The sequence below is a fragment of the Atractosteus spatula genome, chromosome 7 (genome assembly GCF_055471065.1).
Source record: "Atractosteus spatula isolate fAtrSpa1 chromosome 7, fAtrSpa1.hap1, whole genome shotgun sequence".
NCBI lineage: Eukaryota > Metazoa > Chordata > Actinopteri > Semionotiformes > Lepisosteidae > Atractosteus > Atractosteus spatula.
In genome coordinates, this window is record NC_142712.1 from 16588597 (window position 1) to 16732775 (window position 144179).

Consider the following 144179-nt stretch of genomic DNA (forward strand, 5'->3'; position numbering starts at 1 on the left):
TTCTAACCAAAGTCAAGTTTGCAGGGGAGCCAAAGCCTATCCCAGCATGCAATGGGAATAATCCAGAATACACCCTGGATGGGATACCAGTCTATCACAGGGCACACACAGACAGACACTCACCAGGTCCAATTTTCCGAGAAGCTAATTAGCCTATCAGTATATCTTTGGACTTGTAAGGAAACCGGAACACCTAGAGGAAACTCACACACATACAATCCAATAAGGTAGCACACAAGGTATAGAATTGCAACCAGTATAGTGAGGCTGAACTTCTAAGCTGTGCTCCTGTGCTTGCCATTGTGCTCCCCTATTATCATACTGTATATTTAAGAAATAATCAGAATTGCATTGTTAAAGGACTTAGAGTGAAATTTGAAATGATTGTGCAGGTGTGAAAAGACAGAAACTGTTGCTTGGGCTTTCCTTAAATGAAAAACACAGTTCAATCTCTTCTTGTAATGATATGAAACAACAGATGTGCAAAGGGCACTGTTAACATAAAATTAGAAATCATTAAACTGCAAATTCTGTTCTCTTTCCCCTTGTGCACAGCTGACCCTAAGAAGAAGTCCAATAGAGAACAGGCATTTAATTACACAAAGGGTTGTGGAGTCTGTAGCAAGCCACCATGCCTTGCAATTGAAGATGATACAGATATATACCCTATATAAAGATCTCTCAACTGATGATTTTTTAAAATTATTTTACCTAGACATACTATTGATTTTAAAAACTATTTTTCTGAAAGAAACATTTATTCAGCCATTTGAATCCTTTAAAAAGGTTTAGTCTTGCAAATAAAAAACCCCACCTGATTTGTTGTTTAAAGGATTGATATATTTTAAAATAACTCCAAAGGCAACTCACCTGTATGAATTGTGAATTATTAATGGCAAATTACATCATTTACATACCAATACAATACTTGCTTGAACATCATAATTTGCAAATTTGCAAATTTACCAAATCAGAACAGAAACACAAGAATTACATTCCAGTACTGACTGTGTACTCTATTTGATCACTATTCCCTTTTCTACATGAGTATACAGTAAATGCAGATTGGATTTAATGCATGAATAACTATCTGAAATAAGTGGCAGAAGACATGCTTCCTTATCCATAACCATGTGACACACATCTGAATCACACTGCAGAAAAACATATAAAGCCAGATATAAAGCTTCATGCATGCCACTATTAATGAGCCTTATTTATGTGCAGTTGTCAGTTGGGTTGCTGCCCTGAAATCACACTCCTAGCAAAGCCGATGTGTTTGCCTAACTTTTAAGTATACAAACTACCTCCTACCAACAAGCCATCTCTTGCATTCAACACTAAACATATTATGGAACAGCATATCACTAATTAAAAGGTTGCCATCTATGTGTCTGTCCTCCAGAAAATAGCAACAACAACAAAAGAGCCCAAGCAGTGCTACTGTCAAAGACGCTATCTATATTTACTTATCCATTGCAATTGAACATGTTTTTGTTCGGGCAAGTTGCTTTAAGGTGTTTAGGCATACCAGGAAATACACTTCAAACAAGCAAGTGTCTGAGATAAGGAACACTCAAGATGTCCAAAAGATAAACATTTTTCAATCATCAGCTGCTATTTAATGGAGTTTTTAGTGAACGTTCGGGAGGAATGAAGGCAGCCGCGCTCATTTGACACAGCTGCTGTAATTCTCACTAATCCTGACATAAGCAACCGGTCTCCATATATATCAAACGTCACCCTCTCCTCTTCCTCGTTCGTTTTCTGCATCCCTCCTCCACCCCCTCTCCACCTTTGCAGCTACCCAATTGGTCGCATGGGGGTCCTATCCTCCCCGTCCAACGGCCGGGAGGTTGGCCCTCAGCCAAGCGGGTTACGCCAAATCTCCACATCCCAATAAACGATTCTAATTTCTCCCAAGCTTTCGGCTGCTGTCATTCCTCGTGAATGCTGTTTATTCAAACATTCCCTGATTGTTCACTCCAAAGTGTTCAGACTGAAGTGCCAATTTAAAAGTATTACACCAGCTGGTAATTGTTTACCAGGGTGATCGTACAGCAGTCCTGCGATGTACTGCTTCAATTTGTTTTAGTAGGCCAATAGTTTTGAAAAATGGAAGGTGATGCCATCCCTCACTCAAACTCCCACGCTTGCCCACTTTGCAATAAGGTGAGGAGAGTCATTCTGTGCATTAGCCTGACAAGTGTTTTTTTTTTATTTAAATGCAAATTCACAAAGAAGAACAAAACCTAAACAGAAAAAGCCTTATGAATGTTTATTGAAAGGTTAGGTACAGGTATGAAGAGTTTTTTGGCTTAGTTTGCTTGGCTGGGGGCCAATCTCCTAGTCACAGGATTAGGAATTTAGGATTTACCAAACAAAGTCAAGAATTAACCAAATTAACCACAGAGCTGCCGAAGAAGAGGTGATGGGGCAAATAAGAGATTCATAAACAAACGAAGAAGCTGACTGTGATGTTTTATAGCTTTTCATGAAGTAGTGTCAGGGAAATAGAGCAGGTGAAATGAAAAGTTATTTGGCTCTAACCCTAACCCTACCCCACTTTTGTTACTCCATTTGCTTTTGAAAAAGGTTATCTTTCAAGAAACATGTTCAAAAACTGCATACACCCTTGTGGAAAATTAACAAGCATTTAGCTGGGGCAATAAAAATAAATAAAAAAGCTAATTCTGCAGTGGAGTGAAGCAAAAAGGTTTGAAAGTCACCTTATTACCTTTGGTGAGGGTCATTTGTAACCCTTAGACGATGGACTGGTATTATTCGGTGTATGCTTCAGTGATTTTGCTGGAATAAAGGCATTTATTTCTTTAGAAGTTGACAGAGACTTTATGACCTTGTGACGATACTATTATTTATTTCTTTTAAATAATTGGCCTCTGCAGAAGCTCCTGTCTCGTCAATCACACAAATTGGCTGAATGACATATAAGAAGGAATCAATTAAACTGTGCTGATGCACCCAGACAGTCAATAGTATGGAATTAGTTGACCCTTGGAACCCCCAAATTAACCTGGTAATCAATGGTGGGACCTGGCCAAGGGGAAAATCAAAACTCTGATAATGTCCTACACACCTCCAGCCCTGGCAAGTGGTGTGTCATTGTTCCTTTACATCACTTCGGACATACATAAATACAGATTTAAAATTAAAGGCACAATTAAAATTGTTCTGCCCTTCTTGGAATGATATTTACAAACTTCAATATTATGAAGCTACAAAGAGCAGCAGATGAGGAGGATAATCTGCTATAACATTAAAGGATGACACTTTAAAGGATGACTTTCTTGTCTCACACATTTGGATGATCATAAAAGTGTCACAGAAAGATTTAGGTAAAAACAATAATGCACCCCTACATTTTTTGTCAGCTTTTACAGATTCACAGAACACAAAAGATTGTGTAAGTGGCTAATTACCATAGTTCTCTTTAATGAATTCCTTTGTGGACTGGCAATCGTTCAACTGACTTTGGATGAGAGATTTCTCTTGATTAAAAAAACGTTCATAGTGGGTGACATTTAAAACGTGAAACTACATTCTTCCACATTTGTCACCAAGAGACTCCTTCATGGAGAACAGAATTTCATATCCATAAGAGACAGGAAAATCCAGCTGAAAACCAAATGATAATTTGACCCCTTGGTGAAGCCCCTTTTTTCATAAAACCTTTAAAAGTAGACATTCGGAGATTAGAAACATCCAGAGAAAATTATAAGAGGTAAATAACAGTAATCAGACCTCAAAGTGCAACATTTCTGTACTAACTAAAGTGTAAAAAAAGGTTGGGATTTCAGGCCTGCTGAGAAACAAAGTATATCATGCAACACTTCATATCCGGTTCCAAAGTAACGCACTTTTGTCAGCCAGATAAGCAACAGAATGTGAGAGCAAATCTCTAGAGGGAATATAAAAGCCCTCTAATTCTTTCAGCGATATGTGCTTGTAATTATGACATTTATTTTCCACAGACAAGGGGATTGAATTATGTAAATGTTGTTAGTAAAATGCCCATTTCCTTTTTTTAACCAGTTAACCTTGAAAATGACTCTTGAACGGATAATAAAAAAGACAACAGTCTTCCTGGTGACACAAGCTGAGGCTGATTATAAATTACCAGTATCGCATAGAGGAGGAAGTCCAAATCTTGAAGACTGCTCTCTGGAGAAATTAACCACTTTCCCTTCTGGGGTGCATAGTTCCACACTCTTCACCTGCTATTCTTTCCTGCTGGTCAGGTTCCAGTTGCAGCTGCTGTTGCTTTCTGTATGCTGGCTGCTGTGCTTGTCAACAAGATTATTTTCGAGGCTGGCACACTGGCTGCAGGATCCCACAGGATACAAGCCTGTGGTTTATTTTTGTTGTTGTAGAGGAGGGCTCAGGAGGCAGGGAAGGATATCTATTAAAACACAAAACCAGAAGACAGCTGTCCCCTGCTTCCTTATGCTTACCTTTCTAGATAATAGGAGAGGTGTTTTATTATTGAGCTTTTGGTATACTTAATTCATTGGCAGTTAAAATAATTAAAGTGTAAAATAGCTGTGTGATTTTATTTCACATCTCATCTTGTTAAATCACTTCCCTTCTGTTGACTGCTATTTGAAGAAAGGGGAGAAAGTAGGAAACTCAGCTGAACTTTAAAATCTAACACCATTACTACTCATTGTGATTTAAATGGTTGGTGATGTCCTGAGGTTGAGTGATATGCTAGGTAGACCAGGATTCAAACTTGCCAATGGAGGGAGTGAAGAGTGACAGCATCTCTCAACATAGTGCCAGCATCTTATTAGTTTCATTCAGACCATCCAACCAAACCCCTTACTGTTTCTGAGAGAGGCCAAGATTAGAGATCTCATCTAGCAAGAGGTAAGAGGTGAGAACAGGACAACCTTTAATATTCTACTAAATGTCATGCAGAATTACTCTGTGCTGAGTTTTTAAATTAAATGAGCAAATATTCTGCTCCAACAGCAAACGTAAGAATCCCAAAGCTAATACAGGAAATGGCTCAAGAGCAGTGGACTTTTGAATCAACTGGAGTTTCTAAACATACAATGTACCTTACTGGACACAGTTCTTAACAGCAAACTGACAAAGCCTGAGAAACAATCACTGAATTGGCTGAAAAACTGAAAACCTTTATTCTTTGACTGAGCAGAACAGTTGGAGGGAATAGTGAACAGAACATCAAAATACATCCTGGGAAAATTAACTTTCAATTTCATTTCCCAGAGACAGGACCTAAAACATTAACTTTATCAACCTTAGTATATCCCTTCTGCTGTGAAAAATGAAAAAGTCCTGGACAGGATCAATGCCTGAAAAAAAAGTAAACAATGTCATATGGGCCTGCATACATAATCACTGAAGAAAAAAAAGCACACACTACTTTCCATTCCATTCTATAGCACAGACCTTTTACTTGTGCTTTTAAATGGAATGATTTAGCATCTTCTGGCTTACCTGTTGATGGGCACTCTACGTATTGTACATTCTGGCAGTACTAGAACATTATGAGTCATTAAAGGCTACAGGAAACCACGCAGTTTGTAATCGTCCACCACTGTTTCAAGCAGAAGACCAGAGCCAATTTAATTTGAAAATATATAATATATATATAGATGTCTCATAAAGGCAGCAAGCTGGTACAGCAGCTAATGTTAGAGTTCTTTGGCGTTTTCAGGACTGGGGTGTCTTTAAATTGTGTGTGTGGGGGTCTGTCCCCCTACCTTGTGTCCTGTGCTTCCAGGACTGGCTCCAGGCTACTGTGAGTCTTACTAATAAGCAGTTTTCTGAAAATGATTGACTGGCATACCTCACATACAGTACTGTAAGAAGCATGTGTCCATAACACTACTATGAAATTTACTGGGTTCTTGTTGGTGCTTTCAAATGGTTACTGATTATCAGTGCATTATAAAGAGAGACATTCCCAATAATAGCAGGATGTAAAAACAGATTATTCATCAAAACAAACATCTGCTTAGGCTTTGTGAATAGATTGATGTGTTAGAATGCATTTCTCTAATTTCTTTTTTCAGCCAAAATAGTGATTGCAGAAGAAAAACAGAACTGGAAGATTTAAACACAAAAAAGAAAAAACAATCCTCTGTGAGATATCAGAGCATGAACAACATGTATTCTGACCACAAGGTTATTAAAGAGACATCTTTGAATTCTGTTTGTCCAACTGCTTATAAAAAGAACTGTGAAATCAGTACATATGGATCTACTAAGAATTTTGTTCAGTTATTTCTATTATAGTTCAATTCAGCAGCTAAATTGTGCCATTATTATTTGTCTGACACATATTTCTGTGCAATACGTACTCAATAAGGAGATGAAGGTCACTTGCATACAGCATTCAAAGATAAGATTACATCCTCAAGCAAATGGATATTCTATCCTAGCATGTGGACTATAACAGATGTGCATCATGTGGGAAGGAAGGAATTGGATCTCTGCCATCTGATTAGCTTGATTTATTGATAGTGGCTCCTTGCAGGCAGCTGAGTTTTAGCAGTAAATTTTGCACCTAAAAATAAGCTGCAAAGTCATTTTTATAAAAGGGATTTGTGTCTTTTCTCTTGTGTCATCTTGCTTCCCAAAGCCTCACTGCATTACTGCATTTCTGAGTACAGTGTTACCTAATTTGGATTATTAGGTTAACTCCCACTCATTGTGCCACAGAACAAATCAAACAACAAACAACAACCAAAACTGTGGATGACTGTTAACAGAACAGGAGGTCTGAACAATTTAATTTCTCCATATAGTGTAGTTTAGAGAGTGTAGCATTGTGGATGTTCCTAGGCTTTTGTATTTTAACAAACAAAAGTGTCAGAAGGTGACGGCAATCTCAACAAGATTATTTGGTCTCAAAGGATGATAAATATAGATATGCTATTGGTTGTTCTCAAATTTTCTTGTCTTCTTTCTCGTCATGCACTGTAGGAATTGGAGACATAAAGCCCAGATGCAGAACAACCATCTATTCCAGAGTGGATAAGTTCACCCTTTCATTATGATAAAGCTGTTTAGCCTGGGGATAAGCAGACTAAACCAGGGTCTGTCCCAGAAGGACAGAAGGAGGGATTGACAATGCACAAATCCCATGCAGGGTGTTGGAGAAAGACAAAAATTAGAACAGCCTAACAAACATAACCAGTATGGCTTTGGCAGGAAACTAGAAATCTCAGTGCAATTCTATGTGAGCATATGGAGAACATGAGGAGACACCCAATATCAGAATTAAACTAGGGCTCCTGAGCGTGTCATGTTGAAAATGTACAGTATATATATTACAAACTGTTGTAGATTCCACATTAAAAGAAATCTGAAGACCTACATACTACAGTCAAAAACAATGAAGGAACCTACAGTGAGCTATGCTCTGTGGTCTATCCCCTAGGTGCTCGATTATGTGGATTGTGCTGCTTTTTGTGACTTGATTACCAGAACATTTCTTCACATTAAAACTGAGTGCTCAGTTCTGATGTTCACTGATATTTAAAGAAGAAGATTTGGAGGCGGTTAATTACATGGTGAGATTTCACTGTCTGTAAACCCTTTTTTAAATGGAGCCATTAGCAGACTTGAAAAGCACTACTTTACTGATGGCAAAAGGCAGATGAATATGAACACTGACAATAAAGAGGCTCTGACTAAGCAAAGACAGACAATATGAAAGCTTTCTGTCACACACAATATAACAAATGATGTCTCATTTCACATACAATAATTGTAATACCACTTCCACTCTTTAATTCATCTTTTGCCCAATAGGTTATTAAGCTGACATTAAAAAAATACTGTAAGAGCAGGACTTAAGTGTTATAAATTGTGGTAATGGCTCTTACCACATCGACAAAAATATTAGGCTTTCAGCATGCAATTCCCTTCTGTTCACTAGGTTTACACTGTAATATGCTTACAGTGCAAGTTATGCAAGTTAATTGAGAATTTTGTGTATCTTTTTGACCATCTGCCCTAGATGAGTTGATGAAGATTCATATCTAATCTCAATAAAATTCAACAAAAATAAAATAATAATTATGTTTTATGTAGGGCTGCAAACTATGGGAAATCCCAGCTATCATTGTTGCTAGTGCTGAGAAATTCACAGGCTAGTTGTGTCATCATTGGTAGCACTATATTCTTTAAATATACATTTAAGACTTTGCACAATGTACACATGCCAGTTCTTTGTCTCTGAGCCCTAGATGCTACACATCTTCTCAGTACATCTCTCAGATGTTCAGTGGGGCTGAAAGTCTAGTGTCAGGGCATAACTCATTCTCATCACTTAAGCATCTGGTATGTTTAATAAAGTACTGGTAATCAACACAAATTTTGGAACAAATACCCTTTAGTCTTCAAGGTTCCGAGGTTTCATCCATCTATTTTCAAACCGCTTAATCCAATTCTGGGTCAAGGGGTAGCTGGAGTGCAAGGCGGGGTACATCCTGGAAGGGACAACAATCGCAGGGCACACACAGGCACAGGTACATACTCTCACACTGATTTTCTTAGAAGCCAATGAATGTACTGGACCAATATGGTTTTGGAATGTGGGAGGAAACCAGAGCATCCAAAGGAAGCCCACGTGAACCCACACTAACATGAGAAGAACTTTCACACTCCATGCAGATAGCACCCCTGGTCCAGCATTGAACCCAGGGTCCAAGTGCTGCAAGGCAGCAATGCTAACCACTGTGCCACCCTACAGAGGTTTCTTCCCTGAAAAATTATTTCCTTAATAAGTCTTATAAGCTTAATAAGTCTTCCCTGTCAGAGGAAATTAGTGACTTGAGGTGATTTATGAGAGTCACTGGATTGTGACTCTCCAGAAGCAAAGTGTGAAACTCCCAGAAATACAATAATGATTTGTGCTGTACTGTAGCCACAGATACAAATAAAAATATTGGTGATTCTGAAAAATATCAGCCATAAATACAGCCTTCAGGGTGTGCTTGACTTGCATTAGTGCTTCGCCATCTCTATCCTGTAAAATTGTTACCTGAATTATCCTCCCCTCTTTCTACTTATAATCAGTTAGTATACTTAACATCACAAAGCGCAGCACAAGCGTATAATCCAAGAGACTGCGTGAATTAGTTCTGTCCATTTCAGACAGGATTTTAACTATCTGCTCTTATCAAATGATTACATTGCCTTTATCTCTTAATTGAAATCCCCTGATTCCTCAGAAAAATGTACATTCTCAAAATAAGAAAGACCCTCATTTGAAACTAGTAACTGTCAATACATAAATGGACTTTCAATTTCTCCTTCTGTCGGTAGCTTCTCTTTAATGTGATCATTATCAAGTTAATTTCCATGGAATCTGCTGCAGGCAAAGGGGCTTCAATCAAGCTTCACAGTATGATCTTCCTAAACCGGGAGATTTCTTTTAAGAGCTGGAAAGCGTTTCTAATTTTACCTAAAGTTAAATTAGCTATTTGCATTTCCCTCTTAGCTCTTGGAGAGGAAAGACAGGCTTTGGATACCTGTTTAGTTAAGGAAACCCTTCGATTTAATACACCAGAATATTTCTTGAGGGCACTATTTGATTAAGTTTGGAAGTACAGGACTTTCCCTATATCTAATGAACAGCACAGCAAGAAGCAAGGTAGAATCAGCATATCATGAACATACAGTGACTGAAAAATGACAATAACATAACATCAGCAATGCCAAAAAATTGTGAATGTGCACCATTGGGTGAAAGAGGTACCCATGGTGTCATGTGCCACTGCAGTAGGTGTATTTGGATGGAAATATCTTAGGGTTAGAGTTAGGTTTAAGGGTGAACTGCTAAGCAGAATTTCTTGTGGTGATAACAACCACTACCTAATTAGATTAACATATAGTGCTTACGTTTTGGTGAAAATCCAGTCAAATGTAGATATCTACCCATCTTCTAACTGCTTTTTCCAATTCAGGGTCATCGGGGGATGCCAGAATCAATTTTTCCAGATGCTAATTCACCTATAAGTATGACTTTGGACTGTCAGAGGAAACCAGAGCACCTGGAACCCAGTTGTCATGATCATAAGTCCCTCCTCTTAAGGGTGCTCCGGCTCTTTTTTCTTTGTGTTGATTTAACTGCACCTGACTCCTATCCAGCCCCTCCCTAGAAAAGCCAGACGCTCCTACCATTCTGGTCTCAGTACTGGAAGATGGACGCCCTGAAGCCCGCCTACCAGGGAGTCCAGGAGGGGCCCGACGGCATAGGCTTCGCAAAGGCGTCCTGACCATCTGGGTCCGGGGCTTGGAGCGCCTGGCCCCGTTACCCCTTTTTATTTCCCTGACCCTTCACCTGATTCCGTTCCGGCTTGAAACTTTTGTCTCATAGGTCATGGATGGATTACCCGGCCCTGGACTTTTTGCTCACCCTGGATTTCCCTACAGACTCCCTTGGGACTTTGTTTGCCTTGGCCACGCCCCCCCCCCGAGCACCAATGCACCGTCGGTACGCCCCCCTGTTCGTCTACCAGCCATGTTCCTAGTGTCTTTTCCCCGTGTTTGTTGCACTCCCTACCGGATTCTATCGTCTTCATAGGGTCCTGAAAAACGCTTCGTGACACCCATGGGAGAACATACAAATACCACACGGGTAGCACTCCAGGAACTGAACTCAGGACCCCAGAGCCGTGAGGCTGTAATGGCTGTAATGGCCATCTTGCTACCCAAAGGCAAAAAAACAGTAAAGTCTTGGTAACAAAATTAAAGATAAACCATAAGAAAGTGGAGATAAATGGCAAGATACACAAAAGCACAGCAAAACCACAGACATCTAAAAACATACCATACAGTTTGAGCAAGGCAAGCTGTCAGAAATGTAATAAGTAGACCCTACAGCTAAAAGTAGCATTTGGAATGAACCTGTCTTAGTTTTGATGTGATAATATAGAATGTAACTGGTAATTTCAAATTAAATCTGAAACAAACATGTCTCACGTTTAGATACACAGAAATTTTAACCTCTAATATGTGCAAGGGAAATAAAACATCACACTATCAAAAAATGTTATATAATGTTATATAGTTGTATAATTAGAGTTCAATCTGAACTGTGGGTTTTTGCAGAGTGCCAGATAAGTTCCAAGGAAACTCAATCAAATTCATGTTTGATTAAGTGACCATTATGTAATTGATATACTCTCCTATTGATTTACCATTAAGACACTTGATTTATGCTGTGTATGAGGTCTAACAAATAAAAAAACGGATTTCTAAAACTGGAAAATGAAAATGAAAATAAATTAATTTTTACTGCTTTGCATTAATTAAAAAAAACATTCCAGTCTTCAACAAATCCTTATTATCAGAATTATCAGAAATTCATAACATATAGATGGATCAATGTACACTTTCAGAATACTTTTTTAATAAAAAAAAATATTGGACAAAATCTGGATGATTTGGCTTTTAAATTACACATTTTTATTTTTAAAATGGTGATTGCTGTACTTAAAGGCTTGAATTGGAATGGAGCTGGGCCTGAGAGATAGATATTCTCATCTTGGAAGCAGTTCATACAGAACAGTGGAATTTGATTGCTGCTTAACCTCGTGTAGAAATCTAACCGTGAGAATATGAATAGAACATAAAGTACAAACACCTTCATGACAGAAAGCTCACTCCAGCTGTTGTTTGAATTCTGAAATGACGTCATCATTACAACAATTTAAAGATGAATCAGAAGACTTAAATAATTAAAAGGCCCTTACTTATTTCTGATTCAGAACTGACTCTTTGAAAACCAAATAATGAAAAACAGCAAATTTCCTTTCTTTCTGTATTCTAGAATGATCTTTTAATGTAGCATAGTCCTAATCCTTTGCTTCTGGAGCATTCTGTAAGCATTTTGATATATCAGCACCCAAAATGCTGGGAAAAGACAGGACTTTTAACCACAATAATTCTGCAATTAAGCGATGATTACCACAAACTCCTTGTTGCAACTGATGTGTTTCTTTCAGGGTTTACTTCTGCTATAATCTGCTGACAAAGGTGTTTTCATTTACTATAGGACACCTTCAAAAAGCACCATGTATTCCAGATAATAATTCGAATGAACCTCTGAGGACATAAAAATATAGCAGAGCTTCAATCAGAATCATAAACAAAAACTTTCAGACAGCCAGGTTATTATTATCTCATGTATTTTTTGGATAGTTTCACAAAAGGTTTTACTTCCAGTGCTTCCCCCAACATAGACTGACTGACCAAAGATGTTAATGTTTGTTTGATGTAAAAGGTACTATACTCATTGAATCAAGAAGAAAGCATTGCGTCCAACTGGGAATGGAAGATTATATTAATATTTCATTTGATATTCATGTCATATTTCATGTGCTGCCCTTTGTTGCTTAGTGGTAGAAAGCCACTAGGAATAGACTAGATGTAAACACTATTTGCACTGCTTGAAGAAATAATGCTGCATCAGTTTTGATCCAGAAAGGAAACAATATAACTATTTAAACATGTAGTTTTGCAGTAAAAATATTTTAAAAGCTTGTTTTTTTTAACTCAGATGATCATTCAATAGATAAAGGCTTTTCTTAAAGAACAGTTAAACATAGAAAAGCATCAATGTTCTTAATTTAATAAAAATCAGTTTCCACTGCCCACTTGCTGCGATTGACTGCAGCACTGCTTTTGTGAAAAGAAGCAGTGGTCTGGATGTTGCTGGTTCAAGTGCATACTATGTATTCAGAGATCAGTAACTGGGATTCCCCTCATGCTGATGCACCTGTGACTGAACAGTTTGGGCAGGGACAGATGTGCCCCTTCTCTGCCAATGCTCTCTGTCAGTGTTTTAGGCTCTGTGGATTGTTCTGTTTGTCAAATGGTTAAATGGGGAAATGGCTGTGACAGGTGGGCTTATTGGATGAGAGCCTGCACAGGCCCTCAATTTCCCAGTGTGGTCCAATACAGGGGTTTTAATAGTAAACTGAATAGTAGTAGATGATTCCTATTTAGAGGTGTATTAGACAGAAAAATATGAGGTGATTCCAAGCTTGAGTAATTATATGAAAAAAAATACAACGACTGCTGATAATCACTGATTCAAATCAAGAAAGCATCTTGAAAATCTGTCACTCACAATTTGTCACTCACACTCACAAAATCTGTTATCTGATGTTTTATTATTTAAGCAACAGATTTCCTAATATACATTATGGATCCTAACAGCGAATGCGTGGTCATGACCTCCACATTCGAAACTATTTTATCACTGAAGGCTGACTCCCATTAAAACAGAAAAAAATTATATTAAGAATTATTTTATTGTGATCTGTCATGTTGTACAAAACTACAGAAAGAGTTAGTTGTCTACTGGTAATATGTTTAGATAGAAAGCTAAACAATATCTCGTGGTGATTATCAGAATATTCTTCTGATCTAGTAATATTTTGTTTATGCAACAAAGCAATGTTTATAATATACAGTTTATAATATACAGCTAAATTAAGCAGGAAGAGGTAAAATACCTAACCTCCCTGGTTAGCCTCAGAAAAAATGGATTTAGAATTGTTCAGGTATGATGTCTGTTTAGTTTGTGTTCATTTAAATGGTTAACCTCTTGAGCTTTCATAAGTAAATAAATACTATTCTTGTGCTCAGTTGCTCAGTTAATTGTAGGACTATTGCTTTCCTTGCCTGCTAGAATAAAAAGCAAAATTACATTCTTATTCTTCCATCAATTATTTGTATATTTACTGCACTGAAATTGGATTACAGATCCCATTCACAGAGGCAATGCAACAGGAGGGGAAAGAAATAACTGGTGATTATTTCAGCTCTGTGAGGCAACTCAAATTCTAACAGAGGCTTTTACTGCAATATTGGCTGCCTTTCTGCACCTAGCCTAAATTAACAGTATAAAATATAATCTGTCATTATTCTGCAGCGAGGACCATTACACCAAGGTATACTAGGTTTATGGTGATTGAATGATGGCATCTTATTCCTTTGTTGAGGATGAACTCTGGCCCTAATATTTATCTAAATTGCAGCGTATGCAATATGTGACTTGCAGTATGCTTAACTGAAATACCTAGAGGTCCTCGCTTTTAAAGAGCAGTTTAAACTGCCATCTTTTTCTGATATTATTTCAGCACTTTATACCATATCTGTTGCTGTTCCCTTATTTTCTGATGTTACTCTCCTTTTCTGCTCAGAGTGTTTGACATTCTAATGATTTACGATGATTATTCCATTACAGTTGGATTCTACTTCTTCAGATGGACAGGATAAATAGAGACTAGGCTGATTGTAATGATTCCCTGGATTATTGCCAGTTGTTTTCCTATTTCTCTTTTAATACTTTTCAAGCCAATGTATTTTCTTAACTAAAACACAGAAATCCATTATTTGCAGTTCCTGTCTAGCTGTCTCCACAGCTTGAATGAGAGAAAAAACAGACAAATACGACCAAAGATAATGACTAGATGATGATATACAGATGCTGTTTTTTGCTACTGCAAGTTCTTTAACAGATCCTCTAATATTTACTTCATCAAGCAGTTAGTGACCCGCTTTGGGAAAATTATCACAGCAGCTTGTGAAGTACAAATCAGAAGCAATTTTGTTAGTTATGCAATATTCCGGAATTTGAATTCAACTGGTGCAGAAGTTTGCAAGACAGAAGCAGAAAATGGTGGTCATGTGACCATGGTCTTCAGGGGCATATTTTGGATGTTGGCAGCAGGATCTGAGAGGCCTGTACTGTGGTGTACGAATTTGGGGGAAAAAAAGAAGAAGGGGTGGGCGTGTATCACAGAATGTGATGCTACCTTATCTGTGGTTTCTGTGCAAAGGTTTGGGGAACGTACTGAAAAATCAAAACTTCTGTCATAGGGGAACGAACCAAAGTTACAGGCAGACCACAGTTCACAGCCCAGACAACCAGGCCATGATGCTAAGCTGATTATAAAAGGAGAAAACGATACACATTATCTACACCATATTATCCAGACATCATAAATGATGGTTTCTATTTCTGGACCAGGCAACTCTCTGCTGAAATAAGGCATTAACAATGAAGCATATCAGATGAACAAAAAACCTGACAGTGGTACAGCAGGGAGAATTGCAAACTGAATTGCCTTGCGGACAGAAATGTCTTGTTTAGGACAAACATGCCTCCTCTCCGCTAAATTTCATGGGGTTTCTTGAATTAAATATTAGGCTTCATCTTTTTTTTTCTGTTTCAAATAAAAAATGTTCACAATAAGAGCTCATGAAGGATGCTTTAACTTGAAGAGAAGTGCTATCCTCTACCAGGTTTCTGCAGCAAAAATCACTCTTGTATCAGTGAAGAAGAGTAAAAGGACATCCCTCAGAAACGTACTGAAATGAAATGCCAATAAAATACATTGTTTATTACAGCATTATATCAAACATCTTTCAGTGTAGATATATGAGGAGTGAATACTATGAATAATTTGAATACTGTGGTGTATGTAAGAACAAACTATGCATCAGAAAATAACAAAAAATCTGATTGGTAAATTCTTTTACCATATAAAATATGTTTTGTGAGACAGAAACTAGGCTATTGATAAAGGGTTCTTGTCGCTCATTTTGATTAATTTGAGTTGAATACTCAATTTATTCTACACATACTGAATGTTAGGATACATAGTACATAACATGATGTTTGATTAATACAATTGTAATGAAGCAATTACTAAGTAAATATTCTAACATTTAATACATAAATATATCCTTTATATATACATTTTAAGTTTAATAACAACGAAAGTGGCCTGAAATAGTGAATAGATGTTAGATCACCTTTTGAGAAATATCTGTGAGTTCCTTTATAATCAATAAAAAATCCCAGGCTAAAACACAATATACAAACTGGTCTAATTTACCACCAATGCCTAAAGCTCTGGGCATATAACTATAAATCAGCATAAGTTAAACTTTTTAATATATAGGCTACATTAATTATTCAAAGTTTCAGGGAATATCACCTTTAGAAATAATCTATAAGCGAATATATTACAGTTAGTTTAGAAAACATTTTATTCATTAAAAAAAAATAAAAAAACTGCTTCCCCACAGCAAACTTCCTCATTGAATTTATGAATTATAAATAGCTTGAGAACGGGGTTTGCAATTCAAGTGTTTCTGTAGCCTCTTAAATTTAAATTATTTATCTAAAGGAATAAAATTGACGCTTTGAAGGTGTTTTTTCAATATTTTTTAAGTTCAGATCATTTTCAAGTGATAATATTTTCCTACAGGATATCTAACCTAAAAAGTGTTCAAATTGCTAATCAAGAACTTGATTATAATGTTAAAGTTTCCTTGTTATTTGAGACTGGCATGAGATGTTTTATTTTCCTGACTCAATATTTAAGTTCCCTTTCCTTCATTTCAAAATTACAACAGGTAATATGATATATAAGCCTTAGTGGTTAGAAAATATTACTGATTATTACTGAAATATCTCACTCACAAGCACTAGTTCACATTTATATACGCACACAAAATGAAAACAAAAAGCTAAGAGCTGAGGATTAAACACCTGTAGTAACAAATACTGTGTCTTTCCCCTGGCTGGGAGTTTAAAATTATGAGTGAATTCACGATGGAAAAAAAGCCTTGAAGGATGAAGGACTAATTTGGTACAAGGTGTCAGTATATACAGTATATTAGAGACTAGGCACTTCCTGTTGGTGAGGACTGTATTCAGTACTGAAAAATATTTTTTTCAGAATATTTTCACAATTAAACTCCTGTACCTTCACTTATCTTTATAAATCTCAGGATTTCTGTGGTAACATTTCTTAAATAATCATTATGGAGGTTACTTCACTTCTGAATTTCCAAATAAAGGCTTTTCTTTCAATCAACTACTTTTCTATATCACAGAAAAAACAAGTGTGAACATTGAAAAATAAGAAACAATTCTCTAATTCCCACATTGTGATACAGCATCCTTCCAAATTGATGGTTATGGTGCACTACCACTTGATTAACTTATGATAAGCCTTGCTAGCATATGGAAATTCCAAAACACGCAATTCAGTATGAGAGAGCATACAATTTTTAAATAAAAAAAAAACATAAATTTTGAATGACCAAATATTTTTTTGTTACTCTGCTAATTTGGAATTGCAAAAATTAAGAATTGGAACTCACCCACCCAACTCCTGTACTGGTGCAGGGAATGAGGACAATTTCCGGCATGCTTTTATTTCTGAAATGTGCTCTGATAATCCCCTTTTCCTGCTACAAGTCCCATAGTGCCTTTTCAAATGCATTATTATCACCCAGAAGAGTAGTCTAGCTTTTACAACATTGTACATTAACAGGCTTCTAGCCTATCTCTGGGGTTACTTCTGTGTAGCTAGATAAGGATATCTTGGACCTCAAGACCTCCTAACCCTGGCAGTTCTCCAAAATTACACTTTTTAATGATTTATGCTACTCAGAAAGGTCACATCTTTAACTTTCTTTACTTTTTTTCCCTCTGTCACTTCAAAGAAATTGTATTTGATATTTACATGCCTTGATTACAGAAAGGGATGGCACACTGCACAGTAAATTGACATTTCTGATATCTAGGATTGGGTGAGGTAATTTTTGTACTTAACTTAACCTGGTTAAGCTTCCACCCTCAAAACAGGGTTAAAAACAGAGATGACTGAAAGAAAGCTTGATTTCCCTATATCATCCTCATCCCCTTTTAAGTCTCTTGTAGTGTTAATCATTTAATTTGGCAGAAGCTAAACTATTAAACATCAATGGTGGCTCCTATTGTTTCAGAATCTTCTGTCCAGAGCTTAAGAATGACAACAGCGCTTGAACGATTGGGTTTGTTTATTCATATCTGTCAAGTACATGCCAGCAATCTGGGATGGCTAAAGAACAGTTGATAGATGCAGCCGAAGCAATGCTTAGCTAACAATGTTATCAAATCACACACTCACTAATTAGACTGGGCATAAAGAAGAAAGAAAGCCCTGTATTTGTGGAAGACAAAAACCAAAACAGAAAAGTGTGCCAACCGCGAGGATATACAAAATGCTTCACAGTATGTACATCAAAAGAAAACTAATGCAAAAATATGACACCGTTCTTCTTCAAAGAACAAAACTAATAAGTCATCAGGGTAAGCTTAAGAATGATATTAAATAAACTTTCAACATAACTCCATTTTTAATAACTGAACAAGTAAAAATGATCAAAAGGTTCCAAAAGCAAAAAGTTCAAGTAGCAAACATCATGAGACATCATGAGAAAATGACATTTTCTCCTGAAATGACCCAGATTTCCATATATAACACCTGGATGTGTTTATTGTCTGGTGTTCTATTAGTGAAACAGGCTCCTGCATAAAGAAAAGACCCAGTTGCTCTTCAACATAGCCACTGCAGTCTTCAGGGTTTCTTCACGACTTGAGGATTTGAAACGTTCATACAAATATCTCCAGAAATAAAAAGAAATCTACAGGCAGAGGTCTCAGAAGGAAACATTCACACCATGTCAACAAAATTAGGACACAATTTGAAGGCTATTTTCTGTTGGCAAATTGAAGGGAGGTGTTTGTTGCCACTTATTCTCACCTTGGGAACAAATTAGACACTGTAAAATCTGTATTTAAGAACATAAGGAGAGTTACAAAAGAGAGGATGTCATTCAGCCCATCTTGTCTGTTTGGTAGTTAGTAGGTAATTGATCCAAGGATTTGATCCAGACATTTCTTTTTAAAAAAATGGGGTATTGGAACTTTTGCTGGGGTGCTTCTCCCATATGTCCTTAAGCAGTGTTTTCCCTTTTGAGGGCTTCTGAAGTTTCTAGTTTTTGTCTGACTCGGAGTCACAGTTGTTGTGGTGTCTCCAGTTTTTCATTTCCACTGCAGCTTCCACTTCCACCTGCAGAGAGGACCCCTGAGTAGAAAAGAAACTGTACTGTCACAGAAGTACACATACCTGAGTGCCCCTTGTGAATGACTGTTGGCGCTCTTGATGTCTGCGCTTTGAGCACTGTAATTTACAAATGACAAAGCTAATAACTACTTCAACACACTTTTATTGGTAGTACCTCATTACAGCAAGTGCAATTCTTTTGTGTGTCTAAACATTATTTTTAGAAACAAACCATTAGGAGTGGCAGGAGACTGAGCGCAGAATGGAGGAGAGGCTTCACAGTTTTGCTCACTTCAAGTTTTTTTTTTTCACTTGTCAGGCTTCGGTTCACCTGCAGCCTGGGTTAGTCGGCTATTTGCATATTTATTGACAGCTGTCAATAAGGTCCCAGCAGAGCTCTCTCAGCTAAGTTCTTTTCAAGTAGAAGACTGCAGCTGTGCTACTGTGTGACATATGGCCTCCTTTAAAAACATGTGGTAGAGGTTGGTGTTGAATATTAATACAGTTTGCAATCCTTGCTGTCACTTCAAAGAGCTACCAAAAAACCAAAGCTGCGATGAAGATTCGGCACACACGTGTCTGAGCTTATTTTACTTATACTAAAAAACTGTCACAAAAAAAAAATTGAATAATATCTTCTATTGAGAATTTTTTGGTTTTTGTTTGTCCCCTGAAACTGGAGGGTGGACAATGTAAAATGTCTTAATTCAGTTTCGTATTGAGTCATTACTAACTATTGACTCATAGCACTTTAGCTATAAATAAAATTTTTATTCTTTTTTATGTAATTCTAGAATCCCAGATGCCTTATTTCCTTTATTTAAGGAAGTGTTCTACTATGTCCTTCTCATCCGAATTACTGTATTCTTCGTGAATCAAGTACTACTTGTATCTTGTGCACTCTATAACTGAAACAGGAAATGTATAAACTTCTCCTTAATGCCAATTTGCATTTCTTCCTGACTAGGATGCGGTAGCTAGTTAGTTGTCTTTGGGCTCTGTTTTAATTCCATTAATTCCCACACAAGCTGAACATGTCCTGTGGGATCTGTAATTATATCTGTTCTGTGGAGTTGTGACAGTTTGCACATACTGGAGGAAATTGATAAGAGCACTATCCTTCCAGCCTGGACTGCTTTTGTGAATACGCCAAGATGGCACTAAAATGGTAAGAATCCTTATCCCTTGATTGTAAGAGATTTAGTTTAATTTCTGTAAATGTCAATTTGCCGTGCATTGCGAACTGCAGCACGTGGGCTGGCTAGCAAGACGAGAATTTGTCCGTGGTTGTTAAAGTAGGATACAGGCTATGATTACAGTGCGAACTCCAGTCTTCAAGAAACTCATCCACTGATTTTGTCTTGTACTCCAGAATAACAGAGTTAAATATTAATAGGGCTGTCACATGGCAATTGTAACTCCACTGAAACTGCAAATCTGCCTTTGGACTGGACACTAAGCCTTCAATTCCCAAACATTGCCTTCTCTACAAATTCAAAATTTGATGTATCATTCAGAAATATTTTCCCAATAGCAGAAGATAAACTCAGTATTTTTTCTCTGTTAAATGATAGGCATTCCCAAACAATAAAGTCATTAATGTTCACTACAGTTGCTGAATTCTAGAATGCTGCTGTACATGAATGGGAAAACAAGCACTTTAAAAATAACTGTGTGATTTGATCAATAGGAGAAGGTAGTTCTAATCTTAATATTTACAGCAAACAAGCAGGTATTCTCACAAAAGTCACATCAAAATCCATGCATCTCCTGAAATGATTTCTCTCACAGACAAAAAAGATCTTATATGTTCAGCATCTGAAAGTCTTTGCACTGCATATAGTACAATGTGTGTATCAACACTGGTGTAGAATAAGATAGGTCTTGCTTGACCAAGGTGTCAAGAGTTTTATGAACAAACCACAACAGTAATGGATAAATGTAGAGCACATAATATGGTAATTCAGATTTTCAGAAGGCTTTGTATGTATTTCCTAATAAAACATGAATTCTCAAACTACAACTACAGGCAGTATGCATTTAGGAAAATATGTGTTTGGATTGAAAATTGGTTAATAAATAGAAAACAAAGTATAACTAAGGGATGAATGTGCAAAATGAGTTGATTTAATAAGTGAATTGTCACAGGGATCATCATCTGTGAAAGGACCTCTTCTCTTCCTAATTTACTGTATATCAATTATCTAGATTTTTTTAATAGTTAGTAAACTAGTCAAATTTGCTAATTATAGCAGATAATTTAGATTACTGTTAAAACTTAATCTACCAGTGACCAGTTATTAAATCTTGGTAACAAAATACATTCACTGACATCATATAAAAACTGTATACCTTTAAAATTAAGCACAAATTTGTGAAAGTACTGTAAATCACCATGTTGTCACTAACTCGAATTTCGATGTAATGTGGCCCTTCCTGCTCCCTAGTCACTGTCATGACTAACGTAATGAATAAGCAAATAAGCACAGGATGTGCAGCAGAAATTTCACCACAGATGTTCCAGCGTGGTCTGCATGCAGAGTTAACAAATAAGTAGCATTTGTCTGAAAAACTGTTTTGAAATCGAGAGCAATATTTCTATTGGATTAGAAGAGATGTATCCACAATTCTGCTTGTTTACAATGTAATAAGGCCACATCGCGTTGCTAGAAGTTTTGTTTTGTTGCCGCATTCTGAATCGCAGAACATGGCGCTGCACATACCTGGAGCTTTCATCTATTTTGTGATTTAAATTGGAGGTTTTACAAGTTAATGTGAACATTTTACCTTTATTGTATTTGAAATGCACTCATCAATAAAGATTCTTTCTGACCCCGAAATATAAAAATAGCTTTGTGTTTCCCCTTTAAATTAGTATAATGCATTATTAAGGCCTTGGAATATTGTGTACTCTTTTTAATCACCACATTATATAAAAGATGTCACTGCTCTTGAATCAGTCTAGAAAAGGAACCAGTTACATTCTGGAGCATAAGGATGTGTTCTACATTCCGAGGCTGGAGTACCAGAATCTGTTTAGCTTGGTACAGTGAACGTAGCAGACTTCTGCAAAGTCAACACTGAACCACAAAGAAGAAAAGAGCAAGTGCAAACTACTTAACCTGGAAGAGCAGTTAAAACTGAGAACAGGAGGCTCAGAGAGTTCAAATGTTTCAGAAGACAATATGTGAGAGGCAACAGGCAGTTGTCTGGTTCACAACTACAAATGTAAGGGGATATATAGGTAGACAATTTGTAAGTCACCCTAAAATCAGATTGTGGACTTTTTAGAACTTTACTGTATTTAAACCATACACATAGTGATCAATGTAAATTACCACTTGCTGAAGGAAAGTGCTAATAACAGACAATCCAGAGATGAGATTTTTGAGGTCACGAATAAGTGCTCCTTCGTGTGCTTCAGTCAAAACCATCATATGTGTTTATTAAATATTGAGCGGATCTACCCTTTTCTGTCTTGATACGCAATACAATTTGGAATCTTTCAGACCTCTTTAAGGGATGCGCAGTACAGGTCCCCATGCAGAACAGAAATGCTGTACAAATAAGAAAAGGTCCTCATCCCTTTAAAACTAAGTGAGGAAACAGGTGAATTCCTGTTGGGTTCTGCTTCGGCACATCAGTCAGTGGTCACTTCAGTTTGCGGGGGCTGGCAGGCAGCATTGTCATCTCTGTCAAACGCAACCCAGCTAAGTCAGCACAGCTCAGAGTGAGAGAGGGGGAGAGAGAGAGAGAGAGAAGTGCAATGAGAGAAGAAGGGCTTGAAATTACAGCTGGATGGTCATGAGCTTTGATGAGCTGCAGCTGTACCCGACTCCTGCTGACAGCACTTGTACGAAATCCCCAATTTCACAGCTTGCTTTATTTTCCCTTTTCTTTCTCCTCGAAGAAAGTAAACAATTCTCCGGGTGCTGAGCACTGAGCACTGACTGCGTGATCAGAGCACTGAGGGTTGTGCTACTCTGAAGGCTTCAACGAAAGAGAAGGGATTCAGACAGAATGTGAAGCAGAGTCTCCCGTCCTGTGCAATGTAAGTGTCCTGTTTTCAACCACAAAATGATTTTCTCTTATGCTACCACTATAGGCATTGAAACTGTACTGAATGGCAAATGTTATAGATTTATGACATGTGAGGTATAACCTTTTATATTCATGGTTAAGAGCCGGGCATTTGTAATTTAGCCAGGAAATCATTGTCTCATGAAAACATTTTTAATGAAAAATTCATTCAGAGTGCAATCTTGAAGTTCGCTCGTCAGTGACTAGTATGAAAGGTAACAACTGACACTAAAAATATATGAGCACATATAATGAATATTAAAGCTATTAAGCTTTTATAGCTGTCTCATTCACACAGCGCAGTGAACAGGAAATGTGAGATATGAACAACTTCCATGCAAGTTTGTCCCATCTTCTAGTAATACAGAGTAATACAGAGAAGGATAAGAGTACAGTACATTTTCAATAGTAAAAAAAATGGAACATAAGCAGTTTACATATCTTTAAAACAGCAACCATTCAAAGAGATATTCTTTCTATTACACTTCCACTCTCACACTAGTCTATGAATAAATATTGCAGTATAAATCTCTTATAGTATACATTGCGATGTCAGACATGTGAATGCTTAAAAAGGGTTAATCAATAGCCTTGTATGATTTTATTTGTATATGCTCCCAAACAAAGACATTTTATACAGGAAAATGATCATCTTCTGTTAAAAAACAGCATAGCAGCACAGAAGGCCTTTTCAATTTGAGTAATTTGCATGGTTTCACAGGAGGGGATTTCTGTGAATGAAATATCCAAAGAGAAGCATTGATCAACAAACAGTGTGATCCATATTAGCTAGTAATGCTTAAAATGTTCTGAAGTGTCTTTCCAGCTGTGTGAACGAAATGGGTAATGAAAAGTAATAATTGACCCAAGCAGAACTGTGGCCTCACAAAAAAAAAACATACAACATGAATTACAGCTACAATGCCAATGGAAAATTAGTATGGAGCTTGCTGTTTCTCAGAGAACTCTGTGGACTCCAAATCAGCAGGAAATCTGCATCGTGACACATTGTTTACAGAAATATATGGACTACAACGGCTTCAGTCTTCTAATAATTTTCTAAGAAAATCTCTTAGAGGTTTTAGCAGTGATTGAAAGTATATGTTCATGTGTAAGAAATGTAACTAGAGGTTAAAAGATGAGATGACTAAAAATCAAGAATGAGACGTGAGGTTGGGCAAGTAGGAATTGACGTAGTCATTTGTGCAATACTGCATATTTAATGTTAGGGAACTGTAAATTAGATGCAACTGAAGGTGCACACACTCACTTTGCAAAAGAACAAATTTCACTCACCTTTCAGTTGTTTTATTTTCTAAGAAATCACTAACATTTTTTAACAGTGCCTTTTTATTTAAATGCAGGACTAGTAGATGAGTTTTAAGGTGTGTTTGTATACATCATGTTTTACCGGTATTGTATTCAATGTTAAATTGATCAGACTCACAATATGTTTCAGATCTATGTACATGGGGTTTTTCTGCATTTTTCTGATTTTAACAGTGTCTTCGCTGAGATGTGATACTGTGTATAAAAACCAACAATTTACACACCATGGAGAGCAGTGAGCCCCCAGTCCCCTTGAGATAAAGGAAAAATGTGAAAGGTATCTAAATTATAAAATGTAATTCTGTTAAGACCCTTTGATCTTATTAAATATAATCTCTCATGGGATCATAGAAAATATTTTTTTTGTGCTGCTGTAAAAATAACCAGCTACCTTTTCCGAAAAACAGGAGTTGAATAATTAACAAAAACACCTGAAGTGGAACAAGATTGCCTTTACACAAAATGCAATGGTACCAGTGAGCCAGTCAACTCAAAAGTGAAACAAGTGCCTAAGCATTTAGACATAGTACTTCAACATGTGTGCATCTGCAGTATTAGCATAAGGAAAAAATAATGATATCCTATTTCACTGAAAGTTATGTTTTTCAGCTATTCAGAAATTATAACATTAACATTCTACATGATCACATTTGGTCAAAAGTCATATATATAAATCTATGCACATCATAGATGTGTGCCTTTTCTACCAACAATGTTAATAATTGGTAAGCTTCTTCCTCTATGGAGGTGTAAGCCTTTATGTAGTATTTGTTTTCTATCTGTATATAAAGGAGGACAGATAATTACTTTTCAGATTGCACTGTCTTGTGATCATGGTAACCACTATCTCTCCAATACCTGGCAAACAGGCCTGCAATTAACATGGAACAGATCAGAGTTTCAAATTTTTACATGTGACAAATACTGCAGGGATACCCAAGTGAAGTTTAAAACCATTCTCTCTTTCTCTACACCTTTAAATTGTATACATTCTCAAGCTATTGTGTGGTGTGTTGAATTTGAAAAGCCAGAATTCTCCAGTTATATCCTCCTCTGCTTAGTTTGATGACCATCCCTCTTAAACAAACAAAACTTGGCAGCATTCTACCTACGTTTCTCGTTCTTAAAAAGAAAGCCTGTTCGGTATTGCAACCTTGGACTGACGTCGCTGCAGCATGGGTCCTGTCCTTGAAAGAATTAGTCATGAAAGCCTGACAAAGAGCTTTTCTTTCTTTTATTATCATTTTTAAAATTCATTACCTCCATCTGGCCCAAAGCACTTCATTCATCAAGCTTCTTGAATGGAAACCTTTTGGCGAAGAAGACAAGGTAATAGCTGTGTCAAATATATATTTTTATATACAGTATATATATAAATATCCACCCATCCATTTTCTAACCACTTTATCCAACACAGGGACGCAGGATAGCTAGCGCTTATCCCAGCAAACAACAGGCACAAGGCAGGATACACCCTGGACAGGACACATGTCCATCATAGGGCACACACAGACACAAACGCATGCACAAATGCACACCAGGGCTAATTCACCTACCAGTATATCTTTGAACTGTGGGAGGAAACTGGAGCACCTAGAAAAAACACAGGGAGAACATACAAGCTCCATGCAGATAGCACCCCAGGAATTGAACCCAGGACCCCAATGCTGTGAGGCTGAAATGTTAGCTACTGTGCCACAGCGACACCCTAAATATAAATATAAATATTTAATTCTGAAAGTAAGGCAGGGAGGCTCAAGAGCCACTTTTGTCAGGGTAGGGACATGAGGTGAAGTCATCAACATTCTTCAAGTCAACAAGCTTTCAGGAGATAACTTGAAACACCCAATCAGACTTATGCTACCTGCTGCTGGGAGGTGAATATCCAGAGAGATATCATGCAACAGTGGGAAGAATTCCATACAGACAGTCATTTAAAGGCTACAACTGGAGCACAGGACACTGAAGCAGCAAGGAAACAGTGCCACAGTGCTCCCCCAAACATAGAAATAGCTGATAATCACATATCAAGTAACAATCAGAATAACACAATCCTTGTATCCCTTTTCATTGGGAATCTGAGAATATTGAATCTGGTACCTGGAATTATTATGGCCACCTTACTGTATGTGATAATATTTATGTTTTTTAAATTTAGAATAAACTATTTACAGGTATCTGTGATGTGAATACATTTTCTAGGTTTCATTATTTGCAAGATCTATACTGAAATATAATGTTATTGCATTCATTAAGGTAGCTTTATTAAAATGAAGTGCACTCTAGGGAGCAAATCTGAATGAAAAAAATGTTTTTCGTAGCTCTGTAATTGGCCTCTACATCACTAAAACATGATTGCCTGTAGGCTAAGCAAAAAAGTAAAATACACTGTTCATGAAATAACAAAGCAAACAAGTACTCAAATACATGAATATAGCTTATTAACCTCATAACTAAAATTCTAGATAAAATGTTTCAATTGTCAGAGCACATTAGTCTATCAATTTAAACCAGCAAAGCTTTGTACGAGAGACCGAATGAAATGCGAACACTTTTTGACATTATTATCAAATGACTATAGTTGTAGAGGCCAAATTCTAAGGTGCCTGTTAGAAGCACTTCAAGAAATCATTAAGCAAGCCAACACTCCCAGTGCAGATAATGATTTATTTCACGAGGAGATAAAATGTTGAAATGCTAGGGATATTGCATTGTTATTGGGCTGATCTCTGTTTCTAATTTGTATGTTTTCATCCTTGAGAAATGCTTTGGTCACATATACACACCAAATATTTTTGGTGGTTAGGTGTTTTCTGTTAATTGTATTATCATCATTTCCAGCACTGGTAAAGATGTAAAAAAGAAGCAATGGCTGCTGTGTAGTCACCTCTCAGATTTTAATTATCATTGTTGGAGAACAGAAATATGTGTGTTTACAGTTGGCAGTCCATTTATTATGAGCTGTGACTTGGAACAAGGACTTGATTTGCACAAAAAGGTTGTTAAATTATTTGGTGAAACAGTAATGAAAGAATAACAAAAGCTGTGCCACTACAGTTAAAATGGCAACATGAATAAAGCAATCACCAACAGCTGCATGCGCATTTTCTGTGCATCACTGAACAAAATATGCAGAGGGCATCGATTTTTCCAGCAGCTCATTTTGTGAACTTTCTTGTTAAGCAGCACCGAACTGCAGTATGTGAAAACGTCCTTTCATTTGTGTTTCTTAAAATTATCATGTCTCAATTACGTTTTATCTTAATTGAATTTTTCAGCTCCAATTAGCAATTTAAAAATCTTCTTTCCACTTGCACGCCACACGTGAATAGAAAAGCTTAAAGATTAATTAGCTGCTTCTGATTCAGCCCCCAGGACATGTGTCTACACTAGATGGACCCAGAGTAGACTGGAGCCACAGCTTCTGTTGGCATTAATGCAAACTAAGTGTATAAATACAAAACTGGTAGGAACTCAGGAGATCATTATTGGCATACTGCTGGGGAACTAATCAATTTTTACCCCACCAAAGTATTCCATCCATAACCCAACTCTAGTTTTAAAATTCTTAAATTAAGCAGATGTACTGTACAGTGTACAATAAGACTTAATTGTCCTGCTATGAAATTCTCCACTCTAACAATTGTTGAGTAGAGTCTTTTTCAGTGCCTTCATGGTATCTGTCTTCACAGGTTTTTCTACTTCTGTTGCATTTATTTGCTAGGCTTAATAAGATGTATCTGTAGACATAATCCATTTGTTTATAAAACAAGCTTATTGATTGCATTTATTGGCTGTTAAATAACTGAGCTCCTATCATGTGACTGTTGTGATTAAAAAACTTAGAAGATGTTAAACATTTCAAACCAAAGCTTAAAGGTTAAGTAGAAAATAGAAATACAAAACACCTTAAAACATACAGCCAAGTGCATTTGGGGAATAAGTGTCTCCTGATCTGCAAACATGCACAAATGAATTAATGCCAACTTCAATTTCCTTCTTTGAACCACTGGAATTGCTAAAGCAATTTCACTCTGAGTGAAAGTCCTGAGGCAACCTCCTCAACTCTGAGCTCAAATGGAGTGTGGACTTGAGACTGGCTGAAATCTCAGGACAAGCCAGTGAAATGCAATATCACAATGTCTCCAGTATGTCCACCCCACACAAAACCCTTTGGACTGTGGACTGATACCCGATACACAGACAATCTGTGAATTACTAAAGGGAGAGAGGCTGCGAAATAGTGCCTCTCAATGACTTTTACCAAGTGTCAGAAAATTTTAATCAGGGCACTTTAGCATCGTATTAGTAAGAGCAGGCTCATTTTCTTCTAGGGTGATAAATGCAGGTTGACATAAAACAGCTAGAAGCACTTCACATCGTCGTGTGTAACCAATGGAGAGAGAAGAGCTGGCAGTTAGCCTTACTGTGGAAAATCTGCTGTTCCTTTGAAGTCCTTAGAATGTTTTTATTCAATCTGCTCCGAGCTTGAAGGCATGTGAAACATCTGCAGCCACTGTTGTAGGTTCATAGTTGTTTCCTATGCTTTTGCGTAGCTGAAATTCATTGACAAAACAGGGCGAGTTTGGGGTCTTTTTTTCAACAGTAAATCTCAATTTTTGCAGTGTGCTTAATTCTTTGGGTTTTATGTTGTGATTGAGCTTATAAATGGGTATTTTGAACTCTTGCTACATTTATTATGCCACACCAGTGTAAACACACCTGTGTTTTGGGAAAAAAATGAAAATTTAGCACTGTTACAGTTCATTTAAAATTTTCTTTGAGGGTAATGATACCATACATTTTCTTCCTAGTAAATTTGTACCGAAGTTAATTTAGAGAACGATGTTTTAAAGTTTTTAAAATAGAAATATCTATTTTTTCTGCTATATAGTTGCTGTCACAACATTTTAAGACCACAGAAATAGAATTTCACAGAATGAGGAACAGTAGTAGATAACTGCCTCTAAATGTCATGTATAAATGTCCTGGTGTTAAGATGAACTGCATGAACTAGTGTTTGAAAAGATCAAAGACAAAATCATTCCTATAAATAAATAGCTACATTTTCAGACATAGGGATCTAAAATCAGTCCCACGTTTTTGTGATCTCTGTTAAGATCTCTGAACCAAAAGTCATATTGCGCTTCACAAAATTATCAAACCAACCAACAAAATAACAGTTTAGGAGAAAGTATACAGTACTCCCCCTCTTTTAATCTTTTGCTTTGAGGGTAATTGAGACAACACTCCTATTTAACATATAGCACTGTATAGGTACAACTAAAGATTAACCACCTTCATAACACAAAAACTACATTCTGCCACAGTAATGTAAATAATTCTGTTACAAATACAGGGACAAAATCTTACATTTAATATTAATACATATGTATGTTTCTTATGTATAAATTAATATTATTTTCTATTTTTAATGAAGTGACATCATTTCTTTTCTTTTTACAGCAAAGGATTTGCAGCAATAACAATTAGCAAGTTATCAAAAAGTCACAATGCTTGGATATTTTCACATCATCTGCAGAATGGCTTTGAATGCTGAAGAGTAACTGCATAACATGTTGCCTTATGTGTCATAAATGAAACTGCAAAAAGTCAGGCATGGATCTCCCTTTGGAAGACTACAACACCTCAGTGCCCGAAAATGGGACATTCCTGAAACTCATTCCAACGTCCATTTCGACCGCTGTAGACTCGTCCTCTGTGCAGATGGAGAACGTCTATGTGTATGTTTCAATTTTTTTAAGCCTGTTAGCCTTCCTACTCATGCTCCTGATCATCGCACTTCACAGACTCAAGAACATCATTTCCTCTAGTTCCTCGTACCCAGAATACACCAGCGAGGGCGGCAGCTCCTTCACCAACTTGGAGATCTGCAGCCTGTCTTCTCAGAGGTCTACTGTGTCCTCTCTGTCCACCTGAGGTCCTCTTTCATTTTATGAGTCACAAAGTGTTGGGAACTTCTTTTACCACCAAAAATGGAAATCTCTAAACATCAATAGGCTTGACAGCAGATATGATTGTTTTGAGGAGGACTGTGTTCCTTTTCCTGCAAAATGGGAGAACCATCTGCCAGTTCTTACATGGTGCCCAAAGCAGAGTTAGACTGGTTGAAGAAGCGATGCACCTCACAACAGTGTAAGCTTGCAGATGCCCAGGAAACCCAGGTGGACCAGTATATATTACCACTTGGAAGTTCTGGTTACAGTCTTTTAGTTACCACTGTTAGAACTGCTGGAGATCAACACACACTCTAGAAGAGCACTTCTTCTGGTGGAGTTTTTGGTGTTTTAACCAAATTCATAGTGTTTTATAGAAGCTACAAGCACAGAGATGGCCAGGTACAGAAAGTATTATAAAGCTTACATCTTGTATTCAAATAAATGGACCTACTGTATATTTTATAGTGCACCCATATGTATGTCACTTTCATTAAAGTTTAACTAAAAAGTAGATTATAATAGATACATTTAGTTGACCATTGAAACTGTAAATATTAAATGTTAGTATGTTTTTTCAGAATTAAGTCAAGTAAGCCTGTGTGCAACTAGAATGATAGTTACATCATGTACAGGCACCTAAATTCATTTGTGTCTTTTCATTATACAGAACTGTATTTATTCTTTCTGCTTTGTTACGTATTTTGTGATGTGTCCTCATTTTTTAAGTTTAGTTGAACATTATCCATCTTGTTATATATATTGACATAGACAACAAAAGCATATCATTAAGAATAGAAATAATTCTCAAAATAGAAGGGTGCTTGACTCTTCTATTTTAAGATGGAAACAGAGGACAGAAACCAATAACAGTAATCACATGTTAATATTGCTTGAGGAAAAGACGTAAAAGACAGATGAGAAGGAAGTTGATAATTTCACCAAGGCAGGTGATAAAGCAGGCTAGGCACGAAATACGTCTCTTATTGATTGATTAGGAAAAAACAGCTTCCCTCAGAGTGAAGAAATCTGCTCACGTCAGCCATTTGTCAATACACAGCCTCCAGACTTTGAATACCAGCTTAGGTAGCAGATTTTAAAGTTAACACAGTAAGCAGTTGACAAAAGCCACTTGTTGAGGATATGAGAGGTTTATTTAATTCTTGACACAGACTTCAGCCCATGCTACACTGATAAAGCTCATTGCAGGCTCTATATGACCACGTGCTATCTTTTTCATATTTGACATTTTCTTTATTTAACTCTGATCATCATGAAGCCTTTGAATAAGTAAACTTTCTGGCTTTCCTGCAACTTTTCTTAAAATTGTTGATTGATACAGACTTTATGATTTAAAAATAAAAGAAGCATTTCAGTCGGTTACCAGCATACAGCAAATGCTGCTATATTTGCCTCAAATGACCACTGCAGAGGAAAACAACTTAATTAGTATCTTAAAATTATTCAAGTGAAAGAACTAAATAAAGAACTAGCAGTAATTGGCAGTTCCTGTCTCATGCATTCATCATTAAGAACTCATTATTTTTTATTGATTCTCATTGTAAAAAAGGTAGAAGTCACCTTCAAATTTGTAAACATAAAACACTTAAAATTAATTTAGTTTTTTTTTAATTAGAATTAGAGGACATCATAGATGAAAGCTGCAAACATTACACTTCACTAACAGTGATTACTTCGCTTTTAAAGTGGGACTTACCTGTACAATTACACCCTAAACTAAAATTCTGAAAACTAGAGACTTTAAAAGGTATCATCATCTTTTTTCTGAAAATGCAAATAACAAAGCATGCATTGGTGGTAGAAAATAAAATTATTTCAACATCAAGTGAGACTATTACTGTATTTTTTTTTTAAATGGTCAGGTATTTCTTCATATAATCACAGACAGTCAAAGACTGGGAAATATAAAATGTAATGAATCAAATGCAAAATTGTTCAATAATGTTGTTCTGGATATGCCTCGTTTAAAGAAGAAAACAAATTTGGTCACTGGTCTCAAAATGCAACATTAAGTGAGTCTTGATTTTTTATTATTTTATTGCATGGCAAGATGTTTTTTTCCATTTACACAAATTACTGTCAGTCTTCAAACTTTTTTATGGGGTGAGAATGAAAAATAAACTCCTGCAAACAACAGATTGTGTTATTAAGTCAAGGACATGTACTTCAGACAGATGTTTAAGAAAATGATTATGGCTGTGTATGATATACTCGTTACATTAATTACTAAATACATTAATGATTAATTACACAAATTTATCAAATGACAACCACTATAGATAAACTACTCATTTGATGAGCTGTCATACTTCAGTCTACTCCCAGACCTTTCACACAGCAGCTCAGTTTCTCAGGCATCTTTAGACTATGACAAACAGTTTTACATTATGGATTAAGTACATTGCAGGAACATTTGTGCTTTTTTTATTTAAAAACCAGGGAAATGAAGCATCATTCAGAATTTATTATGTAATATTATAAATGACACTCTATAACAGACATTCAAAACACTTCTAATTGTACTGTAATCTTGAGAATACCTGGTATATCCTTCAAGCAGCAACACAAGCTAAAAGAATGTCTTACTTGGATGGTTATGCATTTGTAGTCATTCTTATGTCATACCTTTTGTGAATAGGCTGGTTACTTCTGGCGGTTCCATAAATGAAATTATAACACTGTCATAGAGAAAACAACAGGCACTCTTTTATATATATACCCATTCATTCTTTTTCTAATGCTTCTTCCAATTCAGGGTCTCAGGGGAGCCGAAGCCACTCCATTGCAGGGCTGACACACAGATACAGTACAGACACACAAGCACACACACTCACACCTTAGACCAATTTTTTCCCAGAAGCCAATTAACCTGCCAGTATATTTTTGGACTGCAGGAGGAAACTGGAGCACTCAGAGGAAAGCAATGCTAACCACTGCACTCGTTTTCCACTTACTATATACTGTATACAGTATATGCATATAATAAATTACTAAATGAACATATACACTGTAGGTATTTGCAGGTACTGTATATAGTATTGTATCACCTTAAGTTACCAATACATTTGATTGGGAACAGCATTAATACCTACACTAAATGTTGTTGTTCACGAGGGAATTTAATAAACCTTAAGAGAGACCTTTTTTAAAGTTAGCTTGTAAGCTCAAGTAGTGAAGGAATTATTTATCCATAAAAGTTTTTTTTCCCCGTTGAGCATACACGTTACAAGTTATGCCAAGTACCAGCTTTAACTACAAGTGCTTGCTGCAGCTTCTGTCTCCCAACAATGAATTGAGATCAATGAAGCTGCAAAGGCCACCAGTCCATCAAAGTATCAATTATCCTCCTTTTAAGATAAGGTGCAAAACAGAAAACAGGAGTCTGTGATCCATGACAGACACGTGTTGCAGTTGCTATGATGCTGGTAATTCACTCTCTATGGAAATAGCAGGGAGGTCTTCCAGTATGATTGAAACTTCAAAGTAAACATTAATAAGCTTCTCACTTGGTTGGACTTTCCCTTCAGAAATTCACACAATGTGCACAATGTGTCTCTCCTGAGATTAAAACCCAGGGACCACAAAGCTCAGGCTTTCCATAGCCAAGCATTTATTTTATTCTCCTCTTTCTGTACACACTGATTTGATAAGGGATAGCGGCACTTCTACTTTAGTGCTGCTATCAGTGACAAATGGGAGAATTGCTCTGTAATACCAGAGTTCTAAATAAATATTCTTCTTTTATTCAAGCCAGGACACTGAGTCCCTTTCTGAAAGAAGAATGTAGTAAAATAATAGTTTTATTTTTAGCTTGTGAAAAAGCATACGGCACATAAAAAATAAACCTTATTTGGTACAGGAAACAGATAACTTTCTTCAGTACACCCTTGAAGGCCAAGATTCTCAGATGTTTATTCAAAGTCGTACCCTTTCGAACGCTGAAAGATTACACTAATCTAGAGCCAAAGTGGAAAAAAACAGTGCATTTGTAATATTCCTTTCACTTCTGTGAAGTCAGGGTATTAGATTTCTATAGAAAATGACAGAATATTACATTGGTGTACATCAAATACAATCCATTCTACCCCCATTGCCTAAATATTGACTTAATAATGTGTGACATTTATTATATAGGCAAATATCCTTCAGGACGTACTAACACCAAATCCCCATGAGGGTCAAAAAAGTTTCAGTTTGTAAAATGTCATCCTTCAGACCTTTCACCTCTGTTATTTACTGCTTGGGTATTAGCATTTATGCTAGGTAGAAATATTTAAAATCAAAACATCCTTTGACAAGGGCCATTCATATTTAATTGGATCGAAGGCCCCAGAGTGCCTTATATCATAAATGGCAGTGAATGTCATTTGCAATATTATCTGTTGGTCTATCTGACAATTCTCTTATTTAAGACATTGCTAATATTAAACAGTTGTGTAGTCTATGGCATTTTTAAGAGAAACTACACGCTTTAAATCAAGGAACACATGTGATCCATTGCCTTTAAACACATGCAAGTTTCTTAAAGCATTACCCCTTCAGAAGAAAGTGTAGTTCTATGCAACAGCACAATACAAACAATACCACCGCAAAGGCATCATTTAATCCAACAGGTAATCAGGATATTACTGGAATTCAGATTTTCAATAATGTTAATTAGATTTAACTACACAAGTACAGTAAATATTAAGCATCTAGAATCTAAATGGAAAGGCTGTTTTAAAAATACATCTTTACAGAATTACAATATAAAAGAACAGAATACTAACAGCTAATTGCAAAATCCAATAATGCCAATAAATACATGCTGGTGTTTCATGAGATTTTTTTTTCTGCTTTTTTTTCTCCAAGTATAACCATCAAAACAATGTAGAATGCACCCTGCTTCTATAAATCCATGCCACCTTAAAACTGAATAGACACAGGAACCTTGATGCTACTCCCCTTACTGAAGGGATATGAGGAGAACCCTGATTCATACAGAATGTCAGGAACAATCTGGCTTGTTGTGTGAGATGTATGTGATGCTTCGGGTTTGTTTGAGCCTTGAGTGGAGCAGGGCTTCAGGCAATTTCATTTCCTTCTGCTTTCCTGACCTCAGATGAATTAGGCCTATTAGCAACAGCCTCATAGGAAACATCTTATTGATTGTTATCCCGAAGCTGCAATAGAATAAAACACGCCCTCTGTCAGGCTGGTGCATGCATACCAGACATTTCATTAGAGGATTCATTTTGCAAGGTAAATATGTGTCAGGATGCCTGTCAGGAAGATACAGAGCGATGAATTCTCTCGCCTTCCACTTTTGTCCAAATTAATAAAGCTTCTGATGAGATTTATATAACTTAATTTTTTCATCTCAATAAGGTCTGACCACCTGCACCACAACAGATATAATACGATAAAACATCAGATTTATTTAGTTCATATACAGGTAGAATGTTTCATAGCTCATATACTGTAAGTAATGAGATAAAGAAAAACAAAGGTGATAAGTTCAAAATGGATTTGTTCAGGGAACGTGGCATTTAGTTGCATTATGAAATAATACAATATCTGTTTGTAATGAGACTTTTTTTTCAAATGTACAAGGGTTCCGAATGTCCTTATTGATCCGATTTAAGATTAAGATAAATAATCACAAAATCCCAGGAGCTCATAGACATCGATGATCAAAATTGGAACATTTCATTATATCTTTATTGTTGATTAGTCTCCAAGGTCATGAAGCAGAAATAGATTAGAATCATGTTTAAACTATATAGTTTGTCACAAATAGATACAGCTGTCATTACTTAAGATTTAATCATTTAATAACTGTGACTGTTTTTATATCAGTGTTAGTAGCAAGAGCCACTACTTTAGATCTTTGGTCCTGTGTTAAAACCCAACTGGGGACTCCTTGTGTGGAGTTTGCATGTTCCTTTTGAATCTACATTGCTTTTTTCCCCAGGTTCTCCTGTTCCTTGCCACAGTCCAGAGATATGCTAATGAGGCTAATTGCTGTCTCTATGTTTGGGTGTCCTGTGTTGGACTGGCTTCTCACCCAAGATGTAGTCCATCCTTGTGGCCAGTGTCTCCAGGGTTACAGTCCACCACGACCTTCTATGGATAAAGCAGGTTCTGGGAATTAAATTTTTATTAATTTGTGTAATTAATGTGTAAAACATTTTTGGGTCAAACCATGTTTATACCGCTTTCCTGTTTTACCCTTGGCAACTGTTCAGGTATGAAGTAGTGATAAGTTTTGTTCATTGATGAGTGTAGTCATCTGGAATGCTGGCAGGATAAGACTGCTGTGAAGTCAGTTCAAGAATTTAGTCTGAAAAGAGTAGGGGTGTAACCCCCGGCGTCCTGGCCAAATTTCCCATTGGCCCTTACCAATCATGGCCTCCTAATAATCCTAATTGGCTTCATTACTCTGCTCTCCTCCCCATTGATAGCTGCACATTGGTGGTGGTGGAGGGGAGTCCCCATTACCTGTAAAGCGCTTTCAGTGGAGTGTCCAGAAAAGCGCTATATAAGTGTAAGCAATTTTTATTATTATATTGAGTGCAAAGCTTAAAATGGGGAATTAATTAAATGAATGTTGACTGTATACTTGAAAGGTAGTGGCAAAGCAACTTGCAGTACTGCTATTGTTCTACACTACACTACATGACTCCTAGCCTTATCTTATGTGGGTTCTGACAAGTCACGTTTAGCATAATTTACTGTGCCAGTTAGAAATCCCTTTAACATTTAAATCAGCACTATCATGTATATCAGATTTGATCACTAGTTAACTCAGAAACAGAATTTTGTGTGAAGCATCAAAGGTTTCTTACCAGAGTTTAGAAACATTACAATCCTTACCAATAAGAAATATTCTAGAGCACTCTCAGTGCATTTTTCGTCAACAGTTGAGTTTATTGAAAGAGAAAAAGGGAGAAAACAACAAGCAGATGCAATTAGATATACAAGAGCTCATAAATATGGGAAACGAATCAAAGAAAAAAAAATACTATTAACTGTTAACTCATGCTTGACCAGGAAAGCAGAGCTCAGGTCCCGAGGAAACCCACACCATTTAGTCGAGTCATGTGTCCATTTCTGGTTCAATCCCGAGTTTAAGGATAAGTTTCTTTATAAATGCCAATTGTAATTGTTAACCTGCCAATAACATTTTACATCCTTACAGAAAAAATCTACATCTTTAAAAAAATCCCATAGTTCAGGTGGCACCTGCATTCCAAGGAAAGGATTTCCTGAATAGTTTATACTATAGAAATTAAGTAAATTATATTCACTCTGATTTTTAAAAGTGAACTTCACATCTGTATTTTTATCATGACAGATCTCTCCAGATACAAACAAAAGCCCAAATCATGACAGGAGACAAACGAATAAATACACATGGCTGAGTTCCTATACAGAACCATTGGATTGGGGGTCTGCGTACTGACTCTTGTTGAACAATAATAAAAATCAGTCAGTGTCAGTTCTGCTTTGTGAACTTTGTCCAAATGAAACGGGGAAAGAAGCAAGCGACTTTTTCCACTCTGTGTACTTTTCAATTCCGGCATGGGAAAATTAAATACTACCATGCAATATTCTATGCATGCCTCCCTTAACCTTGCTATTTGGCTCAAATAAATTAATGAAGGCTTGCTGGAATTTTAAACAGCTCATATCATCTAATAAAATCATTCAGTAAAATGCCTTAGAATACATGCTGTTATTTTAACCCTCATCTTCAGAAGAATGGATATTCATACAATTTTGTGCTGGTGGGGCTTTTTGCAAATCGCTTCCCATAAAATGAATACTTAAATACACATTTACATTTTTAATTTGTTACGTTTTGGTTGGAGCTTCAGTAATAGAGACTGCTATTTTAAGAAATAATGTTTCCTAAATTTTTTTTCAGTTCTCTGTGCTTCCTCACGGTCTGCATCTCCTTGTTGTTTTCCACACATACTTGATACTTGATACTCAGATACTTGACCAGTGCCCACTGTCTTGAGGGCACAGTAGCCTTCCAGTTTGCACATGTCCACCAGTGGGTTAGGTAGGGTTTTATCTGAACAGCTACAACACGTGATCATTTCTCCTTACCTACCCTTCACTGATTTACCCTCATTCAGTCTGTGAAGATGGCAATTAAGAAGAATCAAGAAATATTAGGGACATGGTACACTAGATGGTAAAAGCAGAATTTAAAACATCCCACTTTAGAGTTGTAAAGAAGTGAAAATGTATTTTTTCGTACTGGAGGAAATCTGTTATTTCAAACCATGACTTGCATGCAGAGAAACAGCTTCTGTGGAAGGCCAGTCAGTATGCATTATACCTTTTACTGGTAGGATGACTTGTAAATGACATACTTTGGCAGACACGGGTTGCTGTCTTTGCACTCTCTCATCTGCATTCAGCAAGCACTGCCAAACAAAAAAACCGAATAGGATTCACTATATCAATAATTCATGTCAGCCACATTCCAGTGCCATATTTCCCGCCTGAGTAAAAGCCCAACAAGATACAGCACTCACTCATTCCTACATAAAGAGAGGAAAAAAATCCCTGGAGTCATAGGCATTTGGTATTCCACAGACCTTCAACACAGCCCGTCATGTGGAAAGAAGCATAACCTTATTCATGAAAAGGTGTGGGGCTGGTGTCTGGGGATCATACATTTTAAATACTTCATGAATTAGGAAATTTAAAAACAAATGTCCAGGTTACATTTTACACTGGTTTTATTTTTTAACAAAATCATACATACTGAGACATTGATGCCAACACACCTGAAATAAAAGGGGAAGAAATACAGTGGGGAAACAAATGGATAACATTGCATTGGCTACCAGTGTTCAGTCTATATTATATAGTGTCTGTAAAAGTAACTTCTCAAAGCACATTACAGCAAGAAAAAAAGATTACATGGAGCAAAATCAAAGTAGAAGAATTAAAAACATGAATTAAGGATGCAGTAGAAGATGCAAGGAGCTTTGGGGAGTAGCAAGAGAAGGCTCTGTCACCCACAGAATGTAGACTGGCTTGGGGAACAGACAGGAGACCAAACTTAGACTAACAAAGGCTGTGAGATGGGGAGTAGGAAGATAGGTCTCACAGATATTGAGGTGCCAAGCCATGTACAGTAGAGCCTTATAGACAAGCATGGGGATTTTGAAGTCGACACAAAACCCGATAGGAAACCAGTGCAAGGACTCCAGGACAGGAGTAATGTGATCACTTGCACAAGACCTTGTCAGGATTCTGGCTGCCAAATTCTGGGCATACTGAAGTTTGTTCAGATGTGGATTTAGAAAGCCCAGTGAGTAGGACGTAGCAATAACCAGTTCTGGAAGAGAAAGGTGTCGCATAGCTTTTCAGCTACAGCTCGAGACAACATAGCACACAGAGTGGCAAAATTTAACACTTTTGTTACTAAAAAGGACCTAACCTGAGAATTATCCTTGTTCAACTGAAGAATTATTGGCTAGCATTTTTATTATTTTGTATTTAACATTTTTATATGTTTGTATTTAATACAGCTTAATTGAAATTTAGCACGGCTATGCAATTGTGTTTTCATGCAAATATTAAAATACTTGAACTGCAGAAAATGCAGATTCTATAACTTTTTTAAAGAGAATTTAGTTTTAACATCTACCCCTTCATAATTCCACTACCTTTTGCCTCACTTTATTATTCCTTTTATGATGTCGGTTCGCTATTCATATTTTTTTTTGTTTTACTTGGACTTCTTGGTAGTGCGATGTGTATCTTGTGTCAAATATTTTCCCATTTTGATCTACCGGCCACAGCATTGTCAGATTTATGTTGTCATAGGTTTGTGCTCTACCTTCACGTAAACGGTTCAAAATGCGATGGGTTGAAGTATATTTACCACCACTTTCCACTGGGTGGCAACATCGCAAAACGTAAGAGCTCGAAATTTCATTCGCAAAAGCTCTTGAATTAAGTCGCCTCGTTGTTTGTTAGTGTTTTTATTTCAGGAAGCGTGGCAGAGAAACAACAAGAATCAATGTGCTATAAATATAACTCCATTCGCGAGTTTCGTTTTATTGATTCGTTTTTAAACATATGAACCCTTGTGATGGAAGATAATTATGTCCGTTGAGGGTCTTTTCTGCGTCAGAATTAGTTGGTATACGCTCTAAACCACAAATGGTTGTCTGATTTAGATGGGTGTTGAATAATGGTATTTCTCCCTTTACAGTAAAGCTGTAAATTAATGTTTGGACATCGAAATCGTGTAGACAGAAGTGCTATCTTACCGATTTCTCGTACGTGTACATCTGTAGCTGTCAACAATACATAGCAATTCGCATTGCGTTGCTAATCAAGGATGACTGAAGAAACAAATGCTGCTACCACGGGTGTGAGCACCGACCCCAGTGTCTCACTGGCAGTGAGTAAAGATGTGCCTACTTACTTTGTCGGGGACTGCCCCCCAGCTGAGAGCAGGACGACCGTGATCACCCCACAGGAGTCAGAAAGCGTGGTGTACTACGACGGCGGAGACGATCCGGGCGAGGAGAGCGATGTGCTGGACGCCTCGGATCCCAGAGACAGCACCGCCAGCCCCGAGGAGCTCAATGACGAGGAGGGCTTCGGGGACAACGAGAACGTGATGAAGACCTGCACCTACGAGGGCTGCACCGAGACCACCACGCAGAAGGCCAAGCAGAGGAAGCCGTGGATGTGCAAGAAGCACCGAAATAAAATGTACAAAGACAAATACAAGAAAAAGAAGAGCGACCAAGCCATGTCGAGCGGGAAGCTAGATGTAGGTACCTCTCGTAGATACCGCACTATTCTTTCTCTTCTCTCATACAGCTTTACTGCATTTCTCCATTGTTGCAGATAAGTCGGATCTCACTTACACACACTGTAGTCCATGGGTTGTAAATTGGTTTCCCCAATTAATACATTAATTTGGACTTTATACTCCGAATGAAAAGCCGTTTGTTAATTTCACCCACTCCAAGTATAACCTAGTGGTAATGTTTAAATAGCAATGCGGATTTTACAATCTGTGTGATATCCATACCGAAATAGTTTGTCCAATCTTGTAATTATACAAGGCATTTTACAGTAGCTTGATTTACTTTTTTTTACACTTAAACAGGAGAGCGCAGAAGAGAGACCCGTGTCTGTTACGAAACAGCGCTTAGGAGGTTTAGGTGAACGTCCAGCCAGGCCTTCGCTCTTAGAACAAGTCCTTAACCAGAAGAGATTGGTGAGTGCCGTGTGAAAATTTGCTTTCACCTCTTTAATGATAAAATGAGATTTGTAATTGCTATCAGTCCGGTACCAATTTCTGAGTTTCAGAACTGCCCTCGTTCACGTGTGTGGCCCGAAATGTGACCAATTGGACCTCAAATAAACACTCATTTGAAACTATCTAATAGACTCTTTCCCACCTGTGACTGTTTATCATAAATGGACTTATTTAATCAGAAATAATGGAGGAAAGGAGCAGCTGTGTAAAATTCTATGTGCTGATGTTGTTGGAAACCATTTAAGTAGGGTAATTCTGAGACGTGGGACAGACCACAGAAACAAGTTAAAGAGAAGTCAAACAGATCAATTAGCACTGGAGATTTAGAGCTCAGCTAGATTTAAAGGTAGCAGAGGCGGAGTCTGGGAACCACTGATTTAGAGATGCAGTTAAATAATAACAGGAATAATTAACTATTAAATTGTGGTCCAGTAGTTCTTTACAAGTGGAGCATAAGGTAGTAAGGGTTTCTGAAACTTTTGGTGTTTAATGACAATCTATTAATTAAACCACCAACCATACTTAGTACTGTATTCAACTTGATTAAAGAAAGGGGACTGCAGTTCCTTTATCAAGTATGTAATCGCTGCAGTGGGCATGCTTGCATTTTGAAACAATGACTGCCTCAGAATCAGTATTCAGTGCTGTTCTACTATTCTGATGTCAGCTACAGTGAAATAACTATAATAGATTTTCTGTAATGTATGGAACTTATTTAGCTTTAGCCCACCCCAGAAAATGTTAACTGAAGTAAAAGTTCATTTACCCTTGAGGAGATACGCATTTGAAATTTTTCTTTATCTTTTTCTTTCAGTCCTTACTGAGAAGTCCAGAAGTCATTAGCTTTTTGCAGCAACAGCAGCGATTACTAACCAACCAGACTCGAGTGCAACGGCAACAAGACTATTAAGTTGGAAATGGTGAAGAGGGAGGGCAGTCATTTTATTCTTACTTTTCTTCATGCGCGACTGCAAAACCTTCTGGATATTTTTTTTCCCCTGGAAGCCAATTTTATGCTAGAAATCCTAAATGATTGGACTGGACAGCAGAGGTTGAAGTCCCCAAAACAGACGAACCCTTTTTCATTAAAAGAAAAGTCAAGCAATTTACCCAAGCAGGTGCTCAAACATAGAACCCTGTGTTGAGAAAAGAAAAACAAAATACTGTGGATCACAAAAGCTTGTTACAAAAACAGTAGTCAGAAGAATTTGGCTTCTCTGAAAAAAAATTAGAGCGTGAACAATCATGTCAAATCAGAACATCAAAACCAACTTTTAGGAACTGGTTTTCAGATTCCCTTTTTAATGTCATTGAATGCTTAGTCTAGTGTTTAACTATGCAGTGCTATGACAGTATGCTTATGTATCAGTCTGCTACCCAGCAGCCTTTGTTTTAGGAGGTTAATATTTGGCACAGCTATTTTGGAATTTCTCCTGTCACATTTTTAACAAAATACCACTCTGTACTGCAGCTGCCTACTTGGGTTTGTGATGTCTACTAGTTTACGTGAGGGTTTTCACCAGGTTCGAATTCTCATTTCCTCCCTCCTCCCAGAAGTGGGAAGGTAAGGTTTGATCGACTTTGTCTCCAATGTTAGTCCTCATTAGGTGTCTGTTCTCCCTATGTCATGATCCAATTGTGAAGCGAGCCGCAATGCTGCCATTTTCCATTACGACCTGTTGGCAGGCAATGAGACTACACACAGGCAGACAGCTAATGCAAAATGGGATGACTCTTGCTTTTAATCCCCAATGGTGAGTTTTATCATGGACAAATATGGCACTTCCATTTTTTCATGGATTTTACAGCAGGCAGTATCAGAAATACACTGAAGTTGTTAGCTGTATTATATTATAACTAGAAAATCTGCTAGCAGTTTTCAACAATTCCAGATCCAACTTATCTTAACAGTGCCTGTGAACATCAAGTAAATTAATAGGACATTAGAAATACTCTAATCCCTCTTTATAAGAGCTTAATGTTTTTCCCCAAAAAACTGCTTATAAGGTGAAAACTTGTATAACAGAAATTCCCTTTGCTTTCCCTTTATAAACTTCAGTTGTTTCCAGAACTGAAAAATGTTCCCTTAGACACCCAAACTTCACCTTAACACAACACATTCTCCATTGAAGAAAAATAATAAAAATACTCGTTAATTATTCGCATAACATGCTTAAAGTCTTTAGCCGATGCATAAACAATAGGTAGGAAAACAAGGAAAACAATAACTCTTGCTCATTTGCAGAATCAGTACCATAGTTACATTGTTAGTCCTTAGCAAAAAGCATAAACAGTAGGATGCACTTAGCACACACAAGCCTTTATTATATAAAAAAAAAAGTTAAAATGTAAAAAAATAAAATAAATTCCCCATCCCAGACAATGCAAGAAAAGAAGAATCTCGGTAATGCTTTAGGAGAGCCCAACTTGGAAGAGTGATAATCCATTTGTTAAGTGAAAAACCAGGTAAAATTGCTGCATCTCTTTTAAACAAAAACGTGGATGGTTGTATAGAGAGGGATGACTTTACTTGGGCATATGTTTAGAGGTAAAAAAACACCAGTATTTAGTCTTAAGCAATGCAGTAAAAGAAATGGTGATCAGGAATGATACGTACACCAGGAATGGTATAAGTAGGTACCCCTTCCTTTTATATTTTAGAGGTAATTGACTTAAGTCTTTTAGAGCAGGCGCAGCATTGGCTGTGTTTCTTCATGCAGTTTATAATGAACTGAAGGCACAAAAAATAACATTGCGGCTATGTGGGTGCAAACTTTGCAAAGCATTGATTTTTGGTTGTCTGCCAAGATCCGTTTTGGTCATCATGGCAGGACATGTGAGGAAGATTTCGAAGGGGTTTTGAATTTGGGAATCAGGACACATCCTTAGTAGACGCAAGACCCATATTCTTGTCTCAGATTTAATGGCTTGTTTGTCCTAGTACTTCTGTCCAATATGAATTTCATAGGCTGTGAGTCTCTCAACATCAGCTTTATTGTGGGAAGAAGAAAACTATTTCAAGAAGATTACATAACTGCCACTGATTTATGTAACTTATCAAATATGTTGCTTGTTTCTACACATTTTCTCTTTTAATCTGTAACTTTCATTTGCACGCAAGACAAAAAAAGTGAGCCAAAAAAGCACGCACTCCAAAGTCTCACCAGTATCATTTTTCTAAAAGATTTAAAAAACTGTTTAGTGGTAAAAATTGCTGTAATCTATTTAACAAAACCTGGTTGTATATTCGTTGTGTGGCATTTTAATCTAAGGCACTAAATTATTTTAAAAATATATTGTAATTATTTTAATATGTATACAGTTTGCCCAGTACAAAAGGAAGATAATATGGTTGGCTGAGATAACCATAGGTATTTTGTGCAATTGCCTGTTGCTTCTTTGAATTTTCAGGAGATAAAAATAATGTGTTTGTAATGCATGTTTGTATAACATGATATTTTATTCTATGTGTTAAATTATTGTATATCTGGGAAACATTTGAATTTTGTGGAGCTTGGTGCTGGATGTTCCACAGCTAATTTACTTCTTTCTCTTCAACCAGTAGGATTGGAAGTTGCTAAAAATCAATTATGAATGAAAATTGCCAAGATGTCTGTTGTGTTTTATTGAATTTGATTTTTTTTGGTTTTTACTGCAGAGTAAAAAGGTTGTAAAAACATTTTTTTCCCTCATTCTTTTTTCCCCAAGCGTGACTTGCATTTGTACTCATTTATACAGCAAGACATTTTTCTTAAGGAATCAGAGTGAAATACCCTTGAAGGGTACTCCAGCAGTGCCCCAAATGGGAAATGAACTTAAACCTCTGTGTTATGAGTCTATAGCTTTATCCACTTCTCCATTGAGAGTTGGTATGAACAGAATTAAGAAAACACATTGCAACACATCTAAAACCCTCTCTCTGCATCCATTTGTAACTGTAATGTTGTTTGTAATGGTAGTTGACATACATAATTTAAAGACAAAAATAGGAACACATGTCAAATATTTTGAGCTCCAAAACAAAATGACCAGTAGCTTTTGATGGTGAACCAGTTCATCCTCTGCAAACTGCAGGGTTTGAAAAGTTTCATCAAGGGTAATGGCCAAGTTTTGCTGTATATTGAATTTTGTATTTTAACACTTGTATTTTATAACTTAATTTTCTTTTTAATTAGGATAAAAGACACCAAAAAGGTGTTTATTTATATAAAAATATATTTTCCTCAATTAAAGGCTACATGTTCAGTACCCCCAAAAATAGGATACTGGTGGTGGAGAAATAAATTGATAATGCACTAGATGCAAATGTTTATTCGAGAATTATACACCCACAAGACACAAACACAAAAACTACTTCTTACAACTAATTGCATAATGAGTTCTCACAGCTCCATCACTGTACTGTCTAATTTCTTTAACTAGATGTTACTCATTATCACTCTAATGCATTCAGAAACTGAACATAAAACTCTAAATGGCTGTTTCAGAAACCAAACAAATCTCATTCTTTGAGGCTGCCCTCAAAACAGATGCTAAATATAGGACACAAACTTCCCCTGTAAGGTTTACAAAAAGGGAACTTAAATAGCAATCAGAATGATCAGAAAATACACCTCTCTTCAGTTTTCAGAAACCTGGTTGATTTTGGTTCATTAAAGGTAAATCCGGAAACAAAGTTAGGCAGTCATCTTCAGCTCAATTAGTCAACCTGCTGCTCTGGTCTTGTCTGTCTTGGAACACACTCTCCTAAGTATGTGAGGCTTCTTTCTAGAGCCTACCACTAGGTAATGTCTGGTCACTTTCTAGCCTGTCCAGGTTTCTTTAACAGGACAGATGATGAGCTGTACAAACACCAACACCTGTTCTCATCATGGCACTGAAGCCAGGGAAATGGCTGAGTGGAGAATTCCTTACTCATTTAAAAAAAGGCAGTTTCTAAAACATAAAATCCAAAATAGAGTTTTTGTGATAGATCTGGCACATGACGGTGTGATGTTAAATAAATCTTTTTATATAACTACTCACTGCACCGTGGACAAAATCCATCCATCCATTTTCTAACTGCTTCTTTCAGTGTTGCAGGGGAGCTGGACTCTTATCCAAGCAAGCAATGGACACAAGGCAGAATACACTCTGGATGTGACGCCAGACCATCACAGGGCAAACACACAAACACATTCACATCTAGGTGCAATGTTCCCCAAAGCCAACTGACCTACCAGCATGTCTTTGGACTGTGGGAGGAAACCCACATAAACACGGGAAGAACTTACAAACTCCATGCGGGCAGCAGCCCAAGAATTGAACCCAGGGCCCCAGCGCTGTGAGGCAGCAATACTGACCACTGCATCACCATGCTGCCCTTGGAGAACACCTTACATGATTATCTCTGACAGTACTGGTATTACCTTTCCAGGGAAAAAAAAAACAAACAATTCATTAAATCTCAGTTACCTTCCAGTTGGGTCATCCAGGAGAAGCTGCAGTGGTCGGGGAAATGAACTTATCCATCACTACAGAAAAATAAGACTACACCCACAGACATGGATAATGGTCATTTTTTAATGAAAACACTAATATTACATTAAACAGATCAGCCGCCAACTTCAAGAAGCTGGAAACCTCACAGACATGAATTTTTGATAATTTCCAGTTATTTATAGGGGCGTCACAAAGCGAAGATATGGAAACATATTTGCCCTCCAGAGGTTGCATGATTATGAATCTTGACATTTTTTTTATACATCCCATCTTTAATCTTAAGAGGTTTACTGGTAATGCTCATCGCCTTATCAACACATTCACAAAAAGAATATTATTCTGTCCGTAATCCATCACACCACAATTCTTTGATGGAAGGCATCCATTAGTTGGCCACAAAATTCCTTTAAATAATATTGAGAAAATATAGGTGACAGTGACCTTTTTGTGGTTCTTCATAAGTGCTGTTTATTGTATTAGTTTAGATAATAAATTTGATTTTGAAAAACAATTTTCCAAAATAATTCTCAATGTTATCCAAGTCATACACAACAGTTAGGACAAAGAATAATACTTACGTTGTCTAACAGATTTACTTTAAGTATATCTGCATAGCTGAAGGCAAGACAAACAAATGATGAAGAAGCACAGCAACTATTGCGCTCTGTGATTCAGATTTTCAACATACAGCACAACCTGAATCCCAAAAACATGCTGAAAACAAAGAGCTGAGAGTTCACTACAGATAAAAATCTATAACTCTTTAACATTAAGAGAGGACATAAGACAAACGTCCATACCACAGTTAACTATTTGACCAAACAACAACAAAAAAAACATCAGAAGATTAAATTACTGTAGGCCTACTGGATTTAAAGTAGCAGTTTATGTAGAACCCATCCTTCAGCCTCTATGTGTGCCTGATTCCATTACAAAAATCATTTTAAAATCTAGGGAATTTATTCTTAAATGTAATACTTAATAAGGCCAGAGAAATGCACTCTTGAGTGCAGAGTCTCCACATGCTGTGATTCAATATAGTGAACAGACGTTTTCTGCTATTAACCTCTTTCTACCTATTTTCAGGTACTGCTCAGTCCCAAGGCAGGACACAGACTGGATGCATCACAGGGCACTCACAAATATACATGGTCATTGGAGTGTAGGAGGAAATAGCATCTGGCAAAACCCCAAATGGTTACAGAGAGAACATGCAAACTCCACAGAGGAGCTACCACAAGCTAGAATTCAAACACAGGACCCAAGAGCTGTGAGACAGCCATGGTAACCATAACACCAACCTTTCTAGTAGAACTCAATTTATATATTTATAATATGGACATTTTTTTGGCATATCAAAAGGCCCAAGATAAGATGAATGGTAATCCAACGGGCTGCAATGGTCAAGTTCTTTTTTTTCCACACATGAAGTCTACTAAAACCTAAACTGCACTGCATTGCACAGTCAAATATTTTTTAAATACAAACACATTGCCGTTTCTCAAGAAATGCGATTTTTTTTTCTAAAACACTGAGATTGTGGCTGGGCTTATTCTAAAATCAGCATTTAAAAAAAAACACAACATAAAAACATTAAAGAAAAGCACAAATACTTAAAAGACTTGGTACCTAAACGTAGATTTCAGAGGTCTTTAGAGTTAGTTACAGATTCCTTGGGCACAATTGTGTAGAATATATTTACAGACAGAGGTACTCGCTGTCAATGACTCGTTAACTATGAAGTGTATGTTTTTGGTGTACCTGCTGCGAGATAAAATTGATATAGCAGTACTTAACATTCCTCCAACAGTGTGCATAACACTGCTTCTTGTCCGATAACATAATTTACACTTGTTGCATGTAGGGTAGTGAGAACGTTAGGAGACAGAAGAGATGGGGTTATGAGGTGACCCCATCTGAGTCAGGACCTTATCCAGCCACTGCAGAGGGCCATGCAAGTGAATCTCGATCCAGCAGGGGGTGCTGGTGACATCCTGACGATGGTATTCTGCACCCCAGCCCTGCCGCAGAAAAACAGCGTATTCAGTCAATGGGGTTTATATAGATAATCTGAGAATGGTGTTTTACAGTGAGAGAAACAAGCCTAAGAAATGAGCAGAAAAACTCACATACAACTGGGTAAAACAAAGATTCTTTGTGGCTCTAATTTTGTTTTGTCCTGCAATTTCCCTCAAGGAATCAATAAAGTATCTATCTATTTGTGGCACTTAACAGAAACCCATATAAAACTAAGGCTGAAATTTAATCAAAAACTCTGCTTTCATGGTAACGACATTCTTGTCTAGCCCATTGGTGTAGTATTTGCCTTCTTTGTGTTCGCTAATTAAATAAAAACTTTGTTTTGGCACATATCATCAAGTTATAATATGACATAATATGATAAATAAACAGGTACTATGTCTTTTTGACAAGATGTGGAATTCTTAAACATCAACCTTAGACCAAAACACTGATCTGCAATACAGCGGACATTAAACTTGTCCACTCCTGGACTACAATACAGGTGGAGTTGTTTTTTATCAATGATCTGATTGTTCTGTTGCACATAGATAATTTCTGTACAACATACATAACATACTAATCCAACTGAAATTGTCCCCTTTCAATGTGTTAACTATTATAGGGGAGCTTTAAGGAAAGTAGTGACATTAGGTCCACTATAAGTGACTAATTATCAGAGTTTGAGGGTTTTTCTACTTTAGTGTAAATTTATAATTTGTCCGTCTAGTACTTCATTTTACCAAGATCTACCTGCTTTTGTCTTGATTACTTCCACCATAAGTTAGTGAAATGTTCATACAGAAACATTAACCACACAATAAAGTAAGATGTGGTCAGAAACTGGAAATGGTATGTATGTGAAATCTTGCATAATACATCACCAGCAGGAATTTAAAGTAAATTATTGTTCCATAGCATCATAATCACAGATTTTGAGATTACAGCAAAACGTCTCCGTTATTGTTATAAAAACGAAAAGGGCAATTTGTGCAATCTCATTTTCTTGCATAATTTGCTTTCGAAAGAAAATAATACAGGGTATTTTTAGGGAAAAGAAATATGCTAATGTACATTCAGTGTGGATGCTTTTGATAATTTCCAGTCTCATGTTACAATTTCTTAAATTCCAGATTCCACTAAGATTTGACTGGCATGATTTCCAGGATGCCAGATGTGAGATCTGTAAATTAAAGTTTCATAACCAATAGGGTGTCTAATACCTAACACTCACTTGAACAGAGAAACAGCTAGAATGTTGTCATCATTTATAAGTATAAAATAGTAACCTAAGAATTCCATTAAACCACTTAATTGCTTTGGCACTTTCACTGGACCCAGTATGAACTAAGGACCCAAAAAACAGAACCCTTAAGGAGCTGTGGTTGTTTAATATCTTTCTGTCATGAAAGAACTACCAGTAATCCTACAGAGCTTGTCCAAGAACAAAGCTGTTCTCAACAGATCTGTACTAACAGAACCAAAGTAACAAAGGAAACAAGATTTTTTTTTTTGGATGCAAAAACAGCAAACCAGTATTCCCAAAGCTTGGAGCTTTCTTTTAATTTCCTACTCACACCTGGCTGTTTGAACCCTATTGCAATATGAGAAAAAAAACTCATACATGACTCTGGAATGCGCTTCTAAGTCCTTTTTATTTTCTTCTACCGCACTTTCTTTTCAGTTGAATGATGTAAGAAACACCCACTGGGCATTACAGTATGCCCAGATTAAAATGAAGCCCTGCTGTCTGTGCTGGCACAGGCCCTCTGAAGTCCACCCCTTACCTTGACAAAGCTCATCCTGATGGTGCACATCTTGGTCAGCTCGTACACCACTTCGAACCCGTGGTTGACGGACTGAGCCAGCAGCTGGGCGAAGAGCTGGTTGTTGAAGATCTTGAGGCTGCAGCCACTGGGGATCTTGCAGACGGTGGTGGCGTGGAACCCGTGCTGGTAGTTACAGTTGCGGCTCTGTACAAAGATGCTGCTGTCGCTCAGGCACTCCGCGTACACCTCCCCTCCAACGTAATACAGGTGGACACCTTCAGAAGGCAATAGGCACTCTTTAAAGTAATTACATAATTCTTTATTTTTAGTAATTGGTCACTTGGGCACTTTCAATGGGCCTTACAGAGACAAGGGGATGAAATATGCACCAATAACTGCTGCTCCAGACTCAGACCTGAATTCTACATTTTTTGAATGGATAGGGAACTAATTGCCAGCTAAATATAACCTTTGGCATGTCAATGGCAGAGCTAATGTACATATCAACCCTGTATATTCTTGTAACAAGTTCAGGTGGGTAGCTGCGTCAGCATGATTAGGCTGCAAAGGAACAAGTAATAGGTTTATTCCACAACAACGTACGTTTTGTTTTCTTTCTTATTTTTTTTCAGCATGGAATAAACCTATTACCTATTCTTGTAAAAAGTCATTTGCCTTATCTGCAGAACTACTTTGCCTCTCATATTGTGTTTCTGATCATCTATATTATTGTTGATCCCCCATAATCTCTCCTACTTTTGACTATCGGGGTCTATCAATTGGGATCAAGTTTTCTAAATGCTGCCCCATGTCTATAGTGTCTCGAGTGTCCTGTAATGAATACGAATTGAGCTGTAAATGCTCATTAGATAAGCCAAACAATGCCTTTATTCTGGTTAGATGATAACACTGTGGTTTAACTGTTTAAATCTCTTAAATGCATGCTTGCTTTAAAAAAACATCAACAATTATAGTACAGGTAAAAACTTCACTCTTCACATGGAGCCAAACGTAAAGTTGAACTGATCTTTCCAAGCCAAAGTTTTTATGGGACTGAGTTTGTACTTCTCCAATCTCATTAGAACAGTAAAACGCATTCCAGGTTTCCAAGTCATTATAATCAGAAAAATGGTCTTGGTTCTGGTTAAGTGCATTTTAGTTAACCACAAGACACATAAATTAGTCATTTTATTTTCGAGAAAAGGACAGGAAACTGAAAAGGGGCAGATGTGTTTCATAAAAATCTTTTTTCATCACTTGCCAGCAGTGGACCTTAATGGTATTTCTGCCACTGAAAAATTCAACATGTCTGGATAATTTCAGTACTGGTCTTTTTAATCTTCAACGGGATTCAGTCACAGGGGCAAAAATTGGACTTGGAAAGGCCCTACAAGCTTCCTGTTTCTGCACCGATCTACAAAGGACAGGCATTTTATCCATATAATAGTCGCATCTCAGCACATGCTTGAAGAAAAGCTCAAGAAAGTTTATATTATATATTGTTTGTGTAGTCACAAGTTTAATTTAATAGTAACAGACAGCACTGAGATGAGCACAGGTTTGGAGTAGGTAGCAATCATGTTCTGAGCTTTGTAAGGAGACTGACGCACTATTGGCTGTACTGTGGTGAATTATGTTTAAAGGGAAGTACAATATGGACCTTCAGAAGTCCATGCTACCACTAATTAAACACAACAGTAATTCATCACAATGGGACAAAAACAGCATCTAAGAAACAGACCTTTCCCAATGTGTCTTCTTGTGTGTTCTATAGTTGAGTTGCGGTTGACATTAGACAAGAGACCGAGGCAGAAGCGGTTCTTGTTGTTGGATGGGTCGGTGAAGCCGTCAATGAGCACGCTTCTAGCTGAGGCGTGGAACGTCTCACCCACCCTGTTGTTTAACTCGTAGTATGCAACAGAGCACCAGTATTCGGGCTCTTCGTAACACACGGGGCGTAGATCTGTGGGGACACAGAGGTAGGGGCCGATCAGACCAATGGTTTGTGGTAACAGCCGGTGAGGTGTGACACCAGTGATAAGAGAACAAAAGCAAAAGACATGGTTCAAAAAGCAACCATGTCCATATCTACTTAGAAATGTAAAATTCAATAGAGTAGTACAGATTATCTGCAAACCTGAACCATTTAGACACCAATGTTTTTGTGTTTTTAGAACACAAAAACTGGATTGCTCACCTCATCCGAGTATATTAACTCTCAGAGAAACCAAAACATGTTGGTTTCTTTGAGGTGATGTTATTAAATTTAATGATAACTTCAGGAAAAGAGCTTTGAAGAAGCTATTTTAAATCTTTATTGGTCTGCAAATAAAGCCTTATAAACTCAGGATATTAAAGTCTCATTTGCAGAAAGGTTGCATTTTTACACAGAGCCAAAAGAAAGTCATTTACAGTGGTATTAAAATGATGGTGAATGATGCCTTCTTGACGAGATGTACCATATTGTCAGAAAACCAAGAATAAACAACAATGCAGTAAAAGAGATTTCCATTAGCACTGCAGCTGACTCACGTTAAAGATTTGTTAGTATGTAATATTATTAGTTATATAATATTACTATTTTTTTCTTAATTTTCTTTGTTAGTGTTGCATCACTGGAGCTAATTATGTGCTTTCAGTAGAAGAAAAATATTCAGTGATTTCCAAGGCCGATCACTACTGCACATCACAGCTGTTGTAGATAACCTGCATCAAAACACAAATGATATAGACGCACCTCTGTGAGGAGCAGACAGAATTAACTTGTGTGGATTTGAGGAGTCCATGGGCTTCACGTCCTCATTGGCTGCTGTCTCCGTCATGCTGTAAGGAGGAGGTGGGGTTTCCGCTGCATGAATAATAGTTTATTGTTAGTTCCCGTTTCCAAAAGGACCAGGATACATTACACAGATGCGTTAAACAGTATCATACTTTTGTCATGTGAGGACCAAAAGGCCAGAAAAGCATGCCAACTGCACAGCTGCAGTGTGGAGACTGTACTTGTTGCTGTGTCTATCTTATAAACACTCTGTGTTTACCAAACTGCAGAGTACATATTTGCTCCTGCTTTTGGTCTGCTCTTGAAAGTTAATACTGTGCTTCTCAACATTTTCCATACACTGTCTTGATTGTTTTACAGGTCATGACTCTTGGTGAAGACTACTGGAGATATGAAACCCGCAATCTATCGCCAGCTGTTCTAAGTCCTCCAGAATTAGTATACCTACCACACAGAAATGCAATCAATGCCATATTTCCCGCCCCCCCATGAGAAAACAGAAAAAGAACATTACTTCTCTAGCAAAGCTTAGGAGGAGTTTGTAATAAAAGTTTCAAACGATTCTTGGAAACACACACTCCTGGCTTTGTTACCAAATTTAATTTCTCAAGTTTCTTTTATTGCATTCTTTCTTATGCTGGATAAAGCTCCTCCACGTGATGCAGAGCACAAAAAAAATCACATTGTCTAGTACCACCTGCATTTGGGCTTTACACAGTTAGAATAAACATCTTTGCTGCAGGTAACTGATTAATGATAATAATACAAAAACAACCAGGCCATCTCATATATTTTGAAGACTGCTGAGTGGGACAATTGCTTCATTTTTTCTTGAGTACTCATACAGTTCAGACAGTACATTCCACTTTCCTAGACATCCAAATAGCATGCAAGTTAATTCAATATCCTGTGATAGATACGTCTCTGTAAAAAGCAGAATTGTAATTCTGTAAAACATCTTGTCTTAGACTCACATGGAAAAATTCAAAACTTAAAAACTGTGTGTTGGCCTTTTGCTTGTGACATGTTTCAGTAATTCGATACTGGGTTTAATCCAAACCTCAGTACTGAAAGTTAAGATCAAGTCTTAAGAGGTGTTGGAATTTCAAGGCAACTCTCAAAGAAGCAGTAATGACACGGGTCCCGTGTCTTCTATGGTTACCTGTGAGTTGGTAGGGGCTGCCTGGTTCTGTGGTGCTGCTTGGAGAGTTGGGGTAGCTGATGGTGCTGGGCGACTGGGAGAAGGAGCTGGTTGGAGACGAGGAGAAAGCATTGCAGGGTAGCTGCTGGAAGGAGTCGGGGTAAGTGGCGTTCTGTGGCATGAGGGGTTCGTTGTGCAGGGAGGCGTTGCGAAACTTAGCCAGCAGACTGTGCTGAGGGTTGAACTCGCTGTGCCGTGGAACGAGCACTGGAGGCAAGACTGCGAAAGGAACACGTGAGGCGGTCAAATGAGCCCATTTTAACAGCTTCTTTTGTCACAGCATTCAAACAGACCACTTCAGGTAAGTGTCCAGGTAAAGCACAACTGCTGAATCTGTCTAATTTTAAAAAATATTCTGATTGTGAACAGTCTTTTCACATTATTTTTTCCTCCTTTACCAGCTACTTATTTTGCAGTAACTGTCAGTGTCTGCTGAATTTGTCTTTACATACAGTAAACTGGAATGAGAAGTATGGTCCTGCTTTCTTGTGGTATGAAATTGGCAGGGCTAATTTATATTCACATTCCTATAAATCATAATGATTGCTTGCTCTTAAAACAACACCAGAACCCTGAAATGCATTCTCTGCAGGATATTTATTCGGCTCTCTTTATCACGAGAACCCAGCTGATTATAACATATGTAGACCTTTTACACATTGTCCAGCCTCCAACCACACAACATTATTTACAATAATTTATTAAGCTGTCATCCTTATCCAGGGTGACATTAAAAATACATTTAAAAAATCCCGAAACACTGCAAAAACCCAAATCTACAAAAGGTATAATACTAATCTCTTCAGGTTTAAAATGTGATACAATACACAGCGTATCGTTTTCTTCTTTACTTGTGCACTGAATAGGTATATTTTATTGTACTTGGCGAGGTTTAAATCATAATCTGTTACACCCTTTAAAAACATTTTTTAAAATAATAATTAGACTATGCAGTCCACTGACAAAATACTTTGTTCCTACATACTGTAGGAATTCACCTGCTGATCTATCCAACAATGAAACTTTCTAAAATGGGCTATTGCCTTTCTGTGGTCTGAACATACCCACACAGGGCTGAAACTTTTTGATTTCAGATGGGATATCCCAGACATATTTGTGCCCGTGAAAGCTTTTTCTCAAGAATGTTTCCTGCTTTAAAATGAAATAATTAACATGTAATGCACTGTTTGCTGGCACTGTTACTCCTATTGTAATCATAAAGTCAACAACAATGAAAGGAATTTTACTACATTGACATGTTTAACCACGATATTGATGATAACTGTATTTATAAATGTTGGAATACACATAAAAAGATGTTATTTATGCATTTATTCAAACAAACAGCTATTCTATTGATAAATTTCTTTAACTGGGTGTCCGATCCTGGTCTGGGAGGGCTGGTGTGTTTTAAGGTTTTCATTCAAACTCAGCTCTGAAAGGGCTAATCCCGCTGGTTACTGACCTATCCTGACCATCTGAACAGCCTCTCTCAGCATTTCAGGTGCTGCTCTAATGAGACCTGGAACACCTGCAGACAAACTGACCCTCCGTGACCCAGGCTGGATACTCCTGACTTAGGAAAACCATCGATTCTTGCACCAATGCCACTCATAATGCAGCTGACCAAAAAGTGAGTGAGCAGCTACAGAGGGTGGCTGAAGCCCAGAAAGGCATATTAAGGATGGTGTAAAAACAAAGTGAAAAATAAAACACTGAGCTGCCAGTTTTCACTTAGAGATTGGCTTAACAGTTTCCAGAATGACACGATTGTACAAGTCTGAAATGATGTGGCAAAAGCCAGGCATCTGTGGCTAAAATATTCAGATGTCCCCGCAGCCACAGTCAATAAGAAAGATCTGTGGCTAGAAGAAGACCAGTAATATAACATTTTCTTTCTTTCTCTCTCATTTGTTTCTCTTTTTTTTATGGCTCAATCATAAAATGCTGGTAATGAAAAGGAGTATTTAGAGCAAGTTTTTTTCCAAAATGGATTATATTTCAAATCCTTTATGACATTTTCTTTCTTCTATACCCACTGCATGAAAGAAACGTCCAATTCAATAAAAGGGTTTATGCGACTACTAAAGACAACTGTGGGTCAATAATTGCCTTGGAGGGATAGTTAAACTTCAGAGGCATTCGCAAGCATTTGAGACAATTCACTCCAAATGAAGCCATCAAAGCCTTCTGCCTCCTCAGTACTATTTCTGGATAATATCAATGTCTCGTTTCGAAATGAACCACCCATACAAATGATCAATAAAAGCAACCATCCAAAAATATCTACCATGACTGCACTAACTACAGCATTATCCAAAACATTCCAAAATTCAAGCAAGGCACTGCAAGAAATCTGCCACATGGAAAAGGAAAGAGAGACCCATTCATCAGAGTCTGTAGTTATAAATGAATTTTACAATGAGTCAGTGCTTTAGACTTGGTACAAATGTTAGTCCAATTAAGTTAAACATTTATTAAATTACATAATAACACGGAGGTGGAACAAAAACCACAAACCCCAGGAGACTCTGAAGTCTTGTCTACCCCTGCTCCAGGACATTATGGAAAATTGAGACAGTTACTGGGATGGAGAATTTTTAAGGTTCTGTGATGTAGCCCAGTGTAATGACTGAGCCAGGGAAAAAGCCATTCGGTACCTGGAGTCTCTACCCGTCGGTAGTGGTAAGGGTTGATACAGATGTCCTTTTGCTTGGAGCCGAACGGGAACTCGCAGCACTCCAGGGCCTTCAGTTCGTGGTGGGACTGCAGATCAGGCCACCTCCACACCCTGCAGTAAATGACGTGGGGCAGGCCTTTCCGGTGGGACACCTGCAGCCTGCCATCCAGCGAGCGGGGGATGGTCACGCACTTGCTGGGCTGGCCGGGGCAGCTCAGGGCCCTCTCCAGCTCCTCCATCGCCCCTTTCTTCTTCTTGAGCTTCTTCACCAGGGAATCCACCGCCTTCTCCGCCCATTTCTCCTCCTCATCCCCTTGCTTCCACCCCAGCAGCCGTTTCACGGCAGGGCTGGTGAAGGAGAAGAGGGAGGTGATGGACGTCGTGGAATGCATGGGACAGGGGGAGGATGGGATTGATGCGGGGGCTGTGTGGAGGCTGTCTCGACGGCCTGCTCTTGACTGCCACCTCAAGAGAAGACTCAGTGGTATTTGGAAGCTCACTGCTTTAAAACCGCTATGTTTAGTCTGTAGCAGCAAAATGAGACTCAATGTTTCGTTTTTCTTAAGCAGTGAGATGCCAGGATATTATTTCACTCATCTGTGGAGACAGAAAAACAAGCATATTAAGTATCAAATTTTAAAGACTTACCTGACATGAAATCAAAGGTTAAATTGAGACATTACATTTTATTAAAGGCTTTTGGAAACCTCTCCAGACGCTTTTTTCAAAACATACTTATGACTAGGGTAAAAAAACAGCAGACCAGTTGTGAATGTTCTCCAAGAAATTCAAACATTAAAAAAAATGAGTAGAAAGTTAAGGAATAAAGGTGTCAATGACTCTTGCTTTACTTCAGAAGCAGACATAGAAAATTTGAAAGTGGAAAAAAATTTAAATGGGAAAAGAAAAGGGAAGAAAAAGTGTAGTTAAGTACTTCATTCCCATTTTCAACTACCACCTTCAGAGACGCATTTTAGAATGCCCAATGCCAAGTAAAATATATACAAGAAATCTTTTGTTTCCTGTGCAATCAGTACATTAAATGCAGCTAAAAGACTTTTTATTATTGAATTACTATTATTATGAATATACTATTGAATTGAATTAGTGTAATGGTAGTATAATATGGGCAGAGTGCAATGTGTATATATATATAGTATGTTTTGCATGTCTAGGACTATTATTTGTTTTTTAGGTGTATTTATTTTTGCTTGAGGTTATTTGTTTTTTGCTATTTATGGTGATGGCAAAGACAAATTTCTACCCTTTTGGATGGACAATTAAGTTATATCTTATCTTTTCAAGTTGACACTGAAAACAGATGTTGAAATTTCAGCTTCTACTTTGCCATGAAAGAATCCAAGGCTTTCTTAATAAGCATAGGGACCTTATCCCTAGCACGCTCACAAACATTCCACTTGGAGTTTCTACAACCTGGTCAATTTAAAGTTCCCCCTTAGTTCAACTGAGTTCAAGCAAATTCTCTACCTAAGGTGCTATGTAGTGGGGCAGTTGTTCATCTTTTAGATGGACGTTGCACTTCAGTGCTGTGTGATACAGATACCCTCCAATGCGTTAAACACTTGGTATCCCTTGAGATGAAAGGCACTACATAAATGTATGGAACTATTATAAAATTCTGCACAGTGTACTCCATATGATCCGAGAAGATGGCAATGGAAATAAACGATCCCTATGGAGGAATAGAATGTGGTACCCATCATGCAGCTGTCCCACTAAAGAGCGGATCAGGTAAAGAAATACGAAATTCTGTCACCAGCTAAAGGCAGACCTGATTATACAAGCCTAAGGTGTAATTTAACCAGGACAATTCTGGCACACAAGATCAAGAGTCTTTGGGACCAGATATAGAAAACTCCTGAAAGAAAACTGGTACTGAGATGACTATCCAGAATCAGTCCGATTTAATCAATACTGGGGATTTGGTTTGCAAATTCTGGTCCAAAAGGTGTTTTTTTTGTATTCTTGACTGCCTTCCTTTTCCTACTCAAGTCTCTGGGAACAGATGTAAAAAAAAAATCTTTAATGGAAGGGAGTATAGTGAGGGCTATCCGGATTCACTATGATTTAATCTGTGGTTTTTCTATTTCAATGGCTTAATAATAACAACCACAGCAATAAAAATGCTTGCCAGTTATAGCTAAAGCACACTATTTACACAGAAACAAACTTAACTGCTAATTTAATACAATCATTTACAAACTGAGCTTTAATGCTAACTCTGCAATAGCATGTTCCAGAGGACACATATCTGCAGACTGAAATTATCGACAGCTGAAAATGAAAAAAAAAATTCATTGCTATATATTTGAAACGACGAAGATTCTGTACATTTGTACACTTGTTTCCTGGAACATACATTATAAAAAGTGACGGTTTCAAGGTTACCAAAGCAGGAACTGTTGGTGTATGGTTTACAGAATTAAGAATCACGGTCAGGAGTAACTAGCTCATTGTAGGTAGGATTTCCAGAGATTACTGGTTTGAGTGCTGTTCCAAATTGTCCACATCAGCTTCATTTCCAAGGGTGTACCTATGCTGGCGCTACTATTTTCAAAGATTAAGGCTAGTGGAAAAATTGGATTACCTCAAAATGCCACCGCCAAGACTTCATTGAGATCATATACATACAAGCCTTGAAAAAACACCAGACAAACAACAACATCTAAAAGACATCTGGAATGAAAATACTAAATTATCATAAAAAATAAAATGAAACTTAACATGACAGTTAAAATAGGTGTTTTAAACAAGGGTTTTTAAAAGCAAACGAAAGAACGTAACAGTAATTGAGTATAAGTGAATACTTATTTCTGGTCTGCCACACTCTCTTCTATAGTGTAGAAAAAATGTCTTTGAAATTTGTTGCAGAACATCTAAGCGAACTGCCCAAGCCTCTCCAGCATTTTAAAATATTTTACAGAGCACTACTTGATACAGTATTCATGAATGATAGGTAACAAGTTGCAATATCACAAAGCCAGTAATGTAGTTGTCACATTAAAGTCACCCTGAAAAATCTGAAAAGGCTTGATGAAACTGACTTTTATACAGTTAGTGTCTTGCAATATTAGATGCATAAGATCCAAAGCAAGTGAGGACAATAGCAAATTGTAACAAAAAGAAACACAATTTTAAAACATCCACAGCTTGACACGCTATACAAAACTTGCGCGCATGGAATCAAATTTAGCCACAATAAAAACAAATGTAGCATAGCGTATACCGTGTAATTCCCAATCATTGCATCCCGTAAACTTGCATATCAATGAAAAAGGAACTGAACACAACCTCCTCCTTCTTTGTTGGCTCTAAATGAAAACAGGCGTTCACTTCAATGCATCAATACTTAGGTTACGTTCTCGTTTTCTCTTTTATGAAACTGGCGTCACTCAGTCTGCTGACTCAGAGACGCTTAATCACCTTGTATTTTATTATCGGGACATCCCCGCAAAACAAACACGCATTTCCTTTAGCAAACCCGAGAGCACACTTTTTTTCGGCACCGTGGACTTAACCTCGAATTGTCTGAGAACACCTGGAATGTCAGGAATCAGGTAGATTCTGTCAATATCCGCAATACGCTTACACGCTGCGTACAAGCATTTGTCTCAACACTTAAACTAGATTGTCCTGGACTTAAAAAAACCCACTACAGCAAAATATTTCAATTATAATTCACATGCTTGCATTCCGTCAAAAGACTTTTATACACCTGATAGACATTCAGATCGTAGCATCTATGGTTTTCAAGACAAACTATTAGGAAATTAAAAGCTGATCCCCGTACTGTTAGTTTTGTTTCTCATTGTTTGAGTGGCATCAAGTTAGAGCCAATACCCCGTTTAAAAACCAGAGGTTTAATTAGAAAGCAAATTGATGCATTATCGTTTACCTGTGCAATAAGATAAAATACAGAGCAGCGAGCGTGATGCTAGAACACAGGACAATGCACACCATGCTTCGCTTCTTACCTTCTCATCAGCGGACACTTTAATAACAGTTTTGGGTAACCCTCTGCCGCTTGCGCTCTGGAGGTGTGGAGCGCATATTACCAGGAGCAGAAGCAACAGCGCAGCCCCGGCGTCAGTCAGGCTGGAGCCTCAGTGCCTTTGTGCAGAATTCATCCGCAGCGCTGGAACTTTCCCAGGATCACTGAAACGCCGCCGTCCGAGAGGATGAACCAGGAGTCTCTCCTAATTACTATTATCTGCTTCTGGAGGGAAGGGAATTCTTAATGTGCGACGCTGTTGTAAACTTTCTTCAACTTTGAATCGCAAAAACCCTCCAAAAACAAAACGACTGGCGCACCTGCTGCACGATGTGCGTGCCAGTTATTAAAAATCAACCATAGGTCTCCCAGCCCAGCATTGTAATTACTAAAAAAAATAACCAATCGCTACATAACAACAAAATGTCACTTTTACCTTTGAACACGGATCACAATTCTGGAACACACGTTGATATCCCAACAAATGAGAGTCGGATTCAAGCGGTTTTTAAAACGATGTCCTGTATTTTATGGATTAACTTTAAACTCTTAACAATTTGCAAGTGATCCTTTAATCCTGCCATCGAAACAAGGCAATACCTCATTATCCGACAGCAAAGAAGACACTGGAGTGTCTCACGTCAGGGTACAGAGTTTTTTACACAGTTCTTAAAAGTGCGATTTATAATTATTGTAATTTAGGTAGGCTAATATAGGAACCTCTATTTTATGTAAAATCATGTTATTCATCATTATACACGTTAATAAAACTGATGGTGCTTTATTTTTCTATGAGATCAGAATGTTATAAACAATAACTACTTAAATAATGTTTAATTTCTTATGACTTGTTTTTTAAATGGTGATTTAACTTAATTATAATAAACCAATTTGACTTTGAGCGCATTTTAGGTAACAAAACCCCCTCAGAATTGCTGAATTGTAACATTTTCTTAGAAGGCGACTGCTGTCTGATATCCGTATATCTGACATGAATACTACTTCGGCAGGACATCCTTCGCCAGAACATAAGCGCAATACTTCTTTATTAAAACACTGGGCAGATTTATCGATCTAGATTTGTACGGGTCTCTTCATTGCGGATGGATACGTTTCGATTGTAAGTGTTGTGACTAGTCCAGTTAATGACGCAAGCCTGGCTGGCGACAGAAAGTCTAGGAGTTTGACATTTTCACAGTTTACAGCAACTGCAATGCAACGTAACAATACATTAGATGTACAGTGCAGTCATCTCTAACCTCCAATCACACCGCCTCTTTGTCCAGAAGTATCTGCTTTTAAGCCTGCTGAGTCCCCATGCGTTACTGAAAAGGTGCTGGCAAACGTGAGTTTATTAGAATGCGATTGGTTCAAATCAAACTAAAATATCAGAATAAAGCCAAGGGCCGTAAAACCAGAAGACAGCTTATACCTGTTGATCTCCAAGCTTTAGTTTGTAGAACCAAAACGATCTGCCTTCCGTAAAATCTGAAATTCTAACTAAAATAGACATAGGATTCTAAACTAAGCATCGCATAAATCAAACGACTGAAAGGAAGAAAAAAGGGAAAGCAAAGCTGGCCATCAGACACAGGGCAAACAGGATATACTCCTCAGGGAGCAACCAAACCCAGGAAAACATCCAGATTATGTATTTTTATTTACTGACAAACCACTAAATTGCACAACAAGAAAAAATAAACTACAGTGAACAAAGGAATCAAACAAGCAACATTACTAACCGTTTTCCTTTCATCAATTCACCAATACTTCATGACCAAGACTCCCCAGTGGGTTTACAAAACCAAAGAGGCACTGTCATTCCCTCACAATGCATTTAGTGTACGTCTTGAACATCCATTGTAATTTAGTGCACAATTATATTTTTAGATATTATGTATTGTATATATAATATTGTATGTATAATATAAATTATTCTAGCAACGGTTAACCCCCCCGTCAATATTTCTTGATCATCAAGGACTTGCTCCTAAATTTGATTTACTTTCAATCTGACATCAACGTTTACAATTCTTATAAAGTTGATAGTGGACACAAATGCAAAAACAAAGCTAAAAAGTGTATGGAAAATCTGCCTTATTCTCGGTATTCTAAAGATTTTGTTTCAATGTCTTAATTGACTTTTGAGAACTATGAAATGCACAGCTCCATGACTTATATTATGCTGCCAACCACTGATCTACAGAAAGAACAATGCCAAACAAAACTTTTGCTTGCAGGAAACCCACCTGTTTTCTGTTGGGGGAAATGTTGCTCTTTTCTTACAAACCTCCTTAAGGGTTTTTTATCCACGGGTGTTGGTGTGGAGATGACCTCCAAAAATAATAACAGAGACCTCTGAATGCAAAAGTGAAACACAAGATACATTTCATGATATAATCCAAAGTAGTTGTGAAATCCAACAGTAGTTCGGGACACTTTAATGCAAACTACAGACACAAGACATCCTTAACGCATTCCATCCAGATTACCATCTATCAAACACCACCTTTGTGCATCAGTATCTCATCAGGGATCGGTGCTTGATCATAGAAATTGGAAGTTTCATCACTGATAGATAACCTATTGTGTTCAAATACCACCACCTGTACAGAACTATTGGTATTTAATTTCAAAATTATCACTGGAGGCTGAGCATCATCTGTGTTTGCAAAAAAAGTTATTTTCCCTGTACATCTTCTTAATGCACAAGATTAAATAACATGACATTAATAGCAAAGCCTATAGCCTATTAATAGCAAAGGTCTATAGTACGAATTTATTAGGGGAGGTGTATCATTTAAATCATGAACAATCTCCTTATTTGTGGTATTACTGACAAAATGGACGTGTTTACAGAGGTATATGAGCAGAAAAATGAAGTGTTCATACTGATCAAACATCACAATCAACAAAAATGCAAGTTATTTTCAACAGATATTACACAGTAACATAACTGCATTACCCAAGCTCATGCAGTGCTCTGACAAATCGATCAGAAAAAGGACAAATAAGAGAATAAGAAATGGGTTTTTCGCAACACTAATTTAAGTTACATTGATATTTTCAGTCTTTTTTTATATAACAGATTAGCAACTTTTAACAAACTTCAATATTTGTTACTTTGAAAGCACTGGGCATTGACCTTCTCCAAAGTGTCAATAAAGTGAGCCCACTTATCACAACTCCCGAGAGTCTCCCAAGAGAAATTGGTTCTCAAGTTTGTATGCCAGCCAGGATTAACTAAAGCATTCAACTTAGTGAAACATGTGGCAACATTTTAATAATAATCATTTAACAGCTGTCTTAACACATACGCTATTACGAAAAAAGCACGTATTTCATTTTCAGACTTTTTATTTGGTTCAAGTTGTCCAGTGTTTTCAGTCAACAGAAAAAAAGCCATACAACCAAAACCATTCTGAAAATAGCAAGTGGGGTTCACCTGATGCAAATCACTTAAAAAGGACCCCTTAATAATTGTATCCATCCATTTATTTATGAATCTCTTTGACAGTATAAAAAAAGGTAACAGATATTAAAGAATGATTGGATTAAAACTAGTTTTAATGTTTGTATCAGATGCTTGGAAAAACCAAGTTTCTGCATGTGAATCTCATTTGACTAAGAGTAGCGTTAATCCACTTTTCTTGGGGGCTCCAGCTTCCAGGCACCAGTGATGTATCTCAGTCTGATAAAAATCAGGTCCTTTCCCATTTGCAACCAGCTCCAAAAAGGGACCAGTTTAGATCCTGGAACAAAAATGGAAAATAGACGTAAAGTCTTCATAGATTAAACAGCTTCATATGAAGAAATATTAGCTTGGCTATCTACTAAAGGTTATTGAAAGGTGCTACTCTTCCCTAATCAAGGTCCTAAGGTTATAAACCATTGTATTGCAACAACTCTCCTGATTACAAATTGTTTGCCTAAAACCTATAGAACTAAGAATTTTATATTGAACATTTACAGAAGATTTATAGTTATAACAGACTTAAATAATTGCTTTATTTTAGATGATCCAGTGTATTGAATACTTTGTTAAAAAAAAACATTAAAATGCTAAAGTAAAAACATGTGACTTTGAAGACCTCATCAATGAAGGCCTCATTAATGAAAAAATTTCGACCCCATTAACAATCTCTTCAGCTTTTACAACAGAACGGTCATGCCACTTCAGAAACCGAATCCAATCGGTTCTCCTCATATTTACACATGGCAATTAACATTTTAGCATCCTTTTAATTTTTAACACATGCAACAGAGCCTGACGATATACACATATTAATAGATTTCACTAAACATTAGAAAAGTGTGATTTACTTGACTGCGGTTACATAATAGTATCATAACCCCTTTAACCACACCATGATATAACTGCATGCATGATGCTTTGCAACCATTTATGAAAATGATATAAGAGGCATGTGATTATTCCTTAAGGCTCATAACGTAACAGTTTCATGCAAAAACTAAAAGCTGCTGTATACCCCAGGTAGAGATAAGTGAAGTGAAAATAACAGAAGACACCCTGTAGGACCAGAGATTGCTTACTGAAAGTAAGGCATTGCTTACAATCTAAATCTATTATATAGATGCACATAGAAGATGTTTTATTTCAATATGAAGGCTATCTCCACTTATATATCATTCATCATCTTTATGAAGGGTATAACAGACTGTTACGTTCACATTTTCTCTTACGCATGTACCCACCTTCAATTTCTGTCCAATTAACGGCAACTTCTGCTATAGGTATCTTCAAGCACTGGGCTATGTAGAGAAGCTCCACATCAAATGCCCTAGATAAAACATTTATTAAAATGAGTCATTACATTTATGTATTATTTTGGACAATCTATACTGGCAGATACAGGCACCCAGAAATGATTTTTTATATAATAACTGTGGAGTATTTTCACTTGTCTGCAGAAGAGACTTTCAACTACAATATATTTAAACCAGCAGATGAAAACACGACGCAGGACTAATCGAAATCAAATCAACCAATGAACCACACCACTCTTTTGATGTCAGTGCAGCTTGCTAAAGATCTTGGGAGGTCTTTTTTTAGGCTGAGAAGTTAGAGTTAGGTGCTTAAGTTCTTAGCTACTGTATATTCAAACAGAAGTTGAATTATCCTGCTATTGAGATGTTATATTATACTCTAAAACTGGAATGCAAAAGATTGAATTAGCGGGGTCACACCACTGTTGGCATTGCCCCTCACATGCTCATTGTCAGCCTCTACAAAGCATGGTCACTATGCAGAAAATGCTCTTTGGAACATAAGCCCTTACACATCAGGGCATATTTTCGCAAGGCTGATAAATTAAAACCCTGCTAAGGCTTGGTGGTCAGGTTTTTTTTCAATGTTCTGACCTTACGTAATACAAAACTCTTCTTGGGATGCCTCTCCTGCTGAGTCAGTACAGACGATCTCTCTCAATGAAACAGTCACACTGCTTTGAAAGCAGTGAGCCAGTTAACTGCCAATACATAAAATATCACTACAGAACTACATCAGCTGTGTAAGACCTGGTGTTTCACATCCCAGCTAAATAAGAAACTGGCAGTGATATTGGTCTCTGTTTAAAAAAATCATCTGTGCTTTGGAAAATACCTGAACTCTTTTATACTTTCAGTGAATATCTGCACTGTGAAATACCTACCAGCGCTCCACATGGAGGCTAGAAAAGGTCCTTAAGGCAGCCTCTCTTGTGAAAAGCTTGAATCCACACTGTGTGTCCCTGATCCCCTTCACACAGAAGAACCAGACCAAGAAGTGGAAACCGTACATCAGGAATGTGCGGAACACAGAACGCTAGCCAAATAGAAGACAAAGAAATCTTTAGAAATAGCAAGACAAGAAGAACATATTTCTCACAATCAGAAGAATTTCTTTCAAAATGTTTAATAAAAAACACCAATATAAGAGGATACGTAAAAGAAAAAAAAAGGGAGGCGTGGTGGCTCTGTGGCTAAGGATCTGCGCCTGTGGCTGGAAGGTTGCTGGTTCGTATCCCGTGGCCGGCAGACGAATCCTACTCTGTTGGGCCCCTGAGCAAGGCCCTTAACCCCAACTGCTCCAGGGGTGCTGTATAAACGGCTGACCCTGCACTCTGACCCCAAGCTTCTCTCCCTGTCTCTGAGTCTCATGGAGAGCAAGTTGGGGTATGCGAAAAGACAAATTCCTAATGCAAGAAATTGTATATGGCCGATAAAGTGCTTATCTTACATCACAGATTAAACACTGACAGCATTATACCACATACCTGTGCAACAGACTCCTTCTCTAAATGAGCTCTAGACCCACAGCAAATTGCCATGTTCTCCTGCAAAACAAAAGCTGAAGGTGAGCTACTTAGGGCTTCCTTTGCCGAGGTCCTATATCGTTGTTTTTAAGCAATAAAGCCTTTCGTGCTAACCTAGCATCTCCAAAAAAACAATTTGTTTTACACAATACACAGGCAACATGCTACATAAACCTAAAAAAAATCAGCACTGTAAAGCTTAAAACACAAAATGCAACAGTTCCTTGCAGTTCCTTTTGCTCGCCTTATAGACATTTAACATATGAGGCACAGATGGAATCAATCTATCATTTCAGAAATGTCCTTCGAACCCCAGCGCAAACTCTGGAACACCCATCTACATCACAATTTAGAAATACTCACCAACACCAGGAATTAATATTATCATCACTACTACTACTAATAATGACTTATTTAGCACTTTTCTGGACACTCCAATCAAAGCGCTCTACAGGTGATGAGGACTCCCCTCCACCACCACTGATGTGTAGCACTCACCTGGATGACGCGATCCCAGCCAGAGTGCGACACCACACATCAGCCATCAGCAAATCATAGATGGGGATTATTGGGATGCTCCGATTGGTAAAGGACAGGGGGAAATTTGGCCATTTAACATCCCTTCTCTTTTTGAGAGATGCCCTGGGATTTTTAATGACCAGAGACAGTCAAGACCTAGATTTGATGTCTCATCCAAAAGACTGCACCTTTTCTTTTACAGTATAGTGTCCGTATCACTATATTGGGGGGTAAGGACCCACACAGATCGCAGGGTGTGTGCTCCTTACTGGCCCAACTAACACCTCTTCCAGCAGCAACCTTAGCTTTCCCAGGAGGTCTCCCGTCCAGGTACTGGCCAGGCTCATACCTGCTGAGCTTCAGTGGGTTGTCAGTTGTGAGCTGCAGGCTGATATAGCTGCTGGCAATGGAGGCAAAAGAATATTAATGAATTCTGTAAGAGTTATTGTAAGCTGTTCTGAACGTTAATATATTGCACAGCTGTTATCCGACTGAAACTCACCGGCTTTGGACTGAGGTCTTTAAGGCTGGCCTCCACTTTCTCAATATCAGCAAACTTCGTGGCCCCATCAGCATCTGCCATCAGGATGAGCTCTCCTCTACAGCTCAGGACGCCCTGCCAAACAACACCATTACCGTAACAGCAGCTGAATCAAAGAGTGTTTTACTCCAGTCTGCTGTTCTATCACAAAACACAACAGATCAATGTACGCTTCTCACTATCAATTTATATTCTTCTTACTAAAGCCACGACACATTAACCTGAAAACACAGGAGTGGGAAATCATTCCACAATCCAAGTTTTTAGCTCAAAAATAAAAAAAAAACAGCGATTACTATTACACTTGGGGACAAACAGAAGAAACACAATTGCGATGTTGTTGGTGTTGATTCAAACACAACTTCGGTTGGAAGTCGAAATTCTCATCTCGCACTTTGCTGCCCTGAACGTGAACGCTTCCCCGGCTGCATATGGCACTGAGCATTATCTAGCGAGCCCTGTCATCTCCCCAGCTTCACCCTGGCTCGTACCTCGTAAGTGAGGGGGGATGTAACAGTGCTAATCTCCGACCGAACACTGTCATTTCCTCACCCAGGTGAGTTAAAGCCCAAGCATAAAGGACACTATCCCCTCATTGTCTCCGAGCCTTGACAATGACTCTTTTTGTCATTACAATCTGATTAAACTAACAAATATGTAGTTAGCAAAGGAACAAGTAATAGGTTTATTCCATGCTGAAAAAGAGAAGAAAGAGAACACAACGTTTCGGCCGTGGAGCCTTCTTCAGGTGTCAAATATGTAGTTAGGAAAGTCTCCTCAATTTGGTTCAGAACCCTTTTAAAATAAGTGTTGTTACACCCCGACGAGCTCCAGCACCACCACATTAGCTCCACCAATTACCAAGGTGCATTCCACACATGCTGGAGACTCATTGGGGCCATCCTCAACGAGATCAGGCCGGGCCTATCAGGCCAATTAGGAAACCTCGCACAGTATTTAAGCCCAGAGGAACCATTTCCAGTTCCTCAGTCATCATTGCCACTAATCATCTCTTCGTCACCTCAGACCTTGGCCTCTGCTCTGCCTGCTTCAGCTGTGCAGCTACTGCCTCACCTGTTTCCTCCGTCTCAGCTCTGTTTGTCCTCTTCAGTGCTGTCATCGAATAAATTCTTGATTGCCGCATATCTTGGCTCATTGACTCTAATTTTCGCCGAGCCCGTTTCAACACCTTGTCGGGCCCGGCGTAACAAGTGTGAAATTAGACATGGACTCACCATCCGGACTGCTCCACCCTTCCCACGGTTCTTCGTCAGCGTCAGCACTCTCACTTTATCAGCGCCGCATTTCCTCATGTAATTTAAAGCCACCTCAAAGAGAAAGAAAACCGACTGTGAAATAAGGGTCTACCGTTAAAGCACACACTGACCCATCAAATGGCATCCAATACATGTTTCCTAATTTATTCTAGCTCTATTTGTACAGAGAAGAATACTGAAAGGGGGGAAAATATGTTTATCTACATTAAAAAAAAATGTGTTTATATATTTTTACAGCTATTGTATAGCAAATTTATAGCTATTTAAGTTTAATTTAAAAATAAATTTGAAGTGGCAGATTAAAACTGAATGCATTACATTTTACAGCATCAGGGACTTGATGTGTACGCAATCCATGCATACAAAAGTATCGGCAGCAAGTCACACACACACAAAACGATGTTCCTACCTCGGTGGTTTTATCTTTACTGCCATCATCGACAATTATCACTTCATAAGTAAAGGAACGCTGCCGCTTCTGCAAAAGAAACGTTTGCAGTTGAATTGACAAAGGATGGAGAAGACAGAAACTGGAATATCAGCGCCACCTAGTGGTTATTTATGTCTAGTGCGCATTCTGTGCTATTGATCTATTTTTCTATAACCTGAAGCAACTGAACCCTCAAGAAGAATCTGTAACTCTAAAAAACTGGGTTATGCCTCCCTGTAGTAGTGAATCAGATTTCAGAGAATATGCTCTCAGGCCAGCTTTACAGCCCGTTTTCCTTTATTTATATGTTCAGCACAAATGTGTTCAAATATGTAATATAAATGTACATGACACAAAACTTTTTTAAACAAAAATAAATCATATTTCACTTTCAACCATTGTTACACAGTATAAGAACATTTGGTGAGTTATAGTCAGAAATTGTCTCAATGATTGAAAATGCATATATACAGTAGACAAGATACCTGTCTGTTTTCCAAATACTCCAAAGCCTCATTCATCATCAAAGGCACTGAAAGGAGAGTGTGACAACACAGTCACTTGGTTTTCAACAGTACGATTCTGTATAACCAAGAATGTGATAGCTGTGCATCTGACAAACTTTGTAAAAAAAAAACACATTTAAAAATTATTTTTTTTGTAACAGGTAAGGCAGGTAAAATGCACTGTCAAACTCCAGTTTCTAGGTGTTTCTTCTAATTCGGGCTGCTGGGGAGCCAGAGCCTATCCCGGCAAGCAACAGGCACAAGGCAGGGCACATCCTGGAATGGATGCCAGTCCCTTGGAAGGCAGACATATACAAACACCGACACTACCAAATTACACCAGAGCCACATTTCCCAGAATTTAATGAACATACGAGTATGTTTTTGGACTGTGGGAGGAAACTGGAGGACCTGGCTGAAACCCAAGTGAACACAAAACCCCACACAAATAGCACCCCTGGTCTGGAACTGGATCCAGGGCCCAGTGCGGTGAGGCAGCAAGGTTAACCACTGTGCCAGCGTGCCACCTGCACTGGCAAAATTTATAATGCAATGCTGTCAAGCTTCTAAATAAATTACATCAAAATAGTATTTTTGGCATTGGTTTAAAACAAAGCAAAGTTACTTTATTTCTTCTATTAATCTCGGACTTATTCTGCTATAAGGAATGTGGAGGGTGAAAATGAAGTTATTTTATATCTCAAACTACAGTGGCTGAGATACAATATATGAAATTAAACAGTGTAAGATGGTTACAGCTCTTTTAAATCTGGCAGACTTAATACTAAATTCTAAATTAAAATAGCTCAGTATCACTTTATTGACTACAACTGCACCTTTTTCCAATCCATAGATTCAACATGTTTGTATCATTACAAAGCGGCGATTAATCTTTAAAACCTGGAAAAACTACAGACACTGAAGTCTGTGCCAAAGCGTTCTTGAGGAAGAAAACTCACATCTCTGCTCTTCATTGTATGAGGGCACTATCACTGAGAGGTCTTTGGAATGGGGGTCGTGGAGACTTGGAAAGGCTTCTTTTTTCCCCTCATTAGTCAGGAAAGTTTTTTCCTTCTCGTGACGTTTCAGGTCAACCATTTTAGACGCACTAAAATGTGCTACTAATAACACCTGCAGAGGAGGAAGGAACAGTCATTCACCCACTCGTCAACCTTCTCAGTAATGTACAGTAAGAGTTACAAGGGTCATCCCTTGACCGTGAAATGCACACAAATGAATACTAACAACACAGGAGAATCCTGTACGTGAAGGGTCAGTTGTGGGTGGAAACTAGTTGCTCAAATTTTCACTTTATTAATTATCTCAAACAACAACTTAAATCAAACACTAGAGAGACTCCAGCGTGGGAAAAGCTAGCAATATTGTCACCAGCTTGGTATGCAGTGGAATCAAAGAAAAATCGCTTCCCACTTGCTGTGCGATGTCAATTAAAATAAGTAAATTACAGTTGTAACCTTGGTTTTCCCAAGTAAAGCAAAGCAAAAGTAAAGCAAGATCTCAGTTTGCAATTTGCAACTACTTTGAGGGGGACAAGTTGTTCTTATACTGGCATTATTGAAAATTTACAACAGCGCTGTTTTGCCTCTAAAAGGCCTTGATCAAGTGCCTGGGATGACATCAGAAAACAAAACAAAGACCATGTTTGTTTCGATATTCAAAAAAGTGCAACTCATGAAAGTGCACATACCAGTATAATCTGATTGTACTTAAAGGGAGGGTGCCCAACTGAAATGTGGGTTTTGTTACAGCAAGCCCCAAGTAAAAATATTCCATGGCACTTCAAATTAACAACCATTTTACAAAGCAGACTGGAAAGTTTTTGTGTTTCCCAGCATGTAGCAGAGAGGTGGGCAGTCCTAGTCCCATTGGCTTGTTGTGTCTGCAGGTTCTCTTTCTGATTTCAGCCTAAATCAGCTGAATTTAACATCTCCTCCCAGATTTTCTGACGTTGGTCCTTCATTGAGATCTAGAAAACGTGCAATTACACAGGTACCCCAGAAATTCCCAACTTAGGGTACAACAATGCCCTGGTACTTGGGATCCCTGAAGAAAATCCTGGTGATTATGAGATTATGAAAAACGTACTGTGCAATTACATTAGAGCATCTATTTTCACATTGAGCCTGTAAAGAACACGTTAATCTCACTGCTTTGCATCCAGAGTTACATGAAGTTAAAAAATAACATTAACATTAGCGCTAAAACCATGTTAAGTTTAAAGCTGCTTGCTTATAGTTTGCAATTGTCCCTGGCACCTCTGTGAGACCAGGAACTGTTGAATGAATGAATCACAAGCAGGTAACTGTGTCACGGAAGATGGCGTTTTATTTTCACATCCAGCAGTAACACAAATAAATCCAAATATTCCAAATACGTTAAGGGGAAAGAATACAGAATTAGCCTAAATGTTTTAACAGTTTTAATATTATTCCTTGGAGAAAGATGTGGACAACAATACTTAGAAACAACAATTTTAAAACCAATAAAATTTAGTTACTGCTACTGTATAGTTATTGTAAGTTAAATGCCACTAATGTACAAGGAGATCAGAAACAGTGGACTGGTTTCAAATTTACTCAAGAATAGTGTGTCTTCGAGTTAACACATCAATAATCAAGTGCTGTAAATAAAAATATAATTTACTGTAAACGTAAATCGCGATAATTCATACGCATTTGTACTGCCCATGATAACATCGACTAAGATTCAAAATCATATACATGTACATATCAATATCCATGCATACTTACCAAAAATAAACAAATCAGGGCTACAGCAGCAAAAGCTAGAATGATTTCACATAAACAGCAATCCATTTTCCATTCCAGGACCTAGAGAAAGACATGAACCGTATTCCCCACAAAACTAAAAATGCTACTACATCGAACCAATCAACTATTTTTTTTCCGCAATACCATTTTTTACACGTAGCTACAATTGCCCTCACTGACATACACTGACGCGGAAGTGTTTCCCACTTCCCAAGTGTTAAGCACACATCATCATAATACAAGAGGGCATCCAAGACACATGGGTAAGGTAAATACGACTGCGGCCTCTACCGGATTGGAGCTGGCTCTTACGCTAATACATTTTAAAATTCAAAACATAAAAATCGATCTGTCTTGAATATACTAACATTATACAATTATGAGTACTATGAATTGGAAAACATCAAGATGCAAGTTTTTCCCCCCATAATATCACATTTACCTCATTCATCACGCAAATTATATTTTCCTCTTTTCACGTTACGTGCAGCTAATAAAAAAAACGCTTCGTTTTTTTTACCTGTAAAAAGTAAAATAAAGCAAAAATAAAGAAATTCAAAGCACATAAAACGCGAATCTGTTGCGAGCTACTCTTTGCTATATACACCTAGCCCACCCGTTTCACGTGGTGCACCACGGAAACAGCATGGCGGCAGGTTACAAGTAGGTGAATTTAAATTCACCCATCGTATGAAAAGTTAATTTCAACCACTCAATGGAGATGACGAATACCATTGGACTGTTTTCAGGCACCGAAAATCGTGATTTCTGATAAGATCGCAGTATTTCCACTGCTGAAACCGGGACTGTAGATAATTTACGTTTGTAGCTTCATACGCATATAACGTATTAATTCATAACTAATCCGGGTTGTGAAATGATTTAGCCAATTGATAAGTACAGGGAGTCGCTCCATTCGTGTCTTTAACAGGAGTTTTGCATTTATAAACCATTAATTTAATGCAGTCATTCATAGTGTTTCGAATTCAAATTAACAGCCTGTCTATAATGTAGCATTACTGTATTTTGCTTTAATGCAATATCGAGCCGCACACGTATGGTACATCGTTTTTACTTTCCTGGCAGATAAATTTTGCGTTGTGAAGTCTTGACAGAAGGGAAAATGTAAGAGAAAATGAGATTTGCTTCTCTTTAAAATGTAACTTCTTTCCTCTTCCAGAACTGCAGACCCTCTGGAGTACCACAGAAGTTTTTTGGTATGTTTTGGTTGTCCAAATGTATTTCGTAGTCTCAACACACATTTACTATGTGTAGGTGTAAGTTACTGTCAGGAGTAAGTTGCTTCCTGTATAGGTTCATTCATACCATAACAGTAATGGCAATTTTTTAAAGCCATTATTGGAATACAGTAGTAATGATCAACGCGAATGACAATACATCGTGTACTGGTGAGACCGGAGATCTTCCGGTAAATTAATTAATGCATTCATTTTTAAATGGTCTTAAAAGGGTTCCAGGTTTTGAAGATCACTTTGAAAATTAATCATTAGCTTGAGAGACTTGCACTGGAAGTGTAATGATTGTCCACCCCTGAGTTAAGCGACAGGGTTAAGATGAAGAGTTGTAAAATAAAACATTTTTTTCTAGAAGTTCCGCGAATTTAAGTGATTTGAATTGTTCGACCCCATTAGAAAGAGAACTGCAGGCCTGATGGACGAGAGCTGGGTGAATTCCGAACCACCACACTGAACATCGGTGAGTATTCACAGTTCTTGATCTACTGTAAGGCTCTGTGCCATTGAAGTTAAACGGCAAATAGTATACAGTCTCTTTGCTTTAAATTAGCATCTCTATCCAGTAATTTCTCAAAACACACCAAGATGTAAAAAAGATTTGAATCTTCTACTCATGCTTATGAGGCATTAAACTAGAGCGGTCACTGACTTTAGTTTTCATGTCTGCTCTAAAGAAGGTGTTTTGTAGATGACTAATGTATCTCAATGCGCTTCGTTAGGTTCTGTTTCAACGGCTGATGGCTCTGCCTTAGTGAAGATAGGGAATACCACCATCATCTGTGGTATTAAAGCGGTAAGGCCAGCCACACTTCTATTACTGTACACCTGTGAGAACAATAACACAGCTGTCCATTAGTGTCCACTAAAATCTCTGTCATTTCATGTTAGTGTTAAATACAAGTAGAGTGTTATTCTATAATATTCTTAGAGGTACACTGGTTTCCACTATTTTAAACAATATCCATCAAGCTGACTATTCACTGATTAAAGATCCCATGACACGTTTTGAAAAAGTACGGGGATTAACCCCAGGTGTACTGTCTAAATTCCCCTCTGGACTTGGCCTTCTTAATAGTTCCTGTTAATGCGATGGGTGAAGTACTTACTCACTTTTCCCCTTGATCTGCTGTATTGTCAGGCCGCTGGTGTATACTGACTGCCAAGGGAATAAGGGAATATTAATTATAGACTATTTCCCTTGGCGTGACAGAGGGATTGAAAAAGGAGAATTTGTAAGTAGGATCCATTTCATCCTGATTTTGATTTGTTTCCCCCTTTTTTGTTGCAGGAACTTACAGCTCCACCAGTAGATGCACCAAATAAAGGTTACATAGGTAGGGCGTATATCAAGAAAGTAATTGCTTATGGTGTATGGACACAGAATAAATTTCCTTCTGCAGGTGATGTGGCACAAGTAAACCTTACAGTTCGCTTGTTTCGTGTTTGTTTCAGTTCCCAATGTCGATCTGCCGCCCCTCTGTTCCTCTCGGTTTCGCCCTGGTCCTCCAGGAGAACAAGCCCAGGCAGCCAGTCAATTTATCGCAGATGTCATTGAAAGGTATTCAGCCCCAATGCAGCACTTATACCAAGGTTACCCCGTCCTTGTTCGGCATAGCAGCAGTCCAGTAGGTTTTCTGGATCACGTTTGAATGAAGAATGTATAATGCCATGGGAAAAAAGATAGATACTTTATTTATCCCGTGAGGGAAATTGCAGTTACTCAGACCACTTGGTTAAATGTGAGTAATTTAGACCCTTAAGAATAAAGAAAACTGAAAGTCAGTCCACAGTTGAAAGCTTTAAATTTGCTTTAAGTAATCAGAAATAGTTAATTAAGGCTGATCTTCGACTCTGTAGGATTAGGATGGATCACACCTGATCTATAGAAATCAGCTTGATGACAAAGTCTCTTAAGACTTTTCCAGTTGTCTTGCAGTGTTGAGCTACTCAAAACTAAACTATTCTCCGTTTCTCAAGTTCTGTTGTCTAATCACATTTTATCTATATAAACATATTTTGGTTTCTTTATAGTTCACAGGTAATACAACGAGAAGACATTTGTATTGAGAAAGGAAAGGTGGGTTTTCTCTTGATCTTCAGCTATTACAGTGTTTTAAAAGTAATTACTTAAGACTTCTTCACACTTTTTCCACACTTAAACCTCAGCTTATATTTATTATACTTATGCAGTATAGATATTTTTTTCTGTAATGTGATTTGCAGCTTTCTGTATTTTAGCTCTGCTGGGTCCTATATTGTGACATTATGTGTCTTGACTACGATGGCAACATTCTGGATGCCTGTATTATAGCCCTGATAGCAGCTCTGAAAAATGGTATGTATAACCAGTTATTTTAATGAAAAATTTAAAGCAATTATTTAAAATTATTGATGAGAGCATATTTACAAAGCAAAGGAAACAGGGCTAATGTAGTTGCACATAAAATGCTATTACCAAACAATTATAACAGCCCTTTAACACTGCTTCAGATGACAATGTATGCTTCTAGCTTGTGTTGGAATTACCTGCTTGATAATATCTTACAACCTTTTGATAGAATTTAAATACAATATAATGTACCTATATTATAAACTGTTTTTTGAGAAAACAGTTGTATATTTTTTGGATTAAGGGAATAATTAAAGTACTTAAAAGGATACATAAACTACATTTAAAGTTTTGGGACTTAAACTAATTCTGAATATTTAAAGTTTTTAATAACTACATTTTTATATGTAATCTGCAACAATAAATGCTCAATTTTCTTAATTTCTGAATTTGATACCTGTTTTGTCTCCAAGTTCAATTACCAGAAGTCAACATAAACACAGAAACAGAGCTCGCAGAAGTAAATATGAAACAGAAGAAGCATTTAAACATTACTAAACACCCAGTCGGATCTTCATTTGCTGTATTTGATGAGTAAGTTACTAAGTCAAGTAGCATAACTTCTTAAGTTTTGTGGGAGTTAATAGTTTTACTTTTTTGCATAATTATATGTCCACGTAGTATTCAGTGTGATGAATGATTTAATCAAACTTGCACACATGGTGGCACCAGAGTAACTGAAGACTCCTGAACTGAGGCTGATTAATAATGGGGAAGTAAATTGGGTTTATGTGGTTATTTAACCAAAGTGGCAAAAATGAGAAATGCTGAGAATAAGTCTTTGGGAGTTAATAATGCTAAAGTCCTTATTTTTTGGGGAAACTTTTACTCATCTATTTATTTTTAAAAGAGAGTATCTGTTTCTTACCTGTGGTTAAAATTGGTTGCTCAATACTGACTGAAAAATTAGTATAGTATTTTAAAAATAAAACACATGGTCATATTGCAGACAATAGTTACAGGCATGTTTTCAGTTTGGCTAAATCAGCAGTTACTTGACTGCCCCCCTCTTCTGGTGTTAGCACCATTATCATTGTAGATCCGACAGCTGAAGAGGAGGAGTTGTCAACGGGCATGATCACAGTCGTTACAGATGAGAACGAAAAGCTCTGTGCAGTCCACAAACCAGGTAAGTACACAATGAAGAAATTACCTCCGTACAGCGCTGTAGGTTTTCAGTACTTTGGGAAGTTATAACTATCAGACACTAGATTTAGTTAGCTTAGAAAAACTACCCATTCTTTGATAACTGCACTGCTTATTATCTCCAACATTCCTAATAGCCAATAATAGGTGATTGTGCAGCTTCATGCTGTCCTGACATTTCATTCACAAATCTCAATCTGGATAGTACAGGTCTTACTTCCCTTCAGGTATTGTTGCGAACTGTAAAGCCTACTTCCACACAGTTTGCACATAGGTATTAATGAAGTTGCATGTGAAACAATAGCACTTGATGAAATGTCCTGTCGTTCCACATTTATCCCCATCTTTCAAGGCGGAACTGCGTTATCAGGGGATAAACTTCAAGACTGCATCAGTCGAGCCATAACAAGAAACCGGGAAGTGAGCAAGCTGATTAACGAAGTGATGCAAAGCGCGAAGCTCAAGTAAAGAAATGAATTCATTCTGATTTTTTTTTTCTACAAGGTGTATTTTCATGTTAATATTATTTTTTACCACAATAAAACAGCTGGAAAAGAGCTTTTATAAAATTCTGCATAATTGATCAGAAGTGTCTCTGCACTTGTTTATATTACACACTCCAGATGACCACAACACTCACAATAATAGGCTTAAAAAGATTAACAAAATGTGTGCACACAATGATGTTCTTCTGATGAAGAGGCAGCCACTTCCAAGCCCTATAAGTGAACTAAAAAAAGTCCCTTGAACAAAGTCCCATATTTACGTTTCAAGAGGAAAAATAGATGCCTTACAGTCCGAGACAAAACGACAACTGTCTTTGTAAAAATGTCACAATTTCATTTATATAAATATCCCTTCAGGGGTTCTTGGCAAATAAATTGAAAGTATTATCCCTTCAGGCCTTTTTCTTGAATGACCTTATTAAAATCATCAATGAAGGAAGTACACGGTGCAGATTATTCAGCCTTGAGGGTAATGTTCTTTCACAGCAAATTGAAGGCTACTAAAAAATCCGTTGTAATCTTCTGACATCATGATGATTTGCTAATACAGATGCGCAACTTCCTGAGATCATGCTGTACAGCAGTGTCTTTCAAAACCCTTGCATGATTAAAAAAAAAACCCAAGATGCGTGCAGCAAGGAAAGCGTTATTTTCCTGTCAGGGCCCGTCATGATTTTGGCCGAGTTTGCCCGCTGCGTTTCCTTTTACTTTTTGGTTGGCTGTCTGAATGTTGTTGAAGGTGTGCTGCCTGTGTTGCCGCCGCCATAGCCATTTGTTGGCGCATTTGGTGCTGCAAGAATCGCAACTGAATATGAAGAGAAAAAGAAGAAGAAAAAGGATCGTGTCATGGTGACTTCTGTAGGAGAACAGGCTTCTCAGTGCAGGACAAATCCAAGCATGATTGCAAATGAATGGATTAGTAAGTATGCTCAGGTGAGGCTCATAACAAACAAAGCAGTTAAATAGGTGTGTGGAGAAAAGATATCCGCACTCTCAGACAGTGAACACAGTCAAGCAGCACCAGTGGCACAGAAATCTGCAAAGAGTACCTAAGCGGGGTTTTGAAGTTCCGCTGTGACGAGTATTTTTTCGTTTCTAATGCTTCTTTGCCTGTACTTTTGGGGTGCAGAGATGGCAGTAAGTCAGCAACTTCAACCAGCATTTGCATTATGTTTGGCAGGGGAGGGGAGCTTTTGACCTTTGTTACGGGTTTAATTGCAGCTTAGAAGAGAAAAAAAGCTAACATAAAGAGAGAGATCATGCATATAAAAGAAATGGCTTAACATGTTCTGGCAAAAACACAGCTTGATTGTAAATGTACTTGATTCTAAAACGCGAAACAGTGTTTTGTTGTTTTCCCAATGCCAATGATGTTAACCAACTTTGCAATATAATTGATCACTAGTTTCTTCTGAAGCAAATAATTGGATGATATTTACTTATGAAATTAAAGGAAAGGGAAAAGAAGTTGTCAGTATGTTAAGATGTGCCACAAGCACTCCTTGAATGCTGGTTAAAAAAAAAACAACAAGAAAGAAACGATGGCATGGCTTGAATGTTAGGGAAATTCAGTGCTCCAATTTGATATCAGCCTTCCTGATGTTTTCCCCAAACATTTTTTTGTCCCAGAACTTGATAAAAACAAAACATGGGCGGCACCTAGTTTTCATTTTGGAACTCTGATTACATTTTTGGCCCCAGGGACTGTCCCTCGCCTGTTTGGAGCCTAGAATTTTATAAGACTGGATGAAATCGATAGCGAAGTTGCTGGATTACTTGTATCTGTTGCTGGTGGTGCTGCTGCTGCTGTAACGCGTGCTGCTGCTGTTTCAAGGCAGAGGAGAGCTGGAGCCTCTGCTGGGGGAGGCTTTGCCCTGGTCTGTTCATGGCAGAGCCCAGCTGAGACAGAACTACGAGTGGGGAAGAGGGTCATGAGGCAGGTAAGGGACACAGCAGGGAGGAACAAGGAGAGTTTCGGGGGGTATCCGGAGCATGGGGGGAGGGGTAACAAATCAAAACACAAGGAGAGTGTTGTAGAAAGGGGGAGGTCAGTAACGTTCACCTACTGTAAATGTTAAAAAAAAATCCACATAACTATTTTTTCTGTTAATATCTAATCACATTAGTAAAGAAAACTATAGAACCATGAAGTGCCAAGACAGGAGATCCCTACGATTCAGCACTGCATGCTAAGAAGAAAAAAGAATTTGCTTTTCAGCTGGGGTACCACAATGGTTATACTGTGTTTTAGGTAGAATACTCAAGTGATAAAGTGCCTCCTGTTTTTTTATGCATTGCTTGACGGTAATTCTTTTTAGCAACTTGTTTCTAGGCTGGATACCACCTGGACACTTGGCACTCCATGGCTGATGTCGGTTTCTCATGAAAAATAAATGATAATGATTTTACACATGCATGTGATCTAGGATTTGCTGATCTGCGTACTGCCATAAACACACTGAGAAACTATGTGAGGGGGCACGGCGGCTGCTTGGATCAGGGTGTAGTGAGGAAAGGGTAGGGGAAGACCTCACGTGTCACAGAGTATTCAAGGGATACTGAAAATGGACAATGACACAAGGGCCGTTTGTAATTAAAGAAGGCAGGTATGTGCAAACGCTCAGCCAGTAGAAGGATAGTGTATTGACTCGTACCTGCTGCCTGTGGAGACATGAAGCCACTGACTCCTGCAAGGTTTATGACTGCAGTTTGCTGGCCAGTTAGACCTTGGTCCTGACTAGATGGTCCTTGATCAGTAGCCTGATGGGAGTAAAGAAATTAAATGTACAAATTACACCTAAGAATAAGTGTGGGTATTGCACTTTAAACTTTCTTGCTCATTACTTGGAGAGATCCAAGTAGCCAGAAATACATCACGCGATGAAGCAACAAGATTACATCCAAGAATTACTGAGAAGTTGCGATCTTAATTCATTATTTCCAGAAAGAAGCCTCTGAATCAGCTTTGACAAAACAATTAGGTGGCTTCTTCCAGACTGCCAAACCCTTTGTACAAAGTGTGCTACCTCTTAGTTTCTGTGTCTTGTGGTTTCACAAGTTGATTCGGAAGCAGTTCATAGTGTTGTCTTTGATATTTATGAATACTCAAGTCAGGTCTCCCTGTCTTCTTTGTTCAAGATTAAAATGATTTAGTTCTTTCAAACTGTCAGTGTAGGACATTCCGTAGAGCTTGGGAATGCATCTGACTGCTCTACTCTGGACTGATTCTAGAGCGGCAATAGTGCATTGTACAAGTTTAACATAATCTCCCTTGATCTAAATCTAGACTTCCATCTATCTGTCCTAATATTATTGCTTCTCCACATTGCATTTAACTAAAAAAGTAATTCTATACTAATAACATTTCAAATCTCTTATTTTTTTTACAGTCTAATTGTAATGATGTCTTTACATTATTGTTTAAATTATTATTTAATAATATTATTATTAAAATATTATTTTGTTTGTCAACTTTGATACTTCTGATGATACTTTAATACAGTCAGCCAGTGTCAGTTCAGACATACCTCTTGAACACTTTTTTCAGCACAACAATATTTTTTAGCAAAACCACCAAATAAATCGAAAACTTTAGGAAATTAAAACATAAATATGACGAAGATCCATAAACTGAAATATTTCCAAGAAAAACATATCATAGTTATCGTTTGCATGCCAACCTCTAGGCTAACTTGAGTAAGTGGAAAGATTTTTGAGCTAATTGCGTTTGTATGGTGGAGATATTACAGATTACTTAATGCCGCCCTTATACATCAATCATTGGTAAAAGAAAAATGACTACTGTCAGAAACACCTCTGTATTAGGATCTATTTTGGTGCTGTTTTATAGAGTGCTCTGCTGCTGTGAAACGTAGCCTCAGCCTTACAAGAGGTATCCGTGTCTGTGTGTAAAGGAAAGCCCACCTGTTCCCCGGGCTGCTGGGGGCTGGATGTGGCTGACTGGCTGGACTGCTGCTGAGGGGAGAACTGGGAGATCTGCTGCTGCTGCAGGGAATTAAAGATCAGAGGCCCTGCAGGGATCTGGGATTGGAAGAGCAAAAACGTTGAAAATGCAAGACGCACGCGTATCAGTTTCGTATATGTGCGTTTCTTATGGCAACTAAACTTGGCATTTTATACCACATATAAGCCAGGAATTAAGCCAAGCATGTACTGTAGTTGCTTCAGTGAGGAAATGTTCTCAAAATGTCTAACCCAGGAAGACAGAATGCAGCCTAGGATCTCTAACTGGGTACATTGTGTGCTTGAGCATACAGGTGCTGTGGTATAAGATGCCAAATCACAGCAACATGGTTTTTCCTCTGCTCAGACGTTCACATCAGCTATTCACATTAATTTCCAGATCTCCACTTTAACGTTTTATAATTCTCCTCAAACAAAAGAAGCAGAGAGCTCAAGCAAATATTTTTGGACATGCAACAATTACCCAGTATTCTAGGTCCCTGAGCTTTAGTTGGAAGAGCTATAGCAATCACCAACTTAATAGTCCCTTTCTAGCCATTTTTCTTGTACAAAAATATTGAATACAGCCCACCACACGAAAAAAATACACTGTGCGCTGTTTTCAGTCCAGTTTGGAACTGTTGCTGTATTTGAAGTCTCCTCTAACTCTGGTCTAAACTTGTGACAATAGGAGACAGCAAACATATTTCTTAATTAATATATCTTACAATCATCAACATACATCATAATACATCGGAACAAGTAATAGGTTTATTCCATGCTGAAAAGAGAAGAAAACACAACGTCAACACCTGAATGAGGCTCCACGGCCGAAACGTTGTGTTTTCTTTCTTCTCTTTTCAGCATGGAACAAACCTATTACTTGTTCCTTTGCAGCCTACGCATGCTGACGCAGCTACCCACCTGAACTATCATAATACATCAACTCATTAAGTGTTATAATCTTATCAACATGTGTGCAGACCAAACTGCACATCTGCATTAAAAGACATTAAATTTATGGAATAAAAGGAAAGTAAATAAAGCAGTAGCAGCCTGTTAGAAAACCTAACTAGTTGTGGTCAACAGGTGGGCATGTATTGGCGAGTTCTGAAACAGTAGCACTTGTTCCTAAGCTAAGGTAATTAAGCAATGCTTTGGTTTTGCTGCTTCTTATGTAGTATTACTCCCTGCTGTTCATATCCATCTGTTTGGTGAAGGTTGCAAAAACTGTTAGAAAAAAAATGAATTCTGCATCTTACCTGGAGAAGATTCAGGGGCCGGAGACCTGTGAAAAATAAAAAATCAGTGGTCACTTATTTGGAAAAAAAGTAAATCAGAACTGCAAAGCACTTCACCTTTGCTATAGGCAACTGTACCTCTTTTGCTCCATAGAAAGCAGAAACAAATACAGAGCAAGGTGTGTAATTTATGAATTACACAATGAGTCAGTGTAATTAAAGACTAATGCTGTCATTATCTGTATACAGATATACAGTACAGATGTACTATTATTGAACATTGAATTGTTTCCACACTTCTGTTGGTCTTCCAGTTTGTGATAGACTGTTTAATGTGGGCATAACTACTACTATACTATAGTAATAGCTATACTAATACTATAATATGTTCATGGCTTCATAGAATTAAAATTCCAAGCTTGCTCAGAGTGAAGGCTGAGCTCCATGTCCCATATGTCTCTAGTTCTTTCCTGGGTTCTATCATTGAGTCTTCCTGACTCGCCTTCAGGCTTGCAGTGATGCCAGTGAAAGACATACAAGAATGGCTGCAAATGAAGGGAGGCCATTTGGCCCATGTAGCTCGTTTGGTAGTTAGATTTTAATTGATCCATGGTTCTCATCCAGCCTTTTCTGGGCTGACTTTATCGATGGCCTTGAGGATTTTGAATACTTCAATACAGGTCCCGCCGCAGTTGTTTGTGTTCAAAGGCTATAAAAAGCTTCAGCTCCTCAATGCTGCTCTTCCAATCGCAGCTAACTCCTTGCTGAAGTACTGTGGGCCTTGCGATGTCAAATGACAAATTGCTCTGCAGGCGTCCACGCCCGAGAAGCGTGTCTACACCACTCAATCTCTTCAAAGCAAGTACAGGAGCAGTTGCTGTTGAACCAAGCCTTAAAACAACCGGCGATTCCAAACCCATGGTATAAGAAGATAAGATTTCACAAGGGTCATGATCGCGTCTTCCAGAATAGTCCCACCTGCTCAGCTGAAAGCTTAGGCGACAAGATAACGCTTAACCCTGCAGCAGGGAAGGTCCGCAGAAACGTGGGGCTTACCTGCTTGGGCTGCCGACTGCATGGCAGCTGGCAGAGCTCCTGGTACCAGCCCTCCTGGAGGCAGGATGCCGCTCAGGTTGATGCCAGCAGAAGTAATGGCACCAGGGCTGCAGCCCAGCATGGAGTTGGAGCCACTCATCAACGTCTGAGGACCACTGTTCTCACACAGCCAGACGGGGTAGCAGAAAAAAAGAACTTGATCAGTGTGCTGTCGGCTGCATATGCAAGTGTGCATTGTGGCACACAAGGTACATTTGTTAGCTCTTTCTAATGGTTATCTGAGTTATTTGCTGCTTGATTCATCCAGAAGTGCTTAAACATACCAAAGATGTTTACCTGATAAAACACATTTAGCATGCGAAAGAACAGAAATTTACGTTTGTTAACGTTTACAAGAATAACTTTGAAATCGATTCCCATGTGATGAAGCATGCAAAGGCTTTTTTGTAACACTGCGAAGGTTATGATGCATCATAGATTATTGTTTTTTGGTTCTATTTATACAATTTCACATTTCAGCTTTTGTATCTGTAGGCAATCAAAAAAAGCTATACAGATAACAAAACATATATAGTTTTCAGCCCAATACACTGCCTAGCCATATTAAAAAGTTAGGAATCAATTTTGTTTGATAAAAAATGGAAGTCGTTTTATCACGCGACCCTTCCTAAAAAAGGCTCTGAAGTAAATCAATTTCAAGATGTAGGAGAAAAAGGGGTCAAAACAGATGAATTCCTTTCGGAAGGGCAGAAGAGGAGAAGGAAGATCCTTACCACACCGAGCCGACGACGTTGATGAAGTTGAGGCCGGCAGGGTTGGTCATCACCTGCGAGGTGGAGGTGCCGCCCGTAGTCATGGACGTGACCATGGTGGACAGAGGAATGGTCATGACTGGCAAGGCCTGGCTCAGAGCCATCTGCTGCTGGGCAAAGGGGGCGAGCAGGGCTGGCTGGGGTGTCATAGCCGAGTCCTGGGGCGTGGGGGTCGCGGAGGGGGTGACAGTAGGGGTCGAGGTCTGGATGTCTGGAGGGTGTGGAGTAGAGCAGGGGGTGTTGGTAGGGGTTGGTGTGGACGGTTTGGGAGTCCCTGATCCTAGAAGTTAAAAAAAATAGGAATAACAATAAGAATCATCATGCACATAGTCTCAGAAAAAAACAGTGAAGAGCTGTTGGTACAATACAGTGGTTGTTTTTTTTAGAAAGTTTGTTCGGTAGCTATTGGATTACTGTCACGAGAAGCCGTCAAACACAGGAAGGGCGGGTAGTGAAATTTAGACATCATTCTCGACATGAAGAACTGACCACAATCTCAGAAATAAAGCAGATTTGTCCATGCCAAGGAGGTTGCTATACACAGCTGCTGGTATAATTCTTTTTCATGATTTGAAAAGCACTAGCAGTGTTGTTTTTGACATGGCAGAAAGCAGCTATCAGGTCACCCCACAATATATAGTGGGCTGTGGAACCTCTGGAGCTAGTGAGGACCCTGCTGAGGTAACCGCTCCTGTTTCAAACGTTTCCTGTATCGGTCAGGCCCAGAATTGCCTGTGTGGAACTCTGGAGTCAGCGGATTGTGAACTCACTCTGTGATGAGCCGACTGGAGAGAGGGCTGCGGGAGACAGCAGACTGGCTTGGTTCAGCTCCAAGGAGTGTTTCCGGGACAGAGACTGAGTCTTAGAGGGAGGGGGAGTCGGGGATTTGATGTGCCCGCTTGATGGCTGAGAGATGTAAGGATTACCTGTGGAAGAGTCAGAAAACACACTTATTTTCCTATCCTCCCTGAAAACAAAAACATTTATACTTGATTTCTTATTGCTCATACATCACACTGTATGATTCTAAACATGTTAATGTTTTACCTGTATTATATAGCTAGGCAGGATACATAAACATATTGTGATATATAAAATATATTTTAATAAATAAAAGCACAATATAACATTTAAAATCCTAGATAACCATTTTCTTAAGTACGTTTCAGTTACACATAGACTGTGTGCTTATACTAAGACAACAAGAGTGTTTTTTTGTTGCATACGTTGTTTCAAACATTTTGAACGTGCAAAAAACTGTCATAAAAATAAAATACAGAAGATCATCATCTTCAGAAAAAATAGGCCTCCTAAGACTGCTGTAACTGAATTAGGCAAACATGTTTCAAGGCGCAAGTTGGCCTTCTGCAGTCTATAGGAAGTACAGCCTTGGAACTATATGCCAAAAGCCATATTGCCCTGCAACTCACAACTGGCAACCCACTGAAGCTCAGAAGGTGTGAGCCTGGTCAGTACCTGGATGGGAGACTTCCTGGGAAAAACTAAGGTTGCTGCTGGAAGAGGTGTTAGTGGGGCCAGCGGGGGGCGCTCACCCTGCAGTCTATGTGGGTCCTAATGTCCCAGTATAGTGAAGGGGACACTATACTGGTAAAAGGCGCCATCCTTCGGATGAGATGTAAAACCAAGGTCCTGACTCTCTGTGGTCATTAAAAATCCCAGGGTGTTTCTCGATAAGAGTAGGGGTATAACCCCAGGGTCCTGGCCCTGTCCATTGGCCCTTACCAATCATGGCCTCCTAATAATCCCCATCTATGAATTGGCTTCATTACTCTGTTCTCTCCTCCCCACTGATAGCTGATGTGGTGTAAGCGTTCTGGCGCACACATTGGTGGTGGTGGTGGAGGGGAGTCCCCATTACCTGTAAAGCGCTTTGAGTGGTGTGTCCAGAAAAGTGCAAAATAAGTGTAAGCAATTGTTATTAATTATTATTATTAACTAAGGTGTTACCTGAGGAGCTGCTGCCTGAACATGACGGCAGTTTGATGGGAGGGGGTCTGTGTTTCACGCCTTTTCCCAACACAGAGGACTGAACCAATGGAGAAATTCCATCAGCCTGCTGTAAAAAACAGACACATCAGCAATAATAAACTAGAGGCTGTACACCAACTGGAAGGACATTCAAAAAGGAAGCAAGTGACAATTAAAAAAAAACACCTAAGAAAGGAAAAGTAAGACAGAACATAAGAACATACAAGTGAAAGGCGGCCACTCAACCTTTCCACCATTCAATTAAGAGAATGCTTACTTACTAATGCTGAATTGCTTTCACTAAATTTGCACCAAATTTTAACTTACTCAGCAGTAATTACTATTCTGGTGTTCTGAATTGGGTACATATACTCTGAACACACTCTCACCTCCATTTCCTTCCCAGGAGAAAGCTGACTTTGGTTTCCAAAGCCCACTGAATTATGAGACATCTTCACAGGACACTTGACATCTTTCTCATAAACATCTTTGTACTGGTTAACAAATCTGCAATGAATGTGAATGATTATATATAGCGGGAACATAAAACATGTCTTCATTACATCCAAATTAGATTACTACAATGATCTATTGTTGGGTAGTCCAAATAGTGCCCAGTTTGTACTTCCAGAGCCATTGCTAGGATCCTAACTAAAAAATATGACCATATAATCACAGTATTGCCATTTCTACACTGACTCCAAGTAGTATATACATTTTTAAAGGTTTCCTAACTTCCTACTATATAAAGCTCTATAAGTTCTATCCCCCTTGAGTGAACATATAATCACTTAGATAACCTTGGATATACTCTCCAAGTCTCTGGAGCTGTCTTAAAATCCACAAAATTCTTAAAACGAACACAGAAGTTACAGTACTCACCTAAAGAGCTCTGTAACTGAGAAAGAATCTACCATTGCATTTAAAGGCAACCCCATCACTCTCAGCCTTTATATCAAAGCTAAACTTTTAGTCTTTTCTATTCTTGTGTAGTCACATTTTTAACATAACTGGATGTGATGACCAAAGTTGCATGCCTTCTTATTGATCACAATATATCTTCTATTACTCATATTAACACAGCCATCTGCCCCTATACCTTAGTTCCTTCTTCAACTAATGGCACTGAGCAACAACTCTGACAGACGTGAAACTCTGGATGCAGAATGATGGACCCAAGGCCCTATTCGATTGTGGTGGTTTACTGGTCACAGCCTAGGACCTCCTCTACAACTAAGATATGTCAACTTTAAAACAGTCGGCAGACGTCCATCGTTGTACTAAATTAAATCATTCCAAACAAGCTGCCACCAATTTTCATAATGTACTTGTACTTGTGAACTCAGTCTTTGGCAATGCATCGCTAAGGACACTATACTAAATAAAAACACATTCAACAAATTCATTTAAAATAATCTTACCTTTCAGCATCTGTTCTTGAGCCAATTAGGAACCTAAGAAGGAAAGAAAACAGTTCCAAGTACTGAAAAATAACCTTTGGTTTGATAGATTTTCATTTTACTGTCTGTTACACCCAGTAAGTCTTCTCTGGCATCATTTAAATTATAAACTTCACTTCTTTCTTTAAACAGCCTTAGGTTCTGCGTATAACTTGCATCCTTCCAATTTTTTTTTATTTCAGTACTTCACAAATCTCATCCAAAACGTCCATGAGACGTATAGATTATTAAAAATGCAGTATTTCAGGCTTCAGGCACAAGCAGGTAAATGGTATTTTATGGCAGTTCAATTACAAAATCCCTCCAAGTAGAGTCAGTACATTCTGAAGGTGATGGCCAAGTGTCATGAAACCACACTTCTACAGTCAAAGTATATAGCCAAAGAACTTCTGTAGTCAAAGTACAAAGTTAAAAAAAAGGTACCTAGTCGGGGAAGGTCAAAGATGTAAAGGTGTCTGTCATCTATTAAGAGTCTGTCTCATTAAATCAATGTAAGCAGAGTTGGTCTTTTTGATAAAAAGCTGACTGACCCTGTAAGGTGTCCAACCTAAAGATATTCTCACGCACGTGTGCACTCGCACAGTCTCATGCACTTACGGAGGATGAATAAGATGCAGACCACTCCCTTCGTCCTCACTCCTGGAATCCTTGGCTGTCTGAATCTTTCCATATATGAGAGGGTCACCCACAGACTGATAGATAGTGAGTTTTGTCTTCTCAACCTGATTGCTCACTTCACATTCAAAAATGTAATCATCCTTAAGTTCCTGCAAAAAGAAACCACTGCATGAAATCTTTATGTCAAAATATGAAGCCTTCACATATGAATTTATATATATATAGTAGACAGCATACACTTTGTGCTTTGTGATTCTTAAGTCCATAATAATACTTATGTACTGCATAATAATACTTACATGTGCTGGCCAGACAGTAGGTTGAGAATCCTCAAGCTTGATTGATTTCTCCACAACTGCGTATTTCTCCACCTAAAACAAAAAAAATCACATACTGGCCCACACTATTGTCCATGAATTTCCTAAAGACATTTTTTTATTACTAATAATATTTAAAATGTACATCATTCTGCCTGACAAGAAAAGAAAATGCAGGAATAGTTAACACGAGGCCGATATTAGGTATTCAAAAATATTCACTTATTTTTTGCTTAATTACATCTTAAATCATTTAGTGACATTTTAATATTCAGCACACAGTACAGAAGCAGTTTCTTCTGCCAAAAATGCACTTAATTTAGTCACTGAGTAAGGGATTTTCCACTTATCGTGCACCTCATAAATTTTGTGAAAGTGCCTTTATCTTGATGTAGCCATTTAAGGTCACAGTGGGAGCATTGAAAAGGGGTCCAAGGGTTCACACATGAAGACAGTTATAGAAGAATTTTGGTGTCTTGATTGTTCATTGCCAATATAGAAAGACAATCGTGGATGTATGAAGTAAATACCTGCCTTAATCCTGACTGAGTAGGTAGACTAGTGCATGGAGGAACTGATAGGACCATCATTTGCAGTTGACCAATTCCTATCAATAAGACTAAAAAACTAAAGCACTAACAATGAGAGGATAACTGTTGTATAGGCTATACAGGAAATCAGAATCTTAAGGTATTCTGAGTAATCCCTAATGACTCGTTATCATTGATTATCCACACAGAACAAACTGTGATTACAGGCAGGCTGAATTACTATCTTGCATATGAAAATATAATTAGTGGACAGCCTTACATTCGGCACTTTAACTTTATTTTCATCTTCACACCTTCTCCAGCTGAGTTGGCATTCATATTGTTTTTATGACAGGACTATGGAAGTTTCTCTGCTTCCTTATCGATCCTGTCCTTATTGTTCATATGTACAGGACATGTTGTCTGTAACATCAGCCTACGTTAAGGGAAAAGTGAAGTCTATCCCAATTAAAACTGCTACTTTTTATCATCCACTCAGAAGTGGGGATTGCCAATGTTGGGGGCAAATCATTTTCAATTTCCCGCTGTCGACGGACCTGAACAATCTGTAGAGAAAGTTTGAACTGTCCAGTTTTGTATCCCAGGTCAGTTTCAATTCGGAAGGATTAATGCTTTTCTGCCAAATACTTGCAGTTGTTAACACTGACGTATCCTGCTGTGTCAGGAGTCTCAAACCTGGTCATGGCGATCCCCAATCCCACTGGTTTTATAAACCATTGATTCCTGGAGTTTGAGAATACTGGTCAGTTTTTCGTCAAGCAAACACGTCATTTGATCAATTTAGAACTGTATGGCTCCTGAGGGATAAAGGGTCATTTTGGTCCCCAATGATCTTGAAATGACATAATTTAACAAATCACCTACTTCATTGATCTCAATTGATCTTTAGTACTTGTTAATATAATAATTATCTATCAAACTTGTAGGACTGGGGGCTCTCTCTATGTTTAAATGAACTTACCTTAAATGTAATAAAATTAACTCAACTTTGTAAGAGGTTAAAAACAGCCAGGAGCACGGAATTTAAAACTAACAAGACTAGACCAAAACCGGAGGACTTACGTCAACTTCAGATGGAGCACTCAGCTGGCAGTTGCTCTGTTTCCACATGTCAACACACTGCCAGAGGGAAGACAGGAAAATACACATAAACCCAGGATTACTTAACACGAAACAGCAATATTGTTCTGGGCTAGGAATGTGTCATTTTGAAACTGCTTACGTTTCCAGCTTTGGAGATTTTCAGGTCAATAGGGGGTGCTGGTTTCCTTTCCTTTCTTTTTTGCAAATAATCCAACAGTCTCAGCTGTGGGGGTGTGGGGAAATGGGCCATTTCTTGCTGTCTGTTTAGAGCTGGCCTAGAATATCTCTTAAAACACCTGAAAAAATAAAAAAGTAGCTAAATCAGATATGGTGGTCAAATCTCAGGGGTAGCTTATATGAGAGGATAGAAACACAGTATTGACAAACACCAGGTCAGATACTTAACATTAATCATCAATTAACAATCAACTAAACTATGTTACTGAAGAAACACATTAGTAACATTACCCTCATTCACTGCTGAAGCACGTACACTGCAAAAAACAAGGCTGCACTATGAGAGATATTGGATACACTAAACTGTACAGACACTACAACCACTCTCAAAGAATAGCACAAAATTATACCATTTTTTCAGTACGGTAGAAAATGAGCATAATAAATAGCATTCGCAATACTGGCAATTGCTAGACATATAACTCAGAAATAAAACCTCTTCATCTCTGCTGTCTTCATTACAGTTGGAATCATAACAGACAGCATCATAACCAATAACGTTTCTCCTCTCACCGTTTCATTGAGCGCGTGTTCATCTTCTGCTTGTTGTACAGCAGCCGGTTCACTGTACATGTCACAGAGATGGAGGGATCCAAGCACAGGGGCTCTGCAGTGGCCAAAATCAGATGGCTTTCCAATAGGAGCTTGTCATCCTGCAAACATGGAGCATTGTCAGTCTAGCTTCTGTGCTTTGATAACTGCTAACTCACAGATGAGTCTGAGTATCAGTACAAAACGAGCAAGACTTCAAAGTATAAAGTCATGTTGTCTACCCAATCAACAGCATAACAATTTTAAATTACCTAGAGGTATTTAGAATAATCCTTAATATAGCCATTTTTATGCTAGCCAATTGTAACATTTTCCCTACTTGAAGTACTATATGGTATGTGTATATTATCAGAGATTTCAATATACTGCAGTCTACTAACCCTTTAATTTTTGGTGATATTATCCTTGAGACTTGTCTGTGGCCAACCTGTGATTTGTGACCACAGGAGCAATTATAAACTGCAGTAGCCAAGATCATATAGGAGGAATGCTATACAGTATATGGACAACTTCATCTTTCCATTACGTGCATGGAATAAGAGATATCAGGTACTCCAAGCTGTTTCATGTATAAAAAGAGTTATAGACTTTACATACTGACTGGCATGTGAGTGTGGGCTGGGCAAATTTATACTGTGCATCTTCGTTTTTCTCACCTGTGTCCATTTGTGGTTATCACTTGTCATGGCGTGGACATCGCAAATCAGTGTCTGAGAAGATAACACAGTCAGATCTTGATTTTTTACTTTTAAATTGTAAATATCTTATGAGAGAGAATATACCTAATAATCATAAGTATAGTAGATACAATATTCCACAGTTCAATGTATTACTGTGGTTATACAGAGGGGTAACATTGTTGCTGGGAGTGAAATTGCCTAAATAAAATACACAAAAGTCATGTCTGGAATGTGCTATGGGCATGTTTCAATGGCAGTAATGGGCAGGGGATAAAAACTGGCAAAAAGGATTAATGACCAATATTGATAAGGAGTTGCCTCTCTAATCATTCGTTTCTTTTTTAATGATGAAATACTTTACAAATATAACATATACAGTACAAAGTAAAATATTTTTCAACTTTCACCTTTCATGTTTTATTGTATTATTTTTTTAAATATAATTATTTACATTATGCCAGCATGGATGGGATGTTACATGTAGAAATGTAATCAGCAAAAACACAACAAATAACCAACAATCTACACAAAACACGGTTTCATCCTCTTTCACAGAACAAACCCAGTATTTGCTTAGCAACCTTTCTGCTTGTAACCTAAGAGAAAAGGTGATCTTTTCCATTATATAAATCTCCTTCACAACATTGATCCACTGTGCCGGTATTGGGGCTTCTTCAGTAAACCATTTTCTCGTGATAGTTTTGTTACTAGAATTCCTAGTATATATCTGTCCTTTAATTCCATGTAATAAAAAAGAAAATTACCCAAATACTTTACAGAGAATTCAAATGGTATGTCTAGGTTTACTATATTAGTAAGTGCAAAATGTACGAATTTTCAATATTGTTGTATTTATGGGCATGACCAGAATATGTTTGAAAGAGTTGCTACTTGTTCTCCACATAACCTCCAACATTGTGAACTGCTTCCTTATTGTTTTGCTTGAGTTTTAGGACTGATAAAAAATTATTAATTTTTCCAACAGAAATATCTTGTGAACTGATGGAACTTTGTTAAAATCTACATATGGTCTTCCACTGTTCTGCAGAAATTGTTTTATCATTTTTTTGTCACTTTATTTTAATATATTTTGTTGAATCTTTTTTCATATCTTCAATGTTATTATACAGTTTTGATATTATTTTTTTCTAGTTGCTTTAATGGTAATTTATTACCTTGCTCTGTATTTGGTTGTTTTACTTAACTATTTACATAGTGCCTACTTGGAGGTATATGTAGGAGTCTTTTTTTCTAGATTATATTGTTGTGTTATGTTGTTGTGATGAATCTTCAAAGTTTTTTCAGGTGATTCTGTTTCATCAAGGTACATATTGCTGTGATCTCTCTCATAGTCCAGATTTTAGAACGGGTATCAGTTTCCAGAAAGAAAATCTGAATCATAAGAAATCCACCTCAATATTTTAATGTCCGTCTTGAGGTTATAGGTTATTATTATTTTAATCCAAATTTAATTGGTACTATTACCCAGGGTACAGCTGTTATATACTGTATATAGCTTCTGCCAGTGATCTATCACCCAAAACTAATCATTCATTTCTAAACCCCATTTAATGCTGAATACTAAAGATATTGCATGAACTACACAAGCCACATCCAATGCACTGCATACACAAGAATAACAGATATAGACCACAGGTGGGGACAAGAATCTTGTAATGTGACTGCACAGAAGTCACACTTTTAAAAAGATCATGGATAGATTTCATACAACAGCCTGTGATAATCACTAAACTGAGTTGGAGTATTTTCCATTTAACGATAAATCATCTCCAAAAAAAGAAAGATTAATTACCTGCATTGTTGGCCGTAGCAAAATATGTCGGCTTTGATAGATTGGCATTTTTGTGTAGCCAGACTGCCGATAATCCCTGATCTCAGCAATGACGCACCCACAGTGGAATATATTAACCTGTTCAAGAACAAAAACTGTGAGCAAAAGATCATGTTACGTGTACAGTCACATAAATATGATGTTATTGACATCATGATGTTTGATAAATCGACCATTGCCAAACTAAATGCAATTTTTATAGATACAACATAAAAATCATGGTCTTTGTTAATTAAAACATTTAAAGTAAAAAAATATATTAACATATGTTAAAACTCCAAAGCAACCAACTACAACCGCAGAATAAATGTGGCTCAGCTACGTAAACACAGGGGGTGCCTACCTGTGACTTCTCCAAGAGGTCAACAAGAATTGGGGGCAGCTCCTCTGCATCAAGATACTCCAGTAGTTCCCCTTCTTCATAAGGTAACCGGATGGTTTCTGAATCTGAAACATAAGGGTCCTTTATTCAGTAATTCCTGAGAATCAGGCTCTTGGATTTCACATATCAGCATATCACAGGCATCACATGAATACTTAGTTCCAGCTGCAAAAAAACAGACTGATTAACACCTAATCTTCTTCCTGTAACCCACAAGGCTGTTGATTAGAACATGCATTCGTTCTTTCTAAAAGACTCTGTTACCGCATAGCCTCCAGTTCAAAAATGTAAATTTCTATACCAGTTAGGGAAGGAAGTCCACCTGAAAGTGTGAGTGCACACTGTACATTTTGTGAAAACAGCTTGTACTGAGGCTAGTTCCTTATGGCCTGAATTCTAGTAAACAGTCAGTTTTGCTTTGTTACAGTTTAACGATGACAAAACCATATGTGAAGCAGGTTTTCAAAGACATGCAACAGATTTCTCTTGCTACATAAACCAATACTACTAGCAAGACCTAGCAAACTACTGCATAGAAAGGTAAAGAAGACCAAGGAACACTGACTTGAAACTGTTCTTCTAGCAGTAATGAAAATATTCCTACTCTTAGTGGGATAATCCAGTATACAAAACAATTCTAACTGCATTGAAACAAAACCTCACTTGAAACATTCAAAGGAAATGCCAATCACATGAATACAATTCCTAAAAAAAAATAAGAAACTAAGAAATTATGACTGTCTTGCACGTGTCTAAGTGGACAGAGAGAAATATAGTTTACCAGAACCATTTTTTCCCCTGAGCATCAATGAATAGCCATCATTTCCAGGATACAGATTGACAACAAGACAGGACAGAGACTCTTGCATCACCAGCTTTTCCAGTAGATTGACATTTCTCCTCAGCTTCTGCAAAAAAACAAATACAAATACACCTGTAATATAGAATTAAAAGAAATCTGGAAGACAACTGTCTATATCAGATGTCATTCTAAACAGAATATCCAAGGTGCGAACTATTTCTGCTGCTGAAGCTTTTGGTATTGATCATCAAATATTTACATAAAAGTTACATTTTAAATATAATTTACATTAAAATAAATGCTCTTGTCTGACAGAAATCAAAACCAAGCCGCTCAGATTTACAAGAATGCTTTGACTAAAGGCTAAAATCTAAATATTACCCCATTTGTACCCTTGAAAATCTGGATTTCTGCACTTGCTCTCAAGTAATTTTGTAATTAATTTGCCCTATTTACAAACAGGCATGGAATGTCCCACTAACTTACCCAGACAAGCTACAATCCTTTTTAAAGAGTGAAATATAATATGAGCCTTTAGAATGATGCAACTAGCAAAACACACAGCTCTTGGCTCTAATTACTGTCAAAAGGAAATCACTAAATGCTTTTGCCATTTTACTCTGGTATTCAGTTCACTATGGCTATTGACTAAAACAAGGGTTCCTTCAACTGAAAGTAATGTTTTTCTTTGAGTCATTTTCACAGTAAGGGACTACTATTTTACTAATACAGCGCCAAACCGACAAAATGAAATCAGAAAAGAAAATAAACAGCTCAGTATGGAGTTGTCAAATATATTCCAACTTGGCCAGTGCATTTTTGTTGAAAGACATTTTTTGTTCAGGATTTCATCTCAGTTATTAACACTTCTCTTACCTTAATTTCTGGCTCTTTTTCACACTCCTCCATATACAGGTCGTACAGCTTCTGATACAAAGACTTCCTGCGGCAAAATTAAATGCAGAAGGATTCAGGCACGAACATTTTAAATGTGCACAGAGGAACTCTAAGTTGGAATCACACCTCACCTTCCACTTGAGGAGCTTCTCCTTTTGACTGGACGCTGTTGTGCACTTTCCACAATGTACTGCAAAGAAGCACAAATATTTAAAGTAGCGCATGTCACCTGGACTTTCCACTGCTGCTTACAAAATCATGCTGTTGTGTTCTATTTTAGGGCTAGACTGTTTTCCCACACACAGTGCTAAATGGGATGGGTCTTCATAATGAAAAGTCTATAGGGGTGTGAGCTAGAATTAATACAATGCCTCTTAGATGATCCTCAGCTGAAGTTTTATTTATGCAAAGAGGCACTTGTCATTTACCACAATTTGGTTTAAAGACTTTTGATGATGAGCAACACTAGCAATGTTTGTTTACCCACGTTTGCACTGGTTAACACTTAAGTTACTTTGTCCTGTTGTTTCAGTTTGGTCTGCCAGAAGTACCCTATTTATGTTAACACTTAATTTATTTCTTAAAAGCACTGTCTTAAACATGCACACAGGAAAATTAAATGACTCTAGAAAAGCTAGTATTCTCCAACATCACCCTAAACTCACTCTCATCACATAATCCGTACAGATTATCATTCAGAGATTTTTTTAACCAATTTTTAGATTCCATTTTCTTACCTCTGCCCTGTCCAATGCATATTCCAAAACTTGTTGCTGAAAAAAAGTTGGGTATTCAAAAAATACAATCTTAGTAGGTTCTAAATTGTTACAGAGCATTCATCACTATGAAATGGTTTGTTCCTTTATTTTTTTTATTTGTTTTGATAAATATCAGACCTCTAGGACTGAATGTTTCATGTTGAAAACAAGCTTCTCCAAAGAAATGAATCCAATACATTCAGAATGGTGAGCATACTGAAAAATGGAGGTATAAAATTTATATAAGATGCAAAAATGTTGCATATTAACTTAAATAATTCCTTTTAACACTTTGTGGTACACTTCATATGATCATCATTGATAAAAAGTTATAAAGGACAGATGAAAAAACATAAACATCTTTAGATTGAACACAATAAAAAAAGATTAAAGTCTCTCACCATTGTGGCTTCAAAAGAGAATGTGTCTGAATAACAGAAGAGGTGACTGACATGAGTCCAGCTAGTTTATCCCCTTGGGTCTCTTCTTCAACCCCTGTGAAATCAAATAGCGATGATTAATATTCATTACATTCATGCAAATGTGCCTTTACTGGTAAACACTGCACAGCATTGAGGTAAATTCTTAAATTACAATAAAATACTAACTACATTTTCATTTCCGACTCCTGTTAAATAAACAACAACCTTACTGAACTAAACTAACCCAGTTAAAATCCTGTTAAAACAGCATCAGTAAACAGAAATGGGTGCAGTGATACTGAAAAGTTTGTTAAAATGTTTTACTATAAAGAATGAGGTAAAGCACGGGGTCCTACAAAATCAGCTTTGCATTGATGTTGTGCTCACACTACTTGAGATATAGCTTTGCCACACAAGAACTATGTTAGTTGCTGTTTATTTAGAATTAACAAAAAATGTTAATCATTTTGTATTTTGATTTTATTTATTTTTTTACACAGCCACTTCAGAAATTAATTCATTCTATACTTGTAGTAATTGCACCATATCAAAATGACCACAATAAATGTGAAAATATTCCATTCTGAGGGCAGCAGTACCAAAAGGTGAATGATAAAACCACAAGAAAAGTATAGTGAAATATTTCTGCTGTTGTGCCACAGCAACTTAGTGAAAAAAAAATTGTCATGATTTTATTTAAAAATCCAAGATCCTTTTTATGAAACAATGGAGTTGCTTACAGTGAGCATGGGCGACTAGACGTTTCAAAATACTGTAGTGATCGGAATTTAATTATGTTAAAAAGAAGTTAGAAAACCAGTAACTGAAAACGTCTGGTCAATTCTCCAGTTTTGACATTTCTTCACAGTCGATTCATCCACCTGGCTTTAAGTTGATTGATTCTCTCTGACTCCATGTCTGCCAGAGTTTTTGTCTTTCCCAAACTAACAAGTGACACCTCCGTTAGAAGTATTACGTACTCCATGGCTCTATGGACCTTGAAGGACCTCCGCAAATACAGTCACCACTGGACACCATTGTGTCCGATCTGCTGCTTTAATCCTCCATCTCCTCACACCCAGCTCTCTTATATCTGCCTCCATATCTTCCAGCCATTTCAATCTCGGCCTCTTTTCCTCCTGGGTGTCCCTCTATAGCTCTTCGGGGGCCTCTACCCCACTCTGTCCTTTGGATGTGCCCAAGCCATCGTAGTCGTCCTGCCTTAATTGTAGCAGCCAGATCTTGGTCCTGGTACAGTCTCCTCAGTTCACTGTTTGTTCTTATTCTCCATGTTTCTCTTATCCTTACAGACCCATATATCTTTCTCAGAACTTTCCTCTCCCAGGTGTTTAGATGGCGTTCGTCAGCTTTAGTTAGGGTCCATGTTTCTGCACCATATGTGACCACAGGTCTAATAAACAGTTTGGTACAGAACCTTCTTGAGATCCCGTGAATGGCTACGGCTCTTAAGTTGGTTATATAATGCCCCATAGCTCCTATTGCCGGCCGCCAGTCTGCCGCTCACCTCCTTGCTGATCTTATTGTCTGCTGTGACGATCGCTCCTAAATACTTAAATACCTAAAAACTCATTCACGGCTCGGAAAGAGTGCTTTCCTACTTTTAGATCAATTGGTTGTCTTGGGTCTCGAGAAGTCCTCATGTAGTGGATCTTTTTTTCAATCACCAGTAAACCTAGTCCTTTGGCTCCTGCCTCAAATTCGATAAATGCCTTCCGCAAAGCATTAACGCTTCGTGCTATTAGGACCACATCATCAGCATAGGCAAGATATTGGGAGAGCCTATTATAAATATCCCCATCAGGGTTAGTTTCTAGCCCTCTGATTGCCTTCTCTAGGGCTATATTGAATAACATCGGTGACAAGGGGTCACCTTGTCGGACTCCCCTCTCTATCTTGAAGGTTTCCGAGATACTATCCTGAACAGTAACCTTTGCGGTGCTCTCCTCCGTGGTCATTTTGACCAGCTTTATTAACTTATCTGGAATACCAAACTGTCTCATTCTTTCCCACAATCCTTTTCTACTCACACTATGCCGTCTTAAAATCAATATATAAATGATAAAAGTCTATACCATACTCGTAACACTTCTCTAATATTATCCGTAATGTAAACATCTGGTCCACTGTAGAGCGGTTGCCTCTGAATCCACATTGGTAATCCCCAATGACCTCTTCAGTCCTTGTCGCCAGTCTCCTGGTGATCCCTGTAACTAAGATCTTGTACACTACTGACAACAGGGATATACCTGTGATGTTTTCGCATTTCAGTTTGCTCCCCTTCTTATGTATCGGACAGATAAGGGCACATCTCCACTCTTCTGGCATCTTTTCTTCTTCCACGATTCTCCTAATCAGTGTGTAGATCTTCCTTGTCATTTCTTTTCTCCAGCACACTTAATTAGTTCCTCCGTAATTGTATCCTCCCCTGGCATCTTATTATTCTCTCGCATAATCCCTTTTCTTCTTCAGACACAATTTCCAAGCTTCTCTTCTTCTTTGCCTATATTCTTCCGTTAGAAGTATTACATGATTAAAAGACAACTGCCAAATATTGTCAAAACTGTTCATTTTGCTGCCTGTTTAAATTGATGAAGCAAATGCACCATTACACAGTGTGAGGGAATAGGCCCCTGTATCATAAATAAGGCTGGACACACACACTGCACTTTGGCAACATGACTTGCAACGTGGACCTAGTTCATACTACCTGACATTGTTTGGATGATTATTGAGTTTTCCCATTAATAAATAATGCATAATATTACAAATTTACTGCCATTCTATATATCAGATTTAGTTAAAATCTTTAATCCAACCTGACTGCTCAGTTTTTTACGCTGGTTTGGGGAGTGGGCTGGATTTCGGTAAAGGATTCTGGGTAAATGTCCCGCACTCCCTATCATGGTTGTTTATAAATTTACCCAAATTTACCCACGCCAATGTCACAGTCCAAGATGAGCTATTCTTCTAGTCTTTTACACATGAAATAACAATAGATAATTCTAAATTAGTTCTAAGAAGTGTCTGCAAACCACCAGATTAACTTTTAAACAAGCTATTAATTGATTTTTTCACTTCAGTGATGAAAATGCTAAATGGTCAATGACAGTTCAGAAATATAAATGTGATTTATACATTAAAAAAATTCACTCTTGCTTTGATCTAAACTTGGAAAAAACTGGAAATTAAGGCATCTATTAATAATATGGTCACACTGACAAAAAAAAATGACAGGTGACACATGTCTGAACAAACATTAGCAAGACTTTAATGTGGAACAGGTGCAATTTTTGGCAGAAAAGGAAATTCAGAAAAACAATGAAAACACTCAAACAAACTGACTCTTGGACTTAGGTCTGTTCGGACACTAAGGTGTTTGGCTTGGCAGAAGCCTGTTGTTCTAGTTTACATTTCTTCAGCTTATTTATCAGGTTTTTTCAAATCGCATATATTTAAAGAGTAACCAAATATTTGAAGCTTCCAGGAATTACGAAGTTTATACTATCTGCCAAATCAGGTGGGGAAAAGTACACTACCTAGCTATTTTGGCCAACTGAACTTAACTAAATAATAATTTCACTGCAAAATTACACTGTCATGGCAGTAACCTCTCTGTGGTATTGCAAGCTTAGACTTGCAAGCATAGAATAGCAGTAGAGTAGTATCCTCACAATTACTCACACAGTTCTATTTTTTGGGATACCAAAAAAAAGGAATTCAAATGCCCATGGAAACGTACTCACATGTAATATTTTTAAACTATTGTATGTTGGACTTCTTAGATACTTTGCTGAACTTGAAGTACTTTTTTAAAATCATAAATATTACAGAAAGGACAAAAGATGCCACTCTGAGAAAATAAAAATGCAGTTCTATGATGATCCAGGCACTATTAATGACGGTGTAGTTTGGACCTATAGCTGCACCGCAGGAAGCCTGGATAATACTATTCTAAGATTCGCGGATATCTGGCATTAGGCAAAACGGAAGATTAGAAGAAGCATTTCCTTCTCATAAATTTACATTTTTACACTGGCCTTTTTGGGAGATCATGTCTATCACTTTAAAAACCATGAAAAAGAATACAACAAGATGTCTCAGACTTCTCACGACTATGTGAATCAAAAGCAGACGCTCCGCCTCCTTCGTGACAAAGAGAAGCCCTATTTTTTTTAAAAAAGTCATACCTACAGTAATATATTACCAATTAAATAAAAACGATTACATTTACGAAATACTATATTCAGATAGTCTAAGATCGTAAGATCATGGTTATTGAACCTTCAAAACTTTCAATAGCACTGAAGGCAAAAAACAATATTTCTAACGTTTAAATATTTATGGAATATCAATTATCATAATCAATATCTATTGCATAATAAATGTGAGATTAATTAGATTCACATGCTGATTCCATATGAAATAATATCAGAAATCAGCCAAATATAATCTTTACTGTATTTCTGGCCATCTAGCAGGTTTTGCAAAGCACAGACCACCTTCCCCAACCGAAAGTTACAAGTCAGCAGTCAAATCCAAGATGCAGCCAACAAGTTTCAACGAAAAGCGCAATTTACCATGTGTGTGCCATGCCGGACTGAGATGCTCAGCACCATCGGCGACAGACAGTAGATTTACAGTAAACTTGATTCAGTATCTGTGCAAAAAGCTCGAGGCAGCCATTTTCTTTCAGTGCAACAACAAAACTGAGCTTCCGGTATGAGGGTACAAGGGGAGGTCTCTACACTGTAGTCTCTTAGTTTTATTGGTTTGTTTTTCGTCATAGCGTCGTGAATGTCTTGACCATTTGCTGACAGATATCTGTTCACATTAAAATGACCAGGGCATGCTTTTTTCGTTACTCTAGCCCTGCAAAGCTCAATATTGGCTTATGTTGTTTTTGCACTTTTGTATTTTATTGCTACCAGGAAACAGTAGTGCTATTATAATACTTATGCCATATATTTTTATTATTTAATTCTGAATAACTGATGTAAAAAAATAAATTTCTTTTTGTATCAGGAATTAATTTGATAAATTAAATTCCTAAAAGATACTAAATGAATTATAGAAACAACTTAAGATTGTGTGAAGAAGGATACTAATTTGCTACCTTGAACTGAATTTTCAATATTGCTAATCCTGGTTTGGATGTTAAAGAGGCTTGCCGTAAATGCATAAATATGCCTTTAATCGTACTGGTGTCGAAAGACATTTCTGGCGTAAATTTCACGAGCCCTAAAACAGCAGCTTTATTTCTGTTGCAAAGTCAAACTAGCCCACCGCTTCGTTTTACATATCGTTCAGCATAAAAAAAATCGTAAAATCTATGTAACAGGTATCAGCCAAGAACCAATATTATGTAATTGGCAAGTATCATGTGTTCTGTTTAACTTTCTCTGTTTTTTGTTCCTCATATCCACATAGACTGATGGCTACGACTGTATGCAAGACAACTCAAAGGGGTTTAGTATTTTTTGATGATTAGCAAGCATATTGTCTTGGGTTTCACCCTTGTCTGTCTTTTGTCTTTTTTCTGTCCTCCACTTACAGGTCCACGCACAAGGTTGTCAAACTGCGATTGTGATGGGTGCCTAGAATAAATATTTCAAGGTTGCTGGCATTGTCCTAATAAAATTTTGAGGTCTAGGTAAATAGACAGATGTTTAGGACTGTATTATGCGAAACAATAATCGATGTGTCAGAGTCTCCCGTGATGTTGAAACAATGTGTTTTTTTCTGAACACATTTTTATTCCGTGAATCACACGTCTTTATGTTACCATTGGGTTTCAGTACAAAAATCATACTCAAGTTTCAGATGGTTTCATGACCTTGCTTGATATGTCCTGACAAGTGGGGGTGTTTATGGTTTATACTACATATTAATTGTTTCTAGTCAAGATAGCATTTAACCTTTATTAAGTGTTCACACCCTCCTAATATAACACAAAGTAATTGATCCCTAGGTAAAATAATACAGTCTCATTTTGTTCATTTAAATTGCAACATAATTTTAGCAGTTAATTTAATAATTTAAACATGTTGATGTTATTAAGGTAACTGGATAAATTAGGGTAGGTTTCTCTATACTCAAGTGTGTCCAAATGCTTCTTATTGCTGCCAGTGTCAAAACTATTGTCAGTAATATCACATACCATGCCAATTAATTAATTCATTAAAACCTAATACATTGTTGCATATGTGCTGAAGCTGTGCCTCTAATTTGGCTGCCAATTGTCTTCTGGTTCCTTTCAAAGATAGAGAAAACTTGGACTGGAAAACTAAATTCAAGAACAGAAGGTTTAGTGAACAAGATACTTTCAGTTTTTCAGTCCCAGGAGTATGTTGTAATGGATTTATGCAAATCTACTTTTAATGAAGCCACAAAGCAGGAAAGCTGTCACGAGAAAAATATTTATTTAATTATTTTTTCTGAATGCAATTCAAAATCCAATCTTCCTGTAGTCAGCCTAAGAAAAAAGCAGTTTTTATAAGGAAGCAGAATGGTTTACAGGAATCCCAAAGAGATTGTTTGTATGGCTGTATCAGCTCAAAACAGTCAACGTGCAACCCACACAAAGTACCAATGTGATAAGCCTTCTGCGTATTCCAAATGCAATAGTTCAGATTGTGTGTATAATATTTGCAATATCCCTTATGGTTCTATTTCCTCAATTAGTGTTCATTAATCAGTATAATTTAATGTGTCGTTTGCAAAGATTCTTTTAGTTCTCCATTAATTTTGCATCATCACTGCATTATGAAAAAGATACAACAAGCCTTAATGCTGCCAAACAGCCAAACATTTATTCTGATATAGCTTCCATTCTGCTGATGTCAGAACGTTTTGACCTTCTCCAGAGATCTTGTCTGCTCTGCAACAATAACCAACAGAGACACGCCACCTAATTAATACAGAAGAACCTAAGATAAGCTAATCAGTTTACAGACAAAACTAAGCAGTGGAAGAAAGGAAAGATCAATAGAATACAATCAATAAAATGTAAATAATAGGACACAGCTGAAAACAGCTTAAAATATGAAGGAGGACAGGGGTAATATTCACACTGGAGGACAGCAAGAAGTCACAGCACACTTTAGCTCAGGTTTGAAAGAAATTTTAATTTTGTTTGAAAAAGGCCAAAAAACATACAAGAACACACTCAAGTGTTTTGACTAAAGATCTCCATAAATAGTACAATGTCAATTTTATGAAAATGGTTATACCAGTCTTTCAGTTCTGCTGAAATGTCTCATACAACACATCTGTCCCTCTGCTTCAGAGTGCAAAGTGCAAATTTAGAATGAGCACATTCACATACGTAAATTCTACAATACCATAGAAAATGTCTCCATTTGTGTAAAATATTACTTTTAATGGAGGGTAAAGTAAAATCTAACCAGTAAGCACTGATTGAAATCAGAATTTAAAATGTCTGGTCAAGAAAACATGAGCCAATGATTTAATTTGCTAACAATGGAAATTCTGCTTCTTATATCTCTAGTTATAGAAAGAATTTCCCTCAACTGAATATACTACGAAGTGGATTATCGGGATTATATTACTATTGTTATATACTATTGTGTGTTGATCCGAACAAATAATAATGAACAAATTAGTTCATGGAAATCCTTATTTTAGTAGATAAATTACAATGAAATGTAGTGAATATCATAAACATATTTAATGAATAAGGCAAAGTGTTGAGATGTTGATAGGCTTTTGCAGTATTTGTACTTTCTTATAGTGTGATACACTAAGACATATTTCCCTTTGACGTACTGTACTACCCAAAATCTGAAAGGAATGACAACACCTGAGCTCAGTGTGAGGTCCTAATGTCCCTTTCTACCAAGTACCAATGTAATCATCATCATCATTATTATTGTTGTTGTTGTTGTTTCTGATGATAACGAAAACAGTGGCTATCAAAAGCATTCACCCACCTTGGATGTCACATTTTATTGTGTCAGAATATGGCATCTTAATCTAATTTAATTTTAATATTTGATTCATTATTTTAATAGACTTTAGCTTCTCAGACCTATAGGAAACAGAGAAGGTCTTGTTCAGCGCAGATGGTGACACACAGGTTGTATAAAAAGGTGTTTCACGTTCAGAATTCCATGTTCTCTGCATTATTGCCAGAAGAGGGCACTGTGGAGGTTATAATCACTTATCTAAATACTTCTTGAATTTAGGAACTGATTTAGAAGTCCCCTCTAACTGTAATTTATATAAGGTAATACTTAATATAAAATATCTGGGGTTTTGTTAGGTCAAATAACATGGAAATACAGGGTTAGTCAAAATGTTGTCGAGAAGTATAAATGCTAATTATTTTACTAAAGATTTGTTTTCTTCTCCACAGATGGTGAAGGATTGTAATATAATTGTTAGAAACTTTGATATTTATGCTTTCGTTTGAAACCTTTTTTGTCACAGTAACCCATGTTATTAATTTGTAATAAACTGTCAAAGTTGTCGACAGCATTTTTACTAACCCTGTATACTGAGAACTTATCTTTCCCAGAACAAAATATTTCTGTACTCCCCCCAACAGCCCATAATCTGTCAACAACTGTTTTCATCAACTGTTCTGACATATTGCTATCTTATAAAAGAATGTCACACTAGACATTATCATCAACTAAAAAGGGGAAAAAATAATATTTTTTGTAGGACAGAGTTGTGCTTGCAATACAGCTTTCTGTTTTTTTTCTCCATAAACTAACACCTGACAAGGAACAGGTTTAATATTTTTATTTATATAATAATAAATGCATACAAATGTGAATTACAGTTCATATGTAAGATTTTGTATTTGGATATACTAGAACATCCTAAACACATGAAACTTTTCACAAAGAAAAAAAAAGTGACTTAATTTAAGCCAGAAATGAATGCCAGACACGATAGTTTTGTAATATTGTTATACTATCACAAGCATTATTTCATAAGCTATTATTTGTCCTGAACAGAATGTGTGATCCCAACCCTCACAAAGTATGTGCAGTAAACACAATAGATACTTCAATGGTAAATCCAATTCAAGCAACTCCGGACACAATTTTGTTCTGACAAACAGGAAAGCTCCTTTTTTTTTGCTGTCTCAAAAGCAAGAATGAGTCAAATGTTCCAGAAATTATATCTCCCCTTCTCAGTCTTTATTATGTTGTCTTAATGCCAAAATTTGGTCTTTGAAGAAGATGTATTAGTGTACGATCCAGTGACACCTGCAGTCCTCAGAGCACATTTACTTTGGACCTGGTCTCAGATACATGCCTTAAAGGACATGTATTAAAGAAGGTTCAAGGTGTGCCTGTCAAAGGTGGGGTTGATCTGTAGAAATTTATGGGCTCCATGCTAATACCAAGCAGGTGGGTCTTAAATTATCTCCACTGTGACTTCATCGAATAGGGCGAACTTCCAATAGACTAGAGGGATTTTCCCAGGAAGCCACATGGACAGCTTTTCCCATTTTATTTCCACCTATTATCTGCCAGAACATTTCCAGATAAACTTTATTTGTGTCATATTGCTATTCAAAATGTTTTTTTTTTTCTATGTAGTGCTGGAAAAGTATATTAAGACAATGGGAAGCATAAATATATTTGATAAATTCTGTGGAAAAACTGAAAATAAAAACATTATTACCAAACAAACTGTAGGGAAATGAATAAAGCGACCAGTGCAATTCTGTAGTAAACATGTTTATTTGATGAACCTGCATTCTCAATACATTTGTCACTTACACTTCAAATAGCTGTATTTGCTTTAACAGCAAAATGAGAAGTTTTGTAGGCTTTTTAACACATAAAAGTGGAACAATCTCATGATTTGCTTTTGTTATCACTCCACTAACATCTCTTGGGCAATCTGTCATCAGAGAAAACAGGTACTGCAGTTATCTTTTCATACACTGAAGGAAAAAATGTTGAGAGATTTGACAGAACTAGTCTTCACTTTCAGAAGTCGACAAACATTTTTTTGGTATTTATTTCACGGGGAGATAGGCCACCTGTTATTTTCATGACTAGGCAAGTTCGGTGAAGAGAGCAGATCAACTATGAACACACTAAACCATTCTTATAAAATCGATACAGAATAATTATAAAATATCGATATCTAAAGGAAATAATTTCCATTTCATTTATGACTCACTGTATTTTCTGTTATATGCACTCACTGTGATTTTCTGTTGCTTCTGCTCTAATTGTTAATTTGATATGTTTACTGATTCTTCTGTAATAAACCTTGAAGGTTTTTGCTCAATCTGAATAAGAAGGGACTGGAGTGGTATGGATACCAGTCTTGTAACGCTTTGCTGCTCCCTTGATATTCATTCAGACAAAAGATTCAAGCAATGTCTTTTTCCTAGGATACTAATATAATAATAGCCATAATAAATGTTACCAAACCAGCATTACAATCACAACTGTTAAAAGTTTTCATTTACATTTTTACTCAGAATACAATAGTGCTTTCAGGCAAGTCTGCTTGTTGTATTGTAGTGGTTTATTGTATTTTAATTTTTCTGTATTAAAATTTAACATCCCCTTTCAAGCTTGTGTATAGTGTTTTGGGAGCCCTTTGTTTGAAAGGGGATACAATCTCATGCGGAATCTCATTTGGTGCAAAGATGTCCTGATGTAGATGTATTGTGCACATTCCAGCACTATAAAACCATTCATGAGCTCTGCCATTTGTCTGCAAGATGGCATGACTGATGAACACAGAAAGGACTCAGGAACTTGAGATGGTGAACGCTGGAATTTGACAGCAGTTGGTTGCATGTTGTCTCAACATCTACGCAGGATTCATCCAACCAATTCTCAAGTTTAAGTTTATTGTCACATGTACCAGTGTACAGTGAAATGTTGACTTGTGTGTTTTCCTCACATGATAAATGACATAACAGATGACATAAAAGATCACATAGCACTGACAGAAAATCACAAACAAATGGCATCACAATCCTTGGAGACAGGAACATGGTAGCAGCTACAGTATAATTTTAACCAGCATTTAGATAGCAGTAGTGCGCAAAATTCAAGTAGTGGCAGTATTTTGAGTTCAGTGCAAAAACAGAGGAGTGTAAGTGTGGGAGGATCCCCATCTATCAAATCATGTTTGTACAGCTCTTGATATTAATAATTGTCCTTGCTACCATCCTGTCTCACATCAAGTCAATCGATCACATACCAATCCAAACAAGTCAGGTGATCTATGGTTTGAAGTGCTGTAGGCCTGATACTGAACACATTTTAATACATCAATGACTTGCACGGGCATGTTGGGTTTTTCATGGTTTCAAATAATGTGGTGATTTCTAAAACAAAAAGGACACAATGAAACTTAACAGCAGGGATTAGGTCAGTGCTCTTTTCTTGTCACGCTCCACAAATATCCCTTCCTGTGTGTAGTACAGGCCAGGGTTTCCTTCCTCCGGACTGGAGGCTCCCAGGCCATGGAAGGCCCCTTTCTGAGTCTCTTTCTTTTCTCTCTGGAGACTCTGATAGTACAGGCAGCCTTCACCTAGTGGGAGGGCAATGTGGGATCACCTAGGATACCATGGAGGGGGGCATCGCGGTCAAGAGGAAGTGAAATAAAAAAATACATTTTGGGTGGGGTAAGAATTGGTGCTCTTGGAAAAAAGTGGTTTCATGTATGGAATTAAAGGGTTGTTTAAAAGAAACTGGGAAATGTAAAGATTTTTGAGTGGAAATGCACCATCTCAGAGATATACTGCGAACATGACGTGACATGGGGTTATGATGTTTCAGATTCTTGAAAAAGGACACTACCCATAGCTCTGGACCCTGACTTTGTGTGAGTCCAAAGCTGTGTGGTGGTGAGGGGAGTGCCATTGTGTTCATGATTATATGACACAACATTATCGTATTTAAAAGGCGGTAACTTTAAACCTGGTCTTTACAGAAAGATAAATACCACAGTGAGCTTATCTTCATTCGGAAAAAACTGTGCTACCCAGTAGTTTATTCGGGGTTGCTGACTTGTGTCCAGAAGTGGATCAACAGTATGTTAATACAAGCATATTTTATCTTCAGTCTGTTATTTAGAATTAATAAGGAGTTGGACTAATTATCTAGATAGTATTTTTATTTTTGACTCTTTTAAAAAAACCCTGTAGAGGGCAATATTGTTTCACTGGAAAAAAAACTGTCCCCTCTGGGATTAATTTCTCAATTCATATGCTAATCTGTTAAAAGCTTTCCATAATTCAGCAGAAAAGTAATGCTGTGAATAAAGTAAGTGGTGTGGAAATCTGCAGGTATTTTGACTACAAAAAATCTTTGAGGAACCACAGGTTTTACTTGACTGATGCTGTTCTCCCATCGGGATTCCTAGTTTGCAGACAGGAGTCCTGAGGGTATAATCTGGACTCCTGTAAAAATGTTAGCGGGTTCCCTGAGAGTCGTGTCTCCACTCAATTACTTTAGCTACTTTGTTTTCTCTGCAGGATAACCTCCATGGGGCTTATCTCCTGCTGGGGCTTCCTTAGTTCAAACAGGTAAGGTAGCTTTATAGGAATGTTAAAGATTATACTTCAGTAGTAACATATGTAAAGCAATTATCTGTATTTCTGTTAATATGTTATCTTAGATATCTACATTCCCCTCTTGCATGAGTGTAGCACAGTCTCATTAATGTACTTTCTCTAATGTACTCTCTAAGCTTTTTTGATTTATTGCCTGTAAGTAATTATCTATTATATAATGACCATTTTGTATTATAAATCACAAATTAATTGCACATACACTGTATTGTATTCTGACTAATTGACATTGTGCTCCTGTTTGCTTTTCAGCAGTTCCTGGACTAAAATAATTTGATCCTGCTCTGCTGCTTATAAGGGGTCCTTCTAATCGGCTGACCACATGGAAACTGACCATGTGAGGGGTGACTGGACTGTATCACAAAACGTTGCCAGTCACTGATGGCTGTGTGAGAAAGTTTAGATTATGGCCAGCAGCCCATGCTAGGCTATTGTGCATAAAGTCTGGATTTACAAACCAATCCTGTTGCTCAGCCCATTCACATAGCCCCTTGAATGCTGTGGTATTAATAGAGGATTTTTTTAGAAACTCTGAAGCAATATGACAGTCTGCAACCAGTGAAATGGACAAAATGGAAATGGTTTAACAGACAAGATAAAAAATCAGATGGATGGTGCTCTACAGATTTCATGCAGTTTTCAAATATACAAAATTGCAAAAGAGAGAGCACACTGAATTACAGTGAGAAAATATGTCAGGATCACCAATAAAAAGCCAGAAGAGAATACTGTAGCAGAGGCTAAAAATAAGCAGCATTATAACCATAACAGAACTGTAAAAAATGAATACATAATTTGTGGGATAAAATGAGATTAATCCTAGATGATGAAAAAGAAATAATAAATGTGCTAAAAGAATATTTTATGCATGTTGTTAGAAAAGAAGATGTCAATGACACGCTTCAGGTTACAAAAGGAGCTCCACCAATTTGAGTAAACTGACATTGAACTATCTCAGTGACTACAGTGCCTTAAAACTAATAAATCACTGCTGCCTCATGGTATTTGAGGATGCTTAAGGAAAATAGAGATATTATAGACCTTTAACTGGGATATTTCAACTAAGTATGGGAGCTGTATGGAAACTCGGATCTGAAGAACAGCAAATGTAACACCATTAATAAAAAGTGGAACGAACCAGGACACTACAGGCCAGTCTTTCTTCTATTATGGGAAAAGCTGTAGAAATGATAGAGCGGAACTGAATGATATTTGCAAAGTAATTGTTTTTTTCAAAGATAGCCAACATGAATTGAGAAAAACAAGCTCTTGTTTTAACTTACCAGAATTATTGAAACGAGTTACAAAGACAGTTGATTGTTATTTTAGGAGCATATGTTCTAACTGGGACAATGTAAGCAGAGTATAGTTAACACACAAAAGTAATTTGAAAATGATACAGTAAAACACAGAGTTAGTGTCAAGGTAAAAATAATTATACTTTACATTTGACAAGTTACATTCACTGATGAGAAGTGCAAAGTGACCCATGCAGGAAGTAGGAACATACACTGCACATATTGCATGTGTGATTCTGAGCTGCAGGAAGCTAGAAATGTAAAGGATTTCGATGTTTATATATTATCTGGTACATCCTAATTAAGGCAATGCAGGAAAGAAATAAGAAAATTAAACAGGATGCTTGGGGATATCTCTGAATATCTTGAAAAGTATAAAATGTGTAGAATTAAAAAAATTAAGAAAAGATAGGTGTAAAGCTTTATAATGCAAAAGCAATAACTCACTTGTAATCACAAACAAGATAATAGAGCCATTCAAAGAGTTCAGAGAGCAGTATCATGAATCCAGGTCTTAAGAATTGTCATATACAGACAGATTAAAGAAACTATATCACTTCTATCTAGAACAAAGGAAATTGAGGAGAGATTTGAGCCGAGTATCCCCTAATTCTAGTGGTATAGATATGGTCAACCCAGGAGACTATTTCACACTAAGTAGTGAAAAAACAACATGGTAACACAGCGAGAATCTATACAGGAATTTGCTGAGGATGAAGAAAAGGAACCACTTCTTTACACTTGGGGGTGTGTTGACTTCCTAGCCAGATGATTGAGGTTCAGGGGCTGGACTTCCGTGAGAAGAAGCAGGACAATAATCTAGATTCACTGAGCTACTAAACTATCAGACGGGCAATATGGGCTGAAAGGCCGCTTCTCATTTGTATCTTTCCTTATGTTGTTACATTCTGATCTGTACTCATGAAAATTGATACCATGTGGCTGGCATGTGCATTGCAATGAAATGACAGCACATTGTTTCTGAACTGTGAGCAGTCCTCGTGACCCTCATTTCTTCCTCTTCCCAATCCTCAGTGACACAGATGGGCAAAATATATTGAAACAGTGATAATAAGCTCTCTCACAGCTCTTCAGCAGATGGGATTCTTGTGTAATTAATGACAAGGACAGAAAAAAGCAGCCAGAAGTTCAATAGGATGAGTTCTTTCTATAGCAAGAGCGTGGGTGTCAGGAGCTGAATAATTGAAGCTTGGCGAAGTTTAACACCATAAAAATAAATACAAAAATATATGGTAGAAGCAGCCATTCTGTTTCTTTTGTGTTGTATTTGTTCCAATGACTGCACTTTAGTAAAAGAGCGATATAGACCGAACAATATACACTTTGCCAATGCTGTCTTTCCAGAGCTGGCTTTCCTTCCTCCCTGCTCACCCACATTTTTTGATAGTTCCCGGCTATACAATAACACCAGTAGTGTAGTGCACTATCCTGCTATTCATCAGACAAAAACTGTTTTTCCACCAAATGGATTCCTTAGGCCTGTATCCCCCTACATATTTTCCAGCCCAGATACAGTTATTTTATAATTAGCCTTGGAATATGGTTTAAAATATGTAAGAAATACCTAAAGTGCATCATAATGAAAGCTTGAGAGGGACTTTATGGGACAAGTAAATTGTTTAGGCCCTTTTATGATGTAAGGGAAGCCCCTGTGTGCCTTGTGCAAATGTGAGCAGATGAAGCCTCTCTGTGACATGAAGAACACATAAATATTAAAGAACAGAAAAGAGTAAAAGAGTGAAGTACAAGAGGCACTAATTTACACAGGAATTGTGTTTTTGTAACAGGGCTCAGTGCGCTGGGTGAGTTACAGAAGTGACATCACCCCCGTTTGAAATCTAGACAGTGAAACTCTGCCAAGGCTGAGGGCTGTGTCTTGGGGTGTGGTGGAGTTATCTGCTGTCTTTTGAGTGGTGCTGTGCCTACTTCAAGTCTGCGCACAATCAGCATCGAATCAAGGCAGCAGAGGGATGTGTGCTTAGCACATACTGTATGGAACATTATGGAAGCCTCAGTGGACATTCTTAATTCATCATCTTAAAATCTCACCAGGAGTAGCAATCACTGGTGTTTCTGAGCCACATGAGATGGCTTGTAATCACTGTAAAATTCAGCAATTGTAAGAAATGTAAAGGAGTCACATAAAACCATGGAACTTTTAAAACCCAATGGACTGGGAACCTGTTGTTGAGTCCTTATGATCCCTGCTAAGATAAAATAACTCATTCCTGGTCCTTGATGACTACAGATCTCAGGGTTGTTTAGGTCTTTTTAAATCTTTAACAGTTGATGACTTGTAGTGAAAGCTTAAATTCGGTTTAATTGGACAGTTTACACTGTTCTCAGTTCCTAAGTTAATTACTTAAAGAGACCTAGAACGTCTACTGGGCTTAAACCCTCATACAGTGAAGCTTGGGACTGCTGTGTTACTGTCTGATACCTGCATGACCAAGACAGACCAAATAGTCTGGTCATTTGTCTGTGAACTGTTCCTATGCAGGAAACAGTGGTGGTGGAATTAAAATGATACAAGCACTTAACAACAAGCTTCAGTCCAGCAGCTTTCATGCATTTACGCCCAATATTGCTTTTCATTTAGCACACAGTATTTGTATTTTAAACAGGACAAACAAATTTAAAACAAATGTAAGTCAATTGTAATATGAAGTAACATTTTCAGAATCCACTGAGGCTGACATTTTTTTTCTAAATCTTCTGATGAGACAGGAAAAAAATGTCATGGTTCTCAAGACACTGTATTAGTCATAAATATTTTAAACAGTGTATGTCTCATTTGAATTCATGAGACAGAAATCTCTTAATGTAGAACAGTTCTAGGGCCTATTTTAGGGAACAAAAACATCTGCAAAGCTTTAAAATGTCATTTAAAAATATTTCAGTATGGTTTGAGAATGATAACAATAAATGCTTCTCGTCTTTGTGTGGATACCTTGACTACTGCAAAGTAATGGAAATTGAAGTCCAGGGGGAGGAGAGCCTCAGATGTTGCTCACATCCCTTCAACCAACCATAAGTATTAGGTTTCTAAAGCACTTATTTGCTATTTCAACTTTTACATCCCTTCCTCTACTCCATCATCACTCTCACAGCTGCTCCTTGGCTCATTCCATCTAATAGGGCTTCTGATAGCTTTGTCCTACTCGAGCTGTCATTCCCTCAGCTAAGAGGATTAGATGTAATCAGCTAAGCTAATTCAGTTACTTTTTTTCCATCTAAATGGTCTAAACTACTGAATTCTTTTTTGTCAAAATAAATCTAGCCAAACTAGATTTACAGCTAACCACTACAAATATATCATCTAATCATCACTTTGTCATTTTGGGCTGTGCGCAACATAATGCAAACTCTATGTGACTTTTCTTCATTTTTTTTTAGTTTAAATTGTTAGTTGCCATTTACAAAGTGTTTAGTCTATGCAGATAATTTAAAGCTGAGTGACCTAAGGACATTCATCAGTGTTGCACTGTAAGTCTTAACTGTGAGTCGTGGTGTGATGCTAACATGGTTTCCTGGGTCAGGATGCTCAAGATTTTCTTCACAAGCTTTTAATGGGTTCGGTGTCAAATGTCAGTCTACAGATATACTAGATTAGAACCAAAAAAAACATCCAGTGCAACAACAAATCCAAACTACAGTATACTGTACTCTAGTAAATATCTGTAAACAGGTAAGCATGTTTTGAAAATATTCTGTTTTTATTCAGGCTGTAGTAATTTATCTAAAGCTGACACACATTACTACAATAAAATTTAGAAACATTCAGTTATGAATCTGTGGGAGAATCTGTGGGAGATATTTTGTTCATGCTGTAAGACAATTCTATCCAATAACAATATAATTCTGTCTTTAGGGTGAGACGTTAAACCGAGGTCCTGACTCTCAGTGGTCATTAAAGATCCCCGGGCATTTCTCGATAGGAGTAGAGAGTTATCCCAGTGTGCGGACCAAATTTCCCCCCCTCGGTCTTTACTGTGGCCTCCAAATTGTCCCCCTGTATGATTGGCTTGCACTTGCCCTGCGATGGACTGGCGCCCCATCCAGGCTGTACCCTGCCTTGTGCTCGTTGCTTGCCAGGTAGGCTCCGGCTTCCCGTGACACTGTATGGTACAGTATAAAGCGTTTTTGACAAATGACTTGACATGAGAATACAATTTAATACCTAAACTGTATGCTAGGCTTGAGAAAATTATTGTAAAATAACCAGAAAATAATTGTTGAGGAATGGTGGAAGGAGAACCAGGATTGAATTTGTGAGACAAGACTTGTATTCATATTTCATGTATGTGTATACTGAATTAGGTTTGTACTATCTTTACAACTACCTCACTCTAAGGAAACAGACGTAGTTAATTATGTAGCATGTTAAACAGGTCAAAATCTAAAAGAACAGATCAAAAAAGGATGTGTAACTTCCAATACCTTGGAAGGAAACAGACATATTTATTTTGGTTAACAGATGGCCCTCGTCAAAAGTAAATGCTATAGGATTTATAAATGATTTACAACAGTAAATCATAAATAACTAAGGAGATATTTTGAAATCTTTCTGAGTATGAAGTAAGTATGAAGCACTACTCTTGTATTATATGTGTAGCTGAAATAGTGTCCAGGAAACTGAGCTTTCAGAATAAAAAAAATAAAATTAAATATAAACGTATATATGGATTGTAGTTAAGGCTATGTTGCTGTTTAAATTTTCTCATTCTTATTGTTTTTTTTTCTATTTAGTAGACAATTAACTTTATTTTACACCAGCCAGGTCAAACCTAGGTCTTTGCTATTGAGGCTTGACGATAATGAAAGGTCTGCATAATACAAATTATGACTTAACATTCCTTGACAGCCCCTCTGCACCAAAAGGGAGCTGTAGCACATGTGCTGGCCACACGCAGTAGTCTCCACCACATGTCCAGACAGATAGTCCAGTAACAGAACAAAGCTGACAAGGGACCCTTTTACTTTTACACAATGTAGAGTTTTGGGAAATAAGTGACATGGGTGAACTGTCTCATATAAGCAAAGCATGCTTTTGTCTCATACAGAGGGACAGCTGTGGATTTCATATATTGAAGAAGATAATGAACTAAATTGAGTGCAATATATGAGGTGATGCTGTAAACATTTAAACTGCCAATTTTTAATGGATTTTAAATAGTTTCAGATGTGACTCTGCACTTGTAGAGCACAACACAGTTCTTCCATTTTAGTTGTGACAAGATGCATCCTGACATTGATTGTACACATCCAAGAGGAAGTTTTCCAAGTCATTTAGCTAAATCTTTAACAAATAGATCGCTCAAGTTCTGGGTCCTAATTTACCACCATGGGCAAACTGCCCACCGATTTACATGGGACCTTTTCTTGCCCTTTTTTGCTTGCAGTAGATAATGAGGCATTATGTTATCTTGTCTCTAAAAATCACTTAGATCAGTGATGCCAGAAGTCTAGTCCTACAGGGTCACAGTTTAGGGAAACAAGTAATAATAAGAACATATTAAAGAAAAGGCTTTTATTCCCCTTCACCTTTTTCTCATCAACCCCAAAACATTCCTACTGTAAGACAAAAATAACTACTGTACTTTTAATTGGTCGGAATTACAATTTGTCCAAAGTCAGGCTAAAGAGATACTTTCATTTCATTTCCTTATTCCCAATAACAGCTTGCAGCCCATCCCATGGCCCCACTGTAGAGTCCACTGCAGAACACATACACACAAGTGGCAAATTAGACTAAGTCAACATGTCATTGGGAAGTGGAGCACATGGTGAAAACTCACATGGACAAAGCAAGAAAAAACTAACTTTACACATTGTGTCACCATAAAGTATTGTCTAAAACTTTCAGGATCAGTATCTCCTGGGCTGGAGTGCATACATGATGAATATATTTATAGTAGGATGTGGGTTAGCTCAGATGAATGAAATGATCCGTCTCTTGTTTAATTCATATATTTATTCTCCTATGGAACAAATAATAGGTTTAATTCCAAGCTGAAAAGAGAAGAAAGAAAACACAACATTTCAGCCGTGAAGCACCTGACACCTGAAGAAAGGTTGTGTTTTCTTTCTTCTCTTTTCAGCATGGAATAAACCTATTACTTGTTCCTTTGCAGCCTGCGCATGCTGACACAGCTACCCACCAGAACTACTTTATTCTCCTATGTCACTTATGTTTTGAATCATCTCTTAAATCCAAATTCAAATCTAAACATTTATGAAGTTATGTATCTCAAAATACCGTGATAGTTACAACTTTAAGGTTATATCTCTCTTTTTAGATACAGTATGCGTATGCAGTAGTTTATCGGTACTAATCACAAGGGCATTGAATTGGAAAGTCATCTGACAACATTTGATTGACATTCACCATTCCAATATGTCTTATCAGCCATGAATGCATTGATTGTTATCTCTGATGCTATCTGTCTTGTCACAGAATTCAGTGTGAGAAAATGCAGAACATATAGTATCTTCTTCAGTAGCTTCACCAGAAAGCTTTACCAGAGTAACTGTACCATTAGATTTACCAGAACCTGAAAGGAAAAAAAAACTGATGCAAGAAGTATCTGAAGTAATGTTAATCTCAATTATTGCATTATTATTACATTTGCATGTAAATCTGACTAGAAGTGCAACAAATATTAAAATATTTGAATAGAGTTGTGAGTTTAACTATTTTATTGGAGCCCTTATGAGAAAAATAAACATCTGTTTAACTTTTCCAGTGAAGACCTCACCCTCATAGGAATCTTTACTGCGTAGGCATGCTTGACACATTTGTGCAATGTGCTTCCACATCGCACTGATCTTGTCCTTATTACAGTATGTTTAAGACAGGCATCACAGAGCTTTTGATGAAATCTCACACTAAAAGCAGTAACTGTGCCCAAGAACTAGAGAAAGGTTTTAGATTTCTAAATAGTTTTTAATAAATTAATATTCCAATAATAACTGCTATTGAAACCATGTTCATGACAGAATGTTGTTAAAACATAACAGTATTTATTGATTCTTATAATAACTGTAGCATGTTAAAATCTTTGCTTTGTTATGTACAGTATGTCTATAAATTAAGGCCAACAGAACATTTAACTCAATATTTTCTTTGGCCAGTACCATTTCCGTGTTAAAATCCTAAATGAAGACAAACTCGGCTTTCACTTTTATCACTGTATTCCTCTTCTTGTACCACTATTGCCTTTGTCCATTCTTAAGTCTTAAAGGAATGCTTCAAACTTAATCAGATCTGTATCAATTCTGTCTAAATCTCACAAGAATAATGCCCAACTATCTCTTATATTGTCTGGGCATGTGAGAAACAAGTAACTTCTCCAAATTCAAATAGGATTATTAAAATGATAATTATTTTTATTTGACACTGTTTTTTTTTTGTTGGGATCATTTGGCATTTTATCTTTCTGAAACCATGCAATAAATGAATATGCCCTTCCTCTTGTAATATAAGTAATGTTAAGACATTGTGTTCTTTCCTTAACATGATCATACAATAGAATGAAGCAATATTTTATAGCATATTACGTGCATATGGGTTTCCATTTATGTCATTTATTTTTTCATTGTGAACTCAATGTATCTTTGCAACAACAAGTTACTAAATTATCATTTACCATCAAATTTTCTGTTTCTCTGACCCGGAAAAACTGTAAGAAAATAACATGTTTTTATACTTTATCCACACGAAACAATGACCTATACACTAAAGTTGGCTTTGTCTGGAGAAGAACTTTCAAATAAGTTTAATAGACAATTCTTCCAAGTTGATGAAACCATCATATAGGTATGGAGGGAGAGGAAGTACAGTCTTCAAATTAAATTGGGAAAGATGGCAAAGCAGGGAAACATATATTAAAATATTATTTTTCTTTCTCAAATATATAAAAAAGATATACTTGTAAACAATGAACATTGAGTGTTTATGCATTAAACTGATCTGTAAACCATAAAAGGGATATGTACTAAGAATGATTGTGCCCTTTCAAACCTATTCAAAACAGTAACTAAATGGAATACGAGGCAGGTTATGTTCTTTATGACAAAGGCTATATATTATATAATTGTTTATATATGTTAGTAATTGTTTGCTGGCAGCAATGATTTTACTCCTGGGCACCCTATGTTTAGAGCTTGCATTTTTTTCTCCTGTTTCATGTGGGCTTCCTACCAATTTGACGACAAGGTAGCTGGGCTGATCAGGTCTAAATCATCCCTGTGGTTTTGTGTGTGTATGTCCTGGACTCAACTGGAGTCCTGTCCAACGTGCAGTTTTAACTTGCTGCCTACATGTCCAATATTGCTTGATTTGTTCCCCAAAGGGAATCACATAAAGGTGGAGACTCACTTCACCACTGAAGTGCAACAATCACCTGGGTGATGAACAGCAGCCATTATGTGCCAGTAGCTCAGGTAGAGAAGTGAGAAACTACTTTATTAGCAGAACTGGGAGGGAGGAAGGGAATTTAGGGAGGTCAGTTTGTACAAGCCCACCGTGGAATTTATTGAATCTATGAAACCAGCTTCATATGAACAGGGTCATCTTTAATAACCAACCATTCCAGACCCCAAAGGATAGCACATTCTACAGTACAGCATTTTCTGTCACCAAAAGGGATCATGGTTTGGGAGAGAGAAGAGTGCCATCTTCTGGTCCACAGACATCACTTACAGCAGCAATCTAGTTTTCCTTAAAGGGTCTCCCATGACAGTACTGACTTTACATTCTAAAGGTTTTGGTAAAGTCCATCTTTTATGTTAGATTATTTGTTTTTCAATTTCTAGTCATACAGGGCACTGTAAAAATGTCAATAAGAATCTAAAAAGTCTTAGACACCTGAAACTTTGTATTAAATATTTTGCAAATTTGTCTGGCAGCTGTGTGTTTACTTTCTGCTGTGTAGTGATTTTCCAGAAGAATCTAGCAAAGTGTCTTGGAATGGCTTCAGAAATGTGCATGATTCAGTAGTGTGTCACAACTATCCAGTGAACTGTCACATAAATGTATCAGCCCTTTCCCTCTGCGTAAACAATACATTAAGAGGGCTCTCCAGAGGTCTTTGACTGTGAAAAAACGGAGCCCATCTTTACTCTGAGCTATAATTTTGTGTGATTGAGATCTGACTTTTCTTCCATTTTCCCTTTCAGAAATTGAAATAAATCTGACCATCAGTTAGGAAATCAAAGTAAATTAACCAAGAAAAAAGCAAGCAAGGAAGTACTTAAAGACAAAAACAAACAAGTAGTAATCCATAAAATAGAATGAGCCAAATGCATTCTTTCTGCTGTGTCCAAAAATTCACTAACTTCAAAGGCATCACCAGCAAAAATAGAAGCTTCATTTTTCACACTAATGGGATTGAAAGCATTACCCAGCAACCTGCTGCTCTTTCAACTTGGATATTAAATCTTTAACTGAGTGAAGTCATTGCCTGAGAATCCCAAGCTATTTAATGTCAGGTTTCTCTAGTTCTGCACAATATTCTTACTAAACAGTTATGTTCTGGTATAGTACAGTATGTCTTCAAGCAAAATAAAGTATAAAGTGTATTAACGGTGATCTATTTTGTTGCTGTTAAGTTAGGTCACAGTCTTTGTCAAAAATACTGCATTGCATGTGTCAGTGCCTTGTTAGCCAGTTAAAACTAAACTACTACAGAGTCGGGGACATATCCAATTTACTGGGTGTCTGCTTGTAGTTTACAGACAAAAAGGTTGTAAAACAAGACCCTTATACCTGTAACTAAAAGAATCTACTGTATAACTTTTTTTATTTAACCACAAAATCTCAAAATGTAGTTTGCATTTGATCAAGTATATACAGTAGATTTCCTGGTAGTGGAGCAATTAATAGAAATTGTTCCACTATGTAGAACAAGATGAATAATTTTACATAGCTTGCATTTATGGTATAATTTCATATACTCTGAGCCAAAACCATTTAAATGAAAATTCAGAGGCTCAGGGTTACACTAGAAAAGTTTAACCACAAATAAGAATTTTAAACAAATATCCAAAAGTACTGAAATACCTGCATCTTGTGTTCACATTATTCTTTTTACACTCTTGTGCTATAGTATCAATAGGTCAAATATAGTTTGGAATGCTGAAGGAACCCTAGATAACTCTGTGACTCCATAAATGAATATGGAAAAAATTACTAATTATTAATGTCTGACACATTTGTCCAAAATGCCTAACATTTGTACTAATTAATATAGTTGGGTTACTGGAGCAACCCAACTATATTAATTAGTACAAATGTTATAGTTATTTTACTGGAGCAATTGGACAGGAACACCTAGTGCACAACCTATCTGAGATATGAACACACAAAATGAGATATGAGCACACAACCTTCTAATTAAGAGTCCAGAGATATAATCGCTGCTTCACACATATTTTCATAACATGAATATGTACCGTGACTTAAACATGTGTGAAAATGACACTCCCTGGCTTTGATATTCTAAAGTAACTCCAACATACAGACATGATAACACTGAAAGAAAAGCATAATATTTTGGCAATAGTAGTTAATACAGCATCCCAGTGTGCCCATTGTGTTCTTAACAGAAACCAGCTGTTATGAGATCAAGGCATTCTCTGGTGACGTAAACACAAGATCAGCAAAATACAGTTCCCAAGTTCTTTAGATAACCACGCAGATTAACTCACATATGGATGGCTAGCGATGATGGTTTTGGAAAATCATATTCAACTGAATTCTAATGAGCCTGTTACAAACCACTTACAGTCTTTCATCAGTATCATCAGGGATAACTGAAAGGGCACAATCATCTCATTTTGATAACCAAACACATCATAACTCCCCGATGGCTGCTGATAAATTTTAGGAGCAAACTTCAGATATAAAACAAAATGACTAGTATGTGCAATGCAGTGAGAATTGAGAGCACAAAATCAACTATAAAAATAGAGTGGTTGCAAGCGAACATGAAAATGTTTTTATGATTATGACGGGGAAATACTAGCATCTTACCAAACATCTTACATACTGAGGCTCAGTTCGATGAAAGGTCTCCAACTTCATATTCTCTATTTTATCTGCTAAATTTTATCTGCCAGCATGTGCTGTTTTTGTTGAGATTAAATACCTTTACGTTAAAAGTGCAAAGTCTCTTGAACTCATTTGCTAATCATTAGCATGTGAATTTAAGTCGATAATCACTCCATAAATATATAGCCATTGCTGAACAAATGACTAAACATGACATCTGGTAATTATTTTTAAAAAGGGGCAAACTTGGATGCAATGGAACAGCTCAATATATCAACAGTTTTTCCTGTCACCAAGCAATCAATCCAAAAGCAAAGCACTGACTACATGATGCAAAAAGCAGTTAAATTCTTATTGCAAGACATTATTCAATGTTTAAAATTGGCTAACCAGAGGTTTGGGGCAGATTCTATTTCCATCACATGGCTATCTTGTCTTTCATCCATCCCAATACAAGTTACATCTCCCATAACTGAGAAATGCTTTTTTTAATTTAAACACATTTTGCTTATTATGGAACACAATAACTGCTCCTTTGCGTTTTGTGTGATCCAGAAATCTAGCTTTTAACATCAGTGGTTAGATGTTAACCTGTAGAGTTCGAATGCCACATATTAAACAAGTAACTGAAAAGTAAAATGGTAACACACTCATTGTCCAATATATTAGGAATCCCTATTGAATAATGTGTTGAGCCTCTGTAAGGGGCAGGAACAGTTTGAACAGGATATGGCATGTTTTCCTTAAGGTTTTAAAATTTGCAGCCCAATCACATTCCTTTTGCCTAACATGATCACCTTGAACAGAAGTACTGACAAGAATTATGATGAGTGGGATTGTGTCATATGTTCCACTGGCTTCATGAGATATTGATGGGATTTAGAACTGGGGATTCTTTTGGCCAAGAATGGTGCTAGACCTTTTTGTCATGCTCCTTGGGTCAGCAGCCAACAGGGGATTCCCAATATTTCAAGCGGTATGTGAGTGTGGAATTGTAATTACATTATAGAAACATGACTTTTTTTTTACAATTAAATGAAAAAGATATACTTTGGGGTATAATTCTTGGTCTAAAAATGTTGTGTCTGTGGAAAGATTTTTCCTTCTCATGTATTACTGTACATCTGAATCTGTCCCTCATCCCTCATTAATCATCCCCCGTTGAAGCAAAACTGAAGGTGTCTTTACACAGCCCGTCCATTGGCTTTGATCACATTTTTCCCCTCTTGGATTTCTTGATGTTTTCTTAACAGGCATTTTTACACCAAACTCATTTTGAATGTTTAGTCTGCTGTCGTTTTTCACAAATGGTGTTTCCTCCTTGGCTGAAGCATGGCATTCTGAAAGGGTGCCACTGTATCTCTCATCTGGACACAGTGCAGTTTGTGTGCCATCTGGCTGCCTGATGTCCAGGTCATTATGGAATAGTACTATAACAGTGTCACATTTTTATGCAATGGTCCACCAGCACAAGTGTTGAATGGTTGAAAGAGTTTAATTTGTTTCCTTAAACCCAACTGTGGCTTTAAATGTTTGGCAGCAGTGAACTCTATTAATATATACTGTATAAACTCTATACTGGGAGGCAACAATTTAGAATCTATTAAAATACAGCGCAGATGTACAGTAGACAGCGGTAGTGCTTTCCTACCAATATCAATAGATGCTTAAAGCAAACAATTTGTCAATACAAGATAGAAGTTTGAAAGGGAAAACGATCAATTTCGAAAATAAAAAACACTAATGCAAACACTGGAAGTCCTGTTTTTGAGAAACATTTTACTTTTTGTCTTGCAATTTCGTGAAGGTTGTGAGCAAAGTCTAGAAACATTTTTTTGGCATATATAAAATAAATGGAAGACATGAGGAGTTTTAAACTTTGAAAGTATTTTGATGCACCTGAAAAAGATCTTTTCTAGTGTTTCTATATATCATGTTTTTAAAGAGGATTGTAACGTGAGTGACTGAGGTTGACACCTTGATGAACAAAGAAAGAACTTTTAATGCTCTTTAATATACAGAAAGGGCTATTCCCAAACCGAATAGGTAACTCAGACATAAAAAAAATGCAGGACAGTCTCTTTAGTTGCAGATCAGTTGTGGTGCGAATACAGTTTACTGCATTTTCTTCAGCAACATAGGCAACTGGATGGTTCTCCCCGATATAACAGCTGTCTCCCTGCCAATTGTCTGATGAAGAAACAGTAGCCCCTACACTATTAAAAAACGTTCATGTAAATTCAGTATATTCATATGATATCATTAAAGTTTGGGTTGGCTCAGCTGCTAAGCGGAGAGGAAAGTGTCTTTCTTAGGCTCTGTTTTTTAATTTGCCCATATCTTGTTTCTGTACATGCTGTTCCCTTTAGTTTTTCTACATACTTGAAGTAATTAAGTTAGACATTTTGTGATTTTTTTTTTCATGGAAAAGGCTTTAATCATAAATTAATAAAATATTCTGTTTCTTCTTTGCTTCATATAAGTTACAGCACATCATGTGGAAAGAATGGAAGGAGCTAAGTGTGGAAGCACTAAGGGGTCTTCCTTTTTGATTAGATGCTGGTTTAAATCTATTAATTCAAAGACCTGCATTTTGTGAACTTTTCATAGCCTTTGGTTATTTGGTCTTATGGTGCAAATCAGTCACAGATAGCATACTATTATTTTAATTTTGGTTATTAACTTTAATTTAACATACATCATTCTGGGATAAAATGTTCCAGAGCTTCATTCACAGTTGTGCTTAAAACAGTGGAAAAGAATGGAAAATAACTCAAATGATTCACCATACTGTATACCCCTGAGTCCAGAGCATCAGCCCCATATTCCCTGCTGATGTTTTCAATGCATCATAATGGGAACAAAATACGATGTTCTGTGATGAAGACAGAACCTGGAAAAGTAATTGAAACAGAGATGCAAATTTTATATATAAAGAACTTTACAATTCAAGGACTTTAATCTTTCACATATACTGTACGTACAACTACAGATCCTTCTAAAACAACTATAAAGTATATTATACAGTACTGTATATACAGCATACAGTACATTGCCTTGCAGGCTCTTAGGCCATGTTGCAGAGCTAATAGTTTCATGTATTTACAATGTGTTAAATATTTGATTTATTCATTAACAGGAATTATCTCTAACTTTTTCTGCTGTTTCTTGCTGCCTGTAGTAAGTTTAAAGAACGATTGTCTGTATAAAGTAAGAATAGACTTGGCCACGAAACCTACAGTAGTTAGCTGGGTCCAAAAAGTTTGAAATTGGTTACAATGAAGAGGATGTAATATATTTCTCTGAGGTATTCTTCTTTACTGCATGTCAGCCACAGGGGAAATTAACGTGCGTTAAGATGGCGATAAAGGACCAAAGACCCCCATTGCATGGTATTTTGGTCTTTTTCAGGTTTTGTGCAGTGCTTTTGTATGAACGTTAAAAACAAAAGAAGAAATAAATATATATCTAATGCTATTTAAGCACTTTTAGTACTATACAGGTACAGTACCAAACACTGAATATTTAGCTTTATACGCAGGAGCTTGTAGGTCTTAAAACAATCAACATCACAGACTACTTTGCAAAGGCACGAGTGATTCCATCACTGGTAAGGGAAACTGGTATTATATTGCAAAGGAAATGCTATTCACTCCTTCAATCACTTGCACTGCCTCCTTATTTACTGGCTGCTTAATTGTACCAGGATTCATGTCAAGACTTCTGTTCTCCTTCTTCACAATACTCCTCTCTGACGCCAGTTCTCCATGTGAGCCTATACCCCTTCCTGCTTTCTCTGTTCCTCCTCCACTGAGCAGCTAAGTACACCTTCTTTTTACTCCCACCCTCTCTAGTGCTGGCTTATTTTCCTCCCTAAGCCCCACACAGTTTATCCTCAGGACTAAACCACCCCTTAGCACAACTTCCCAAGACTCAGCTGTACAGACCAGGGTTGGTACAAATCAGGGCTACTCAGCCTGCCTCCCTTCCAGTCTGTTACAGTACTTTAATGCAACATTGCTTTTTTGATCCTGCTCATTCTCAATTCAATAAAGAGCTAATACACTGGGGTATATTAGAAGGAACAGTTCACAACTGACAAGGCTCAAATTAGACCATATTTGTAGCTTTTGTTTTACATAGAAAAATAACTATTACTCATTGTATTAGTTTTTAGTCATTAGTAAATATAATAATTAAGCTCATAGAATATGTTAAACATTTGTCCAAGGATGGCACTCTGCATCTGCTTGTAGCAATGTTTATAAAATTCTTTTGCCTCATTGTGGCTGTTCTTAACTTTAACAGTTCAAGAGATGGTTACAAAATCACGAATGGATCATGGGAATTATTAAAGCTTGCATTCACCTCAAATAAAATCTGTTACAATGTCATGGCTGTACGTCCTGCTGTTAAACTCCACAGACGCCCCCTGCAGAATCCATTTCTGGCTTCTGTTCATATTTGTGTTGCCATAAATTTTGACTGTGGGTTTCCGGACCATTTTACAATATTATAAATTGAGCTGACTACAACATTTTCAAATGAAGGCTTAAAGGGGATCTACAGTCCCACTTTCTCAGACCGGTTATGAAATCTCAGTAACAAAATAAATTCATTGACATTATAGAAACATTTTACAAATTTTGAATTAAGCACAAAATTGTGAACTTACTTGTCGTAAGTATTTGTTAGCTTGTGTACTTGTGAAATACTGTAAGTCACCATGTTGTCGCAAACTTGCATTTGAGTTCCCACTAATTGTGATATGATGTAGCCCTTCCTGCTCAATAGTCACTGTCATGACTAATGTAATGTGATATATGAAGAAATAAGCACAGGTTGTGCATCAGACATTTCACCTCAGAAATGTTCCGATGTGATCTGCATGCAGAGTTTGCAAGTAAGTTGTATTTGTCGGCAAAACTGTCTTGAAATCGAGAAAAATATTTCTATTGGATTAAAGAGATGTATTCACAACCCTTCTTGTTAACAATGTAATAAGCCCACATCACATCACCGGATGTTTTGTTGCCTCATTCTGAATTGCAGAACATGGCGCCGTGCATACCTGGAAATATGGTCTATTTTGTAATGTAAATTGGAGGTTTTACATGTTATTGTGTATATTTGACCTTTATTGTGGTTTGAATGCATTCATCAATGTTGGTTCTTTCTAAGCCTGAAATATAAAAACAGAGTGGCAGTTCCCCTTTAAAACTCATCTTTGAAAATGTCTAGTTGTACAGGCTGTCATGTCGCCCTGCAACTTAGAATTGGCAGCCCACTGAAGCTAAGCAGGTGTGAGCCTGGTCAGTACCTGCATGGGAGACCTCCTGGGGAAAAAAAACTAAGGTTGCTGCTGGAAGAGGTGTTAGTGGGACCAGCAGGGGGTGTTCACCCTGCGGTCTGTGTGCATCCTAAAGCCCCAGTATAGTGTTGGGGACACTATACTGTAAACAGGCACTGTCCTTTGGATGAGACATAAAAGCGCGGTCCTGACTCTCTGTGGTCATTAAAAATCCCAGGGTGTTTCTTGAAAAGAGTAGGGGTGTAACCCTGCTGTCCTGGCCAAATTTCCTATGCCTCCTAGTAATCCCCCTCTATGAATTGGCTACATTACTTTGTTCACCCCCCAGCGGCAGACGGAGCGACGTGCCGGTTGGACATTCCTCATTAGTTTATACCATGTGTTTTGCATTTACAGCTGTCACGGATGCATTAGCAGAACTCTAGACAAACCCTCCTGTTTATGTTACCTATGAATTCAATCTTCTCATCTTCCATGTATTTTTAAGATGCGTTCCATTTTTTTCCACTCTCCCTTCTAAGTGAATAATCTGAAACATCCTCCAGAACAAGCCAACTTATATATGTCTGGGCCTCCTACTGAAGTCTTCTGCTCTCCCCCACTGCATTTATACCATGGGACCCATGTTGATTGATGGTGCTCATGTCTGGTTAGTGCACCAGAATGTTCACCACACATTAGCTATTATTGGGGGGGAGAATGCCCTGGGATTATTAATGACCACAGAGAGTTAAGACCTCTGTTTAACATCTCAGCTGAAGGATGGCACCTTTTTACAGTATAGTGTCCCTGTCACTATAGTGGGGCATTAGGACCCACATAGACCACAGAGTGAGCGCCCCCTGCTGGCCCCACTAAGACCTCTTCCAGCAGCAACCTTTGTTTTTCCCAGAATGTCTCCCATTCAAGTACTGACCATGCTCACACCTACTTAGCTTCAGTGGGTTACCAGTTGTGAGTTGCAGGGAGATATGGCTGCTGGCATATTGGCTAATTAGTCACTTAATTCCTAATAATTTAGATTACAGATTATTAAAATCATATTTCACATTAAGGCTACATATTTGCATGATCCAACATTGAAGGTGGGAGCATTTTTTGCTTGGCTGTTAGCAGGCTGGTTACCTTAAAAGTAACCAGTAAAAAAACTCAAAAAAGTTTTTAGTTTATGATGTAAAAGACTTTACATCAAGTCAAACTTTATGACTTTAAGAAGTGCCTGGAGGAGATCTCGAGATCATTAACATACGAGCAATTAAATGAGCATAACTATTTGAATGACCACTTTGTTTTTTCATGCATCAGCTCACAATATTCACTGTGGTTGGTGCTCTAGAACTGCATCATGGTACTCCATCATAAGGTCTTCCCTATTTTTTTTATAAACATATAATATGTGTATGATTTGTGTAATCTTGTTTTCTGTCATGGAAATCTTTTCCAGAAAGTGCACTAAGTGCCACACTTTTTTATTAACTAATTGATCTGGTGATCAAGATATTTATTGAAAATAACCCAGGTATCAGATTTGATTATGTGACTGGATAGCTTGCTCCAGACACCCCCAACCCTTTGCGTAAAGAAGTAGATTCTGTTCTTGGTTTTCACTTTTGTGCTATGTTTGTGTAGATTCAGGGGCCTCTCTGTTTCATAGTAGTAATTCTGTTTCATAGTAAAGGTCACTGAATTGATGGTAGATGTTTTATAATTTATTTTTTTCCAAGCCACAATCCATTTTCTAATCATTTACACAGTATGTGCCCTGAACATGGTTGCACTGACAAACTTTACAGGCATGTAAATCTGTACTAGTAAAACTAATTTGTGAGATACAGTGCTATTTTAGCAGTGTTATATTTCACATAAAAACACTACAGACAATTCTTAGCAGAGTGCCTTGAGCAAAGGATTCAAATTCATGGAATACAGCTGTGACTGATGAAAGAATAAAAAAAGGTATCACAGCAATTCCATTCCTCACTTTTTCCACACCTCGTAAAACCAGCTCCAGGTATGGGCTTGTCCCCAACCAGCATTACAAGGCTAATTTTCCATTTAAGACTGAGTAGTTATCCAGATGGAGGGCAGCTAGTAGATAGCATGAACCAATATTTCATGTCTGCTCTCTGTAAATAGCTGACATCCACCCTGTGAGATCTGAGGTCAAACTTAACATTTTCTACAAGGGATTACTTAGTTTGCCCTGACGGGATAAAAAGTTTAGAAATACAGTCTTTACAAATCACTGCTTAATAAACTGTTTATATGAGCATGCAAAGAAAAGGTCAAGTATGTAAATCATTTGAATTCTTATGCTTCTACTAGATTGTTATTTTTTTCTGAAGAGTTGTTTAACACAACAATTGACCAATGAACTCCAACGTTTCCTAGAGAAATGATCCTAAGGGTCCATTAACATTCTATTGTCCATATTTACATGTAGAGAGATATTAAATAGTTCTTGCAATTTCACATTGCTGGGAGGGAAAATCTGTCTAGAGAGACTTTTATTTCCGCTTTGTGTGTGTATAAAGTGAATGTTAGCTGACTCAGGCAGCTGTTATTTATCATAGTCACCTCTGGTGGTTTCTCCTCATCCTGGATTTGGCTGTGGTTCCGAACCTCAGACCATAGTGGCAGTGGCAGGTGCCTTGTTGACCACAGGGAGGTACCTTGAGAGGTACTTTGAGACATGGCAGACTTCCCTTTCACGGGACAAACTGGGTACCCCTGTCCTGGTTTATTGAGCTTGCTTTTTTCTTCTCTTTTTCCCTGGGCTCTCTGGCAGAAACACCAGCCTTTTGTGACATGGGACCCGACCCTTGAAGTGTTTCAAATCAGCAACAGGTACGCCCTGGAGCAAGGAGGTCTGCAGTGATGGGCACTGAGACCAGTCATGCCCGTAGTGCCCACAGCTGCTGAATCAATTAGTCCAGTGCTGAGTGGGATTTCTGCATCACTCCTGTTAGATGGTGCTGCAGCCCAGTTGGTGGTTTGAGGACTCCCCTTCACCTCCTACAGATGGTGGAAGTGGATTGGGAGCTTTCCCACTACTGAACTCCTGCACCCCGCAAAAAAAAATCTGGGAATGTGAATGACTTGGGTTTCATTGACAAGCCTTAGTCAGCTGCTCCAGAAGCCCATCTCCACATTCTGTTCAAAGGGGTCCATTAAAAGGTTTTCTTTTTTATCTCTGTGGGGTACTGCTTGTTCAGGTGACTGCCACCACTCCCACCACATGTGGGAGATCCCTGCCTCCGGAAGTCTTTGAACCCTTGGACAAGAGTCACTCCACACAGATATAACCCAAGGTCCATGAGTGCTTAGTGGCTTTAATGGAAAGATTTTAACGCTACAAGAAACAAAATGAAGCATAAGAGTTATTTGAAAGTATCTCTGGACTCAAGATTATTCAGGGGAGCTACCACATACCCTCTGGTCTACATTCTTACGATCAAATTTCCCACTGATGTATCCTTACACACACTAAAGTGCCTGCATCATTCACAGGCAAACTACCCCTAAAGGAAGACAGAAAGAGGTCTGATACTAAGCAGTACTAAACCTGGGCTACATAAACATTATGGATCTTATGGATCTGGTGAAAATTAGCTTTTAGTACATAAGTATACATTTTCAAATACTAATTGCATTAGATTTTAAGTTGTTTTAACCTACATTTTCTATTATTTCATCAAGACAGGGCTGATATCACCATATCTAGGTTTATGCCTCTCATCCCTTTTCATAATGAAATGATTGTTATTCCGTGTTCTCCAGCTTGTGTTTTTCATTAGACTATGTTAATTTAATTTTTTGTAGCCTAAACTGACTCAATAATCTCCAACATTCCCAACAAATATGCTTTACCTAATACTGTCTTCAGGGAAAGCTAAATATGTTTTACAAGGAATCTATTTCCATATGTCCTGTCTGAACTTGTTCCTTCTAGTGTAGAAAGAAGATATAACCAGAGAGCACAGACCCCTATTGAAGAAACATACACTCAAGGTTTTTTTGTATGGTGGAAGCTCACCTTCCCGCACACACAAAAGGTGATTACAAAATACACAATGAAGTGCTGCACGTGCTCAATACTATTCAATATGAATAACCAATAAGAAGATGAGCTTCCTGAGTGTCTTGAAAAGGTAGTCTCTAGTGGCTGTGAGTTTGAGTCTGTGTCAAGGCACTAGCCAGCTGTGTACATGGTGCATAAACTGCAGAGCCTGTCTGTGGATGAGGTTGTGGTTAGTTGACCAGCACTCACAGCAAAACAGTGACTCCTGCAACCCCCTCTGACTCTTGATGTTAGCAAGAGATGCTCTGTTCCTCCAATGCAGGCCAAGACTCTTGTAAGGCACTATTCTTGTTAAAAGGTGAAAGGATCGGTGGTTGGACAGGTTGGTGGAGTTTGTTTGCTCGTCCTCGTTCCATAATGTAAAGTAAAGGAGTTGCTGCCAACCAAGGTACAAAGAATCATTTGGCAATTACAGACCGGTTGGGTAATAAATGAAAACCAAATAGAAATACGTTTAGAACATTAATGGGATAACTTGCAATGCATAACATTTTCACTTTGGAGCAAGCAAAAAAAAAAATTCTCCTTTCTAAATATTTCCTTACTTGTTAATATCTTTAATCTAGGAAGCATTTTCGTTTCTTTAGAGTACAATATTTTGATCTTCATTCACACTTTAAGAGTATTGGCTGCAGACTCAATCCCTGAGGCCTCTTACTATAATTAATAATAATAATTATTATTACTATAATTAAGAAATGATTGTTGAGAGTCGAGAATGTGTCAAGGTTGTTTGTCCCTGCATACAGTATGTGAGCTTGACTGGCATGAAGAAGCATAGCTTGAGGCGTATGGATTGTTTATTTGCAGTGCGGAATGATTTCAAAAGATTTTGACAGACCTCGGCTTCATGGCCAAACAGAGCTGACAGAGGTACAACCATTGAAAACCCTCAAGGGACACCCAGGTTATTTGATAACTGATTTTTATTCCCCAACAAAAGAAAACTATTGTGGTCAGAATTATTTTAGATGCTTGAAGAAAAGAAGCTTCAGTACATCTGGGGCAAAACACATTAAGTCTTTTTTATCTGAGTTGTGGTAGAACAGGACGCGACCTGAAGGATTTAATTACAATCCAAAAATTACATACATTTCTTCTTCAATCAACCACACCATGCAGACTATCCTTTGCTATCAAATTACAACTCTCATCACAGCAAATAAACTTTTTTCTTTAAATTTGATATTATATTGTTAGGAATAATTGACCATACCTTCATGATGTGATTTTTTGAGAAATGGAGAAGAAAAATGTCTGTAAAAAATAATACTGTAGGCAAAACAGTTTAAATATTTTAAATTGACTTTTGACTTCAAATGAACTAGACAGCTCAAGATCAATTTTCAGATATACTGTAGCTGACATGCTACATTTACAGAAAACCGAGCTCATGAGGAGGCTCTTGGAACTGGTGTTACCGATTCCCATCTCACAAGAAGGTTTCAACTCATGAAAAGCTGTCGCTTTGAAATTGCAGAGCTTTTCAAAACATGGTCAAGGGTACAGCTTTATAGTCAGTGTGGACTTTTCCTGTCTCTACTTGTTATCAGCAGTCTTGCTCAATGGGTTTTACATATTTGTACATCGCTTTCTCCTTTTTTGAACAAAGAGCAATAACAAAAAGATACACATAAAATGGCAGTAAGTTCATATTCCACATTTCATTCAAAAGAAATAAAATGAAGTGTAGATGGGTATGTTTGGGTTACTCCTAAATTTGTCTTTGCAGAACAACAGAGTTTTTTCAACAAATAAAGGCTATCTTCATATTAACCATTGAGTTGGGAAGGTATGGAATATATTGTAAAGGTATTCAAATATTTCAGATATTTAAATGCCAGCTCTCATTCATCTCACTTTCCCTACTGACAACCTTTGGAACATTTTCTGTTGTTTTTGTTGGATTTGCAGATATTTCTAGGATCATTGTCTTATCTCCCATACTTTAATATTTTAATAATCTTGTCTTGTCTTGTTTTTCAGCAGTTATCAGAAGATGGTTTTAAAGAAAGCAATAAAGTCACTAAATTCTTAGACTCCAACAACAAACCCAGGGTTGGTTCAGAGCCATTACCTCCATGGTTACAACCTTGAGTAAGTGGTACTGTAAATTGCTCATTGAGATTTTGATTGCCCAGCATTTGTATTTGTGTTTCTTATTCAATAGCAATATCTAAAATTCAATACACCCTCACCCTTTCCACATTAAAATGGAAATTACTTTTTATAAATCAGGATTTATATATTTAATATTTTTATTAATATTATAAACAGTACCCTTTAGTAAGTCTGCCCCTGAGTTTCATAAACTTAAACTTCATTTCATGAAGTTTGTCCTCTACTAGTAGTAGACTAAACCTTAAATGCTGTAAATGTTTATATATTGTATATACAGGAATGCATCAGATGAGGAATGAAGTTCAGAAGAATAAATTCTTTATATATCCAGCAGATCAATATCCTGTAAAGATCCTGTATAGATCTGTATATCCTGTATAGATCAATACAGGTTGAAGATTGATGATAAAGTCTATATGGTATATACATTCCAAACATCAGACACTTTACTATCACTCTGGGAGTGATAAATGGGGTGTAGCAATTCTTTTCCTCTTGTATGTTGTATATGATTATTATATATCATTATAAATCATGTATTGGTTGGACATAATATTTTGTACACATGAGAAATAATAATGTTTCAGGGCTCTAGAAGAGTATTTATTACACACAGTCATGCACAGTAAAATTAGATAACACAGTTACATAAAATAGCAAAATCCAAGCAAAAATCTAATGTAAAGTTTCATTAAAATATGAATAAATACTTTTTAAATACTATGAAATTATGATGATTGAGGTGAAGGGGCTTTGAACTACCATTGGATTGCTACAGAAACAGATTTTGTCTTGGTTATATTAATATCTATTGTCTTAGCCTTTTACTTTACAAAAATTATGTGATGCATATCTGACCATTTTCTAACACCTGGAATGCTGACAGGCCCCACCCCAGCCTGTAGATATTCAGAATGTTCAGAAATTGAATAACAGTTTGGATGTGATCCACTAAAAACACCTTTCATGACATGAAGCTAAAGACCAAAAGGATTAAAAAGAGGTTTAAATTAGTCACATAACAAACAGCCATGAAACAGCTTGTATTTTACTTATGAGTATTCAGTTGTAGATTAGACTTTTCCATGAAATATCTGCCGCTATTGTTGTTGTTGTTGTTGTTGTTGTTATTAAATATTAGTAGTAATAGAAGTACTTTTGCCTACTTTGACTCCTTTTGCTCATGCCGGACTGTTGCACTAGTGATTGTCATAATTCACTAACTAACAATTGCCAATTCATTCAGTTATTTCCACCTGGTTTTGAATAGCTCACTTTTTCTCATCTTGGTTCACATCCACAAACCTTGTGACCAGAAACACAAAGTACAAACAGTATAGGGAGATTTCTTCAACCCACCCACCATTGGTCTTCACAAACATTGTGGAGAGCTGAGGGAGCCCTGGCTGACTATTTACACTCTACCTTTGGCTACTTTCAGACTATTGAGCAGCACCTCTTACGGAATATCAGTCATAGTCAGACCATGACCATCACCCAGACTTGAATAAGCGATCACAGAATTCACACTACGCTATCTGAGCACCTTTACCAGTTGAGGCACTTGGAAGGCCTTTGTAAATTTCTTTATTGAAATACATACAAACCCAGGGCCAGCTAAACATCCTCAACCTGGACAAGTCCTGTCTAACTTATATTTTTGTTTCAGGGTGATTGATGTTTCAAAGCCGTTACTGAAAACAGATGTCTGCCATTGCCTAACATCACAGCTACAGGGGAAGTAGATTTGTCAAGAGATTTGTCAACAGTCACATTTTTGTGTGTCTGATGAAGTGGGTGTGGAGAATTTGTTTTGCTACTTGAGAGGCCAAACTGGAGATTTGGAATTAGTGACCTAGCAGATGGGATATCTTGAATAAGTTCATACTGAAAACTATTCAAAATGTGATTTTGCATATGCTAGTTTTAAGTCTTTTATATTTCAAAGGCAGACTTACCATGAAGGAATTTTCACTTTAGACGCACTTCATGCAGTGGAGCTGTATTACAATATCATTGCAGATTTCAGTTCTTGGTTGAATGCACAGTGCACAAAGATCCCTTTTATATGATTATCAGTCCAAAGACAATATTTAATTTATCTTTTGGTCTAATTCAATTTTTTTTTTGTGATTTAAATCACAAGCTGGGGCCTTTTGTAGAACTACAAATTAGATCAATTTGCTTTTACTACATTGTTCATACACGTTTACCGGAATAATTTTGTCTAGCAAAGGAACAAGTAAAGGCTTATTCCGTGCTGAAATAAGAAGAAATGAAACACAATGTTTTGGCTGTGGAGCCTTCTTCAGGTTTGGAGATACTAGAATAATTTTGCCTAGTATCAATATTAGTCACTATGACTAATGAAAAAACATTTTTTCATTGCTTTTGATAGTTGTCTATCATGATGAATCCATATATGAGAAATATATGAGTTCATCAAAATTTTTATTTTTATCTGTCTTTGACTTTTTCCTAAAATAACATTCTCCTAACAAGGTCAATGTATTCAATCCATGCTTTTGTTGCTGTACACATTGATATAGCATTACAATAGTTATATCATCCCAAGTTGAACACATCAGTGGATAATTAAAATGATTATTTCAAATACCTGTACCTCTCCACTGTGCAACTGATTCAATTTACAAAAGATGTTTTATTTAATCTTTATTGTAAAAAAAATATTAAGTAGAACAAAACAGTAATTTCTCCTAAATGTAAAAATAAATAAAAGCTTTGTGTTATTAAGCACAGCAAGGTCAAGTGAAGTATCTCATAAAATTAAAAGTTTACTGTTGACTGATGTTCTTAAAAACTGGATATTAGGCTTTTAAATTACATTACTGGCATCTTTGCTAAAAAGCAGTTTCAATGTTAACATATGCTGCTTTATCAGTTAAACTACTTTATGTCGGATTTGACAATAACTTTTTCCTTTTTGCAGTTTCTAATAATTTAATTCAGTCCTACTGTCATATCTTGAATTGATTGTTCAAAGACTGACAACATGTACTGGAGCAGAGATTCAAAAATATTGGACAAATATCATCTTGATATCATTTATTTATCCAATATTTGCTTTTATGAGCTTGGCCCTTCTTTATTTCAGCACAGGAATGTATGAGGAAAAAAAAACTTGAAAGTTTGTACCACGCCCAAGCTCTCCCCTCAACCAAATTCAGAATTTGTTTTTCATCTTTTGTCTGAGTCAGCCCTCAAGGGCTTTCAAACAGCACTTTTCTTTTGCTTTTGTAGTGGCAACCATAGTTCCTCATCCAAAGCTGTGGAATTTGTTTTGTGCTAGAAGACAACAGAGGAGGCAAAACACAATATGTACAGATATACAGTAATGTTGCCATATGGCATAATGGAGCAGTATAGGTTATTTAGTGACAGCCTGCCCAAGATGAATATAGTTCTTATTCCTCAGAAGGTTAAGACTGGGACTGGGTGGCTGTGTCCCAATGGATACAATATGTATGCGGAGTGGTGGCACTGTGGCTAAGGATCTGCGCCTGTGGCTGGTTGCTGGAAGGTTGCCAGTTCAAATCCTGCGGCTGGCAGAGGAATCCTACTCCGTTGGGCCCCTGAGCAAGGCCCTTAACTCCAGCTGCTCCAGGGGTGCCGTATATATGGCTGACCCTGCGCTCCGACCCCAAGCTTCTCTTCCTGTCTGTGTGTCTCATGGAGAGCAAGCTGGGATATGTGAAAAGACAAATTCTTAATGCAAGAAATTGTATATGGCTAAAAAAGTTATCTTATCTTATACAGCTGTGGTCCTACCCTTATTCTTACATGGACTCTCATTAACCTTCTGGGTCTGAGCTACACACTGTACAACTTCCTGAAAGTCTGGTCTTCCCACTGTGGGAGAATCAAACACTATCAAGTTTCCTAGGGCAGCACATTCTAACATGTAACAGGCTCAGCACTTTCTGTAAAGAAGGCAACAAAAAATAAATCTGGATAATCTTTGCAAAGCCCCTACAAATCTGATTTTTAATTTGCTATAAAGCTAAAATACATAAATACTAAAAATCTCATATTGTGGATCACTGCAATTCCTGACGTACATTCCAAAAACTGATATTCATTTCCGAGTTTACCCATTCCACATAAGCTGGTAAGAGGAGCAAACATGACATTATCACTGCAGCATTTTCTGTCTTTGGCTTGAATTTTACACTCTTTTTTGCGAAACTGCAGCAAATATAAGCATGCTGACTGCCTACTTCCACCTAGTCTCAGAAGTTTCCTGTGTTAAACAATGTCTGTGAACATTGACAAGTTACACCACAGGCTCTCATTCAAAACAGCCGAGAGTGATTTTCTCTCAGAACACTCCTCATAGTCTGCAAAGCAGCCCTCCTACAGTACAGTACTACAGACAGAAACTACAGAGTGTTCGGAAAAGGAAAGGAAGTTCATCTCAGCACTGTAGATAATTTTCCTTACCTAATCTAAAGAGGAGAGGCTGTGGATATTTAACAGATGATACACCACCAAATAACCTTGCAAGCAACATACTGTCATTGAGAAAACCATCCACAATTCTGCTAAAAGCTCTGCAGGACTTAATTCCATTTACTGGAAAATTCATAAACTATGTTAAAAAGGTAAATAGGAAAAAACATGTATCTTGAGTAACACTCTTGATTCAAGATTAAACATTTATTTTTCTCTCTTTCTCTCTCTTTGGTTGGTCATTGCACTATGAGCCAAACCAGTCTTGGTTGTATAAAAACAAATGACTGACATTGTGGCTGTAGGCAAACCTGTCTAATGCATTAAGAGACAGATTCTGGGAAAATTGAAATGAGAAGACTTACACCCCCTGGTATGTCCTAGTATGTTAAGGACTTTCATGTATAATCATGTTTCAGTTACAGTTCTTACTTTGGCTCTACTCTGTAGTAGTGACCTTTTATGCATTTCACATATTTTAAGTATAATTCCCTTAATTCCCTGTTAATTTTAAGTGGTCTACGATAATTTAAACTCCAATCTGAAATGCTTCCTAAAATGCCAAAGGGAGAATTTTCAAATTCCCTGGTGGATTAGGAGAGGGTATCTGCTGTATATAATTTTTTTAAAGAAAGTTCACTGTTAACTTGATCCTCAAGAAGAGTTAAACACAAAGCATGACAACATGAAGAGAATCCTTTAGATCCTTAACACAAGCTGTCAGCGTCACTGACCTTCAGTTTACATAATCTGGCTCAGCTGCAGGAGGTTTTTGTAAAATGGTGGATACACATCTCATTATGAGACATGAGAAACCGAACAGGAAGCTAATAGCTCCTGTGGCAACATTATGAACAATCCATTATGCTCTCAGTTTATAAAGTCCGTTATCATCAGTAGACATGAAAACATGACCACATACCCAGTGTTATTTACAAAAGAAAACATAAGTTACTGGTTTTTCATGAGCTCTGTACATTTTTACCTGCTGTTATTGGCTTGTGTGGTGACCTACCAGGAAGCTTCTTTGAATTTGTATTTTAGTTTTTGCAATTAATATCTAGAGTTAATAACATAAAACAGTGATACACACTCTTTGTGTAGATAAAATTCTAGCAATAATTTTAAAAAATAAATAAATTACTTGATTAAATGCAACAGAAGATATTCATTAAGATATACGGATGCTTTTTCATGATCATTCTGGGTGCCAAATAAATAAATAAAAAATAAATAAATCATTTCATTTCTGGATGTAAAATAAAAATAAAATACAGGAAGGAAATTGGGAAGACATTATGTAATTAGGCAGCACTACAGCAAGAAGCATCATTGTCTGAGTACTTGCCACAAAAAATTAAAGTAACCGTCAGAGTCCCCTGGCTGTTTCTTATCTTTGGTCTCACAAATTGGCTCAGATTAATTTTCCTTTGCCTTTGTCCTACAGTCACTGTCGTTATCTTTATCTTTAAAGGCAGCATTAATAATGAATCATTTGAAAGTTGTGTTCATTGTCTCATTTCCACATCCAAACATAAGAGATTGTGAAGCAAGAAGTGTTGTCCTCTGTTGTGTGAAGAATGAGATGGATCTTGAACGCAGACTCACACATTCCAGTAAAGTGCCTGAGTAAGTATATTCTCACTTTAGTGCATGTCCTTCATTGAGTGAGAAGCCAGTTTCAAGTGTTGGCTTTGCCAACATGCAGGCTGCAGAGAATAAAACCAACATTGACCAAAGATTGAAAACATAACAGAACTGATTTGTGGGAGACATTAAAAGCTGTTAGAATACACCACCAGAGCAAGAGGATCATCAATCATTAGCAGAGAGCATGAGGTATTTGGTAAGTTTTGGTAAGCCAAGAGAGATCACCTGTTAACAATATGAAACATATTTGCTTAGTCTGCATCTGATCTTTTAGATCTAGTAGCAAATATAGCTCCCACATCAATAATGGTCACAATAGCCTCATTGATGCTTTGCACAATGCTTTTTGTAATATGACTGCATTTATCTATAGTTTGCTTTCAACATGCCTTACAGTACCCAGGTTGTTAGTCATCAGAATTGGCATGACATTAAAACATTTGGAACAATCTTTGTAGTCAGGTGTAGTTAGTCATAAGCTATTGCAGAAACTTGAGCAACTATCAGCTCTTGTTTTCTAGAGGTAGAACAAGATACCACAGAAATGTATAAATACTCTGATTCAAACAAGAGGTTGGGATTGTTCGAGCTGCATTGTTGCTCAAAGTCGCATGCGATGCTCAATTCAGAAAGCTAGCCCTTGCACTTGCACTGAGACATCTTGTTCGAACATATCTGTTGTATCATCAGCGTTTCACATAAGACAAACTGAAAGATAAAGGTTTAATAAGATTTTAAAAACATCAAAAATGTTTTAAAATAAAGTAATACTTACAGTGACATCTAGTGACATTGTCTCATTTGTACTACAATGGAATGCTCAATTGCAAAAACAGCACTAAATATAACATAATATAAAATGTAAAAATTTAAAGTAACAATGTTAAAGGAGAAAACTATAAGATAGTCTAAATTAACTACTACTACTACTACTTTTCTGGACACTCCACCCAAAGAGCTTTACAGGTAATGGGGACTCCCCTCCACTACCACCAATGTGCAGTCCCATCTGGATGATGAGATGGCAGTCATAGCGTGCCAGTACACTCAAAAGCCAACTCTATTTTCTTAGGAGGCTCAGGTCTTTTGGTGTGTGTGGAACACTGCTATACATTTTTTATGAATCAGTGGTGGCGGCAGCCATCTTCTACACTGTTGTGTGCTGGGGCAGCAGCATCATGACAAAAGATGCAAATAGGCTCAATAAACTTATCAAGAAGGCTGGCTCTGTGTTGGGGATGAGCCTTGACCCCCTGGAGGTGGTGGCTGAGAGGAAAATGCTGACCAAGCTCACAGCCATCATGAACAACGCCTCTCATCTGCTTCATGGGACTGTTACTGGGCAGCGGAGCACTTTTAGCAACAGACTGCTCCAGCTACGGTGTTCAAGGGAACGTTTCTGCATGTCTTTCCTCCCGGCGGCTGTCAGGGTGTATAACGTTGCCCAAGGTTAGGACTGTTAGCCCTTCATTTGCTCGTCTATGGACAGCATGTTTGCTCCATTGTACTTTTTGGACAATCAATCTGTATAAACCTATGCACATTTTGCACATATTTTATTGTTTTTACAGTGACTATGATCATCACATTTGCACACACCTATGTATTTATTTATTTATTTATTTATTTATTTATTTATTTATTTATTTTATACTTATTTTGTTGTCTTTTGTTTTATAACTATTCTGATGTCTGTTTTTGCTTGTCTTGGGCTGGACTGCTGTAACACATCAATTTCCCTACGAGATTTATAAAGTCTGGTCTATCTATCTAAAACACATCAGCTTTCAGTAGGGAGGAGAACAGAGTGATGAAGCCAATTCAAAGATGGGGATTATTAGGAGGCCATAATTGGTAAAGGCCAATGGGATATTTGGCCAGGATGCCAGGGTACACCCCTACTCTTTTTGAGAAACTCCCTGGGATTTTTAATGACCACAGAGTCAGGCACTCGGTTTTATGTCTCATCCGAAGGAAGATGCCTTTATATTTTACAGTATAGTGTCCTTATCACTATACTGGGGCATTAGGACTCACACAGACAGCAGGGTGAGTGTTCTCTGCTGGCCCCACCAACACACTCTTCCAGCAGCAACTTTCGTTTTCCCAGGAGGTATCCCTTCCAGGTACTGACCAGATTCACTCATGCTGGCCCTCAGTGGATTGTCAGCTGTGAGTTGCAGGGTGATATAGTTGCGGGCCGTAATGTATTAAACAATCCAATAATTTATTAAACCTGAAAATAATGTAACACGACGGGTTCATCAAGGATAGACACAGGAAGTCTGGCTCTTCTTAACTGAGAACACGACGCTTTATTAATCCGACGTGCGTTTGGCACAGCAACCACAACAGAGGGAGAGAAAGAGACAAACAGGCTAAAACACACTGGGGTCAATTTGGGTACTGTTACACAGGCCTAAGGTGGTAATTGTATACATGTATAAAAGGGGTGCAAAACCAGGGAAACTATTTACATGAGTGCGGGCGATCTCGTGACTGTGTACACCTGTTCCACAATTGGTCAGCTGCCCTGGCCAGTGGCTCTTCTAGTCCTGCCCACTGGCCCTGGCCACTATTACTCCCATCCTGTCCCTCGCCGTGCACCCCAGCCGGGCGCTCTGTGGCCGCAACGCCAGGCGAAGCCGCTACAATAATGAATTAAAACAATATACCGTTGATAT

The 144179-nt window shown here is 37.4% G+C and overlaps 6 protein-coding genes across 10 annotated transcripts; 3 read left to right on the top strand and 3 right to left on the bottom strand.

Moving 5' to 3' along the window:
* The first annotated feature begins 29882 nt into the window (after nucleotides 1–29882).
* sertm1 (serine rich and transmembrane domain containing 1) lies at nucleotides 29883–30302 on the top strand. Its single transcript, XM_088922190.1, has one exon. It carries the CDS (start codon nucleotides 29949–29951, stop codon nucleotides 30267–30269), a length of 321 nt encoding a protein of 106 aa, XP_088778316.1. The 5' UTR covers nucleotides 29883–29948; the 3' UTR covers nucleotides 30270–30302.
* A 9959-nt stretch (nucleotides 30303–40261) lies between these two features.
* Nucleotides 40262–45276, top strand: rfxap (regulatory factor X-associated protein). Of its 2 annotated transcripts, XM_088921955.1 has the most exons (3): nucleotides 40262–41102; nucleotides 41445–41555; nucleotides 42412–45276. In XM_088921955.1, the coding sequence occupies exons 1-3, from the start codon at nucleotides 40662–40664 to the stop codon at nucleotides 42505–42507; spliced, it is 648 nt and encodes a 215-aa protein (XP_088778081.1). In that variant the 5' UTR covers nucleotides 40262–40661; the 3' UTR covers nucleotides 42508–45276. The 2 variants fall into 2 exon arrangements, with proteins under 2 accessions (XP_088778081.1, XP_088778082.1); XM_088921956.1 differs by lacking the exon at nucleotides 41445–41555 and having other exon boundaries at nucleotides 40274–41102.
* Nucleotides 45277–47139: 1863 nt separating this feature from the next.
* Nucleotides 47140–61908, bottom strand: smad9 (SMAD family member 9). The gene is made up of 7 exons (XM_088922037.1): nucleotides 61522–61908; nucleotides 57507–58123; nucleotides 54808–55065; nucleotides 53604–53714; nucleotides 52608–52829; nucleotides 50885–51141; nucleotides 47140–49099 (listed from the first exon to the last, which is right to left on the bottom strand). The coding sequence occupies exons 2-7, from the start codon at nucleotides 57916–57918 to the stop codon at nucleotides 48956–48958; spliced, it is 1404 nt and encodes a 467-aa protein (XP_088778163.1). The 5' UTR covers nucleotides 57919–58123; nucleotides 61522–61908; the 3' UTR covers nucleotides 47140–48955.
* A 2055-nt stretch (nucleotides 61909–63963) lies between these two features.
* Nucleotides 63964–74123, bottom strand: alg5 (ALG5 dolichyl-phosphate beta-glucosyltransferase). Its single transcript, XM_088922472.1, has 10 exons — nucleotides 73897–74123; nucleotides 72085–72256; nucleotides 71105–71151; nucleotides 70599–70667; nucleotides 70148–70240; nucleotides 68874–68987; nucleotides 67814–67873; nucleotides 67211–67362; nucleotides 66255–66340; nucleotides 63964–65290 (listed from the first exon to the last, which is right to left on the bottom strand). The coding sequence occupies exons 1-10, from the start codon at nucleotides 73960–73962 to the stop codon at nucleotides 65175–65177; spliced, it is 975 nt and encodes a 324-aa protein (XP_088778598.1). The 5' UTR covers nucleotides 73963–74123; the 3' UTR covers nucleotides 63964–65174.
* Nucleotides 74124–74549: 426 nt separating this feature from the next.
* exosc8 (exosome component 8) lies at nucleotides 74550–79283 on the top strand. Its single transcript, XM_088921036.1, has 11 exons — nucleotides 74550–74580; nucleotides 75098–75134; nucleotides 75570–75633; nucleotides 75893–75966; nucleotides 76462–76507; nucleotides 76626–76731; nucleotides 77205–77250; nucleotides 77412–77508; nucleotides 77976–78096; nucleotides 78585–78691; nucleotides 79061–79283. Exons 1-11 carry the CDS (start codon nucleotides 74564–74566, stop codon nucleotides 79174–79176), a joined length of 831 nt encoding a protein of 276 aa, XP_088777162.1. The 5' UTR covers nucleotides 74550–74563; the 3' UTR covers nucleotides 79177–79283.
* Nucleotides 79196–103615, bottom strand: supt20h (SPT20 homolog, SAGA complex component). 4 transcript variants are annotated; one of them, XM_088921034.1, is made up of 25 exons: nucleotides 103485–103615; nucleotides 98866–98959; nucleotides 98444–98479; nucleotides 97838–97896; nucleotides 97686–97752; nucleotides 96789–96915; nucleotides 95969–96072; nucleotides 95587–95703; nucleotides 93750–93803; nucleotides 93055–93194; nucleotides 92444–92600; nucleotides 92284–92340; nucleotides 90653–90724; nucleotides 90333–90502; nucleotides 89697–89729; nucleotides 88665–88782; nucleotides 88255–88363; nucleotides 87057–87212; nucleotides 86248–86566; nucleotides 85475–85629; nucleotides 84440–84465; nucleotides 83139–83219; nucleotides 81869–81974; nucleotides 80991–81124; nucleotides 79196–80019 (listed from the first exon to the last, which is right to left on the bottom strand). In XM_088921034.1, the coding sequence occupies exons 2-25, from the start codon at nucleotides 98866–98868 to the stop codon at nucleotides 79882–79884; spliced, it is 2538 nt and encodes an 845-aa protein (XP_088777160.1). In that variant the 5' UTR covers nucleotides 98869–98959; nucleotides 103485–103615; the 3' UTR covers nucleotides 79196–79881. The 4 variants fall into 4 exon arrangements, with proteins under 4 accessions (XP_088777160.1, XP_088777158.1, XP_088777159.1 ...); XM_088921032.1 differs by having other exon boundaries at nucleotides 83139–83255; XM_088921033.1 differs by lacking the exon at nucleotides 103485–103615 and adding an exon at nucleotides 101154–101262 and having other exon boundaries at nucleotides 83139–83255.
* Nucleotides 103616–144179: the final 40564 nt, after the last annotated feature.

Excerpts from the sequence above, each read along its gene's own strand:
- alg5 (XM_088922472.1), bottom strand. The coding sequence starts at position 73,962 with ATGGATTGCTGTTTATGTGAAATCATTCTAGCTTTTGCTGCTGTAGCC. Across the intron at positions 72,257-73,896 it reads CCCTGATTTGTTTATTTTTG|GTGTTATTAGTAGCACATTT; the intron begins GTAAGTATGCAT and ends CCTCCTCTGCAG. Across the intron at positions 70,241-70,598 it reads GTAAAGATAAAACCACCGAG|GTGGCTTTAAATTACATGAG; the intron begins GTAGGAACATCG and ends TTTCTCTTTGAG.
- exosc8 (XM_088921036.1), top strand. Across the intron at positions 75,135-75,569 it reads AGTACCACAGAAGTTTTTTG|AAAGAGAACTGCAGGCCTGA; the intron begins GTATGTTTTGGT and ends CGACCCCATTAG. Across the intron at positions 78,692-79,060 it reads CTGTGCAGTCCACAAACCAG|GCGGAACTGCGTTATCAGGG; the intron begins GTAAGTACACAA and ends CCATCTTTCAAG.
- smad9 (XM_088922037.1), bottom strand. The coding sequence starts at position 57,918 with ATGCATTCCACGACGTCCATCACCTCCCTCTTCTCCTTCACCAGCCCT. Across the intron at positions 55,066-57,506 it reads CCGACGGGTAGAGACTCCAG|TCTTGCCTCCAGTGCTCGTT; the intron begins GTACCGAATGGC and ends TTCCTTTCGCAG. Across the intron at positions 51,142-52,607 it reads AAGAAGACACATTGGGAAAG|GTGTCCACCTGTATTACGTT; the intron begins GTCTGTTTCTTA and ends TGCCTTCTGAAG.
- rfxap (XM_088921955.1), top strand. The coding sequence starts at position 40,662 with ATGACTGAAGAAACAAATGCTGCTACCACGGGTGTGAGCACCGACCCC. Across the intron at positions 41,103-41,444 it reads TGTCGAGCGGGAAGCTAGAT|GAGAGCGCAGAAGAGAGACC; the intron begins GTAGGTACCTCT and ends ACACTTAAACAG. Across the intron at positions 41,556-42,411 it reads TCCTTAACCAGAAGAGATTG|TCCTTACTGAGAAGTCCAGA; the intron begins GTGAGTGCCGTG and ends TTTTTCTTTCAG.
- supt20h (XM_088921032.1), bottom strand. Across the intron at positions 97,897-98,443 it reads ATGCATTGGACAGGGCAGAG|TACATTGTGGAAAGTGCACA; the intron begins GTAAGAAAATGG and ends GCTTCTTTGCAG. Across the intron at positions 95,704-95,968 it reads ACCTCTTGGAGAAGTCACAG|GTTAATATATTCCACTGTGG; the intron begins GTAGGCACCCCC and ends GTTCTTGAACAG.
- sertm1 (XM_088922190.1), top strand. The coding sequence starts at position 29,949 with ATGGATCTCCCTTTGGAAGACTACAACACCTCAGTGCCCGAAAATGGG.